The 144,179-nt window shown below is 42.9% G+C and overlaps 1 protein-coding gene across 3 annotated transcripts; it reads right to left on the bottom strand.

The window, feature by feature from the left end:
• Positions 1 to 28,234: 28,234 nt before the first annotated feature.
• MINDY4 (MINDY lysine 48 deubiquitinase 4) lies at positions 28,235 to 142,507 on the bottom strand. 3 transcript variants are annotated; one of them, XM_006120581.4, is made up of 18 exons: positions 142,284 to 142,507; positions 139,658 to 139,777; positions 137,882 to 138,102; positions 131,785 to 132,040; positions 129,976 to 130,436; positions 94,317 to 94,375; positions 93,035 to 93,144; positions 90,171 to 90,287; positions 87,992 to 88,080; positions 83,404 to 83,505; positions 82,728 to 82,791; positions 80,964 to 81,029; positions 80,629 to 80,696; positions 63,045 to 63,108; positions 59,397 to 59,558; positions 43,160 to 43,340; positions 39,507 to 39,579; positions 28,235 to 29,628 (listed from the first exon to the last, which is right to left on the bottom strand). In XM_006120581.4, the coding sequence occupies exons 1-18, from the start codon at positions 142,359 to 142,361 to the stop codon at positions 29,580 to 29,582; spliced, it is 2,340 nt and encodes a 779-aa protein (XP_006120643.2). In that variant the 5' UTR covers positions 142,362 to 142,507; the 3' UTR covers positions 28,235 to 29,579. The 3 variants fall into 3 exon arrangements, with proteins under 3 accessions (XP_006120643.2, XP_006120644.2, XP_025039149.2); XM_006120582.4 differs by having other exon boundaries at positions 137,975 to 138,102; XM_025183364.2 differs by lacking the exon at positions 59,397 to 59,558.
• Between the last annotated feature and the right edge of the window lie 1,672 nt (positions 142,508 to 144,179).

The raw sequence follows: 144,179 nt of genomic DNA, 5'->3' as shown, positions 1-144,179 counted from the left end.
CCCGGAGGGAGGGAACACAACAGGTTATCCTCATGTGATCCCTCGCCTGTCACTCATATGCCTCATTTAGCATTACATGTGTCTTCTGCAGTGTCCCCACCACTGTAATCTCTTCAATTATAGCCAATCCAACAGCTGGAGCTCACATCCTGTTTGTCTTCTACTCTCTTCATTTGTCTTAAAATCATTCCACTTTGCACTTGCCAGCCTTTAAAGAACTCTCACCTCTACTGGCCTCCTGCCTTCTGACTAGTTTGGAAAAGAGGATACTAAGGGGTAGAAGGAGACGTGGCAGCTCTCTTGAAATTCTCTAAAGGCCGTCATAAAAAAGACAAAGAAAAATTGTCCTGTCTTGCCACAGAGGGCAGGACAAGAGGCAATGGGTTCAAACTGCAGCAAAGAGGGTTTAAATTAAATTTCAGGAAAAAGCCCTACCTATAAGAACAGTACGACAATGGAACAGACTGTCTAGAGAAGTGATGGAATCTCCTTCACTGGAGGTTTTCAAAATACAGCTGGACAGTCATCTGTCTTGGGTGGTTTAGATACAACAACTGCTGCATCGTGACAAGGGGGTGATAGATTGTCTCACACTTTGTGTCATGTCTCACCCTATGATCTTCTGTCTCTTTCACAAAGTGCAGCTGCTTCCAGATCACAGAGTAATGCTGCTGTTACATTGGTATTACAAATTTTAACTTTGGTACCAACCAATGCTTTTATCCATCCATAAGTTCAACAACTTCAGTGCAGCCCTTGAGGCTAAAGCATTTGAACATCCACACTACTCAACAATGAATTTTCCAGTCAAAATCTTTACAGGTGATTGAATCAATGTAGATATCAACGTGTTTTGTTGCCTCCTTGAATTACCCGATTGTCGGTCAGTCTGATGAGGGTGGCCATGCCCAGTGGTTAGAGGGGGAGGTAACAAACTATGTCAGAGACCAAACACTATGGGGAAAGCTAAAGATCAGAGCTGAGGGCCAGAGACAATTTACCTGGGACCACAAGTGAATGCTTCCAGCAGCTGCTGCTCTGTTGCTGCTCTGTGTTCAAGAACCAGTCTGCTGTCTCTAACAACCAATCAGAAACTGTCGCCAATGAGGCAAATCCACCACAAGCTCTCTCTCTGTGTGACCTTGGTTAACCACTTAATCGCTCTGTATCCTTTGCAATTCATGTTTCCTTTCTCCCCTCCTTTTATCTGTCATTTCTATCTAGATTGTAAGTCCTTCAAGGCAGGGGTTACTCCTTGTAATATACTTGTGCAACCCGTAGCACAAAGGAGCCCTCATCTTCGCTAGAGCTAGGTATCCCCATAATGACAATGTCGGAGGCCTTTTCTGCTGCTCTTTTTTGCTTGCTAGTTTGTTTCACTGTCTAGGCATGGAGATTATTGCTTGAGGAAAAACCCTTGTTTACTGCTTCTCTGTTTTTTTCCCTACTGAATCATGTCAGCAGCATGCATTCCCAGAACAGGTTAATAGCCCACTTTCTTTCCTCCAGTGGTTCAGCTAGAGAAAATGAATACAATATGTTAGCCCAATGCTTGAGAAGGAAAATGCCTTTCGTGGACCCAACTCTCCTGACACAGTATTAGGAGTGAAGTTATGTGCGGTGTTTTGATTGGCCATAGTGCATTGCAGGAGCATGTGAGAAATGTACGGCTGTGTCAGGAGAAGTAGTGAAAAGGCTTTCCCACAGCTTAGGGAGGGAAATATCAGGCTTCATAGACAAAGGAAAGATTTTCATCATTTAATTTTTATGTTCTGACTTTGTAAAGAAAATGTAACTGCTCATCATGAGCTATGAGGGAAGACGGAAAGAACTGGGCATGTTTAGTTTAGAAAGGAAAAGATGGAGGGGGGACAAGTACCTAAAAGGGTGTTACAAGAAGGAAGGAGAAAAAATATTCTCTTTGGCCTCTAAGGAAAAGACAAGAAGCAATGGGCTTAAACTGCAGCAAGGGAGGTTTAGTTTGGACATTAGGAAAAACTTGCTGCCTGACAGGGTTGTTAAATACTGGAATAAGGAGCCTAGGGAGGTTGTGGAATTTCCATCTCTGCAGATATTTAAGAGCAGGTTAGATAGACATCTATCAGGGATGGTCTAGACAGTACTGGGTCCCGCTGTGAGGGCAGGGGACTGGACACGATGACCTCTCGAGGTCCCTTCCAGTTCTAGTGTTCTATGATTCTATTATCAGAGTTCATTTTTTTTGTGCCACACACAATCTCCAGAAATAAGATATTCTGAACAGGATGAAATGCATCTTCAAGGTTCAAGAAGGACAAACAGGAGGTGACAGAAAGATATTTTGTTTGGTATGAATTCACGAGGCCTTGGTATACATGTTACTAAGAAGAACCTAAAAATACTCCTCGATCCTGCTGCTTTTGAAGTTAAAGGGACTTTTGCTCCCAATATAATTGGAAACAGATTGCAGCCCAGGATGTATTAATTAAAATACACTTGTATTCAAAATAGGATCATTAACAACCTTCTCACATGTGTTCTATGGAGAGCAGAATGCTGGAGAAAGGGGCTGATTTTCAGGAGGGACCTCAGGAATGCAAAAAGAGGCCAATGTGGTTTTCCTCAAACTGCAGAACTCAGCATGTAACACAGACCACTAAGCATCCTTAATAAAGAGCTTTCCTACAGCTCTGCAAAACTGCCTGCCGCACCAGTAATTACTAATGAAACAACTTTAACCCCTTTAACTTAAAGTGCCTTATATAGGTAAACCCACATATCTGCAGGGCATACCCAGAGAACTGAGTCCCCAAATCTGGTCTGGTTTTGGCTGACACCCGACTCAGATGTCTAAGAGCTGTGGTCTTAAGAGATGGGTTCAGGCATTTGTTCATGCGAAAGTCATGCTTCGGCAGGAGTTAAAACTCACTTGGATACAGAGCACTGTCACTTGAATACAGAAATGTGTGCAAGAGTTATGTTATGTTACATCTCTAGCTAAATCTTACAATCAGCCTTTTCTTTTTCCTACCTATTTCTGCCCTACATTTTATTATACTTCATAAAGGACTATCATGAGTATTTTGAAACCCTCTTAATAATACATTTATATGCTGACAGATGCCAGCAATTACGCACAGATAACACCTGCTGCAACATGAATATAGTGAAAACTTAATAAACCCCACTGACAAAACCATCACTGGAATCCCTCTCCAACTCATTCAAAATTCTATATAAATAATATGTTTATACACAGTATCATAAATTGTACTCTTTCTTTATCAACCGATTTCTGTCTAAAAATGGAACATAACCTGTTTCTGAAGTCCAGAATTTCTTGGTCTCTGCTAAACGGGGACACAACATTTGATTATCCTTAAAACAGACCAGAAGCTACAGGGAACTTTGTATTCACAAGACATGCATTCAAATTGGGGGGGGGGGAAGGGCGGTATTTGCAAATATCACAAGCAGAGGTGGACACCCAGGTAAACTACTTTTGATAAAATTTAAACATAACCTTTAACTTTTTTAGAAAAAATAGTTAACTCATTTTGATTTGTGTTCTTTTTCATATTTACTGCCTTGGTACATCATCCTGATATTTCCAGTTCAGCCAGCACCATGAATATGGCCCTTTCTCTTTTGGCTTCATACACCATGCCCATCCCTCTGGTGAATGTGGGCCAGAAATGTCAAGTTGAAATTTTTTTTCATGAGTGTTCCAGCCTGAGATGAAGATGAAATTCTTCCAGATGAAGAAGTTCAGATAAACACATGGCTTTTTGCATAATCATGTGTACTGAGCCTCTGAGAACATGAGATTCACCTATCATGAATAATCAGACATTTCCTCTACAAGAGATCAGATTGATCCAGAATCTTGGTTAATTTTAGGTCATACTGACATATCTTCCTTTTCTATGAAAGGAAACAAACAAAAAAGCCCCTTTATTTACTGCTTTTCATCAGCAGATTTCAGACTGCTTTACAGAGGAGGTCAATATCCTCCCCTCAAGGCAGGACCAAGCTCCGTCTACACCATCCCTGATGGATGTCTATCTAACCTGTTCTTAAATATCTCCAGAGAGGGAGATTCCACCACCTCCCTCGGCAATTTATTCCAATATTTGACCACCCTGACAGTTAGGAATTTTTTCCTAATGTTCAATCTAAACCTCCCCTGCTGCACTTTAAGCCCATTACTTCTTGGCCTGTCCTCAGAAACCAAGAGGAACAAATTTTCTCCTTCCTCCTTGTGACACCCTTTTAGATATTTGAAAACCGCTATCATGTCCCCCCTTAATCTTCTTTTTTCCAAACTAAACAAGCCCAGTTCATGAAGCCTGGCTTCATAGGTCATGTTCTCTAGACCTTTAATCATTCTTGTCACTCTTCTCTCTACCCTTTCCAATTTCTCCACATCTTTCTTGAAATGTGGCGCCCAGAACTGGACACAGTACTCCAGCTGAGGCCTAACTAGTGCAGAGTAGAGCGGCAGAATGACTTCACGAGTTTTGCTTACAACACACCTGTTGATACAACCTAGAATCATATTTGCTTTTTTTGCAACAGCATCACACTGTTGACTCATATTCAACTTGTGGTCCACTATGACACCTAGATCCCTTTCCGCCATGCTCCTTCCTAGACAGTCGCTTCCCTTCTTGTATGTATGGAACTGATTGTTCCTTCCTAAGTGGAGCACTTTGCATTTCTCTTTTTTAAACTTCATCCTGTTTACCTCTGACCATTTCTGACCTGATGTACCAGGATTTATCCATGGGAGTGAATGCAAGGTGGGTCTGAATATTACCAGATGCAAACAAAATCTAATACGCATGAAATGTTGTATGGAATTATGTGCATTTTAGTATCTCAGGGTATGTCTACACTACAGCACTAATTTGAACTAACTTAATTCGAATTAGTTAATTCGAACTAAGCTAATTCGAACTAGTGCATCTAGACCTAAAACCTAGTTCGAATTAGCAAAATGCTAATTCGAACTAGCATGTCCACATTGAGTGGATCCTGAACCGAGGTTAAGGATGGCCGGAAGCAGTGCCGGCAGGGCAACAGACTAGGACTTAGAGCATGGAGCTGCTGTCTCAGGCTAGCCGAGGGCTGTGCTTAAAGGGTCCCGCCCTCGCCCCGGACAGACAGTTCTCAGGGGTTCCCCGCTTGCAAAGTAGTCCTGGCATGGAGTGCCCAGAGTGCCCACACTCAGCACGCCACAGCACTCAGCCATCAGCCTAGCTGCACTTGCCGCAGGCTGCTATCCGGGGGGGGTGTCAATCAGGGGGCTGCAGGAGAGCTTCCACCCCGAGGAGCCCGCAGAGCCACCCCAGTCCTCCCCATCGGGGGCTCCGACCCCATTCCTCCCTCACCTCCTCCTCCTTAGACCCCCTTCCTGATGTACAAAATAAAGGACATGTGTGTTCAAAAATAGAAACTCTCTTTATTGAACAAAACTCGGGGAGACTGGGAAAAGGAGGTGGGACTGGGGAAGAGAGAGGGTGGGAGAGGGGAGGGCAACTAAAATGATCAGAGGTTTGGAACAGGTCCCATATGAAGAGAAGCTAAAGAGACTGGGACTTCTCAGCTTAGAAAAGAGGAGACTGAGGGGGGATATGATAGAGGTCTATAAAAGCATGAGTGGTGTGGAGAGAGTGCATAAAGAAAAGTTCTTCATTAGTTCCCATAATAGAAGGACTAGAGGACACCAAATGAAATGAATGGGTAGTAGGCTTCAAACTAATAACAGAAAGTTCTTCTTCACAAAGCAAATAATCAACCTGCGGAACTCCTTGCTGCAGGAGGCTGTGAACGCTAGAACTAGAACAGAGTTTAAAGAGAAGTTAGATAAAGTCATGGAGGTTGGGTCCATGAAGTGCTATTAGCCAGGGGGTAGAAATGGTGTCCCTGGCCTCTGTTTGTGGAAGGCTGGAGATGGATGGCATGAGACAAATGGCTTTGTCATTGTCTTCGGTCCATCCCCTCCAGGGTCCCTAGTGTTGGCCGCTGTCGGCAGACAGACTACTGGGCTAGATGGACCTTTGGTCTGACCCAGTATGGCCATTGTAAGCTCATGGCTCAGGGTCAGGGGTCTCAGTGGACCACCCCGATTTTCATGAAAACCTGCTCCTGGGTGGCCAGGCTGGCAGCTATCCTGCCCTAGACGGCCACTTTCCTGTGCCTAGTGCGGACGTTGTGGATGAGGTCCACAATGTCTGCACTAGACCAGGTGGGCACCCACCTCTTGCTCAAAAATAGAAGCCAGCCTGGTCCCGGGAAGAGGCAGAGGGCTGGGTGGCAGCGGGTCACTGGTTCGTGCCGTGCCAGGTGCAGGGTCTGCTGGCTGGGTGCTGGCAGGCTTGCACCTGGCACAGGCAGCGTAGCCAGCCCGTGCCCCTTTAAGGGGTCCGGGGCCGGGAGGGGGGCAGACGAGTTTCCCTGGTGGTGCCCAGAGTGGCCACCAGGGAAAGCGGGGGAGGGCTAGCCTCCCACTGGTTCGAATTAAATGGCCACACAGCCCTTAATTCGAACTGCTTAATTCGAACTAGGCGTTAGTCCTCGTAGAATGAGGTTTACCTAGTTCGAACTAAGTGCTCCGCTAGTTCGAATTAAGTTCGAACTAGCGGTTTGTATGTGTAGCGCCTATCAAAGTTAATTCGAACTAACGTTTGTTAGTTCGAATTAACTTTGTAGTGTAGACATACCCTCAGTTCTATCTTGGGGTGTGTCTAGACTACAGGGTTTTGTTGACAAAAGTGGACTTTTGTCGACAAAACTATACCTGTGTCCACACTGCCTTTGAGTTATGTTGACATAACGTCGACAAAACTCAGTTTTGTTGACGTATGTAAACCTCATTCTACAAGGAATAATGCCTTTTGTTGACAGAGTTCTGTCGATAGAAGGCTTTATTGCATCTACACTGTCCTTTGCGTCCACACTGCTATGTCGACAAAGCGGCTTGCTTTGTCAACAGAACTGGATGTAGTCTAGACGCTCTTTGTCGACAGAAGCTTTGTTGACAGTATCTGTCGACAAAACTTCTGTCGACAAAGCCCTGTAGTCTAGACATACCCTTGTTGTTCTCGGGCAATGCTATGACTCACTGATAAAGGAATTTAAATTAGGAACAAAGAAGAAGAAAAAAAGGAAGTAATTTGTACATTATCGCTATAAATGTTGAATCAACAGTGATAAGAATTTAAGTCAGGTACATCGTTAATACCCATTGGATGTGGTGTTTCAATTTTATGATAATTAGACAAAAATGTGTAGGATAGATGATGTGGCATCACTTCGATGTGCACAGTCTTACCTGCTGGTTAGAGCGGGATTTGGGAAGCCAGGCCAGATCAGATGGCCGGTGGTCAGGTTCTGAGACAGACCTGAAGGTAAACTAAGAATCAGGTGGCAGGCTGGGAGTGATGTTGTATGAGTAGAACATGACCAGTAAGAATGGCCATACTGGGTTAGACCAAAGGTCCATCCAGCCCAGTATCTTGTCTGCCGACAGTGGCCAATGCCAGATGCCCCAGAGGGAGGGGACACAACAGGTAATCCTCAAGTGATTCCTCCCCTGTCACCCACCTCCAGAGAAACAGAGACTAGGGACACCATTCCTACCCATCCTGGCTAATAAGTGTTGATGGACCTAACCTCCATGAATTTATCTAGTTCTTTTTTAATCTTCACAACAACCTCTGGCATGAAGAAAAACGTCCTTGTGTTTCTTTTAAACCTGCTACCTATTAGAAAAAAGAAAGGACAGAGCTTCTCCAGGATTTAATCCCAACATCTCTCATACTCAAAGTGAGAATCATGCCCCTAGACCAACAAGCCAATTGTATCAATAATATCACCACAGTTTAACAATTGTGACAAAACTTGTACAATGTATGTCATGTAAGGCATTAATGAAAAAGTTACAATATACCAAATATGATTATCCTGTTATATGCATGTACTGGCTTTGTATCTAACATTATGAATATTAAGGATGTACCAGTATTTCAAATGTGTTTGCTTCCCGAGTAAGACCCACAAGGTGGTTTACATCCACGGCAGCCTGCACATTGTAAATGGACCATTCAATTTGCTGGCCCATTAAAGAATATTAGTGGGTCATAAAAAAATCTTGTCCCTACCTGATGAGCCATCGTGTGGCCTCTAGACAAAATGGTTGCTCCTGTGAGTCATCAAAGCATGCAAGAGCATGTGACTTGCTCATGTGACCCTGGATTCCATCCTGTGTCTGTAATTTTCCACAAACTAAGGGCAAGTCTACACTGCAGGCTAAAGTCGAGTCAAGATATGCAACTTCAACTAATTGTGTAGCTCAAGTCAAAGTAGCGTAGCTCGGCTTTTGGTGCTGTTGGAAGCAGGAAGTTGAAGGAAGAACATTCTTCCTTCGACTTCTCTTACTCCTCATTAAATGAGGGTTACAGAAGTTGGAGTAAGCAGCCCGTTATTTTGAAATAATGGGCTTGATGTGTGGACATGCATTCTGTTATTTTAAATAAAGTGAGTTATTTCAAAATAAGTGTGCAGTATAGACATAGCCTAAGACTGCTAGAATTCCCTCCATTTGGGAGAAACTATAAAGGGACTTGGAAGCTTCTTAATTTTGTCTCTTTCTTGCTCTGATTTCTGGACTTTGAACTTACACTAAAAGGAGCATTCAAAGCAACAGACTCAGGACCTTCCAATTTTTTGAAATCTATCAGAGACTTTAAAAGCCAACACTCTGGTATTTCATTGCTACAAAGCCAGTCCAAGAACTTTTCAATGACTGTATGTATATAACTTCCTTAACCATTTTAACATTCTCCTCTCTCTTATAAATTTACCTTTAGATATTAGATAAGGGCAACAGTGTGATTATTAGGTCCAATATGAGTTACATATTAACCTGGCTATGTATCTAGTCTCTTTGAAGTAGAAAGACTCTTTGTTAGATTAAATTGATTTTCCATAACCACTCTTCATAAAATCCAGTGTGTGGGTGACGTAATCGATACCAGAACGCCTAATGAGATTGCAGTTTGGATTTCTTGTTAACTAGTGTGGTAAGACAGAAGTTTACTTTTGGTTCTGTCTTGGTATAACAGATGATAAAATAACCACCAGTTCTGGAGTGACTCTGTCCTGTTTTTTAGCAGTTTGTCCACAGTCTGGTATTTTCGGCTGTGCACGAGGGCAGGATGCCAGATCAGAGACCAAGACAGACCAGAGGGCAAACCAGGAGTGAAGTTATCAGGCAATCAGGAGCAGATGTTACAAGGGAAGCTGTCCTAAGCAGCAGGAATATAGTTATATGAATAATTTCCTGTTCCTTGTGCTTGGTTTAAGTAAAAGCATGGAACTAAACAAGTCCTCCAGTGTTTCACCACTTGGATCCCATGATTTGAGGCCTCTGTCAGAGGTCAACTTCTAGCCTGTTGGGACATGTCTACACTGCAGCGCTATTTCAGGATACCAGAAGTATCCTGAAATAACTATATCATGTCTTCACAGCAAGCCCATTATTTCAAAATATAACAGGCTTGCTATTCTGATGTCCCTGTAAACCTCATTCCACAAGGAGTAAGGGATGTTTCGGAATAGCAGGTTATTTCTAAATTTGGCACTGAGTAGACAGTGCCAAATTACAGAACAAGCTATTTCAAAATTGACTCAAAATAAGCTATGCAATTTCCATAGCTCAAATTACGTAGCTTATTTCAAGCTACAGGTGCAGTGTAGACACACCCTTAGTAGGCTATTAGTTGGCCTGTCAGAAGTGCCTACCCCTATATGCCCAGTAGGTAAGGTTTCAAGACTGTGATGTCAACATATGTACTGGGGTTTGCTGTTCTCTAGACTTTCATTGGGGTTGCCTTAGCCCCATATATATGATTCGACTACTTTTTACATTTAAAGATGCTAAGGAAATGTAAGTTCACATTTTCACACTTGGGTGTTTAATGTGAGGGGCCTAAATCCATATTCAGGAACCTCTTTATAGGCACCCAGTGCCTTTAAAAATCAGGTCATAGGTGCCTGACCCATTGAATTCTGGAATATTTTGGTGCGGGGGTCTCCCTCAATCAATCCTCTTGCAGCTGTTCTACTTTAATTCAGCACACAAATAGTTAAATATTTACTGGGCCAGGGAAAGAGTGAGAATGACTCAATAGAATCCACTGGTTATAGCTCATACCTGAAGGAGCAAGAATCTCTGTGTTCATCAGGTAAAAGGAAGACTCAAACTTGTGGCATTCCAGAGCAGGGATTAGTGCTCTAACCAGGGGGATAGGGTAAAGACACCTGCAGCCACACACACCTACTTGTTTTGTGTGAAGTTAGTTAGGCAGCTTCGGAGCATGCCTACCAGACTGGCTCCCACATGTGGGTTAGGCAGTGGAGCATCTGTCTTCCTCTGCTTAAAGACTCACTTGAGGCATAAACAGGACATGAGCATCCTGACACCTAGAATGAGACAACCAGGCACTTGCTCAGTAGGAGAAACATAGGTATCTAGAGAAACATTAGTGGAGGAATGTAGGCAGTGAGGGAATGCTGGCACCTACCAGGTTAGGCGGCAACCATGCAGGGGGTCAAACACAGTGATGTTCAAAAATGGGACTTATGTTCCTAAATACTTTTGTGACTCCCGCCCTAATTCATTAAGTGCTAGCAGTAGCAGATTCTTATCCTTCCTATGCCCAACACTGGGCAGAGAGAGCACCCCCTTCTGTAATGGATTAAAACCAAAGATTTCAACATTCTTCACTGATTGGTGAATAGGTGTAACCCCTGTTGATATCAGTGGATTTATACCCATTTTGCTGAGTGCTAAATCTTGCCCTTCATGCCTTTGCAAACATTAATGTTTCTAGTGATGAAGGCAACATACAGAGCGGGGGAGTCGTATCATTGTGAAACCAGAACCAATCTCCGTAATTACCTTGACAGCTGTAAAATGTTGAACAGCCTTCAGAATTGTTATTAATTCTCCTGGAACGCTGTCAGGTTCTAATGTGCTTTCTTCTGCCTCCAAAGCTCTCAGGCAAACGTGAACGTGACCAGGAATTCTTTGTGCCTGGTTTATATTCTGTGCTTCTCAGAGTTCATCCTAACACAGTCTTAAGTAGAGAATATGGTCAGGGAAGTAGGTTACTTAAATAGAGCATATGCAAAATTGTGACTCTTCTTGCTCCTTGGTTTCAAAATGCCAAAGAATTATCCAGTCCACCTTGTTCCTTTAAAAGAAAAGCAACCGGGGTAGTGTATGAATTGTTCCCCGGGGGATTCTAACAGTGAGCAGCTATCTAGTAATGACTCACATCTTTTTGTGTAGAAAAAGGTCTCTCTTGGTCTGGCCTGTCCTAATTTTCCAACTACTCAGCTTTGATAATGGTCATTTTGTCACTCCCCTATTTTCTTTTCAATCAGTGGGTTGGTTGTTTTGGTTCCAGATTTCTCCATTTCATCTATTCTTTTACTATGACTATTTGGTAAATAGGTCTCTTGTTTTGTACTCTGTAGTTAGGACACAACCAATCACTTTCACAAAAGCAACCAGACTGTTTCCTGACAATCGCTTGAATCTTCCCAGGATTTCCCTGTCTCCAAGAAAACCAACAGAGACTCCATTACCAGTTTATTCACAAATCCAAAAGTTTTAAAAGTTTTCAACCAAATGCACTTCAAACTCAGTTATTCTTCACTAGGTGGGACTGATTATGAAAGACATGAACTGAATCAATTTTCTTATATTTTGGAAAAGGAATCTATATGCTCATGGTGACGTATAACACAATGTAGTCTTAAATATATATATTTAAGGGTCTAGATGTAACAGCTGTGATGGTAGATATAAACCCCACTTCTTTGGATTTGATACAATTAGATATCACTCCATAGGTTTGATTGTGAGATTGGGGTCTCAGAGTGTAAACTTTTTGGAGCACAGAACATGGGACAAATTTGGAGGTAAACCTAAAGGCATGTAAGATACTGTAATTTACACCTTTTTCCAACTCTATCAGCATTAGACCCCTTGGCATTTGCTTTGACCTCCTTAAGCTAAATTATGCTTTCTTATATTCATTCCTCAAGGTGTAAGATGTATCCTTTCATCCCTCTGTATTTGGATCTGATTGTCCATGTTTACTCACCATTTTGCTGGGTACCTAATAATCTCTAAATGCTAATTCTGTCTGGTGCCTAAATACCATGTAATGGGAAGCTTTTCAAATACAGGGTTCTATCCATGGTTCTAAATATTCAACAGTAAATTCTCTGGGTGGCATTCTGACCCTATTAAATCAATGATAAAACTCTCCTTTAAAATATTAACTATTCTTAAATATTCTTTTGCATCTATTTAAAGGGCTAGTTTCCTTCATTCTATATCGCAAAACAATTTCTTCTGGATTCATGAGGGAGTAGCACAACCAGTAATCATAGAATCATAGAACACTAGAACTGGAAGGGACCTCGAGAGGTCTTCGAGTCCAGTCCCCTGCCCTTATAGCAGGACCCAGTACTGTCTAGACCATCCCTGATAGATGTCTATCTAACCTGCTCTTAAATATCTTAAATGTCTCCCTAGGCAACTTATTCCAGTGTTTAACCACCCTGACAAGCAGGAAGTTTTTCCTAATGTCCAACCTAAACCTCTCTTGCTGCAGTTTAAGCCCATTGCTTCTTGTCCTATCCTCAGAAGCTAAGGAGAACAATTTTTCTCCCTCCTCCTTGTGACACATGTTTAGATACCTGAAAACTGCTATCATGTCCCCTCTCAGTCTTCTCCTTTCCAAACTATAAACAAGCCCAAATCTTTCAGTCTTCCTTCATAGGTCATATTCTCTAGACCTTTAATCATTCTTGTTGCTCTTCTGTAATAATGAAAACAACTGTATCGGAGCTGATTTATACAAATACCGGTACTGGCTTTGATCATTTTTAAAAGGCATGTCATTTGCAGTAAGGAACCATGGACTTCAAGCATGGTGTTCTGACTGTAAACATGAATATATTTCCTAAACTAAAAAAATCTACACAAACTCTCACAAGTCTGGTTTCCACGATTTAACATTTTGTGTCAGTAGATTTGACAGAAATATAACTTGCTTGATTTTGATTATTCTGCATCTTTTTTATTACACAAAAGCAGAAATAAAATAATTCAATGGCAATAATGGGATTGTGTCCACATTCTGTTGTCCTTGGATTTCATTTTGCTTTCAAGCTACCATCTGTACCGCTGCCTTTGCTTTAAAACTTGTTTGCCTTTCGGACAAAATGAAGAATAAATAGATGACCTTGATTCTTTGACTTTTAATGTTAAAAAACAAACCAACCAACTGTGAGTAGGGTTCTCAAAAGGGCTCAATGTTAGCTGCTCCTGTTCACTCAAGTGTGAATGTCACTGTTGGATTTAGTAGGAACAGACTTAGGTGAGCACTGGAGGTGAGAAAATTGCACCCTTTTTGAAAACTGGGAGGATATCTGATACATTACTATGAAACTCTCTTTCTCTCTGTGCAATTGCACTGCAGTTGTGATCAGCAGAGGTGCCCACACCAGAGCACCCTTAATATAAATGAGTCCAGGCTCCTGAGAGACCATTTTCCATGATGGAAATTTGTGACTACCTCCTTTAATGGGCCACACCTAGGCTGTGTCTTCATTGGCGCGATCTTGCACCAAAGCAGCCGCTTTTGCACAAAAACATGCTGCCTGTCTACACTGGCGGGGAGTTCTTGCACAAGAAAACTGACGTTTTTATGTGTGAAATCAGTGCTTCTTGTGCAAGAACTATGATGCTCCCGCTCAGGAAAAAGCCCTCTTGCGCAACTGTTCTTGCGCAAGAGGCCAGTGTAGACAGGCAACATGAATTTCCTGTGCAAGAAAGCCCGATGGCTAAAATGGCCATCGAAGCTTTCTTGCACAAGAGAGCGTCTACACTGGCACGGATACTCTTGCGCAAAAGCACATCTCTTGCGCAAAGGCACATGCCAGTGTAGATGCTCTCTTGCACAAATAATTTAATGCAAGAACTCTTGGGTTAAGGAGTATTTGTGCAAGATCATGCCAATGTAGACATAGCCCCTACAGATTTGTTACAGCAGGGACATAGGACCGGAAAGCGCCTCATCAGTCAAGTTCAGAGCCCTGGTTCCTTGTGCAGCCAATCCATTCTATAATCCTGTTTATTAAATTATTAAGCTCCATGTTCAAACTCGTTACCCTTCCAGGCATCTTAAAAAGACCACCGACTCTCTTGGGTTCTTAAGGTGAGGATGGGCTAAAGTTTAGGAGGTTTATTATGTGTATTTATTGTATTACTGTAATTTCTGAGTGGTAATTATTTATGGCATTAAGGTGGGATGTTTTAATTTCAGATCCTCTTCTACGTTTCCTTTCAACGTGGGTTCAAGCAGCAAAACCTGTTCAGTGCATATCAATAGTGAGTGAATAATGCATTGCGTCAGAGTTTACACACACTCCGAACACCGGGGCAGCACACACAGTCCCTGTTGGATAAAGAGGCGATTTAATGATTTGGGGGGAGGGCTGTGGAATTTTTGGAGCATTCAAATTCCACATGCCTTGTTGACAAAGGGGAACGGGAATGAGGCTCTGTTTAGTTTTTATGGTAGTCGTTCTCTGGGCACATTCCAGCGCTGCCATTGAAAGCAGAATAATGTCACCAGGGGCCGTTTCCTACACACTGAACTGGGAGTGCTCAAAAATCTCAGCAGGAAGGCAACCGACTGAGGCCTGGGATCATACTGTGCTTCTTCGGCCTCATTGACACTTGTCCCAATGCTGGAACAAACAGTTACCAACCCTCTGCGAACACAGAGCAGCAACCGGAAAAAAGCCTGCCCAGCTAGGTTTGAATGTTACCATTATTGCCCTGCATAGATTTATTATCTGCGCCCAGGTATCATCGCCTGGCCTGACACTAACGCTGCAGCGCTGTCCCCACGGCCACTCCCAGGGCTCCTGGAGAAGCCGTCGTGTTCCCAGCTATTTGGCCAATGCTGAGGAAAGCATCAGCCAACTGCCACAGGACCTCGTGATGTCTGAGTAAACAAAGAAAACAGGCAGCACTATTCACACGAGGAGAGGTTGGCAGGATCCATCCTTTGGACTAGAGACAGAAGAAGAAAACTGTACAGGGCCAAATCCTGCCAGCTTTAACTGGCTTGCATTTGGGGCCGCGTGGAAACAGGCCATCCCGAGCATGATCTATACAAAGGCAACAAAAGCAGCACTGTACTTCAAGCACTCTGCAGCCTTGTGTGGATGAGAGGGGGAGACTGTGGTTTGCTCTCCTCCCTGTACTATAGGGCAGTACTATCCTTTTAAAATTAGTCATGTGTCATCCTTTAAATGCTTCCCCATGTGAGGGGTCGCTCATGCGATTCAGGCAGAGTCAGGGTTGTCTTGCTTGGAGTCTGTACGAGCTATCTCAGCATGAATCTACCAAAGACAATTGGGGGATAGACTGTGTATGCCTGGTCTCACTCTGGGTTCCAGAAATGCAGGGGCTGCAGCGTTGTCACAAAGAAGATACTCTCAGATGCCTGACTGTGGCAGAAAGCAAAATATTCCCTGCCCCTTTAGGGCACTGTGCAGCCCTGGTCTGTGAAGGGGATGGAGAGAGGTAGAGACAACGGCTACATCTAGACTGGCATGATTTTCCGGAAATGCTTTTAACGGAAAAGTTTTCCATTAAAAGCATTTTCGGAAAAGGGCGTCGGCACAGATGCTTTTCTGTAAAAGCACTTTTTGCGGAAAAGCGTCCGTGCCAATCTAGACGCGCTTTTCTGCAAAAAAGCCCCAATCGCCATTTTTGCGATCGGGGCTTTTTTGCGCAAAACAAATCGGAGCTGTCTACACTGGCCCTTTTGCACAAAAGTTTTGCACAAAAGGACTTTTGCCTGAACGGGAGCAGCATAGTATTTCCGCAAAAAGCACTGATTTCTTACAGTAGGAAGTCAGTGCTTTTGCGGAAATTCAAGCGGCCAGTGTAGACAGTTGGCAAGTTTTTCTGGAAAAGCGGCTGATTTTACGGAAAAACTGGCCAGTCTAGACACAGCCAAGGGGTATGACTACACTACAAGGGGATTTCAAAATTAGTTATTTCGGAATAATAACAATTCCCGAAATAACTATTTTGAAATAGCACACCCACACTATGAGGTAGCCTCAAAATTAGTCCAAGGCAGGCTCTCCTAATGTGGACGTGCTACCTCGACTTAGAGTCCCCGGCAGCACTGGGAAGTCATTACTTTGAATGGCGCTGGGGAGAAACTATTTCGAAATAACAGCAGTGGAGCGTCCACACTATTGCTATTCCAAAATAGATATTTCAAGTTAGGCGTTATTCCTTCGTGGAATGAGGATTTATTATTCTGGAATAAGAAACCTGTTATTTCAAAATTATTTCAAAATAATGGGCTTGCTGTGTGGACGCTCACCTTGTTATTTTGAAATAATGCTGTAGTGTAGATATGCCCAAGGACACCAAGGGGAGAGAGTCCAGGTGAGAGATGACCAAGGGATGGCCCAGGGACTTAGCCATAGGAAAAGACAAGATGCTCTTGTTTTATGTAAGTAGCTGAGCATGCCCAGTGTAAAGCTTTATTCCAACAAATTGTCTAAGCCAATCTTTGCCTAAGAGGTGTGACAGGCAGAACATGTCTCTTCCCCTAATTTCACTCCCCATTCATGAATCTGAACTGAGAAGTTCTCCCTGGAAAGGCATTCACCTTTCAAAGAGGGCACGATGAGCAGGCACTGCAACAAATATACTGTGCTTATGCAATTACCCAAAGTGAGATTTGTTAAAAAATATAGTATTAGCTGCTTCATTGCTTGGACAGCATAAGCATATCTTAGATGCTGTTTACTCCAATGCTTAGAGATAAATGCTGGGGTAGTATAGATTGTAGCTCATGCCAGCTGAATAGTGAAGACATGAGTGAATGAAGTACATATTAGTAAACACTAGATGGAGAAGACAGAAGACATTAGGAAGAGAATTTACTTTTGACCATTTTTTTAATGGAAAACCATGTCTTATCCTAAGTGTATCTATTTCCCCAAGTTGGAAAAATTCCTTTAAAGAAAAGAAATCATTGTGATTTGTTTATATGCAAAAAATTCTCCCTTTACATATATCTACTGTTACTTTGGGTACATCTACACTGTACGGCTATTTCGGGATACCAAAGGTCTACCCTGCCTATTATTTCAACATATTTTTTGAAATAACGGGCATGCTATTTTGTCATCCCCCTCCACCACCAGCCTTCCATCCGAGAAAAACAGAAAATACTGGTATTTTCTGGGTTTTTTTACCGGACAGAGGCGGAGAAAACCGGACTGTCCGGGTGAAAACTGGACACCTGGCAACCCTAGCAGGGTGAAGGAGTGGGGCGGAGGAGGGAAAGAGGAAGGAGGCTTTATTGGCTGCCCCTGCCACCAGCAAAATATCTCAGCTGCTATTGGTTTGGAAACTGGCCAATGGGAGCTGAGAGATGTTGCCGAGGGGTGGGGCAGAGCACAAAGCCTCCTTCCTCGCTCCCAGAACAGAGAAACCACATTTAAAGCAGCTGCTACTGCACTGTGCTTAGGAGTCCTAGCGAGGCAGCCCCGGTGGCTTGGCGGGCCACATCTGGCCAATTGGCAGCCTCTTGCCCATCTCTGCTCCAGAGACTGGTCCACTGGGGTGATCAATGTCCAGATTGCCAAGTGGTTGGTGGTGAGCCATGATGGGAGAGCATCAGATCCTATGACTTGTGGAAAGAAAACATGAACTGCATAAGACTTTCTGAGGCTTGAAAAAGGCACCGCCCAATCCCAGAATCCATCCATAGGTTTTAACTGTAAAATAAAAAATTCCACGTTCATTGATTCCACGGGGCGTAGAGCTGTGCTGAATGGGCATTTCCGCAGTGGCTTTTGAAGAATTCTCACCATACCTGTCTTGTGCTCCCTGCATAACATGGGAGCAGAGAAAGGGTGATCTGAGATAAGATTTCCAAGTGAGAAGGTTAATGATGATAGCCGGGAACTGACAGCGGGTCATAGGAAACCTGGGATCGTGACAATTGCATAATGAAGATTTTTAAAAAAATAGCCTCTAGCGTGTCTTTCCAAGACTGAACATTTGCTTGCAAAATCAGACCCTAAAGAGAATGGCTTCCTGCACGTATCTGTTGTTTTTACTTGCTCTTATAAAATAAATACCCTTCCATTCCTGGGAATTTCCAGGGCTCAATGCAGTAGAGTATAATCCCCTGGATAATCTACACCCTATGGGGAATGTTAAGGATGTGTGCCATATCCTTTGTCGGGTGTAAGTGGAGCCATGCTGACTTATGCCAGCTGAGGATCTGGCCTTGTATTTTACCTGGGCCTTTCTTGTGTGCTTGTTTAATGCAACTCAAGGCCACGAATGAAAATAAATAATAAAATTTAAAAAAACAATTCATGGCTGGCTACATTTGTGCTCGCAGCCCACGCCTGTCCGAACAGGAGTTAGGCAGGACAAAGCACAATGGACTTCCTCGCCTTTATTGCTTTCATTCACTTCATGTCATGCCAAGGAAGGTTGATTATAGGAAATTCTAATAATTAATCGCTGATGTTTTTGACTGCTGTTCCCAAGGGATTTACACAAACCTGCAATGGTTGTTCTGTAGGATGCTCTTTTTGGAACAGTTGTAGATAACATATACCCTCCTCGTGACTGCTTTTGGATGGCCTGGGCTTGATATTGTTTTTGTTTTAAAGCAAAGAACAGTATTTTTTCCCCTTTAAACAACAGTCATCTGTTTCCTCCCGTCCCTTGTAAAACTTTCTTCTTTTATCAGGCACTTGCAGCAAATTTGCTTTGTGTTCGGGGAAGAAATATACTCTCTCAGGCACTGTAACCCTGCAGATAATAAGCTCTGCACAACATAATAAACCTACAACTAAAGGGTTAAAATTAGTCTTGAAGTTTAGAACACAAGTGGTTTCGAACATGGTGATTTCTTGTGTTCCTATTGGTTTGTTTTATTTTATAGATCAAATGCTCATGATACCGATTTTTTTTTTAAATAAACAGAAAAGAATACAAAGAACAGAACATATGAATAGAGATCTCTAGGCTGAAAATGACAGAAAGACAGACAGATTATCCTTTTATTACCCAGAAAAAAACATAATTTTGTAAGGTCTTCATTTTCTAACTGAGCTATGTATTTCCATATCATGGAAACAGCAGGACTCATTGGAATTATACTGAGAATTAATTTGGCTTTAAGTGTGGTAACCTCCACATTTAAGTTCATTAATAGAAGCAAGAGAGAAGCAAATGCAGGTGGAAGGCTGTTTCTCATTGATTCAAAAAAGGAGAGCATTTATCAAGTCCACATTTTATGATGTGCTGCATTACTAGGATGAAACATTTTGTTCTAGTTTCACTGCCTGGTATTTAAGGTGTATTTGCAATTTTAAACCTAGGATTCTTAACAAGCCTTTGCCATTGCATCTTTTTGCATCTATCGTGGTGCATTGTTTTATGGAATGGCATTTGAACCTCCTTCATCCCCTGGAGAAACTCAGATAAATCATGTCAATAGCACAGTTGAATCCACTGCTGCTCAGTTCCTCCAATTTCCTCATTTGGGTTACCAACTTCTCTTTGAAAGTAACCTTGCAGAAAACCTGCCTGCTCTCAAACAGGTCATGCCCCATACATCTGCACACATGGAGAGCTGGGATCACACGCCTGCCTAACCATAACCTAAAATGTTGCTCATTGACGGCAGTATGCCATATCTATGAGATAGAAGCCACAACAAACCAAATACATCTCCGTGAGAAATCCGTTTGCTGAATGTAACTTTTAACCTGGTAGTTTATGTAGCAGACAAAGGAAAGACTGATGTGGGAAACTTTTCTTCTGCACATTTTTTGCTATTATTCTGTTAACTAACAAATATTTGCTAAATATCACTGTGCTGAATACTTGGCATTTTTTTTCCGGGTGACTCAGAGCTCCATCTCAAATGGGTTTAAGATAATAATTAGGAAATAAACAGAACTCACATGTGAAAGATCACTGAATCTTTGCTATTTTAGAGGCTTTGGGATTGTATGCAATCTTATTGTGGCAATACAACAATCTACTCCCTCTACATCATTCTCCCTAAGGCCAGGTCTACACTAGGGGAAAAAGTTGAACCAAGGTATGCAACTCCAGTTACATGAATAGCAAAGCAGGAGTCAATGTACCTTAGTTCAAAATTCCCCATGCCCACTGCCAGGGATCGATGGGAGAAACTCTCCTGTTGACATCCCTTACTCCTCACGGCTCAGTAGAGTACCAGAGTCGATGGGAGTGCTACCAGAGGTTGATTTAGTGGATCCTTATTAGACCTGCTAAATTGACCCCCAGGAGATTGATCTCTGCAGCATCAATCTCCCAGTAAGTGGAGACAAGACCTAAGACAAGGCCCCAGGACTTCCTCTTCATCCCAACCTTGATAAAAGTCCAGTTTCTTGGTCTGAATTATCTAACCTCACTACCAACCCACTCCCAGCACATTGGCAAGTTTTCCCGCTGTCAAAAGTCTCTTGACCTCTTTCCATAAAGCCCCTTAACTAGCTCCTGAACTGACTGGGAGTTTTCTTGGGCTCACTTTTGGAAGGCGAATCAGGATACACACAGCAGAGTTGGGAATGGCATACCTACAAGGAGGTTTCTCCCACCAATCAGACTCTCTGTTGATTTCGTCACTTACATGAATCTGTTAACAACTGTACCATTCACTGAGGCTGCGTCTAGACTGGCAAGATTTTGCGCAAATACTTTTAACCGAAAAGTTTTTCCGTTAAAAGTATTTGCGCAAGAGAGTGTCTACACTGGCATGGATGCTTTTGTGCAAATGACATCTTTTGCGCAAAAGCATCCGTGCCAGTGTAGACGGTCTCTTGCGCAAGAAAGCTCCGATGCCCATTTTAGCCATCGGGCTTTCTTGAACAAGAAATTAACGTGGCTGTCTACACTGGCCCTCTTGCGCAAGAATACTTGTGCAAGAGGGCTTATCCCTGAGCGGAAGCATCGGAGTATTTGCGCAAGAACCACTGATTTTGTACAGTACAAAGTCAGTATTCTTGCGCAAATACTTGCAGCCAGTGTAGACAGTCTAGACGCAACCTGAGTTTTCACAGGTGAGAGCAAAGCTCCTGCAGCAGGAAGCCACTTGAGCAGGCTTACTCTTCCACTATGAAATATCCATTTCAGATGAGATCTTCAGAAACAACTAATCAGCATAAGGGCCTCATTTTTGGATGCTCAACTTCAGGCACCTTAAAGGCCCCTGATTTTCATAGCTGGGTGTTGAGAACTTTCTGAAATTCAGCTCCCAGTAAGGTGTCCCAAGTGGGCACCCAAAAACTGAAGCATCAAAAATCATTGGTTGCTCTTGGAAATCTTGGCCTGCAGGCAGGGAGGCTGACAGCTTCCGCAGGTACCCAAGCAAGGGGGCGGTGCTGCACCCTGGAAGGGGAGGGGCCTCAGGAAGAAGGGGCAGGAGCAGAGGCAACCAGCCCTTAGTGCCACCCAGAGCACAGTGCTGGCTCCCCCCCTGCAGCCCTCAGAGCCACACAGAACCTCAGGCTCCTTTGAATCACCAGGCCACAGGGCAACTGCTCTCTTGGCCCTACCCTGTCGGCAGACCTGCCTATATGTAACTAGGCTCTGCCACTTAAATGAATTGGATCACAATGTGGTGTGTTCATTAGCTACAAAGTAATGGAACTGCATGTGGAATGAGCTCCGTTCCTAGGTGAGACCTATGCTTAGGGTCCAGTAATGCTGAATTTACTGGTGCAAGGACATTCTGCTGCTCTTGTGCATAGTTTAGAGTCCTACCTTCAATATCCAATGCACAGTATATTAACCCACACACCCTAGTGTGGTTCACTGAACCATGGAATGGCACTTAGACCACATACAGCAAGAGCTAAGAACAAGGGAGATCTATAGCCTAAGTCAGTGTTTCCCAATTGGTGCTCCGCAGAACTCTGGGGTTCTGTGAAGCAAAAGTAGGGTTCTGCGAGAATGCGGCACTCCCCCCCCCCTTAAAGAGACAAAGTCTATTTTTCAGCTTTTTTTTTTTTTTTTTGGCTTGAAAAATTTTACCCTTACAACCCTAGGGGTTCCTTGAAATTCTTTTAAGCTGAAAAGGGTTCCATGACCAAATAAAATTGGGAAACACTGGCCTAAAATATAAGGCAGCTGGCTTAATAGCTCAAGCTGTAGCTGCTCCTATATTAAGCTCCAGAAGTCCCAGGTTCAAATCTGCCTGGTGGTGGTTCCATATACCATTAATAATCAACTTTCCTGAAGCAGTAGGGTTAAGCAAAACATATTAGTTACAACGTAGGGCTGTAATTAATGATCATTCTGTGAAATCAATGAAGCAGGCTGGCAAATGATTCTGGGAATAGGTATCACAAAAGAACTATCCATGAAGTTGCTTACAGTTCTCTTTCTAATACAGCACTTGCTTTCATATTGATTTGGCAGCTTTTTGTTAACTTACAACCTCATTCAAATAAGGTGTAGTGTACAAGAGCTATGATCCCACTCCAGGCTGGTTGAAACAACAAAAAATATTGGAAGTGAAACCTTCTTTTCTCACTTCCCAGTTATAAACTAGGCTGCTAGGGAGAAAACAATTTCCTCAATTCAGCTCTCACAGTTGGGTTTATTATCTTCCAGCCAATGAAAACAAATAAATAAAAAGTCCTAATATATAGGAAGTCAATTTAATGGAAGCCTGCTGAGACTAGCTTCCACAATTTACAAAGGAAAGTGAACACTGGCATTATTTAAGAGAGTGGGGCTAATTATTCTCTTGTTGTGTATTAACCTCTTCAGTTCTCAGCCCTTACTAACAAAAACCAAAAATAACAGACACCAGTCATCAGGGTGACTTTGAGGCCCTACATCCAATTGAAAATCAAGAGAGATTTAAGCCACTTAATTGCTTAGGCATTTTTCAAAATTATCCATTTTATTGGTTCAGAAATTAAGGCCAAGGTATTTGACTAGAGATTTAGGGTTTCTCAATTTGGGGATTCCCAACTTGAGATATTTTACAAGGAACTCTCAGTGGCCGTGCACATGCCTCCTGAAAATCAGGCCTCCTTAAAATGTCTCGGTTTAGTCAATCAAACCCTGGAGACACCCAAAAATCACTAGTCGCTTTTGAAAATCTTGATCTAAGGCTGTGTAATTTTTACCACACTACATACCTTCCTGCTTTCTACATGCCTCATCCCAATTACATTGAGCCTATTACGTCCTTTAAAAAATAATTAATTTGAATGGCTCGTTCCTGGAAGATGCTGGTTTGACAACAGGGGAGATGAAAGTTGCCATTATTTGCCTAGAATGGGGACAATGCAAATAGTGCTATAGGACAATCTTCCCCATAGAGTACCTCAACCTGTTCCTAGATATGCCTGTCACCTTAGGAGCAGGTCTGCACTAGAAACACTAATACTCATATCACAGCAATAGAAAACAATGGAGTAGCTGCACTTGTACTAAGCCATTAACATAGGGTACGTCTAGACTACAGGGTTTTGGCGACAGAAGCTTTGTCGACAGATACTGTCGACAAAGCTTCTGTCGACAAAGAGCATCTAGACTACATTCAGTTCTGTCGACAAAGCAAGCTGCTTTGTCGACATAACAGTTTGGACGCAAAGGACAGTTTAGATGTAATAATGCCTTCTGTCAACAGAACTCTGTCGACAAAAGGAGTTATTCCTCGTAAAATGAGGTTTACCAGCGTCGACAAAACTGCTGAGTTCTGTCGACATAACGTCGACAGAACTCAGCGGTAGTGTAGATGCAGGTTTAGTTTTGTCGACAAAAGTAGACTTTTGTCGACAAAACCCTGTAGTCTAGACACACCCATAGATAGGGCTCCAGTGATTTTACCAGATTTTCATGATGTGAACGAAAAAAAACGGAGTCCTATCAACACTATCACTTGTTACTAGTGCTAAGGCAGCAGCTGCACCATTCATGAAAGTTGCACTCATTTTTCTAGTTAGAAAGGCCTGGTTGGGGTGAGAAAACAATTTAGTGTCCATGCTTATCCTGGCTGAAACTGCTAACAAGTGGTATCTTTTGTAGTATGGACACCTTTACACTGAAAACAAAATAAAGGCCATCAAATTAATTTCCCAAATGTCTCCAAAGACTTATGAGAAGGTAACTTTCACAGGTCAGGTAGTCTCATGAAATGTTCATTTTCAAATCTCTGTTTAATTCCCATTAATAAATTCATTATTCAAAGAGGGCGAGGGATGAAAGATGTTAATATTGCTATTGGTTTGAGTGTTTTATTTATGCAGGACATTCTGTCCAAAGCTAAATTAAATATACATTTGAAAGATATATTTCCCATAAAGGTAACAGAATATATACAACCATTTACACAATCTCTGATCAACTTCTCATCTGAATATGCAATATATCACTTTTGTCATCCACTAAGAGGTCTGTTTTCAGCAGAGGGTACATTTGTAACATTATAGACGCAATGAACACGAAATTAAGGCATACATATACTGCAGTTCAGGAATATTACAGGTTTTTTTATGCAGTTTTGCAAGCAGTTGCTGCTTTGTTAGATTCAGGAAGTCACGTTTGCAGGACAATGAAAACCAAAAGGGAAAACAATTAAAAGGAAAATGTAGTTTAAAAAACAGGCAATTTGCTGGAACAAGATGTGATTCTGCATGGAATTGTGTTTCTATATTGTGACTGAACCCCTAGAACAAGCAACATCTGGGAGCCCTTTCTGCTTGTCTGATACAAAAAAGAGAGAGAGAAGGAGAGAGAGAGAGATTCATCCATTTGCAATGGTCAGTATTCACTTGTAATATTAATGAAATAGAACCACTCATGTGGGTGGATCATAGCCTAGGGCCTGTGCGTGGTATGATCAGCGATAATGGGAACGCCTTGTAAGGTGCAGAAGAATTAGATCTAAATGTCTCAGCACCTTGGTCCCAGGCTCAAGATAATCCTTCATCAAATTTAAGAGAAGGATTACTTAACATCTTTCATCAGTGATTACTCTCCCTGGAGAGGTATCTCTAAGCTCTGGAAATTGAACCTTCCAGTGTCTTTTATCCAGGTTGGTGGCTGTTGTGTGAGCCCTGAGGGGGATGGATGGATGTTAACAGTGCCCAGAAACTCAGAGCCTCAGGCAGGTCATGAAGCACCATGCTGTAGGAGTGAAGGTTAATCAATATATACATGCAGCAGCTTTGTGGAATTGTACTTAGCCCATTTATTTCTGGCTTTTTCATTACATTTCATTCATTTGCCTGTCTCTTCTATCTGGATGAACCAGGACTTGGATTTTATTCAGGTAAATGGATTTCAGATAAACAAGGGACTTGTCACAGCAAATGGTACGTGTGGGTGGACATAACAATTACAGATAACAGATCTCCTTGAATCAGAGGGAGTTGGGTCTATAGGATTTTGCTGCAATGAAAAACAAATTTCAGTGAAAATACTTCCCAGTCACAGAAGAGATTCAAAGCGCTGTACAGTCAGGTTTGGAGAAAGACTCAGAAGTTCATATTCTTACCTACATTCCTCAACTGTTTTCCTTTTACCCTTCCAGGCCTAACCAAAACAGTCCCTCCTTCCCTGGTTCTAAGCTCCCTTTGTCTTGGATCCCAACTTCCTCTCTCTTACAACCTGAAGATTCCCTACATCTTTCCTGATACTAAATAGCTCTCCGATGTCCAACAGACCTTCTACTTTTATAGAAGGTGTTCTTGGGGTTGACACTCTTTCTACAAGGGTCCAATCAGGTGTTATTTGAAATCTCACATGCATGTGAGGTTTTCCAGCATCAAGGGCTAACAAAGAGATTTTCTCTATGATAGCTGATCCCAGAGATTCATCACCAGCTTCTTTGCATTTCTATAATCCCTTAAAAAACAGCAATTGATCAAGCCTCGCAACACACCTATGAGGTAGATATTATTATCCCCATTTTGTAGATTAGGAAACCTAAGCACATGGGGTTAAGTGACTTGGCAAAGGCCATATACATGTAGCAGAGCCAGGAATAGAAACCAGGTCTGCCAATTCCAGATGATCTTTACTTTAATGGAAGATTTTGATCTCACAATGTTTAAATATCCTAACCCACCTCATCAGACCAGCAGAGATCCTGATATGTAACGGCAGAAGGCCTCTTGGGAATTGGAAGCAAGGGAGGAAGAGGGTACATAGTCAAAGATTTTTTAAACTAAAAAAGTTTCTATTTCGGTTTGATGTCCTGGCTCGCATTCAGACAAGCCCCTCAATCTATTGCTAATGATAATTTCCCTAGGAGTGTAGATATTTCTGTGTAGTTGTCTCTTCTGCTATAACTTGTCTGAGCACATGCAAATATGAAATTAAGTTTTAATCTGAAACTTCAATCTGAAAAATTCTACTGTTTATTACTGATTGAAAAGCAGGCAGTAAATATTAAATGTTGATGAAGTGAATAAGTGGAAAAAATGGATATTCCTAGGTTTCCATTTTGAACGTAAAAACAGATATTAAAAATCCCTCATCAGAACTTATTTTATGATAGTTGCTTCCAAAGGTATATCAATAAATTATAAAGTCACCACCATTTCCCTGTTGCCTTTTCATTAGTAAATAGTATTGTTAGTTTCTTTTAAAGTTTTTGTTCCATAGTTCCTGTGATTGATCTGTCCCAGTTCTGCACATTTCATTGATAATGTAACCCTCACACAGTTCATTCATGAACCCCTAACCCTGGGCTTAACAGCCTCTCTATACATTGCAAGAATATGTTTTCGCACATGCATTTTATTTAATTATATCACAGATATATGCATCTTAAATGTAGAACATTATGGCTCCTCTGTGTGTTTTTTTTAAACAATAGTGATGAGGCTTAGTATCATAGGGTATGTTTACACTGCATTCCTCTTTCGAGAGAGGAATGCAAATGCAGTCAAGTGAAATTGCAAATGAAGCGCGGATTTGAATTTTCTGTGCTTCATTTGCATAATAGCATCCGGGTGCTTTTTTGAAATACCCTATTTCAAAAGAAAAAACACAGTCTAGATGGGGTTATTTAAAAAAAAACCCTTTCTTTTGAAATTACCCTTACTGCTTAAAAAATGAAGTTTAAGGGTTATATCGAAAGACGGGGTTTTTTCGAAATAATCCTGTCTAGACAGCGTTTTTTCTTTCTAAATGGGGTATTTTGAAAAATCTCTTCTTTTGAAATAACCCTTAAACCCCATTTTTAAGGAGTAAGGGTTTTTTCAAAAGAAGGTTTTTTTTCGAAATAACCCCATCTAGACTGAGTTTTTTCTTTTGAAATACGGTATTTCGAAAAAGAGCCCGAACGCCATTATGCAAATGAAGCACGGGAAATTCAAATCCGCGCTTCATTTGCAATTTTGCTCGGCTGCATTTGCATCCCTCTCTCGAAAGAGGAATGCAGTCTAGACATACCCTTAGGCTACGTCTACACTGGCCCCTTTTCCGGAAGGGGCATGTAAATTTCACCAGTCGTCGTAGGGAAATCCGTGGGGGATTTAAATATCCCCCGCGGCATTTAAATAAAAATGTCCGCCGCTTTTTTCCGGCTTTTAAAAAAGCCGGAAAAGAGCGTCTACACTGGCCCCGATCCTCCGGAAAAAGCGCCCTTTTCCGGAGGCTCTTATTCCTACTTTGAATAAGAGCCTCCGGAAAAGGGCGCTTTTTCCAGAGGATCGGGGCCAGTGTAGACGCTCTTTTCCGGCTTTTTTAAAAGCCGGAAAAAAGCAGCGGACTTTTTTATTTAAATGCCGCGGGGGATATTTAAATCCCCCGCAGATTTCCCTACGACGACTGGTGAAATTTACATGCCCCTTCCGGAAAAGGGGCCAGTGTAGATGTAGCCTTAGACTTTATCTACCCAGAAAAGTTGTACAGCTTTAGCTAGATCAGAATATTTCACATGGTGCAATGTTCCTGGTGTGGATTCTGTTAGAACAGTATAGAAACGCTTATACCAGCATAGCATATTCCACCCATGTCTACACTAGAACCACTTACCTGTATAGGAATGCCAGTATACTATACAAACAAAGTAGCCTGGTCTATACTGAAAAATTATATCAGCAAAGCTATGTTTGCCCACCTGATGGACATCTCTATGGCAACATCATTCCAGTATAGATGCAGTTATGATGAGGAAAGAGAGATTCCACCAAGACAGATAATTATGCTCAGGCTAGGGTATTCACCTGGAGAGGGCAGGGTGGTGGGTTCTAGTCCCTCACACCCAGCGGGAGGCGAGATATAGAGCACCCTGAAAGCAAGGTGGTGGGGTGGATTCTGGCATGGCTGGGATTCCCTGAGGAGAGCAGGGTGGTGGGTTCTATTCCCTCATACCCACCCACCCAGGGAAAGGCGAGATGCAGTTATGATGAAGAAAGAGGGACTCCACCAACATAACTAATTCTGTTCCTACACCAACAGAAGTTCTGTCAACATAGCCTGTGTCTACATTACCATGGCTATGGTGGCACAGGAACATCAACAAAGCTCTACAAACATAGCCGCTGTAGTGTAACAATATCTCTGGTGTGGACGAAGCCATGCTAGCAATGCTGCGCTTTGTCCTGATATAGTAAAAGCATTCCCATTGGTGAAACAAGCTAGAGCTGTAAAAGCAAAGTGTTGTCTGTATGGCTATATCCACTCTCAGAGCTTCTCCTGGACCAGCTATGTTGGTTAGGGATTCCACCTCTCCAAAAACTGGCATAGCTAAGGTGGCAGATGTCTATAGCATAGACACAGCTTTCTGTACAGGAATCAGAATAAATTCAATGGGTATAGTGACCCTTCTATTCATATAACTTGCTTCCACCTTTTTAATGATATCAGTGAATATTGTATCTCTAGATAGTAACACTAATATACAGTGTGTGTAGACCAGGCCATATAGCACATGACTCAAATGTTAATAACCAATTTGCTGAAAGTGTGAACTACAAAAATGAGTGAGAAGAAGATAACTTTTTTCTCTAGCAAGGCTGCACTTTTGCAACTTGGTAAAGAACAAAGTCAGGGGGAGGAAAGAAAAGCCAATACCAAAGACATCTGGGAGCAGCTTCATTTGTCTGATCTTTGGAGAAACTGATGAGATGCAAAATGGATCGAACAATGTAACTCAAGAAGTGGACAGCATTACTGCTTGGTCCGAAAGCTTGGTTTGGCAGTGGAGGTTCTTTCTGTTTTTATGGATTGTGCATAAAAGAAAATGACAAAGAATTTAGGCAAATGGCATTTACATAATGGATGAAATATCTGAAGTGCCAGGTGAAATTCTTCCTGCCTGCAGGCAGCATGTCACTTGGCTTCACCGTGAACTGCAAAAGTGGCCAGGCGTTTTCACCCTGCTTTTCTTACTGGTCAGAGTAGGAAGGTGCTGCGTTTGCGGTTTTCCTTTATTTCAGTTCAGTCACAAGATGGGTTCTGTGCCATTCCAGTCAATAGCAGCCCCTTTCCACCTACGGACAGAAGAGATAATTTTATTCTAATAGGTTAATGTTCTACCTGGAGTGGTGTCTTCCCAAAGAGTGAATAACTGGTGTGGGCCCATTAATGACAGCCACTCGCTTCATGTATTGCACAGGAATCTACTTCTCTGAAACAACTGCTTCAAGTGGACTCCACCGGCAAAGAGGGCCTCAAATTGAATTGGCTGGAGACTGAGCCGTCTCTTACTTGATTTCTGACCTTAATATTCAAGTGTGTGACTTCAGAGGCACCTGAGGGAGTTAGGTTCCCAATTCTGAGTTAATTTCAATGGGATTTAGCGCTGTCCCCACCCTTGGACTCCCTTTCAAATCCTAGTTTACAGTCTAAATCCCAGGCTTCTTAATTTGTTTTCTGGGGATAATATTACTAATCTTATTTAAACTTTGTTACGGCCAAGTATCAGATAAAACAAAGGGGACCACACTTGAAACCCCCTTATCTTCCTCCTCTACTGTCATTAGAGGCACACACTTAGACCAAATAGTTGTTCCTGTTATATACTGCTTTTTGCCCTGACCTGTCCCCGCCCCTGGGGAACAAAAAACGATCTGACATATCATCTTTCCTGCAGTCTCTTACGGAGCTCTATAACGATTAACTCTAAGCAACTATTACTGCTCTAAACTCACAAATGCCACTAGGCAATTAGCACATTCCTAAATAGACAGGCCTCTGCAGAGGTGATTTCTGCTTGTAACCCTAAGTCTAAGAAAATATACAGGTTGCACCTCTAGAAACCGGAACTCTCTGATCAGGCAACATTGGATGTTCCAGGATCAGAGAGTCCCGGCACGCTGCTGGAGAATGGGGGTGAGGCAGGAGCTGGGCACTATGTGTGGGGTGGGGGAGGCAATGCGCGGCCAAGCTGGGCTGCAGGTGAGGAGTGGGAGCTCGGGCAGCTCAGCTGGGCTGGGGGGGAGGGAGGAGCCAGCGTGCGGCTCTGCTGGGCTGCAGGATCTAGGAGCCAGCATGCAGTTCAGCTGGGCTGTGGGGGGAGGAGGCTCAGCTGGAATGTGGGGAAGCCAGGAATCCCAGTGGTGGGGAGGCAGGACAGAGAGAGGCCAGCAGAAAGGGGGCCAGAAATGGCTTCCCACTCTGGCGACAGAGGCATGTCGATTAGACTACCCGGCATAGGAAAATGAAGTGGCGATTTAAATAATCGCTGCTTCATTTAAATTTAAATGGCTGCCGCGCTGACCGATCAGCTGTTTGTTGGCTCAGCGCGGTAGTTTGGACGCTCTACAGTCGACATCATTTGTCGACCTCCCAGGTATGCCTCATCCCAGGACAAACAGCTGATCGGCTCAGCACGGCAGCCATTTAAATTTAAATGAAGCGGTGATTATTTAAATCACCGCTTCATTTTCCTATGCCGGGTAGTCTAATCTACATGCCTCTGTTGCAAGAGGCATGTAGTCTAGACATACCCTAATGTATTCTTGCCACCAGCTACTTTGATTTGGCTTGAAGGTCTTATGGAGCATATTGGAATCACTGCAAAAAGTTCAGAAAGTGATTAATGGATTCTAAGGTCAGAAGCGACCATTATGTTAATCCAGTTTGACGTTCTGTTTATCACAGGCCATGCAACTTCCCCAAAATAATACTGGAGCAGATCCATTAGGGTGCGTCTACAGTGCACCCCTAGTTTGAAATAAGCTATGCAATTTGAGCTACTGAGTAGCTTATTTCAAGTGAATTTTGAAATAGCTTATTTCATACTTTGGCGCTGTCTACACAGTGCCGAATTTCAAAATAAACTGCTATTCCAAAATGTCGCTTAATCCTCATGGAAGGAGGTTTACAGGGACATCGGAATAGTGCACCTGTTATTTTGAAAGATTTTTAGAAAGAGCGGGCTTGTTCAAAAGACAAGGAATAGCTATTTTGGGATACCAGAAGTATCCCAAAATAGCACCACTGTGGAAACATAGCCTTAGAGAAATAGCCAAGCCTGATTTAAAAATTGTCAATGATGAAGAATTGACTATGACCCTCATTTTCTAATGTATTGCTGTACTAACATAGGAGCTATGTGCTTGATGTAACCCTTTTACTGCTGGTATAATTCCTTCTGAATAAACTTGCTATGCAGGTTTGAGTTAATTCTCTGATTTGAACTTTTTCACTGACAGCGAACAGTAACCTGCTTTGTGGGGACACTTTATGGATGCTGGAGAGACTAGTGTGTGTAAGGGAGTGTGTGGGGGGGGGAGGGGCAGGAAATGGGACTAGAGAGAGGGGCAGAAACAGCACCCAACTATCCAACACTGGTTATGTTACATTGACAATTTTTTTTTCCAATTAAGTCTTCAGCAAAAACACAAGTAGAAAAACATATTCTGTAGCAAAAGTCAGGGCAACTCGCATAACAACAGTGGTTTTCATTACTGATGTGCAGACCACTTCCCTCAAGCTATTTGTAGATGGAAAAAAATTCCTTTGTTGGTCACATCCCAAAAAAGCTTGGGTCAAATGGGACATCAGCATTTTTCTGGCCAGGAGTGCACACGTGGTGTTGAACTGTCAGGTGTGACACAAGTTCTTCGCTTACTGACAGAAGAGTTCTGGCGTAGAGCAAGGATGGGCAATAATTTTCTCAGGGTGGCCAGTTCATGAATTTTGGTACGTGGTCACCCATAAGAACAGGTAGGGCCTTGGGCAGAAGGGACTGGGGCTTACAGAGAGAAAGAGAGTGTATGTGTGAGAGAGAGACACTCTGTGAGACAAACTTTGTGACACAGATTGAGTGTGCAGCACAGAGACCATGTGAACTGACTGCTGCTGGGTAAGTTTCTGAGAGAAGCCATGCGCTGTCTCGCACTATCCTGAGAGAGCGAGAAAGAGAGTCAGAGCAGGAGCGCTAATATCTTAGGGTATGTCTACACTACAGCATTAATTCGAACTAACTTAATTCGAATTAGTTAATTCGAACTAAGCTATTTCGAACTAGTGCATCTAGACCTAAAAACTAGTTCGAATTAGCATTTTGCTAATTCGAACTAGCATGTCCACATTGAGTGGATCCTGAACCGAGGTTAAGGATGGCCGGAAGCAGTGCCGGCAGGGCATCAGATTAGGACTTAGAGTGTGGAGCTGCTGTCTCAGGCTAGCCGAGGGCTGTGCTTAAAGGGTCCCGACCCCCACCCCGGACAGACAGTTCTCAGGGGTTCCCCGCTTGCAAGCAGTCCTGGCTTGGAGTGTCCTGAGTGCCCACACTTGGTACATCACAGCACTCGGACATCAGCCCGGCTGCACTTGCCGCAGGCTGCCATCTGGGCAGGGTCAATCGGGGGGCTGCAGGAGAGCTTCCACCCCAAGGAGCCCACAGAGCCACCTCAGTCCTTCCCATTCGGGGCTGGTACCCCATTCCTCCATCACCTCCCTCAACTCCTCCTCCCTAGCCCCCCTTCCTGATGCACAAAATAAAGGACACGTGTGTTCAAAAACAGAAACTCTCTTTATTGAACAAAACTGGGGGAGACTGGGAAAAGGAGGTGGGAGGGGGAAGAGTGAGGGTGGGAGAGGGGAGGGCAACTAAAATGATCAGGGGTTTGGAACAGGTCCCATATGAAGAGAGGTTAAAGAGATTGTGACTTTTCAGCTTAGAAAAGAGGAGATGGAGGGGGGATATGATAGAGGTCTATAAAAGCATGAGTGGTGTGAAGAGGGTGCATAAAGAAAAGTTCTTCATTAGTTCCCAGAATAGAAGGACTAGAGGATACCAAATGAAATGAATGGGTAGCAGGCTTCAACTAATAAAAGAAAGTTCTTCTTCACAAAGCAAATAGTCAACCTGCAGAACTCCTTGCTGCAGGAGGCTGTGAAGGCTACAACTAGAACAGAGTTTAAAGAGAAGTTAGATAAAGTCATGGAGTTTGGGTCCATGGAGTGCTATTAGCCAGGGGGTAGAAATGGTGTCCCTGGCCTCTGTTTGTGGAAGGCTGGAGATGGATGGCACGAGACAAATGGCTTGGTCATTGTTTCGGTCCATCCCCTCCAGGGTCCCTAGTGTTGGCCGCTGTTGGCAGTCAGGCTACTGGGCTAGATGGACCTTTGGTCTGACCCAGTACGGACATTCTAAGCTCAGGGCTCAGGGTCGGGGGTCTCATTGGACCACCCTGATTTTCAAACCTGCTCCTGGGTGGCCAGGCTGGCAGCTCTCCTGCCCTAGACGGCCACTTTCCTGTGCCTAGTGCGGAGGTCATGGATGAGGTCCACGATCTCTGCACTAGACCAGGTGGGCGCCCGCCTCTTGCGGACCCGGGCAGGCTCCCGGGAGCCGCCAACCTAGTCCCGGGAAGAGGCGGAGGGCTGGGTGGGAGTGGGTGGCTGCCTCGAGCTGTGCCAGGTGCAGGGTCTGCTGGCTGGGTGCTGGCAGGCTTGCACCTGGCACGGGCACCGTAGCCAGTCCGTGCCCCTTTAAGGGCTCCGGGGCCGGGAGGGGGGCAATAGAGTTTACCTGGTGGCGCCCAGAGTGGCCACCAGGGCAAGCTGGGGAGGGCTAGCCTCCCACTAGTTTGAATTAAGTGGCTATACAGCCCTTAATTCGAACTGCTTAATTCGAACTAGGCGTTAGTCCTCGTAGAATGAGGTTTACCTAGTTCGAATTAAGCGCTCCACTAGTTCGAATTAAGTTCGAACTAGCGGTTTGTATGTGTAGTGCCTATCAAAGTTAATTCGAACTAACGTCTGTAGTGTAGACATACCCTTAGGAACAGGACACTGCCTCTGAAGACAGGCACTCCTCTGAGTTACTTATCGTCCTTGGACTGAAGCAGCTCGGCTGTGTGTCTCCCCCTCTCCTACCCTTGCTCTGCAGAGATGGGGACACCTCGACTTCAGCGCTCCCCTCCTCCCTCCTCTCTGCACAGCTAGCAAGAGAATTCCTGGGAGCAGCGTGGCTGCAGGAGGGAGCAAAGTGGGGGAAGGGGCAGCGGAACATGCTCTGCTAATCAGCTGGCAGGCCAGAGAGAAATGGTTGGCTGGCCAAATCTGGCCCTTGGGATGGATTTTGCCCACCTCCAACATAGAGATAGCAGTTCAAAGTCCCCTCCCCCACTACCCTGCTGCAATATACCTCAACTCTACCCAAGCATTTTTGCTTCTGATTCAATTATAACAAACAATGAATAGAAAATCTAACTCCTGCTATTCACATGAGGCCTCCTCCAAAGCCCATTGAAGTTAATAGGAGGATTTCCATTTTCTCCAATGGGAGCGATTTAACCCCTTGTGGAGTGTCTGTCTTGATAGAATAAAGTTCATAAAGCTGCTGCTGTAGTAATTATTTGGCTGTTTCATAATGTGTGAGTAACATGGGGCGAAAATGTATCTGCAGTGTGTCCTGAATAAGGTTCTAAGTACAGCCTTTTTGTCCCAATGGTGTGTGTCATTTCAAAAGACAACAGCTGTGCTCTGCTGAGCCCGGAAACTGCAGACTAAGGTAGACGCTAAGGGCTTATAAAATATATTGCTGAATTTAGATGATAAAGTAAGATCAAAGTTTTCTCCCCTCAGGCAGAGCCGACAGATGTTATTTTCACTGCTGCAGACAGCAAACAACTGAGGATGGGGGCTATGATATAAGCATGTTCTACTGAAGTCTGCACGGCATGGCCAAAACAACCCAAGGATGCGCATTCCAGGCATTTTCTGGTCAGAATTTAACAGCTTCCCCAGATGTCTGGAGCTGGGAGGCGCAACGGAAGGACATGGGGTGACTCTCACTCATTGGTGGAGAGTCTGCACTTAGAAGTGAAGCAGGAGGCATTGTTGAGACCATGTTGCCTTTTGCTCTAAATGCAAACGTGCACTTCTCCGACCTTGTCTTCTCAGAGGAACAGGGACATTAAAATACGTTTTTAAAAATCATCCCGCTCAAAATGCCCCTGAAAAAAAACCTAAAACATAAAAACCCTACACTGCACACACATATATCCCCCTAAGGAGAGGAGGAAAGAACGAAGCACATGTGACAGATGTTAGTCGAAATTGTTCTGGAAGGAGCTCAGTTGCTATGATGCCGGTCTTGATTTAAGAACTTTGAATAGAACAGAATTGAACAGTGGGGAAGAAAGGGAAAAAACCCGAGTTCACGTGAAAATCCCAATATAGCAGTGTTTTGCAAATGGCGAACCACAGCCAATGGGAGCCACGAGGCTCCGTGGCTAAGGAGCCGGTAAGTAAACAAACTGGAGTGGCCCGGTAGCAGCTTTCTCGGAGTGGCCATGTGGACCACTTTGAGAAACACTGAAATATAGAAATGGAGCCCTCAGCAAACGTACTTGGTTTTGAGAATCAAGAGGGGCAAACAAAAAGACTTCCCAAAATCTTGCAGTGATTCTTGCTCTCACAGAGAGAGGCTGCTGATAAGTAATCTTATGGCAACAGGGATCAAGTAGGGACTAGGAATTGTTTTTCTTTAATACATACTAGTTTTTCTTTTTGGCAAATTTCCTCTGCTTGTACCTCTAAAGTATTTTTCTTCTCTTTCTCTCTCTCTCTCACTTTGCATGTACACTTCAGGCTACATCTAGTCTGCAGAGTTTTGGCACCAAAACGGCCATTTTTGCGCAAAAACTCGCAAAGCATCCACACCTCAGGCACGTTTTTTCACAAGTAAATCAACAGAATGGGGGTGGGCGGGTTGTGGAAGAGTTATTCCTCTTTCTACAAGGAATAACTCCTTTTTGTGCAAAAGCTCTTGAGCAAAAAGGCTTGTGTGGACAGGGAACTGCCTCTTTTTGCACAAAAAACCCCTATTGAAAAAAACACAGGTGCCCTGGTGGCCATTCTGTGAATAGCTATCAGCACTTTCTTTCGAGAGAGCATCCATGCAGTCTGGACACTTTCTTGTGCAAAAGCACATCGCTTTTTCGATGCATTTTTGCAGTGTGGATGCTCTCTTGCACAAGAAGTTTTTGCGGAAGATCTCTTCCACAAAAAGCTTCTTGTGCAAGAAGCCAGTAGTGTAGATATAGCTCAGAGTCTGCTTTATAATTACCTTTGTTTCCTGAACATAATTGGCATATAGATTTTCTGTTACACATATGAACACATACTGCAGGTTGAACCTCTCTTGTCCATCACTCTCGGTTCCAGTAACATCCATGGTTCAGCATGATTTTAGTTAGATGGATGTCCATTTATCATGAGTGTGGTCAAGTTTCCTGTGGTTCCATAAAATTTGCTTACAGGCATTAGTGCTGGCTTTCAGAGTTCTGTGCTGTTATTTAGTTCTAATTTACCCCTAAATATTCTCTAAGAGTCGAGTAAACAGTGGAAGGGCTGGTAATGCTGCTAGACAATGTTGACCTCCCATGGTCTGGCAAATTCTCTGGTTTTGCACCAGTCAGGTCCCATGAGTGCCGGATTAGAGAGGTTCAACATGTACTGTAAAATAAACGTGCAATGCTTTAAATAAAACATGAGCATGGGGGCAGAATAGGATATTTAAATAGTTATTCATAAATGTAGTGTTCATATCTTTCTAAAATATTCAGTCTTTAAATCCAAAATGTTCCACGCTTAGTGTCCACCTGATTATGCTTTTGTTTATTGATTTATTGTTTTTATTGCAGTTTGAGTAAAATCTTTTTTATCTTTGGTGATGGTGAAAAAACCCCTCAAATATTTCCATAGTAAATAAATTGTGATCACTCTTTCTTTGATGGTGATAACTATAAAAATCCACTGCTATTTGAAACTTCAGTCCTGGCTTTTCAATGAGATGTCTGTGAGGAGTATGTGATTTTCTAAGATTGCAAAAGAGCAAGTTTCTACACAATGTTCTGATTGAAAAAAAATGAGACTGAACTTGCACAGCAGAAATTGTTTTTTTTTTTTTTTTGTTAGGTAAGCCAAATTCTGCCCTCAAATATGCACCCAACTCCCACTGCAATTGAAATTTAGAGGCCAGATATTGATATGTAAATATAAATGTGGTGGCATTGGTTGTGCAACTTAACAACTTAATCCAATTCACACATTGAAGTGGATGGGAAGATTCCCAATTATGTCAACGGAGTGGGTTGGGGCTTATGTGTGCAACTAGCTACACAAAGAAATGTTTCATCTCCACTAGCAGAATTTGGAAAGTCCATTAACTCTGAAGCAAGATGCACACACAGCCCATTGGTGAAGCCTGTAGAATTTGTTAAATCTGCAAATGAACAGCTGGGGGAGGAAGATGATGACCATTTCCTATTGTTATCTTCTTCTGCCCGGTTTTCTTTTGAAAAGCAAACTGGGACATTATCTGTCACACATCATTGCAATGCGATGTCGATATTACACTGTTAACATCACAAAAACTTGGAAAAGGCACAACATAACACTACCACGGATGCGTTAGCAGAGCTACATTGCATGAGGTGCTTCTATTCTCCTGTCCTGGCTAAACATGCAGCCTAACAAGTGAGGTTAGAATGTGAAACCTGTACCCAAAGGATACACAGGTTGGGCAATACAGGCAAAGTTAAATTTGTTGTTATAATTACAACTGACCAGTACAGAACCAGTGAATTTGCCAAAAGATGGGAGGTCAGTATTGTCTAGCAGCATTACCCACACTTGATTGCTGGGCTCTGAGAAGACATTTAAGGGTAATTTAGAGCTAAATAACAGCATAGCACACTGAGCGCCAGGACTGGTGGCTGTAAACAAATTTTAGGGGACCGCAGAAAATTTGGCCATACCCATGATAAACGGACATCCAGCTAAATAAATCATACTGGACCATGGATGTTGCCAGAACAAAGAGTGCCGGACTTGAGAGTTTCAACCTGTAATGATTGCTCTGTTAAGATCGCAGCATTATCTGTTTTGTTACTGGTTGTTTTTCCCTCATTCATGTTTAAATCCAATTCATACTACAGTTGCTCGTGCTTCTCTGTGATTTGAATTTGGATGTTTGAAAGAGCTTTTCTTATCCTTTTTACTTTGTTCACAAGAAGTTGGGAATGGGCGACAGGGGATGGATCACTGGATGATTAAACGTTCCTTTTCCAGTCTCTGGTACTGGCCCCTCCCAGAAGACAGGATATGGCACTAGATTGTCTTTTGGTCTGACCCAATATGGCCATTCTTATGTTCACACATTTTGTGCTCTTTTAATAAGTTCCTTGTAGGGGCCAAATTCTCTTCCTATGGAAGTCAAGGGGAATTACTGTAATATGGTCAGTTCTTAGTGATTTACTGATGGTTGCTTTAAGCACTAAATTGAACATCCCACTCCATTAATGTGGTCATGATAATAACATATAAGAACAGACTCTTATTTTATATTTCCAGCCCTGGCCCATTGTAGTCCTTTTTGTTTGTTAACCAACAACTCTGTGGGTATGTCTACACTACTCCACTAGTCCGAACTAGCGGGGGTAATGTAGTCATCCGCAGTTGCAAATGAAGCCCGGGATTTGAATTTCCCGGGCTTCATTTGCATGAAGCCGGCCGGCGCCATTTTTAAATGCCGGCTAGTTCGAACCCCGTGCCACGCACGTGGAACGAGGAGTACAGCTAGTTCGGATTAGGAAGCCTAATCCGAACTAGCTACTCCGTGCCGTGTGTGCCGCGGCACGGGGTTCGACCTAGCCGGCATTTAAAAATGGCGCCGGCCGGCTTCATGCAAATGAAGCCCAGGAAATTCAAATCCCGGGCTTCATTTGCAACTGCGGATGATTACATTACCCCCCGCTAGTTCGAACTAGCGGGGTAGTGTAGACATACCCCGTATGACTCAGCAGAACATATTTAATTTCATGACAAGCTGAAACCTCCTTCTGAGAAAAAAAATTAGAGAACTGAAACTATCTGCAATGTGAAATTTTAGATGAGGTCTACTTACTTTGTCCTAATACAGTGCTCAAGTGGTGGAATAAGGTCATTTTCTTTATCTTCAATGTAAGGCTGAACTGTATCTGTGGAGACATTATAGATATTTATCATCACCATCATCATGCCCGGGAGTTAATTTTATGGATCAGAGCCTCGTTGTGCTAGGCACTGTGCAAGCACACAACAAGAAGATTGTCCCTGCCCCAAAGACTTTACAATTTAAGGGTGTTTCTACACTTGCACTTGATCTACAAGACTTTTGTCATTCACAGGTGCTTAAAACACAACAATCCATGAAGGACAAAGTTTTGTTGCAGCAAGTGAAAGCACTCTCCTGCCTATAAAGTGAAACCTCCTTGTAGGGGCTGGAAGTACTTTGTTGGCAAAAGTGCTGACAAACAGAGCGCACACAAGATGACATTAAGCAACCAGGTTCTGTCGATGCTTTTTGCTAAAAGTTGCATAGTGTAGATGTACCCTAAGTGATAAATCCTCTTCCCAAATCCTGCAAACACCAAATATTAGCATGGAATGGCAGATCAAATATCACAAAGAGCAGATTTCATTCAGGAAGAGTTTGACATTGTAATATGAGCAAAGGTATAGTTTAAAAAGAAGTGTGATAGCCTGAAAACCTCCTAAGTGGTTTTTATTATATTATTTCAAAATGTTATGCTGCCATTCCAAGAACCACTTGTGTTTTACCAGTCATTATCCCACAAAGCCTGAAATGGCACACACAAAACCTCTGTTCTTAAATATGGGACAAAACCTTTTAGGAATTACAGCAATCAATATAAATTCAACACCTAATAGCCTCAACCAGCACCTTTTACAGGTTAGTCAATCAAACTATCTATTTTAACCTGTGGTGGCTGCACTGGCGTTGTGGGTAGTGAATGTACTTTTGGAGAAATTGCCACCTTCAAATAATTCTGGCTACAGTTATGTTTCCCCAGCAATTAGCAAATGAGCGTAGGATTCTGAGATCCCATTTTAAAGAGTACTGAGTTTAAAGGATATTCAAATGGGGGAAAGATACACAGATGTTCATCAGCTGTAACCATTACAAAAATCAGCAACATTTCTCCAGGAGTCAAAGAAATCATTTCCTCCAAACAAATTTATCCATTTGCCTCCCATGTTTTACTAGGACTTTCTGTGGAAGTGGTAAAATGGAAAAAGGCCCTTTTTGCCCTGTGAAAGCAGAGTCAAGTTCTGCCACCATAGATCTGCTCTATTTTTTGGAAAGAGCTACTGGGATACCTCTCTATCTTGTGCCACATGGGTCTTTATGAGTGAGCACCGTAGATAAAATCTGCTCCTATGCAAAGGACTAGCATGAGACTATTCATAAATTGAGTCCTCCACAAATTCTGTGTGATCTAGTCCCTTCCGCAGGAACAAATTTCACTCTGAATGAAGAAAATTTTGCTCTTGCTTCTTAATTATCTGTTTTTTCAAAAACCTTTATCAGTCTTTAGTTACAAACTACAGCCCTGGTAAAGGGTTCAAGGAACATAACTTTTGTGCATCTGGTCAAAGAAAGCACAGCACATGAGGGTGCAGAAAACTCAGTTCTAATTTTTAGGAGCTGTTAGAGAAATCCAGTGTTTCTTTAGACTGAACAAAGTTTGGCAGGATGCTTATCTCCATTCATAGACAGCAGACTCAAAGGGCTGTTGGAGAGATTTTTCTAGTCGGAATGGTGAAACGATTTGGAGCTAATGCTGTACTGCAAAATTCCAAAGATAAGAAAAGATTTAGTACTGCAAACCATTTGGGGTTGTGATGCCTTAAATTTAAAACATATTTCTGAATCCAAGCCTAATTCCGAAAGAGAAATAAACTGAAGTGATAAGACTTGGGTGAATGGTAAAGGGAATCAATGACAAATAATAATTAGTACTTTCTCATACACAGAAAGTCCTCTCAAAGTCCTTTATAAATGTGAGCAAGTATTATTATTCCTTTTCGACTGATACAGAAACTAAGGACAACTTAGGTGAAGAGATTTACTCAAGTTGATACAAATGTGAGTGGCATTGGTGTAAATCAGAAGTGGGGAATCTAAGGCCTGGGGGACAAGTTGTGGCCCCTGGCATGCCTAGGTCTGGCCCCAGAGGCTCAAGGGCTCCCCCACAGTGTAGGGGAGCCCATGTTTGCGCTCCGCCCCTCACTGCCCCATTGTGGGGCTGAAACACACAAAATACTAGCCTGCCTCCTACCGCCTAGGCCCTGGTGGATAAGGGGTATGTGGGGAGTGTCTTTCTCCTTCTCAGTTGGGGGCCACATCACTGAGGGTTTTGTTGTTGTTTTGGAGGGTTTTTGCTTGTCACTTGTGTGCAATCCCCGATTGATTGTTCTGTGGGACAGCAGCTCCTGGCCCAGAAAAGGTTCCCCACCCCTGGTAGAACCTAGATTTGCTATGCTCTGCTACTATGCAGACAAAGGGCCTTCGGGCCACAAATAATAAGTAGGCGTTTTCCTTGACCACAGACAACTAATAAGATTGGATTGAACTAAAAAGGTAAGTTGTTGCTCTTCAACAACACAAAACCAATTCAAACATTGTTTTTCAAACTTAGAAAAACACTGGAAAAATCATGGAAAAGGTCAAGAGCTTAATAAGTAATTGCAGTAGCTATTTTAAGGTCAGCAGGGGCTAATCACAATAAATGCTCCCTCCTAGTCATTCTTGGTATGAAATATGTTAGTAAGTTTTCTCACTTCTAGATTGGACCACATAATAAATCATTTGCAGTTCTGCATCCCTGGAGGTTATTTATGGAGATAATGAGCAATTATTATAATCATCCCAATACAATGGGCTCTCCATGAAATTGAGTAAGAAGAAACAAACAATGGTGCTGCTACAATTTCACATACCAAAGACCAAATCTTGAAAGGTACTCCTCAGCACCCTTAGCTCCCCACTGCAACTCTCAAGTGTTGCGCACATTAGGGGCATGACTAAACTACATCCTTCTTTCGAAAGAGGGATGTAGTTTAGACATAGCCTAGCTTTGTTTAATGAGTGGCCAGATTGTCCATTTATAACTAGCCATGACTAAAGGCTGTGTAAAAGTGTGCTGTCTCACAAGTAGCCCAAGGAAAGAATTGGACTTGGTTAGCAGCATATTATTATATTTCCTGAACCAACCCAGTGCTCCCCAAAGAAGCATTAAGCTTGGAGCGAAGGCTATAACCATTTCCCACCATCTCTGCCCTTTTCCTGCTGATCCTACATGGGGAAGGGGAAATATGAGCCTGTAGCATCTACTTTGTCCCCTGCACCTGCAAAAATGTGGGGCCTATACAAATTCATATCTGGTTTATGGCCATGTTACTCTGGATAGACCGGATCACAATCTAGACCTTGGAAATCAGCTTTGTGTAAGTATGTAACAGGTCTTGGAAAATAGTGCATGCTCACTTTTAAACATTTAAGGACCTTTAACTTAACCTCAACATTTTCACAAACAATCCACTATTTATTGTAACTAATTATGGAAACGTAGGAAATGGGCACCAAACCAAACTTTAATAGGCCAATATCATCAGCAGCTGATTTGATTGGGTTTATATGATCAGAATTTTTCTTTGGGTTGGGGTTTTGTTACTATCACTGGGAAGGAAATGTAAAGGCTCTCCTGTACATACCAACTGTTAACCGTATTTCCTCTTCCTGGTTGGCCAGGCCATCATAGTAATAGAGATCAAATCTCCGTTCTGTTTTCCAGTCACCTAGTAAGTCCTTTCGCAAACAAAAAAGCACACTGAAATGGCTTTCACTACACACAACCCAAATTGGGTACCTTGGGGTCTTCAAGTAGCAGCCAACCTGGACGAAGAAAGAGAGCATAAAAAATTAAAAAAACAACTTGTAGTGTACAATACTAGTAATAGTACTTTTCACTTATGTACAACCTTCAACAAACATTAATTAAGGCTCATAACACTCTACTAAAGCAGTATCGATTATCTCCCCTATTTTTACATTTAAGTAAACTAATGCACGGTTAGGGTGAGAATCTTGCCCAAGGATATGTTTTCATTGCAACAAAGGTGTGTTCTTAGCTTGGGTTAATTAACAGGGGTTAAATTAGCACTGAAGACACTACAATTTCATTTTTTAACTCAGGATAACAGCTTGGGGAGCCTGGGGGTTAAGCTCAAGCAACTAACCTAAGTTAAAAGCCAAGGTAGTATATATTCACTGTTATTTTAACTCAAGTTAGCTAACTACAGTTAAGAACATCCCATTTTCAAAGAGCTGCAAAGTCAATGGCATAACTTCCATTAGCTTCAACAGGCCCAGGATTTCATCCCTGGAATTCAGAAGCAAGGAGAATCCAGTTACGTGCAGTAGCTACTAATCTGCACTGAAATGTGCAGAGTAATATGATTATTATTATTTAGCTATTCCATATTGGAAGACAAAATCCTTACTCCAAAGAGTTTAATTTAATACAATCCCTTCATTGACACACATTTTTCATTGGCATCTCAAATTCAGGGTATTGGGTTTTCTTTCCTTTTCAATGAATAGAGTAAAACAATACAAATCTCTTTACTTTGAGTCTTTTCCATTATTACTAAAACAGTGAATCTCAGATGGGGAAAATCCTTGCATTATTATTGGCTGCCACTAATTAATCTCTGTCCTTATTTTAACTTTCAGGGTCTGTCTACATTGCAGAGGTTTTTTTGGAAAAATGGCCATTTTCCCAAAAAACTTCACTTATGTCCACACTGAAATCATGTTCTTTTAAAAAAAATTGAAATAACAGAGGGGTTTTTCTGACACTGGTAAACTTCTTTCCATGAGGAAGAAGCCTTTTTCTGAAAGAGCTCTTCCAGAAAAAGGTGTGTGTGGATGAGGAAAAGGGAGTTCTTTCAAAAGAAGAGGAAAGAGGAAAAAGCACTGGTGCCCTGGTGGCCACTCTGTCCATAGTAATCACAACTTAAATGCAAGATAGAGTCCATTTAAGAGATAGCATCCAGAATGCTTCTTTGATGCGCTTTTGCTGTGTGGACGCTCTCTTTTGGAAGAAGTTTTATCAGAAGATCTCTTCCGGAAAAGCTTCTTCCTAAAGAAGCCTTCAGGCTAGACATAGCCTCAGTTGTAAGGGTCTTGTCATGTTCTGAAGTCAGATTTGTAACTGCTATTGCTGTCCTATGGAAGTTCCACCCACAGAATAAAGGCACAATATAGACATAAGCATTCTTTATGGAAAAAAGTATGAAGTGCACTTAGGACCCTACTTTCAGACCCATTACTAATTTGAATGACCATTACTTTTAAATCTCCAGTGGCTTGAAATATAAGCCTTCCATTTAGCCATACTTCTTTATGCCACTTATACTCTCTACAAAACTGTTGTCATTGGTATAAAGGGTCGGACCATGATTCTACAAAGAAATGAAAGATCAATTTTCATCCCTACAACACAGAACTGTGTGTTCTAAGGCTCAGTAAGTTTAAAAAGACAATGTGATATATATATATAAATAATGTGACTATCCACGGTTACATTAGGCTGATTAAAAATATAGTAAAAAGGTTCAAAATCTTCATCCACTAACTAAAAAATAAATCTTCTCTTTGGGCTAGTTATTCCATAATAATTGTTCATTATGTGGCTTGCAACTTTCTCTAAAGCTTCAAGTATTGGCCACTGTCAGAGGAAAGATTTTGGACTTGGTGGACTGCTGTTCTAGATCTGATCTTTGGTCTGGTGTTCCTAGGACTCATAAGGATGTCAGGAGAGGGTTCTAGCAGGTACATTTGCTAGTGTGGATATTAAAATATATATTGTATATATAATACTGCTTCTCATTCTCTGGCAGATTGCCTATAGATACCAAAGTGAGATAATCAGAGGATAAAAGAGAGCATACATTATATAGCCTGTTGTGTTATAAAAATCTAAAAGTTCTCAGCCTTGTGAGAAATGGATGTTTATGTATTTTACGTCTGAAATATTATCTATCTATCTATCTATCTATCTATCTATCTATCTATCTATCTATCTATCTATCTATCAGAGCATGTCTGTCTGTCTATCTGTCTTCGTGTCTGTCTGTGAATCCGTTTGTCCTAGAACTCCTCCTAAACAGTAAAAGCTAGGACCATCAACTTTGGTAGGCAACTTCCTCTTAGAACTTAATGCAAGGGCAGGGCTTGGTTCTGCCAAGGCGACCGGAAGCCCCAGGAAAAGGATAGTTTTCCATAACATGCAAATGGGGGGCACAGAAAAGAGGAATGTGATATGAGAATGGCCACTAGGGGCAGTGAGATCCCAGGGGAGAACTAACCTGCAGAGTGTCCAGCCGCATCACCAAGCCAGTGGCCAGCAGGGATGGGCCTTTGCCCTCTGGCTTGTCAGCACACCGATAAGTAACACTCCTACCCCAAATCCTTCCCTCCCCCCAACCCTTGGTTACAGTGCCGGAGGCTGGTGAAAGGCCCCTGGCTGCCAAGGGGTGGTGCTGAGGGAGAAAAGGGGCCTCTGATGTCCTGGGAACGGTAGGGGGAGAGGAAAGGCCTGTGCTGTATGGAATTCCCTGCTCACTCCTCACTCTCCGCAACCCTCACTCTCGCACCCTCCCACTCCTAGCCTCCTGCATTCTTGCCACCCCACATCTCTAAGGCCCTGCCCTGACTCCTGCGCCCCTCCCCCTCACAGTGCCAGCCCCAGCCCTGAAGGACCCGGGAAACACTGGGTAAGTCTGTTGTACAAATATAAATTAATCATTTCCTGAAGCAAAGCGCCTTGTGATGTTAGGTAACAATTCTCTAGATTAGTAAGTAACTGTTTTCTGATTCATTACTGTGTGAATGTCTATAAAACACATCCTTTTAGTCAATAGTTTGGAGGGGGCAGGGCTTGTAAATTCCTGGCTCAGACGTACAGAAAACATTTTTCAAAAGTTAAAAAGTTTAAAAAAAAAGTCAGAACATCATAGCAGGAGTAACAATAAGAGAAGCGTGCAGATGCAACAAAAGATTTCAAACTAGAGGAAAATTGATGAAAAGATTTCACTTGACAAAGACGCTTATTTTAGTATTTATGTAAATCAAAGACAAAAGTGAACAGTCAGTGACTTCCTTGTCGCAATGCCCTCTTCCCATAAATGTCTGTTAAAATTATGGCCAAAAGGCTTCAAACAATATGTGCTGATGTGAGATGAAGGAAATATAAAAAAGGTTTCCATCCAAGGTTCCACTCTAGTTCTTATTCACTCAAACAGTACCAATGAAGTCAACGGAGCGGCTCATGGGAGTAAGGTGTGGAGTAGTAAGGCTTGGCTCAGAGATGCATATTGCACAAAGAACTAAAAAAAGCACAGAATGCGTTAATATAATAAGGGTTCTACCAGTGTTTACAACACTGCATGTCAAATTCTCAGCTGCTGTAAACAATGGGGCTACGTCTACACTGGCACCCTTTTCCGGAAATACTTAAAACGGAACAGTTTTCCATTATAAGTATTTCCGGAAAAAGCGCATCTACATTGGCAGGATGCTTTTCCGGAAAAGCACTTTTTCCGGAAAAGCGTCCGTGCCAATGTAGACGTGCTTTTCCACAAAAAAGCCCCAATTGTCATTTTCGCGATTGGGGCTTTTTTGCGGAAAAGAAATCTGTGCTGTCTATACTGGCCCTTTTCCAGAACACTTTTCCGGAAAAGGACTTTTGCCCGAATGGGAGCAGCATAGTTTTTCTGGAAAAGCACTGATGATTTTACAGTAGATCGTCAGTGCTTTTCCGGAAATTCAAGGGGCCAGTGTAGACAGCTGGCAAGTTATTCCGGAAAAGCGGCTGATTTTCCGGAATAAGTGGCCAGTGTAGACACAGCCTGGGGTTATGACAATTACGCTAGAGAAAGCACTGGCCCTCACTACATCATAAAACAGTGCTGTGAGTAGGAATGATAATCAAGCACTTTAATGAAGCAAAATAACAACAGCTCTCCCCAAGATTTGAGACCAGAGAGCCAGAGTACGGTGAGAAGAGGAATACTACATGAATGGTGGAATTTGCATGTGCAGTCCCTGCTGGCTACCTTGCTTCCATTGAAGTCAAAGGTCAAACTTCAAACTTAAGCCAACACTTGGGGCTTTTGAAACTCCGCCCTTCCCCGGATACTATTACTAATGTCTGACATAACTACCATGGAAGTCAGACACCCTAAATCTGCTGCCAGAGTAGATGACTGTTCTACCCATGCCCCTCACTGGGCAAAGAAGCCAATTGTTTGCCTCAGCCTCACCCTCTAGCAAGAACTTGCATATTTTCCTGATGTCTCACATTCAGGAGACTCATTCATCTTTGCTGAAATCACATGAGATGCATGAAGAATTCAGTTTATAAATAAAAATCCGAAGATTCCATTCTCTCCTACTGAGAACAACTAAGCAAGTCTTATTTACTTAGAGTTTGCACAGAGCTTTGGCTTTTGACCTATTGTTATTTAACAATTATTATTTTTGTTATGGGCCAGCCATATGTGTTGTGCTTTATAGGTTTACAGGAGACAAGTCTAAGAAGAGTGCTTATATTCGTATCCCAAACAAATTAAGTACTACAAGTTGCACTTCCCAAAACTGGCACTCTCTAATTTGGCAACATCCGTTATCCAGTAGCACCATGTATGTTCCTGGATCTGGGAGCCCGGGGAGCCTAGCGGCAGGAGGGCTGGCAGCAGAGGGCTGGTGTCGGAGCCTGCAACAGCTCAGGGCAGTGTGGGGCTGGGGACAGAGCTCCCTTCAGTCTGTGGCAGCCGGAACCCATGGCCCACCAGCCCAGGGCTGGGAATTGCCAGTAATGGGGTTGGCAGCCCGCTTGGACGGGAGTCAGAGGCTGGGGTCTGGCAGTAGTGAACTTGGCAGTCCACCATGAGCCAGTGGAAGGGGGCTCGGAGTCAGGTGGGGCCGGCTAGGACAGTAGTGGAGCCAGGAGCACTGAGGGGTGAAAGGCTGGAGAGCTGGTGGCAGGAGACTTTCCCTGATTTGGCAAATTCTCTCATTCAGGACCATCAGGTCCCAAGGGTGCTGGAGCGGGGGGTGGGGTGGAGGACAAACTGTATAATGCATCAGTTTTAAAATATTTCATTACTTTTGAGAGAATGCATATTAATCTACTGTAGGCACAAAAGGGTATGTGTCAGTGTGTGGGGGGGAGCGTGGATAGAGGGAGTTAGGTATCTTCTTCAGGCCCTCCCAGAGGTCCAGAGAGGCCTTGGCCACTCCAGCTTTTGAGGCCCCAGCCATAATAAAAAATAAACACATGAAAACAAAATAAGGCACCAAAAAAAGAGAGAGACATCGTTTGATTTTTTTTTAACTTAACGAATGGCTTTCTAGCCTGTTTCTATGTAAGGAAAGCTGAGAGGGTAGGTCACATTTTGGTCTGCTAAGGAGGGCCATAAATACAAGTTGCAAAACTTATTAAATGCCAAAAAATTAACAAGTGTCTAAATTTGAGGCCCCTTTGAGCTTGAGGCCCAGGCCAAACAGCCCTCCTGCCCCCACTCTGCTCTGTTTGGCCCTGCTTATGCTGTATATTTACAGTCCTACAGAGACTTCCCCACCATGTTGCTCCTCCCGTACAAATCCCTTAAGTAGTCTCATAAATTTCACTGAGGCAAATTTTCATCTTTGGAAAATGTCGACCTTTCAAAAGGGAGCACCTGCAAAGAAGGACTCATTTCCAACTCTGTGGGTGGTCTTTTTACACATCGGACTTAATTTCATACTCACACAATGGCAAAGTTAACTCTCCTCCTCTAACACTTTCTGTGGCAGAATCATTTCCAGTGCGTGTGCCAGTGTGAAAGTTCCTGAACTTGCACATATTTCACAATACATATTTTACCTTCTTATGGGACACGACAACTGTATTCTTGAAGTTTTTCTTCAAAAGCAATACATATAAAAAGGAGCTGTTTTTCTCTGTTCTTGGTTATTTAGACAGCCACACAGCTTGACCAGAAATAAATTAATTTTGTCATCATTCCTTGCAATGTTTATGATTCAGATGGGTAGAGGATGCAATAGTCAAAAAAGCAGGGATGTGTTTTCAGTTCCATTTTGTTTAGCACAGATTTTTTTGCTTGCTGTGTTTTACGCTATTTACATTTAAATTGTATTTATTTATTATAACAATCCTGCCATTTCCTGCCCATTGTCCCACAGAATAGAGCCGGGCAAAAACAAAACAATTCACTGGTAATTTGGGAAGGGAGAGGGTGAGAATTTCATTTTGGACAAACAAATCAAAAGTTTTCAAAATTTCCAGTGAACTGAAAAGTCTGGGTAGGAAAAAAAGTTTTATTTTGACATCAAAATATTTTTATTTTTTTCTGTTTTTTTTTTTCGATCAGTCAAAACTACTCACTGAACTCAAAATGAATTTACAAATAGTTTTGGGTCAACCAAAATTGCATTTTTCAGCAAATATTAAAATGCCATCCAGCACTCCTGCTGATGTCAATAGGTTCCTATGTGGGTGCAAAGGCCTGGATACATAGGTCGCTTTCTGGGATCAAGGGAGTCGTTTGCTCATTCATTAATACTCCCTTTTAAAAACTCCCCAATCCTATTGAATTCAATGGGTTGATTTGCACAGAATTATGGACACACATGGTTGGAAAGCACCTTGAGAGGTCCACAAGTCCAGTCCCTTGTGCAAAAGCAGGACCCAGTAACCCCGGATCATCCCTATGTCCAACCTGTTCTTAAAAACCTGCAGTGATGGATATTCCTCAAAGCCCTTTGGAAGTCTATTGTAGATTTAGCTGCCCTTGTAGCTGGAAAGCTTTTCCTATTATCCAACCTAAGTCTCTAGCTGAAGATTAAGCCCATTACGGGTACATCTAGACTACATTCTTTTTTCGAAAGGAGATATGCAAATTCAGCACTAATTTGCATATCTTCTTCCAATCGCTTTTTCAAAAGCATTTTTTTAAAGTGAAAGCAATTTAGACAGGGTGTTTTGAAAGAACCCCCCTTTTTTGAAAGAACCCTTCTTCCTTAAAAAATGAGGTGTACAGGGTTCTTTCGAAAAAGGGAAGGTTCTTTTGAACCCTCCCATCTAAATTGCTTTCACTTTAAAAAAAAAACACTTTCAAAAAAGCAATCGCAAGAAGATATGTATTAGCATCAAATTTGCATATCTCCTTTCAAAAAAAGAACATAGTCAACTCTAGATGTACCCATACTTCTTGTCCTCCCTAAATAAAATGAATGTAAGGGTGTGATGGGGCTTAACCCCCATTGTAGCCAGGTCACTAAAATGTATCTTTATGCATTATAATGTGCCTCAGTGTACCTCACCAGCCAACCTCACTAACGTGCAGAAAGGAACAGTCTAGTGATGTTGGTAAAGATGCGTTAAGCAGGCTGTGTTTGTTATTCATGTTAAAGAAGGCATAGTCTAAAAGGTTCTATTTGTTACTATCGTTACTATTTTACCATTAGGGTGGTTTTCTATTTTAATTTAAGAGTGTAAGAATGTTTTCTGTACTAAATTTGTTTTTGCAGAAGCAACTATAAGGAATGTGTGTTAGAAAATCAGTGTAAAGGCCTTCACTGGACCAAATGTTCTAGGGAGGAGCCAAGAACAGACATACGGACTCGAGGATTTTGCTGTATACCCCTAGCGAAATGCGAATAAAGGGCAAATGAACAGCTTTCAAAAATATGGCAAGCACCTATCAATTAAAACAAAATAGCTGTAATATAAAAAAAACTTACAAAAGCTCTCATCAAACATCAATTAATTAGAGCATAATAATCTAAAATTTGCTAATCTCGATGAAGGAAAACTGCTATAAATTGGGGTGTTTTGCCAAAGTTTTTGGGTCCCATCCTGCTAAGACTGAAGCATCAGCTGGGACCAATAGCGTCCCACTCCTCCTTGTCCATGATCAGTTTGGCTGGCCACCAGAAAGATCTGGATCATGGACTGGGTAAATATAACATTGATTGGTGGGACATAGAATATGTATGTGTGTGTGTTTGTCTATTTAAGCATATGTTAGCTGCTTTACTATTGCATTCATAATAAATGTAGTGTATTGCCTTTTCTCCTAAAAAGATCCCGTGTGCTCCTTATAAGCATAACACCGTTATCTGCAAGGCAAGGGAAAGAATTCCAATTAATCATGCTCTGCGCCTCAAGGGTGATTGCTTATTGCCTCCTGGTCAAAGGAGCAGATCTAGGCCGTATAAGTAAACTGAGAGAGCTCAGATGGGGACAGACTGCAGAGGAGGCAGGTCTCTGGCAAATAGAAGTCCTGGAGGAGGGTTTAGTCAACAGGAAACAATGGAGAAAGACCTGTGCAGGAACAGGTCAGGCTCTGACAGTGGGAGCCCAGTGATAGGGCCAGCAAGGAAGCTATCATGAAGCCTGAGACGGACAGATTGCAGATTTGTTTGGACTTTTGTTTGGACTTCTTTGTGCTATTCCAGATGGAGCTTATGTGACTTGCTGGGAGGGCCGAGCCACAGAATACCTAGGGGGAAGATGGGAGAAGAGGCAGGCGCTGAGAAAGGCAATTGTAGATGCAAGGGAAAGCCCAATAGGAGAGCACAGAGACAACTACTCCCATGCAATGCTGTGATCAGAGACAAGGGGCCATCCACAAGGTGCAGATGTGCTACTACAAATGGATATAAATGCTCGCTGCTTAAATATTTACAGGACACTCCACACTTTTCCAGCAATAGTGGGTTTTTTTCTATTGCAATGACCTTTACTGGCAGGAATTCATATTAAATGATGTTTCCACAACATAAGTCTGAGAACTCAATACCATAAAAGAAGATATACGTTGGGATATCTAGAATATCACAGCCTCAGCACACCTGGTCCTCCTGCAATAAAATATTAGCTCCTCCCCCTGGGTTATACTCTAGTCTGTGTAATTGCAATTATTTTTTTTTCCAGTTTAGGAATGTTATGGAGGTAGAGCAGTTGTGGCCTTTAAAATGGAGCAGATTTCAAGCAGATTAAGGGAAACTAAATTCAATTACAGTATTTGGTATTATTGATAAATAGCAGAACACGCCATCCCATCCAGAAATAAAAAAGTTTTCAACAAAACTTTCAGTTAAAATAGAAATAGACAGTTATGAGTATAACAGAAGCAGTATATAATTTATTAATATTATTATAGGTTGAAACTCTCTAGACTAGAAGTCTTGGAACCTGATCAGAGAATTTGCTTAACCACGGGAGGTCAATATTGTCTAGCAATATTTCCAACACTTCCAGGCTATGTCTAGACTGGCATGATTTTCCGGAAATACTTTTAACGGAAAAGTTTTCCGTTAAAAGCATTTTGGGAACAGAGTGTCTAGATTGGCACGGACGCTTTCCCTCAAAAGAACTTTTTGAAGAAAAGCATCCGTGGCCAATCTAGACATGCTTTTCCGCAAAAAAGCCCCGATCGCCATTTTTGCGATCGGGGCTTTTTTGCGGAAAACAAATCTCAACTGTCTACACTGGCCCTTTTGCGCAAAAGTTTTGTGCAAAAGGGACTTTTGCGCGAACAGGAGCAGCATAGTATTTCTGCAAGAAGCACTGATTTCTTACAGTAGGAAGTCAGTGATTTTGTAGAAATTCAAGTGGCCAGTGTAGATAGCTGGCAAGTTTTTCCAGAAAAGTGGCTGATTTTCCGGAAAACTGGCCAGTCTAGACACAGCCCCATTGTTTACTGGGTTCTTAGAGAGATTTAGGGGTAAATTAGGGCTAAATGAGAGCACAGAACACTGAGGCTACATTTATACAGCGCATTGTTATGCAAGAAGATATGCAAATGAGGCACGGGGTGAATATCGCCATGCCTCATTTGCATACCTAGTAAGCCACTATTTTTGTGGAAGGTGGTTTTGCACAAGAAGGAGCTGTCTACACTGCTCCTTCTTGCGCAAAAAACCCCTCTTGCGTAGGAGCTGTTCTGCAGCTTATTTTCAGGAAGAATAGCTCCTGTGCAAGAGGGCTTTTTTGCGCAAGAAGGAGTAGTGTAGACAGCTCCTTCTTGTGCAAAACGCCCTGCTGCACAATGGCGGCTCATTCGGTATGCAAATGAGGCACGGCAATATTTACCCCCGTGCCACATTTGCATATCTTCTTGCGCAACAATAAGCAGTATAGACATAGCCTAAAAGCCAGGACTGGTGACTGTAAACGCATTTTATGGGACTGTGGGAAACTTGGCCACTCCTGTGATAAGTGGACATCTAGCTAACTAAAATCATTCCAGCCTATGGATGCTGCCAGACCAGAGAGTGCCAGATTAGAGAGGTTCAACCTGTATTTGTATAGCAGTAGCACTTAAGAGTCCTAGTTATGGTCCAGGACCTCCCTGTGCTGAGCACTGCTCAAGCACAGAACATATAGCATTGAATACTTTTGATATAGAAAAAAAAACATTTTATGTGATGAAATAGGAAATGTAATAGAGAGGAATGGACATAATAATGGGCCCAATGCAAACCTCACTGAAATCCCTGACAAAACTGACAGGGCTTTGAACAAAGCCCTATGTGCAGCCACAGCATGCAATTATTACAAATGTCTATCAGTAGTGCCTTATGCAGATCAGACTAAAGAGATCTATAGCAAATGAAGTGTTGGCTGCAGGGCATGAGCCATGTGCTAGTCATGCTCTAACAGGCATGCAGACATCACGGCACTCAGTGAAGTGTATTGTCCAAGACAGATAGGTAATAATAATGGATTACAGCGGGGTGGGGGCCTTTCTTTTGGGGTCAGGAGCTGCTGAGCCCCTGGCTAGTAGATTTTGTGTGCTCCAGCCTTACGATGAGAAAGCAGAGGGGAGAGGGGGGGAAGGCTGGAGTGCCAGTGAACGTTCCCTAATGCTGGGGGCACAGCCCCGAGCCTTGGGGACCAGATCCAGGCAAGCTGGGGGCCACAGGTTCCCCATCCCAGATTACAGGCTTCACCAGTTATAATTTGCCAGTGGAAGGTCCAAAGGATGGTGATTGTAAGCTCTGGTTCTTTTCATTATATGGGGTCACAGTATTTAATTCAATGAGTCCCCATCCTAACTAAGACCTTTAGGTGCTACTGCAACATAAATAATATATGTCAAAATACCAGCGGTGGCTTTGAGAAGTAGAGTTGTTAGACCATTCCATGCATAAAAATGATCATTTCACTTTCAAGAGGTCAAGATTTACTTGCAGTGGTCTCAGAGACAGTTCAATGCTAGAGAAGTTTTGGGCTGGATTTGACCAATCTCTTTCTGCTATGTATGCTTGCAAAATCTGTTAAAAACTCATTAAATATCTTGGATTTATTTCAACCAATGCTGCAATCTTGCAGTTTTGTCTTTAACAAGTTGGAAATAAATATCACCCCAGCAGTAACAACAAACCCTGTGAAAACAAATTCACAGATGAGATGGAAGAAAAAAAATTTCTATTAGAAATCACATTTCAGTTCCAAGCTGGAAAGGGATTTGAATAAACAACGAGTCAAAAACAATTTTTTAAAATGATGAATATCCTAAGATACCTGTGTGGAACACACATTTTTCTCCATAATGGACCTCACCAGTAATTTATAGAGCTATTAGAGTGCCTTTGCAAAACCCATCTATGAAGTACAGTCTCTACTACATGCACATTAACAATTAAAAAAGCTGAACTGATTGCTAAAAAAGCTTGCCCACCAGATCCCATTTTGTGCATACATATTTTCATCATTTGTTTCTTAGCTAAGATGTTTTTATTCCCCAACATGAGTTGTTTCTAATCCAATACATGTAAGCACAAGGGGTGTGTCTAGACTGGCAAGTTTTTCTGCAAAAGCAGTTGCTTTTGCAGAAAAACTTGCCAGCTGTCTACACTGACCGCTTGAATTTCTGCAAGAACACTGACTTCCTACTGTCTGAAAACAGTGCTTCTTGCGGAAATACTATGCTGCTCCCATTCGGGCAAAAGTCCTTTTGCGCAAAAGCTTTTGCACAAAAGGGCCAGCGTAGACAGCTCAGATTTGTTTTGCGCAAAAAAGCCCCAATCGCGAAAATGGTGATCAGAGCTTTTTTGCGGAAAAGTGCATCTAGATTGGCACGGATGCTTTTCCGCAAAAAGTGCTTTTGCAGAAAAGCGTCCGTGACAATCTAGATGCTCTTTTCCACAAATGCTTTTAACGGAAAACTTTTTTGTTAAAAGCATTTGCGGAAAATCATGCCAGTCTAGACGCAGTCAAGAGGTGACTGTGAAGCAGACAAATTTCCTAGCTGCAAAAGATTATGGGAAGAGTGTTGCACAGGGCAGATAAACAGGTGAAGTGCCAGAAGACAGAGGATGTGCAGTGAATTTGTGAGTTAATGTAAAGTAGGTCTTGCTGCTGTACACAGTGTACTGGCTGCATCAAAAGGACTGCAGCTAATAGTTCCCATATGTGGCATTTTAATGAATAAGTTGTGTAAACATAACTGTCATTGTCAAGAAATGTAGGTAGGAAAATGTAATAACATGCCCATTTCCACCACAGTGTGATCCATAGACAGAATAAAGATTAGATCTTGATTCCCATACCTCCTGTTAGGGCACATGACACAACTCATTAGGAAAGAGTGTGAAAATGAGGTGCTAAATTGATCAAGTACTTAACGGGAAAGACAATGAAATTTAAAGACAGGATAACGTCTGGACTACTGCAGGGAGGATAACATTAAGTTTTTAAAGTTGTAACTGTATTCAACTATAGAGTAGCCATCCCAGAAAAGAGGCTCAAACTCCAATGTTTTAAACTTTTCAAAATGGATTTTATAAAAAACTAGAAAATGGGCACAATCTTATGCTGATGCTTGGGTGGTTGACTGGGTGTGACCCCAAAGTACCTTTCCATCCCTAAGTTCTATGATGCTGTGATTCATTATAGGTCACATATATGAGCCTCTAACTCTCAAAAAATAATTACAGTTCTATTCCATTTCTGGTTCCAGTTACCTTGCTCTTTGCCACACTGTAATGTCATGCAGAACCTATTTCTTGAAATGCAGGGAAGAAGAAAACAGTCAATTCTAAACACTTTCATCCCAATTCTGTTCTCACTTACACCAAAATAAATATAGTGTAACCTCACCGACTTTCCTGGAGCTATTTTAGATTCACATCGGTGTAACTGAGAGTAGAATTTGGACCTTAATTCTGAAACCACGACAATGAGTTCCAGGCCTGGGGACATAAGTCCTCTGGAATCTAATTTTTGTTACATTCCTTTTGGCATATATTGTGGTACACTCTAAGAACTCAAATGTATAGCCATGACAGATGTTGTAAATAAAACCTAAAAAAGTTTGCATTAGATGCTTGGACTTGAGAAAATGTATTGCTGATCATGATTCCAATTCTCAAAGCAACTGGATATTAATAGAAGGCCTCACATACCTTAAGTTTAGTATCTTCAGAATAAGGTGAAGATGTTTGGTTTTCCAGATGTTTTGAAATTTCTTAACATAGAATTTTTGAGGAGGTGGAGTAGGTGAGTTATTCTCTATACTAATCTCACTTAATGTTGTGTTAACATAACACATTTTCCACTCTGGAACATAGAAAACATCTGTAAAAGGTGCTAATCTTTTTGAGGCTCAAGTCAAGGAAGAGATATATTCCTTATAATGATACTAAAGAAGGATAAGAAACATGAACCAGATGCAGCAAATGTTTGCTTTGTTTTGATCAGTATTCATCAAATTCGGACATTCCATATTGGAATGTTTTCTTGACTGTATTGGTTTAGTCGTATGAAGAGTGTAGTGCTCTTTTTCCATTACAAATATGAAACACTAGAATTTATTAGTGCTAAGAAAATCCCACTATTTTAAGCCATGTGGGAAACATTTGAAGTAAAGATTTGTTTTCAGATACATGTATTTGCCTTACATCAGTAAAAACAAATTATTAGATAATTACTTGATAGGTGTCTTTTCATCTCCTATATATTTGAGAGAGTTTGTCTGTATGTGTGTGTGCACCGTCTGTCTGTTTGTTCAAGAACTCCAAAATTTGACCACCAAATTTGTTATACAGCTTCTTCTTATCATAACTTAAAGCAAGGTCAGGGTCTGGTTACGCCAGGACAACAGGAAGCTGCAGAAAGAGGTCAGCTTTCCATAACATGCAAAGGGAGGAGCTGCTGTTTGGAGGGACACGATATGAGAGTATCCACTGGGGACAGCCGTACCACCACCAAGGGTATGGCCAGCAGGGCTGGGGCTCCACCATCTTGCTTGCCAGCACACTGGTAAGTAGCCCCCCCCCTGCCACAAACTCTTCCCCCACCCCACCTCATGGCCCTTGGCCACAGTGATGAGGGGCCCAGCAGCTGGGAGAATTGGGGGGGAGAAAAAAGGCCCTTGGTGGACAAGAGAGCTGAGGGGAGATAAAAGGGTGGGACCCCACACCCTGAGCCCCCAAACATCACTCACACCCCTCCTACCCTCCACCTCCTGCACTTCCCTCCCCCACATTCCCAAGGCTCTGCCCTGACTCCTGCACCCTCCACACTGCCAGCTCCCTGCCCTGAAGGACCTGGGCAATGCCAGGTAACTCTGCTAGTTTATTGTATATTTGAGAGCATTTGTCTGTCTGTGAATGTGCGTGTTTGTTCAAGAATGCCTCCTAAGTGGTAAGAGCTAGGACCACCATATTCACTATACAGATTCCTCTTATTATAACTTAAACCAAGGTCAGGGTTTCATTGTGCCAGGAAAATGGGATGTGCCTGAAATGGGATTGCTTCTCAGTCACAGGATTCATACAGGGACATTGCTGGCTGTTCAACTTCATCAGGGGAGAAAGTGCACAGTTTGCTGCATTCTTCACTGTGGTGGGAAGTGCAGGGGGCAGACAAACCTGCACCTGACCCAACCAGGGGACATGCAGCTTCTCACCTGGCTCCAAGCTGCTGCAGTGAGAGAAGGCTGGGGTCGTACTCCTTCCTCCAGCCTGCATACTGAACCCATCATCCCCAGCCCCACCCCAGATCGCCTGATCAGATCAGATCTAGTCTGATCTCCTGTATAACACAGGCCATAGAACTTCCAAACATAATCCAGCGTCAAGCCCAATTACTTCTGGCTGTGCTAGAAACCCTGATGGATAACCAGCTGCAGTTGTACTCAAGTAGTTTCAATGGCACGGGGAACAGGATCACTGTGTTTTGTTTTTTTTAATTTCAATCTAATTTTGCATTTTCATTTGAAGTGAAACTAAAATATGAATGTCAATATAAAATGCTGAAAAGAAACACGTCCTTTTATGTTACCCTTTATACCTGGCATTGTCATTGTCTTTTACTAAACTAGCAAAACAAAGACTTAGAATCAATTTGATGCCGCACTATAAATGCATCAGAGAGGTAAACACCAGGAAAGGAAAGAGCTATTTATGATAAACAGTACTGTCGGCAGAAGAACAAATGAGCACAGTCTGGTCATGAAGATATTTAGGCTGAAGGTTAGAAGGTTTCTAACCATTGAGAAGGGTTTTGCAACAGTCTCCCAAAAGCAGAAGTGGGAACAAACAATCTAAGTTCAAAATGGAGCTTATTAAGTTTATATATATATGATTATATGATGAGGTTACTGGCAGTAGCAGGGACTAGATTCAGTGAACCAGGAGGTCCCTTCCAGTCCTAGGTTCCTGTTGTTATCAGTAGTAAGAGCAAAGTTGTATGGTGGCATCACCTGGAGGATTCTCCCAGGCCGGCTCCCATTGTGCAATCACACAGTTAGTGCAATATTATGTCTGACTGCAAGCGTTCAGTCCATATGTCAAATTCCACATTTGTCAATTGCTTCTTTTTTTTAACTAAACTCATGCTACATGCTATTAAAAGCACATGCTACATACCTGGCAAACATCATAGTGCTCAAAGAGAGACAGCAAGCCGATGTCACTGCGGTTAGTGATACCTTTCAAAACTGTGATATTTCCATTTCCGGAGTCCAGCTCTATTACATCATTGAACACATTGGACACAGCTTTACCAGTCAGCAGCAAGTTGACAAGTTCCTGTTTATAATATATATATGTATATATATAAAAAGTCATGATCTGTGCATCTCACCGGATCACTGAGGATCATCATAATATATAGTATGTGGATATTTTTCCATGTGTTTAAGGCTGCACCACAGCTTTTATTTAAGTGGGGGTGTTTCCCATATCTGGAATAAAGGGGTCAGCTAAGCAGATGACTTTTCAAAGGGTATGCTTCAGGGTTCCTATCCCAAAACATCAACTGGATTAAAAAAGCCAGCCAGGTTAGGGCAGGGAAGACTCCTCACATCCAATACAACCTTAATGCCAATATTACACACAACCTTTCTAGGTTGGAGCCTCCTTTTTCCAAGTCAATCATTTTCACTATCTCCTGACATTACTATAACAATAAGAATTACAAAAAAGTATCAACAATAATGCAAAGCCTATGTAATCAATATGTGCTTGTACGCGAGACAGTAATAGAGAATACTTGAATTTGAAAGATGAGGGTATAAAAGAAGTGGGGGAGTGTGATTTTCTTCACTTTACATTGTAATCATATTTTCATTTGGCTTGTGAACCTCCCCGCTGTCTCGCCCGATTGCCTTTCATTACTAATTCCCCTGAAGTTCCCCCATTCCCATTACCCAAACCCACTGATTGAGAAACATTGCCACATCAAAAGGCATTATCAAGGTACAGTTAAGAAAGAGTGGGGGATACAAGCATTTTATAGTACTTTCCTGATATTTCTGTGTGTGTGTGCACACGCGCTTATTTTTTTCTATCAGATCAGGTTTGCCAAAAGGTTTACTAATGTTTGTGAACCTGCATTCACTCAGAGATGGATTTACCTTCTAGATGCCTATTCATAGGGCCTGTGTCACCATGGCTTGGAAAGCCAGTCTGAACTCCAGGCCTTCCACTGCACTGGGATTTACCATTGAAGATCATAGCAGAGAACACTGCAAAGAGATGGCTCCACCATGGAAGGACAGAATTAAAATCCTACAAGGATCTCAGAAGACTGTGACTGTGTCAGTGACTTGAGTCGTTTGGGGTTTGACCTGCTCTGTGCTTTGATAATTTGAATTCCAAAGCACATCTCAAAGCATGGAATGTCATGTGTCTCTAAGCCAAAGAAAATCGTTCTCCTGTGAACTGAAACCGCCGAAATTCATAAAGCCAATGGGTGGCTATCCATGGAAAGAATTTTATCTAGTCTCATTGAAATTCAAATTCAGGCAGGATAGATTCCTACCATTTTTTTTTCATAAAGAAAGGCCAAAAACCAAGTGTCCTATGGGTGCATTCATTTTTCTAAGGAAAAAGATTAGATGAAATCTTGCTTATGGAAAATATCCTTGCATGCTTTAACAATGTAGTAAATGAATCCAGCGCAACTCAGAAACACCCTCATTAGCCTTTTACAATAGTCAGTGGTGGGCTTAGTTAGATGCCATCTGCACCCCGTACGCAATACGTACAACATCTGCCAGCCTCTGCTGATTCTGTCCCCTCTAATATTACTATGGGTGTCCATGGAATTAGTGTGGCATGTGTATATAAAGCTTATGGAACAGAATGGGACACCACGTACATCTCACTTTTCATAAGGCGTCCATAAAACCCATTGACACTAATGGCACATGGCAATACACAGAAGTGGATTACACCACACACAAAAAAGAAATTGTATATTATTGCTGAGCATTAATATACAACACATGTGAAGTTCCAGAGAGAAAAACAGAATGCAAAGAGAATTTTCAGGAAAAAAGATTCAAGTTGCCAGAGCTTGAAGGCAGAAAGAATTAAGAAACTGCCAGTTTAGATTTGATTTATGATACCAATAATACATGTATATATTTACAGCCATCTTTCATCCCAAAAGAGCCAAAGAGTTTTATAGACTTGCCCTGCTGTACAAACTACATAAAGGGAGCTTTTAATCCACCAGGGAAGCACCAAAGATGTTTAACACCATACAGCCATTCTGCAAAACAAGACTGAACCATAGAATACTAGGACTGGAAGGGACCTCGAGAGGTCATCGAATCCAGTCCCCTGCCCCCATGGCAGGACCAAATACTGTCTAGACCATCCCTGATAGACATTTATCTAACCTACTCTTAAATATCTCCAGAGATGGGGATTCCACAACCTCCCTGGGCAATTTATTCCAGTGTTTAAGTACCCTGACAGTTAGGAACTTTTTCCTAATGTCCAACTTAAACCTCCCTTGCTGCAGTTTAAGCCCATTGCTTCTTGTTCTATCCTAAGAGGCCAAGATGAACAAGTTTTCTCCCTCCTCCTTATGACACCCTTTTAGATACCTGAAAACGACTATCATGTTCCCCCTCAGTCTTCTCTTTACTAAACTAAACAAACTCAATTCTTTCAGCCTTCCTTCATAGGTCATGTTCTCTAGACCTTTAATCATTCTTGTTGCTCTTCTCTGGACCCTCTCCAATTTCTCCACATCTTTCTTGAAATGCGGTGCCCAGAACTGGACACAATACTCTAACTGAGGCCTAACTAGCACAGAGTAGAGTGGAAAGGACTGAGAAAAGAAGTGAAGAATTCCCTTTTTCCTGTAGGAATAATTTTGGTACTGTACAGAGAATGCCTTCAATATAGGTTTGATTGTGGCAATAAGATTACAACTACTTGTTTTATGAGCTTTAGCTTGGACATGAGGAAAAACATCGTAACTGTCAGGGTGGTTAAGTACTCGAATAAATTGTCTGGGAAAGTTGTGGAATCTCCATCAATGGAGATTTTTAAGAGCAGGTTAGATAAACAACTTCCAGGGATGGTCTAGATGGTGCTGAGTCCTGCCTTGAGTGCAGAGGACTGGAGCTGATGACCACTTGAGGTTCCTACAAGTTCTGTGATTCTATACCAATTGAATTATTACAAGTTTTCCGGACCTCAATTTTATTTCTCATTGGAAGAGAGGAACTCTGTCAGTCCTGCAGCATTAGTTCAATACTAACTAGGAAGGAAGAACATTAACTTCTCAGAAATAGACACTGCTTCCTGAATTATTAATGCTTACATGTAACTCAGTGCATATATTGTTAGATTCTCTCCTCCCCCAAGAACCCAGAAAGTGAGCATCCATTTTGTTAAATGGGAGTGGGAGAAAGATACACCAGGAACCCAACTCAGATATTGATTAAAAGCCTACTGACTTCAGCAGGCTTTCAATAAGTCACAACTGAGCTTGCAAAAATAAAGAAATGGAAAAAAAAGTAAAATTAGAAAAGTAGAAAATAATAAAACATTGTTTCAGGCAGGTAAGGACAATATTCAAAAAGCAAGAGATTCTCAGAACAATGAAGAGAAAGCAAATGTGTCACAAAAGAAAAAAAGGAGGAAGATTCTTGAGAGAGGGAAAACGTGAGGAACTTGACAGTCAAGAGTGTTGATTCTTCATGGAATATAGTTCATATCATGACAGCTTTTTGCATTTGCTGTCTTTAGCTCTCAGTGTCCTCCCCTACTTACTTGTGTACAGTATCCATGGGTGCCAATCAATCGGTTTGTGAGAACATCAAAATCACTGCGCACCCTGAAAAAAAGGTTTGGGAAGATTTAATCATAATTTCACAGGATTTAATACTTCTAAGGCTTGGAAAGTTGCAAATATGGCTCTTACTTGTATTTGTTTTGGGTACATTTCTTTATGAAAAAAATACGCCTATTTATGTGGAGTAACCTAAAACTTGCTGAACACAGCATAAGTTCTTTTACAAGATATTAGTAATTACATGCTAAACTACAGCAGGAAAGAGAAAGGGAACAGTTAAAGCTACAAAACTCACAACAACTGGTTCAGCTACTCTGATACTCTCTCTCAGATAGTGGTCAGCATCAGATGATGCAGAAGACAAATCAAGAAACATCCCAGTGGACAATTATGGAATCCTCCCTAAAGAGGATGCTCTTTTCCTAAATCCCATCAGTTTGGGTGCATCTGCACTGAAAGGCTTAACTTGAAATAAGTTATGTAAATTAAGCTACGTCAATTTCTTATTTTGAAATTGAAATAGAGCACTCTTCCTCCAACTTCCCTTACTCCTTATACAATGAAGATTACAGGAGTCAGAGTAAGAAGTCCTCCAGCTTGACGGTATTTTGACACTATTTTGACAATAACTGCCTGCTGTGTAGACGTGAACTAAGTTATTTTGGAATAGTGTGCTAGTTATTTGGAAATAGTATTGCAATGTAGATGTACCCTCTGTGGTTGGTTTATGGCTTGGGCCATAAAGGTTTCTATCCCTTATTATTTTTAAACTTTAATAAGAAAAGCAAAAAAAGATTTTGAGGATCAGCTAGCCAAAAACTCAAAAAGAAATAACAAAATGTTTTTTAAGTACATTAGAAGCAGGAAGCCTGCTAAAAAGCCTGTGGGTCCCCTAGATGATCGAGCTATAAAAGGAGCAATCAAGGATGATAAAACCATTGCGGAGAAACTAAATGATTTCTTTGCTTCAGTCTTCATGGCTGAAGACGTTGGGGAAATTCCTGAATCTGCACCGTCCTTTGTGGGTGATGAATCTGAGGAACTGTCCTGGATTGAAGTGTCATTAGAGGAGGTTTTGGAACAAATAGAAAAACTTAATGTTAACAAATCTCCAGGACCAGATGGCATTCATCCAAGGGTTCTAAAAGAACTTAAATGGGAAATTGCTGAGCTATTATCTGTGGTTTGTAACCTATCCTTTAAATCGGCTTCCGTACCTAATGACTGGAAGGTAGCCAACGTGACACCAATATTTTAAAAAGGCTCTAGAGGCGATCCTGGCAATTACAGACCGGTAAGTCTAACTTCAGTACCGGGCAAATTAGTCGAAACAATAATAAAGAATAAAATTGTGAAGCATGTAGAAGAACATAATTTGTTGGACAAAAGTCAACATGGTTTCTGTAAAGGGAAATCCTGTCTTACTAATCTGTTAGGGTATGTCTACACTAGAAAGTTAGTTCGAACTAACGGACGTTAGTTCGAACTAACTTTCCTATGCGCTACACTAGCGCAACCAGCAGCAGCATAAAAGTAGAAGTGACAGAGAATGGAATTGTCACCTTATGTTGGTGTTGCTGCCTAGAGCTCTTGGGCCTGTCAGCATCCGCCACTCCCTAGCCACTTAGCTGTGAAGGATTAGCGCAGAAGTAAGAGTGGCACAGATATACAAGCACAGGGCTTCTGAACGAGAAGTGTGGGAAGTACTAGCACTCCCCTGGTTTGAATTGGTTTTCATTCTATATAAGTTTTTAATGTGTAGCTGGATTTGGCTTTCCGTAAACTGAGCCACTGCAGCGTCTACGCTATGGGAGGCTGATGGGAATACTCGTTCCCATTGGCTTACCTTACTCTTTGCAGAATGAGGAGTAGTGGATGGTGGCAGGGGCTGGCTTCAGCATTCAATTTGGGGGTTTACACTAGACCCACTAAATTGAATGCTAGAAGATTGACCTCTGGAGTGTTGATCCTCTCTGTAGTGTAGACGTGCCCTCATGGTCTCTGTCCTCCTTCCCAACCCTCTTCTCTGGTCATCACCGCTCCTTCCACATTCCCCATTCTCTGTCTCCAGCCTCAGTGACTCCGATACATGACTGAAGGGTTGGATGAAGCTAACCAGGCACAGGGCCCTCGTGTTCTAGAACTGGAGTGTCCCTCTTTGGAGTTCATCAGGAAGTTATTTTGGAATTGTTATTCTTGAGTATCTCCAGGTGTGGACAAGAAGTAACAGGTTTCCCAAACCTTACTTGGCTCCGGAATATTATAGAGCTGCTACCCAGCAACTGAGTGTGCACGGTGGACATCACAGCTTTGTTGTGCTACCTCTGGGTATGTCTACACTACAACTAACGGACGTTAGTTCGAACTAACTTTAATAGGCGCTACACTAGCGCTCCGCTAGTTCAAATTTGAATCGAACTAGCGGAGCGCTTAGTTCGAACTAGGTAAACCTCATTTTACGAGGACTAACGCCTAGTTCGAACTAGCTAGTTCGAACTAAGGGCTGTGTAGCCCTTTAGTTCGAACTAGTGGGAGGCTAGCCCTCCCCAGGTTTCCCTGGTGGCCACTCTGGCCAACACCAGGGAAACTCTATGCCCCCCTCCCGGCCCCGGACCCCTTAAAGGGGCACGGGCTGGCTACGGTGCCCGTGCCAGGTGCAAGCCTGCCAGCACCCAGCTAGCAGACCCTGCACCTGGCACGGCACAGAGCCACCCACCCGATGCCCCCCAGCCCACCCCCTCTTGCCGGGACCAGGCTGGCGGCTCCCAGGAGCTTGCCCTGGACCGCAAGAGGCGGGCACCTTCCTGGGCTAGTGCGGACATCGTGGACCTCGTCCACGATCTCCGCACTAGGCACAGGAAAGTGGCCGTCTAGGGCAGGAGAGCTGCCAGCCTGGCCACCCAGGACCAGGTGTGCATGAAAATCAAGGGGGTCCACTGAGACCCCCGACACTGAGCCCTGAGCTTACAATGGCCGTACTGGGTCAGACCAAAGGTCCATCTAGCCCAGTAGCCTGTCTGCCAACAGCGGCCAACCCTAGGGACCCTGGAGGGGATGGACCGAAGACAATGACCAAGCCATTTGTCTCGTGCCATCCCTCTCCAGCCTTCCACAAACTTTGGGCAGGGATACCACTCCTACCCTCTGGCTAATAGGACTCCATGGACCCAACCTCCATCACTTTATCTCACTTCCCTTTCAACTCTGTTCTAGTTCTAGCCTTCACAGCCTCCTGCAGCAAGGAGTTCCACAGGTTAACTATTTGCTTTGTCAAGAACAACAACTTTCTCTTACTAGTTTCAAGCCTGCTACCCATTCCTTTCCTTTGGTGTCCTCTAGTCCTTCTTTATGGGAACTCAGGAAGAACTTTTCTGAATGCACCCTCTCCACCCAACCCCTGCTTTTAGAGACCTCTATCCTGTCCCCCCTCCGTCTCCTCTTTTCTAAGCTGAACAGTCCCAGTCTCTGTAGCCTCTCTTCATCTGGGACCTGTTCCCAACCCCTGATCATGTTAGTTGCCCTCCCCTCTCCCAGCCTTTCTCTTCCCCTCTCCCACCTCCTTTTCCCAGTCTCCCCCAGTTTTGTTCAATAAAGACAGAGTCAATGTTGGAAGAAACGTTATCTTTATTTTGTACATCAAGAAGAAGGGGGGCTAGGGAAGGGCAAGTGGAAGGAGGTGAGGGAGGAATGGGGTACGAGCCCCCGATGGGGAGGACTGGGCTGGCTCTGCGGGCTTCTGGGGGTGGAAGCTCTCCTGCAGCCCCCCAATTACTCCCTCTCCCCAGATGGCAGCCTGCGGCAAGTGCAGCCGGGCTGATGGCCGAGTGGTGTGATGTGCCCAGTGTGGGCACTCAGGGCACTCCAAGCCAGAACTTCTTTGCAAGCGGGGCACCCCTTAGAACTGTGTGTCCGGGGTGGGGGTCGGGACCCTTTAAGCGCAGCCCTCGGCTAGCCTGAGACAGTATCTCCATGCTCTAAGTCCTCCTTTTATGCCCTGCCGGCACTGCTTCCGGCCATCCTTAAGCCCTGTTCAGAGTCCACTCAATGTGGACTTACTAGTTCGAACTAGCAAAACGCTAGTTCGAACTAGTTTTTAGTTCTAGATGCGTTAGTTCGAACTAGCTTAGTTCGAATTAACTAATTCGAACTAAGTTAGTTCGAACTAGCGCTGTAGTGTAGACGTACCCTTAGAGTTCTTTGAAGGGGTTAACAAACATGCGGACAAGAGGGATCCAGTAGATATAGTATACTTGGATTTTCAGAAAGCCTTTGACAAGGTCCCTCACCAAAGGCTCTTGTGTAAATTACATGGCCGTGGGATAAGAGGGAAGGTCCTTTCTTGGATTGAGAACTGGTTAAAAGACAGGAAACAAAGGGTAGGAATAAATGGTAAATTTTCAGATTGGAGAGGGGTAACTAGTGGTGTACCCCAAGGGTCAGTCCTGGGACCAATCCTTTTCAACTTATTCATAAATGATCTGGAGAAAGGGGTAAGCAGTGAGGTAGTAAAGTTTGCAGATGATACCAAACTGTTTAGGATAGTCAAGACAGAAGCAGACTGTGAGGGACTCCAAGAAGATCTCACCAAACTGAGTGACTGGGCAACAAAATGGCAAATGAAATTTAATGTGGATAAGTGTAAAGTAATGCACATCGGGAAAAATAACCCCAACTATACGTACAGTATGATGGGGGCTAATTTGGCTACGACAAATCAGGAAAGAGATCTTGGAGTTATCGTGGACAGTTCTCTGAAAACTTCCACACAGAGAGCAGCGGCGGTCAAAAAGGCAAAAAGGATGCTAGGAATTATTAGGAAAGGGATAGAAAATAAGACCCAGAATATCTTACTGCCCCTGTATAAAACTATGGTATGCCCATATCTTGAATACTGTGTACAGTTGTGGTCTCCTCACCTCAAAAAAGATATTTTGGCCTTGGAAAGGGTTCAGAAAAGGGCAACTAAAATGATTAGGGGTTTGGAACGGGTCCCATATGAGGAGAGGTTAAAGCGAGTGGGACTTTTCAGTTTAGAAAAGAGGAGACTGAGGGGGGATATGATAGAGGTCTATAAAATCATGAGTGGTGTGGAGAGGGCTGATAAAGAAAAGTTATTTATTAGTTCCCATAATAGAAGAACTAGAGGACACCAAATGAAATAAATGGGTAGCAGGTTTAAAACTAATAAAAGAAAGTTCTTCATCACACAGCGTGTAGTCAACCTGTGGAACTCCTTGCCAGAGGAGGCTGTGAAGGCTAGGACTATAATAGAGTTTAAAGAGAAGCTGGATAAATTCATGGAGGTTAGGTCCATAAAAGGCTATTAGCCAGGGGATAAAATGGTGTCCTTGGCCTCTGTTTGTCAGAGGCTGGAGAGGGATGGCAGGAGACAAAGCGCTTGATCATTATCTTCGGTCCACCCTCTCTGGGGCACCTGGTGCTGGCCACTTTCGGTAGACAGGATACTGGGCTAGATGGACCTTTGGTCTGACCCAGTACGGCCATTCTTATGTTCTTATGTTATGTTCTTATGTTCTTATCCAGTGTAATTTGAATATTCTTATTATACATATACATGTCTGATCCTTTTCTGAATCTATCCAAACAATTGGACCCTAATTACAAGTTTATGGCAATAATTTATGGCATAATTGACTATGTGCTGTCTTAGAAGTATTTCTTCTTTCAGTTTTAAATGTGCTCATTTCAATTGCATTGATTTTCCCTTTATTCTCATATTAGTAAAAAAAGTAAAGGGATTGTCTGACTGACTTTCTCTATATATTTCATTGTTTTATATACCTATTGCATGTTCCCTCTTATTTGTCGCCTTTCTAAATTGAACAATCTTATACTTTTCACTCACTCTTGATATGTATATGTAAGTCTTTCTGTGCATCTAATTTTTTTTTTTTTGCTTACCTTTAGACCTCTTAAATTTCAACTTTTAAAAATGTAAATTGTGGTATAATATGTCTGTGAAAATGAGACAAATATTATAGGTGACTTGGTATGTATAAAATAGTATTAAGCCTAACATTTCATCCAAAACTCCAATTTAACACGTATTTTCAGTTTAAAAATGTGGTTCCAAGAATAATAAAGTTGGGGCATGTCTAAATTTCATTCTTGGTTGTATACCATATATTAAAAGAGGGATATTTTTTCTGGTATTACTCATAGTGCCAAAAGCAGGATATATTGTAAAACTACTACAATTTCTAGCCCGCTTTCAGGACTGAAGATGTCCTTAGAGTCACTATATCTGAAGTTCACCCATTGTGTTTAAATGAGATGAGATCCAAAAGCCTGTTCCAGTGAGGTCTACGTGCCATATTAGCTAATATTACTTGTGCTGAATCGAAAGGATGAAGAAGAATCCATGAACTCTGTGTATGTGTTGTGGAAAAGTCTTGTATAAAGAGATCACAACCTTACAAGACATGAATGGAACGATAATCATCTCTGAACTTTGGCCACCTTTTAGTTTTAGAAATAGTTGCATCTTGAAAATGCCATAGCCTTGTTTGAAATGAGCAGCATATACAATATACGTCAGTTAGGGGCGATGGGACATACAAGCAGGACAATGGAAGGAAGTTCTAATTGCTTCTTTAGGTGCAAACAATATGGGACTTTAGAGGCGTATTTCAGATTTGCAAGAAAAAACACATCTGCATTTCAAATCATTTTTGTTAGGGAGGAAACAACCACCAAACATATAGCCACAAGACTTACAATTATAAATCATACTGTCACTAAGATTCCCCAATCCCAAGAAGTGAGCATGTGACCTGGAGCATCTAATTACAACACAATAAGAGGTATAGTATTTCATGGGCATACTACACTCTAATCTCAGAGGTGTAGCCATGCTAATCTGTATCTGCCAAAACAATGAGGAGTCCTGTGTCACCCTGCAGACTAACAGATCTATTAGGGCACAAGCTTTTGTGGGTAAAACACACATCATCAGATGAGTTGGAGTGGAAATTACAGAGGCAGGGTAGGACCGTTGTTAATGAGGCTAAGTCAGGGTGGATGTGGCTCATTCACAGCAGTTAATGGGGAGAGGTGAGTAGCAAGAAAGGGGAAACTGCTTCTAAGTACTGTATAGTCAGCAAATAAATATAGATAATGATATTGCATTGTATATTTTTGTCAGATTGCAATGCAGTACATTGAAGACATACAGTTTGTGGAAATGTCATTAATTTAGATTTGCTGGTAATAAATTTTCAAAAGAACCTTAATAACACTTATTAACAACATCTCAAAAGCTGCTTGTAGAGGCAGAACTCATTAAAATACACATGAAAGAATATCACATATAATTTCTCTCATTTTGCTTGGGCTCAGCTGCATTATATTAACCTTAAGTCCTGTTGGAATGATAAATACTACATTGCAAGAAAGTGATATATAGCATTTATTCTGTGTCATTAATCTCAAAGAGCTATACAAACTCTATGGGTAAGAGCATACGCTGATACAAATTCTCATCACTCCATTGAATTGCTCCTTTGAAATCAATGGAGCTATGGCAGTTTGTATCAGCTTACTAGCTGCCCTAAAAAAAAGAGTTGTATCCATTCATCCAGACCTATGTACCCCTCCTATTGAATCCACCAGCACAATGCAGCCATTCCCAGATATAGAAAATACAAACAAATCAAACAAGAGTTTAGGCAAATTAAAGAAAAAATATATTTATCTGAAACAGTAGTGGGAATGTGGATGCTAGTGTTAAATGCCTTCTAGTGAGCTGTATGGGTTCTATCCAATTTTTAAGAATGAACATGTACAACTACAAACAATGTAAAGAAACAAAAATACTTGATTTAGCTGGGAACGAGGGACAGGGAATGGATTCTGTTCTGTTCTGTTCATTCGTTCTGGGGCACCTGGCATTGACCACTGCGAGAAGACAGGATTCTGGGCAAGGTGGAATTTAGTCTGCCCCAGTCTGGCCATTCTTTTATTGTTGACATCAGATATGATTATTTGAAAAACTTATTCAGATGGCCATCAGATGAGTGACTCTCATGTTAAAATAACAATGCTCCATAATGCTCTTATTCTGTTGATTGCAAAGACCTGCAAGCTCGCAGAAAAATCTATGCCATGTCTTTAATGGAAAACAGCTGAGCACTGAATATTAAATAAAAAAAAACAGGCATACATTTAATATCGGGGAAATGCTGACATAGCAAAACAAGCATAAAACCAGTTCTTTATTTATCTTAGATTTTCCTTCTGTTTTTGCTTTCTACAAAAAAGTCTTGTGTGTTTTGGTTTCTTAGTCCTGTGGTGAAGCTGTAATAGTAAATTGATGACATCACGCCCATTTTCATGGCAACAGACTGCTACATTAACAAACACATAATTATGAGTCCACTGCTGAAATAGAATCATAGAATCATATAATACTAGAACTGGAAGGGACGTTGAGAGGTCCAGTTTCCTGCCCTCCTGGCAGGACCAAGCACGGTCTAGACCATCCTTGATGGATGTCTATCTAACCTGCTCTTCAATCTCTCTAGAGATGGAGATTCCACAACCTCCCTAGGCAATTTATTCCAGTGTTCAACCACCCTGAGAGGCAGGAAGTTTTTCCTCATGTCCAACCTAAACCTCTCTTGCTGCAGTTTAAGCCCATTGCTTCTTGTTCTATCCTCAGGCCAAGGAAAACAATTTCTCTCCCTCCTCCTTGTGACACCCTTTTAGATACTTGAAAACCGCTATCGTGTCCCCTCTCAGTCTTCTCCTTTCTAAACTGAACAAACCCGCAGCCGGAGTCCTTGTGTACATCACCGCACCCCCCTTCTCCTCACGCGTGGGGAGCGCGGACCCCTAACGGCCACTTGCCAATGCTTGCTCCCCCACCGGGGTCCAGCTGAGCGCTGCTCAGTTGGGCCCGGCAGGAGCACCACTCATCTGGGCCCAGCTGAGCAGCACAGCGTGCCACGGAGGGAGAGGAAGGGGAAGGGGGGCGCGGCAGCACGCAGGGAGGGGAAGGGAGGCGGAGCTGGCTGGAAGGGGGGCAGGAAGCAGAGCCCAGCCTCTCCTCCCCCATGGCGGCCTGGCTGAGCGCGCAACACTCAGCCAAGCCGCCACGGAGGGAGGGGAAGGGGGCGGGGCGGTGACGTACATGGCCGGGGGCGAGCCGTGTACATCACCGCCCCCCTTCTCCTCCCGCTGTGGCACTCAGCTGAGTGCTGCAGCACTGAGTCAGGCCGCCAGGGGAGCCAGCAGCGCAAGGGGCTGTTTGGGCTCCCCCGGGGTGGGAAGGGAAGTGAGGGCGGTGATGTACATGGCCCCGCCCCCTGGCCGTGTACGTCACCTCCCACCCCACTCCCTCACGGCAGCCTGGCTGAGCAGGCAGCACTCAGCCAAGCGCCACGGCGGGAGGGAAGGGGAAGAGGGATGGGGAGAGATGGAGGGGAGAGAGAGGCAGGAGGAGGAGGAGAAGAGAAAGAAAGAGATGGAGAGAGAGGCAGGAGGTGGAGGAGAACTAAGAGAGGGGGAGGCAGTAGGAGGAGAGAGAGAGAGACAGAGCCAGAGAGCTCAGGAGAGAAGACCTGAAAATCCCGTCTTATGACGGGCTAATTGGCTAGTTCACTATGTTAGGCATTCCTTCATCATCAGACTTCTTAGTGAAGAAGTTATTAAACACTTCTGCCATTTCCAAGTTTCCTGTTGTTATTTTTCCCTCTTCAACTGAGCAATGTGTGTTAGGAATGAGAAAAACTCCTCTTCGAATTGCAACAATCTCAAATAATGATAAAGGGGATATGAAAAAATGACAGGATGTATGGAATGGCTTTTTGTATTAATGTTCTGTGTTTTCACATTGTACAGTATGAAAACCCTTTTAGAAATGGTAACATGTGATAACTAGTCTAAGATCACTCTAAGAACCATTGCTGGTAGTAAGAAGGAACTGAGAGGGGTTGTCAGCAGCTCTGTCCTTCTATGCCAGTGATCAGTGGCATAAGGAGTAAGGAAAAATTACTTGAATAACTGATCACGAGACAAGCACGCACACGCACACACAGCAGAATGTATATGTACAAGTGCTCAAAGAAGAACTGCATAAGTCAACATAAGAAGGAGCTTGGTACATCTGTAGAAGAGGAGAGGCTACAAAGACACAGTTACTAGAGTTTGGGGGTCATAATAATAAGGAGGCATTGGTTGACTCACGTTTTCCTGGGTTTATAATATGTCATCGTTAATGACCTTCGCGGCCGTCTCTTGACTTCTAACTTCTTAGGGAAGGGGATCTTCCAAGATCAAATGAGTGTTTTCTTCATTCACACAGAAACATATAAGCGGTAAAAGGTTCAAATAAACACTGCTATGTGTATAAAATGGACAGATGGAACTGAACCTGGGACCTATGAGCATGAGCCTCTATAGCTTGAGTGACTAAGATTATAGAGCAAACTAATTCTTTCTCTACATAAAGCCTACGTCTACACTGGCATGATTTTCCGGAAATGCTTTTAATGGAAAAGTTTTCCGTTAAAAGCATTTTTGGAAAAGAACATCTAGATTAGCACAGACGCTTTTCCGCAAAAGCATTTTTTGCGGAAAAGCGTCCGTGCCAATCTAGAAGCGGTTTTGCGCAAAAAAGCCCCGATCGCCATTTTAGCCATCGGGGCATTTTTGCACAAAACAGTACAGTGCTGTCTACACTGGCTCTCTTGCACAAATGATTTGCTCAAGAGGGCTTTTGCCCGAATGGGAGCAGCACAGTATTTCCGCAAGAACACTGACGAACTTACATGAGATCGTCAGTGTTCTTGCGGAAACTCAAGCGGCCAGTATAGACAGCTGGCAAGTTTTTCTGCAAAAGCAGATGATTTTGTGGAAAAACTTGCCAGTCTAGACACAGCCAAATGGTCTAAGGGCATGTCTACACAAGAGAGTTATTTTGAAATAACTCCCCTTATTTCGAAATAACAAAGTAAGCCTCCACACTACCAAGCCCGTTATTTTGAAATAAGGGGCTTGTTATTTTGAAATAATAACTCCTGCTTCTGAAGAGGAACAGGCTTACTCCAAAATAGTTATTTGGGGAGTTGTTAATTTGAAATATCTTATTTTGAAATAGGCTGGTAGTGTAGACATAGCTTAAGTGCCACAAGATGGGACAGTGAACCACATCCAGCAGATGTGTGGATTATCTACTTCCCCCAGGTGAGGAAGTGCGTCCCAAGCTTCAAAGATCCAGTTATTTCATTTGGTTAGACACTCACCTACCTAACACTGAGCTACACAGAACTCATGGGAGTTGTAGTTCAAATGTCTTTTGCCCCCATTCCTTACTATCAGCTGTGCTGCAGCGTCAGTTCAACAAGATGGGAGACTGTACTGCATTCTTGGAGCTATTATCCAGGATTCTATCTTATAGGGGACTGTGGTGTGAGGTGCCCAAACTACAATTTCCACAAGGCAAATTGGTCACTCAGGTGGACACAGTTTAATATCAAGCTGATCTAAAAGGAAACATTTACATTCAGTGAGAGGAACCAAAATATTTTGCTTTGGGGTTGACATGACCTGAAACAAAATATTTTGTTTTGATTTTCTCAATGGAAAATTGAAAAATGTTGACAAAATTAAAAGTTTTCCATGGGAAGTTTTGATTTTGTGGAACCTTCATTTTCTGTGGAAAAAAACATTTTGACAAAAAATTCCTGGTCAGCATTATTGCCAGACTAGAACCCCCGTAAGTATAACAATCCTCCAAGTCTCACTAGAACTATGTCAGTTATATAAATAACAACCACTCACTACATCTGTGTACCAGCCACTAAGCGGCACATATTTCTGAACGATTGGAGTAGTGAGACCATATCTCCTGTTATTTTTCCAGTCCTAGCCATATGATTAATGCATCTCCACGCACGTGTAGTTGAAATATACATAAGAATATTTAGTTTGCTATTTAAAGGCTGTACAGAGCCTGAGTGCACATTTCGCTGTCTTTAGTGATTAATTCCTGTTTCTCACAAACAAAAGGTACGGTGCTATATACTTTCACTGCCTCATTCAAGGCCAGGAAGCAACACTGCTTCTGAAAGTGGTCCAATGGGATGGTGACAGATCTGGCATTTAGGAGAGCTGGAGTCTATCCCCAGGACTGCGGTGGTGGGTCAGATTTGTAAAGGCATTTAGACACCTGAAAATGCAGATCGGTGCCCAGTGGGATTTTTTTTAAAGTATCTTAGGGTATGTCTACACTATAGCACTAATTCGAACTAACTTAATTCAAATTAATTAATTCGAACTAAGCTAATTTGAACTAGTGCATCTAGACCTAAAAACTAATTCAAATTAGCGTTTTGCTAATTCGAACTAGCATGTCCACATTGAGTGAACCCTGAACCGAAGTTAAGGCTGGCCGGAACAGGTGCCAGCAGGGCATCAGGTTAGGACTTAGAGCATGGAGCAGATGTCTCAGGCTAGCCGAGGGCTGTGCTTAAAGGGACCTGACCCCCACCCCGGACAGACAGTTCTCAGGGTTCCCCGCTTGCTTGTCTACCTCGATGAGGGACAGCAAAGCAGTCCTGGCTTGGAGTGCCCTGAGTGCCCGCACTCGGCACATCACAGCATTCGGCCATCAGCCCGACTGCATTTGCCGCAGGCTGCCATCCGAGGGGGTCAATCGGGGGGCTGTCAGGATCCAGGAGACCCTGGAGGAGAGCTTCCACCCCGAGGAGCCCACAGAGCCACCCCAGTCCTCCCCATCAGGGGCTCGTACCCCATTCCTCCCTCACCTCCTTCCACTTACCCCTCCCTAACCCCCCTTCCTGATGTAAAAAATAAAGGACACGTGTGTTCAAAAATAGAAACTCTCTTTACTGAACAAAACTCGGGGAGAGTGGGAAAAGGAGGTGGGAGGGGGAAGAGAGAAGGTGGGAGAGGGGAGGGCAACTAAAATGATCAGGGGTTTGGAACAGGTCCCATATGAAGAGAGGCTAAAGAGACTGGGACTCCTCAGCTTAGAAAAGAGGAGACTGAGGGGGGATATGATAGAGGTCTATAAAAGCATGAGTGGTGTGGAGAGGGTGCATAAAGAAAAGTTCTTCATTAGTTCCCAGAATAGAAAGACTAGAGGACACCAAATGAAATGAACGGGTAGCAGGCATCAAACTAATAACAGAAAGTTCTTTTTCACAAAGCCAATAGTCAACCTATGGAACTCCTTGCTGCAGGAGGCTGTGAAGGCTACAACTATAACAGAGTTTAAAGAGAAGTTAGATAAAGTCATGGAGGGTGGGTCCATGGAGTGCTATTAGCCAGGGGGTAGAAATGGTGTCCCTGGCCTCTGTTTGTGGAAGGCTGGAGAGGGATGGCACGAGACAAATGGCTTGGTCATTGTCTTTGGTCCATCACCTCCAGGGTAGCTGGTGTTGGCTGCTGTCGGCAGACAGGCTACTGGGCTAGATGGACCTTTGGTCTGACCCAGTACGGCCGTTCTTATGTTCTCAGCTCAGGGCTCAGGGTCGGGGGTCTCACTGGACCACCTTGATTTTCATGCAAACCTGCTCCTGGGTTTTCATGTGGCCTTTGGTGGCCAGGATGGCAGCTAACCTGCCCTCGACGGCCATTTTCCTGTGCCTAGTGCGGAGGTCGAGGACGTTGGAGGCCTCCCCCAAACCTGGATGAGGTCCACGATCTCTGCACTAGACCAGGCAGGTTCCCGCCTCTTACGGCCCCGGGCAGGCTCCTGGGAGCTGCCAGCCTGGTCCCAGGAAGAGGTGGAGGGCTGGGTGGCAGTGGGTGGCTGGCTCATGCCGTGCCTGGTGTAGGGTCTGCTGGCTGGGTGCTGGCAGGCTTACACCTGGCATGGGCACCGTAACCAGACCGTGGCCCTTTAAGGGCTCCAGGGCCAAGAGGGGGGCAGAAGAGTTTCCCTGGCTTGGCTCAGAGTGGCCACCAGGGCAAGCTGGGAAGGGCTAGCCTCCCACTAGTTCAAATTAAGTAGCTACACGGCCCTTAATTCGAACTACTTAATTCGAACTAGGCGTTAGTCCTCGTAGAATGAGGTTTACCTAGTTCGAATTAAGTGCTCCACTAGTTCGAATTATGTTCGAACTAGCGGTTTGCCTGTGTAGCGCTTATGAAAGTTAATTCGAACTAACGGCTGTGAGTTCGAATTAACTTTGTAGTGTAGACATACCCTTAGACACTTAACTCCCACTGAGATCAATTACAAATGAGTAGACATGGCTTAATCCTTCTGTTAGGATTTCAAAAAATATCAGGAGCTACAATCTCACTGCTTTGTAAATAGGTACCGTTTAGAGACTGGTTCATAGAATGAAATCAGTCAATCAACCTGAGTGGTCCTGGGTGAGGGAATTTTCTGGACCAGAGAAGGTCCCCTGCTACTGCCTCCCCTCAGCCTGTTGCCCCTCCCTGCCGCCAGCTTCTTCGGCCACGCTGCCAGTGGGTGAAATGGCTGCCTGGGCCCCAGTGCCGGAACTGCTGCCCCAATCCCACATCTGGCCCTGCTGCTGTGGCAACAGTCCTGCTGGTGGGTGGCATGTAGCCCTTGCTGAGCTGCCCTGGTTCCAGCCACATTGCCATGGCAGCGCTAGCTCCACTGCCAGCCAACACGCAGTCCTGATTGGGTTGCTGGCCTGCCTTGGCCCCAGCTAGGTTGCCGTGGCCCGGCCTTACTGCCAGCCAGGCTTCCATGGCTCTGCCCCTGCTCCCAGGTCAACACACCACCCTGATTGAGCTACCGTGGCACAAAGCCTAGCTGCTGGACTAGCACGCATGGGCTGCTCCGGCCGCAGCTGGGTTGCCAGGCGGCCCTTGTCCCGCTACCACAGCCCCTGCTACCACCGCCGGGCTGCTGAGGTCCTGATCCCACTACCACCAGCCTCACTATGCATGGGGTGCTCAGCTGCTGGCCCTCCTGTCCAGGGGCTCTCTTGTTCAGGAACATCTGGGCTACGTCTACACTGGCCCCTTTTCCGAAAGGGGCATGCTAATCTTAAACTTCAGAATAGGGAAATCCGTGGGGGATTTAAATATCCCCCGCGGGATTTAAATAAAGATGTCCGCCGCTTTTTTCCGGCTTGTAGATAAGCTGGAAAAAAGCGTCTAGACTGGCCCGATCCTCCGGAATAAAGCCCTATTCCGGAGGATCTCTTATTTCTACTTCAAAGTAGGAACAAGCCGGAAAAAAGCGGCGGACATCTTTATTTAAATCCCGCGGGGGATATTTAAATCCCCCACGGATTTCCCTATTCTGAAGTTTAAGATTAGCATGTCCCTTTCGGAAAAGGGGCCAGTGTAGACGTAGCCCTGTGGTCCTTTCAGACCATGGATATTGCAGTACAAGTGAGTCCCAGTTTTGGGAGTACCTAAGCCACTGTATACTAAGTCATTGTCTCCTAAGTGACACCTGATCATATAAAATAGAATCACCACTGACATCAAATAAAACCGCTTGGACTATCAGAAATTCCACCAGAACTGAAGAGCCAGGAACAAAAAAGATGAGTAGAGCAGTAATGATGAGGGAAATATTCCATATTCCACCCAGCCTGTAATTTCTGTTGTATGTGTTATGTGGCAAAGTGGCAGAGAGACATTAGATTAAACTACTTCGCACAGTACGCCTCATCTGTTGGCTGGATTTATTGTGTGGACATTCTGTAAACTAGGGATGTGAATTGGAAACCAGTTAACCGGTCACTTGGTAAGCATCAGATGCTTATAGCACATTTTTATTAGCCTCATTTAGCAGGGACACTTTAATTAACAGAGTTTTTTTCCTCCTTCCTTTCGTCTGCTTTATGCCTCCGGGCTTCCACACCCTCTATGCCTCTTGCTCCTTATCTGCCATCTGAAGAAATGGATTGTGCCCACAAAAGCTCATTAGTAATAGAGAGGTAGCTGTGTTAGTCTGGTCTTGCTAAAACAAAAGGAAAAACTTGGTAGCACTTTAAAGACTAAGAAGATGGTTTAATAGGTGATGAGCTTTCATGGGTCAGACCCACTTCCTCAGATCATATTCTGGAAGAGAATTGGCATAACCATATATACCAAAGGAATGCAATGAAAAAAGTGAACACAGTATTAAACTGACAAACCAGATTTAGTACAGAAGGTGAGGTGAGGGGAAGGGAGGGAGGGAATAGCTATTTGAGTCAATGAATGGCTAATCAAGGATGATAAGTGGGAAGCTATCTTTGTAATGGTTAAGGTAATTAACATATTTGTTAAGGCCCATTTGTAAAGTGTCAAATGTAAGCATGAAAGAAAGTTCTGAAGTTTCCCTCTGTAATCTGGTGTTAAAGTCTCTTTGAAGTAAGATGCATGTAATAAGGTCCTTAAGACTATGTCCAGGCAGGTTGAAATGAAAAGAAACTGGTTTTTCCTTGTGAAGATGTCTGATTTGTGGGCATTAATTCTTTGGCGAAGTGTCTGAGAAGGCTGTCCAATATACATAGCAGAAGGACACTGTTGGCACATGATGGCATAAATTATATTTCTGGATGAACAGGAATATGTGTTGTTGATCATATAACTGACATGGTTAGGTCCAGTGATGGTGTCACCAGAGTAAATACAAAATTGGCAATGGGATTTGTTGCAAGGGAAAGTTCCAGGGTTGGTATTAATGTGATATGTCCTGTGATTGTTGGTAAGAATCTTCCTGAGGTTAGGTCATTCTCCCTCTCCCTTACCCCACCTTCTGTCTAAATCTGATCTGTCAGTTTAATAATGTGTTCATTTTTTTCATTGTATTCCTTTGGTATATATGGTCATGCCAATTCTCTTCGGGTATGTCTACACTAGCCCCCTAGTTTGAACTAGAGAGGCTAATGTGGGCGACTGAAATTGCAAATGAAGTGCAGGATTTAAATATCCCGCGCTTCATTAGCATGTTCCCGGGCAGTCGCCATTTTGGAAATTGACTGGTCTGGAAGAACTGCCCGCGTCTACACACGACAGAGACGGACGATTCCGAAATAAACCCCTTATTTCGAATTACCAGTTAAACCATGGAATGAGGTTTCACTGGTAATTCAAAGTAAGGAGTTTATTTTGGAATCGCCCTTCTCTGTGACGTGTAGACGCGGGCAGTTCTTTTGGGCAAGTCAATTTCCAAAATGGCGACCACCCAGGAACATGCTAATGAAGCATGGGATATTTAAATCCCACACTTCATTTGCAATTTCGGTCGCCTTCATTAGCCTCCCTATGTCGAACTAGGGGGCTAGTGTAGACATACCCTTCCAGAATATGATCTGAGGAAGTGGGTCTGGTCCACGAAAGCTCATCACCAATTAAACCATCTTGTTAGTCTTTAAAGTGCTACATAGTTTTTCCTTTTGTTTTAACAAAAGCTCATGACACTATCTATATTTGTGTTAGTCTTTAAGCTGCTACAGGACCACTCGCTTTTTAACTTTTTTTTAAGTTACAGACTAACATGGCTACCCCTCTGACATTCCATATCTGTGTTATCACTATCTCCTGGCTTAGGCAGCTCTGATGTTTATGAAACAGGCATATAAAAATACTCACAGATCGATGGTTCTTGTAAAGATAACTGACAGGGTAAGAAGAATGCATCCAAATGGACCATTTTCAAACTGGAAAAAAATTGCACTATATTTACATTTGTTTATTGAATATGCTTTTTAGCCCTAGCATAAGGAGATGCACCTCCAACTGGGGTCAGTACGACTCATTCCTATTTATATTATTATCTGAATTTGGTCCTTCATCTTTTTTTCAAACATGGGGCATAGCAGTGTCAAATCCAAAATGTTGTTTATAAAGTTTTCTACTGAGATGTAAAATACTGAAATAAGTATCAGCAGAACCACGACAAGTATAATTTCATCTCTATTTCATACCTGATGAATATTCCGTTGAAGAAAAATGGTCAGATCTTCATACTTTGTGACACTATGTAGTATTAACTAGAATGAAATGTAAAACAATTCAATTAAAATAGAGAACAAAAATCTGGTATAAATAAAGTCTGAATTAAAGCAACCAAAATATGTATGTCTGGACAGTCTGGGTATGTCTACACTGCACACTTATTTCAGAATAAGCTATTCCAGAAGAAATACTCCAAAATAGCTTATTTCAAAATAGCATGTCTACACTACAGGGAAACCTCAAAAGTAGTCCAAGGCAAACTTCCTGAATGTGGACATGCTACTTCGATTTAGAGCCCCAGGAAGCACTGGAGAGTGATTACTTTGAATTGCCCTTAAGGAGGAGCTATTTTGAAATAGCAGCAGTGGAGCGTCCACACTACCACTGTTCCGAAATAGCTATTTCAGAAGACGCGTTATTTCTCATGGAATGAGGTTTACAGAATCTGGAATAAGTCGCCTGTTATTTCAAATTATTTTGAAATAACTCTGCTGTGTAGACATACTCTTTCTGAGCTGGTGTAAATTGGATTAGATCCATTGAAGTCCACAATGTTCATTCACAATACTCACTTTTTCAGCAATTTTACTAAAATGAGAGAAATAATGGGGAGGAATATCTGATGAGATATTATTTTATCTCTCTTGTCTTGCTCATATCCTGGAACCAACATAGCTAAAAGAACACATAAAAATAATGCATTTCAATCCTATTTTAGATACAAAATGTATATGATCTGAGAGCTTTCTTGAAAATACTAGTTCCTAATATGTGAAATGTATTGCATAGAAGTTCATTATTAATGTAAGAAAAAACCTTGGAAGGAAGGGCAATTTTTGCAGACAGTTTAGGAATACCAAATCATTGGAAATTTGTAAGTGCAGGTTAAATAAACACACGTCAGGAATTCTCTAATGCTTTGTGTTGCCATGAGTGTAGGCAACTGCATTAGATGTCCTCAAGAGGTCCCTTTCTGTCCAATGATTCTATAATTTCAACAGTATCTGATTCTTCTTTATCCCAGATTTACACCCTTTGATTTTGAGGAGAATAATGGTCTTGTAGCCCAGACATGACGCTCACGATCAAGAGAGAGGGTTATATTTCTGGCTTTGCCATGGGCTTCTTGTGTGATTGTGAGAAAGCCCTTCTTCCCACTCCATCTCAGTTTGAAGGGATAAAAGTATTTCCCTAATTCACAAAGGTATTATTTACAAGGCTTAATTCATCATTGCTTGTAAAGCAAGTTGAGATCTTCTGAAGAAAACAAATGTGTAACTAGAAAGTATAATGTTTACAATTTATTATTATGTATTAATCAGAAAAACAAATGGCAAGGAATATTGCAGGAGAGACAAGCAGGTAAAATGTAGGTTTCTTCCACTGACACTCTCAATGTTGTGAGGAATTACAGAAGGACCCATGTCCAGATCTCTTGTACTAGAGGAAAAGCTGCTTTTGCTTGGGCCTTGGAGAGGAGAGGGACTAAAAGGAAAGGAAAAAGGAGGATGCCCGATTCTGAGTAGAGGCTGCAGCAATTTGTGAGCCAATTATGTCACTCCCTCCTTGATTTTATGCTTTGACACTGGAGCAAATCATAGTAATTACAGTGGTATCCATAGAATTAAATCTTGGTGAGAGAGGGGCGATTCAGGCCCATAGCCCTTATACAAGTGACGTCACTATATAGATATATATAAAATGTCACAGTAAGAGTATATATAAAATCTTACGGTTTCAAAGATTCCATCTGCTTTGTATTTTCCTACTGGAGTGAACTGCTGCCTTCCTGAACATCTAAAGAGAATAATTAAATGAATTAGCAGTGCACTTCAGAAGAACCAACAGTACAACAAAGAGAAATCCACCGGCTGTAATGAACTGGAAGACTAAACCAAAAAAAGTGGCATTAAATGAAAGACCTTTCACATGGAAAGTTAATGTTGAAAGAAAAATAAGCTTTTAACATTACTTTATCTTTGTTTTAATAGTGATTAGTATTGTTTATGATTAATCTGTTCATGCTCCTGAATCTACAAAGGAGAAATGTATAAATTTAAGGACTTACTGAAATTTTTCAGTACAATAAAATATAAAGACAATACTAATATAACAGAAGTAGAACAGAATTGCAAAGTCATACATTAGTTAAAGAAATTAAAAATATAATTACAACAGTCAGTGAGCTTCTTTTGGAAAGTTGCTCTTCCAGATTAATATGAAGGAATTCTCAGCAAAGACTATACCATTGAATTCAATTGGGCCAGAATTTCACCCTAAGATTTCTCTATTAGGACAGGTAACTGCAATGAGTATGTACCCATTAGCAATAAGACTACACAGATACATACTGACCTTCATATATAGAAATCTTACATGATAATTTTAAAAAATGATACTCCCACTTACAGTGCAACCACAGCTTTTTCATTGCCTCCGGCACGCCATAAAATATCTGCAAAAGCCATGACGAGGCATTTGGTCCTATGAGCATCTGAAGGCTGCAGACACCTGTTGGTTTTGGGTATATGAGAAACAAGCAAAAATGGACACTGTTAGTGAGGCAGCCCTGAAAAGGTGAACAGCCTCCATTTCAGTGTGCACAGCTTGACAGCAGGTTTGGCACATACAAAGGACCAGATCCTCAAATGTATTTAGGCATCTTAATACTCATTGGAACCGATGAGAGTTATGCACTTGAATGAGAATCTGAGCCTAAATGATTGAAGTTGCCTCTTGTTGAATATTCTATCACCACTGTTGATAGAACATGCCAAAGCCACTGTACATGTTACACACTGACATCTTTAATTCCAGGGGTCTGATTTTAAAGAACTGCCTTTACTTTTTTTTCTTTTAACACAATTCACTTGTAAGGCAGGATTCACATAAATTAGCATGTGGAGGCTAGTGACGCAATGACTGAGCAAGGAAATCATGATAAAGGTTGTCAAACCTTAAATTCCTTAACTACTACTTTCCTTTATATATTAAATCATGAGCTGTAAGTGCAACACATTGCAGTTGTGTCGTACCTGTCACCAAAGCTCTTTACAAAAATTAAGTTGCTAAGTTTCACAATACCCCATGAGATAGGTAAGCAACATTATTCCAGTTATACAGATTAATTCAACTGAGGCACGGTGACGTTAAGCAATTATAGGACCAAAACAGCTTAGAGAGAGAAACTGGCAGATCTGAGATTAGATCCCAGCCCTCCTGATTCCTAGCCTCTTGCTCTACCCACTAGATTATACATCTTTCCACATGGGAAAATGAGAATTGTTCTTCACTAGTTTAATGAGTTCCTTGTTTGAGTCTTGACTTGTTTGAGTTTTAAACAATATCAGTCTTACAGCACTTACAAGCTCACAGATAAGGTCGAATAACATGTGCAGCACTTGAATTAAAAAATCTAATAATTCAAAACACTAAACATTGACCCTCAAAAATTAAATAACAGATTGTTATGCTCTACTTCTTCCTGGAATATAATGTTTAGTGAGGAAAAACTCTTCCTGCACTGACAGATGTGGAGCATCTGAACTAAAAGAAGAGGAAACTCAGCTTCAAAAATAAATGCCTCTAGCCTCCACATCTGTTCTTGTACTCTAATTGAGTTGTTCAGGTATTTGTAGGCAGTACCAAATTAAATTCTGTGAATGAGATAAATGAGCAAGAAAAAAATCTGTTCTTCACATGAAGAAATCTGAAGCCTAATGCTTAATGTGAAGCAACCAATACGATGGAAAACCAGGTATGATAGAAAAAAGATGCTAAATTACACAGCTCAACCATATAAACACTTGTCCTTTTCTGATTAAGAACCAGCTTCCACCCTGGGCAGATATATCCGAAGAAAAATATGCCTCTTCTGAATAAAACAACCCACCTTGCTATACAAGTTTTACATGCCTGAAGGCCCTTGTGTTAGTGCCCAGGAAGACAAAGAGTTTGCCTGTTAACCAGAATTCTTTTGGGAAATTTTGCATACTTCAATAGCCCTTCTCATAGACGAAATATGGAAAAAATAAAATATTTTTGAATTATGAGGATGAGGAAAAAGAGAAGAAGAGAACAATGTCCAGATAAACAGGGCTGGGAGAAGTAACATTAAAGAAAAAAAATATATTTTAGGAATTTATATGGCCACCATCACTGTAATATTTGAGGATTTATGTGGCACCTTAAAGACATAGCCTACATCTAGACTGCATTGCTTTTCCTGGAGTCCGGTGGTATCATGGAAAAGCAATGCCATGTCCAAGGAACACATCCACTTTTCAAAAACAAATTTGAAAAAGCAGATGCGCTCTTTGCCATCCCTGTAAACCTTGTTCTACGAGGCATAAGGGATGTCAAAAGCGCACTTTTTCCCAAAAATTGGTGCCATGTTGTTGCATGTGATATGGAAATGATATCGATAATCAAGGATGTGTACTAGATAAGGAGTGTGCTTGAATACTTAATGTGCACAATCAGTGATTCAAAATGGAGTCTGAGGGCCTCCATGAAGCTGAAGGGAAGGGATGAAATCCAGTAAAATCTGGGTTTTCCCGCTCAAAGTGTTTTGCACTCATTACACATGGAGTTGCACTCATGTCTAAATTGTGCACCCAGCCCAAAATCTATGCACACAACCCGCTAGATCTATGCACTCATCACACTGGATCTATGCACACAGTACTAAATTGATGCACCCAGTTCGCAACTAGTTTTCCCGCATTGAAGGTAATAAAAGCTTCCTGTGAAGAGAGTGCATGTTGGCTCTTTGGATCTGGTCCAAGGGTGCGTTGCTGCCTCATTGCTGCCAGCTGCCTGTAGCGAAGGCTCAGGATAAGGACTTGGCATTTGAACAGACTGCAGCCTTCCTTTCATGTACCACCGTCTGGACTGCCCTCTGGTTTGCGTGATTATACCGAAGGGTTAATCATCTCCATACCAAGGAGAAGCCACCAACTTATTGACTTTGGGCTCCCTCTCCATCCTGTGCCGAAGGCCTGGAATTGTGCTTCAAGGGATCTCCTCGTTGTTCATCCTCCGTGGCTTTCAATTAGCTGATGAGTTTAAGGTTACGAGCAACGTCATCGTTCCACAATCGCCTCTACTTACTGCGAGTGTGTAATGTATATTCCTACCTTGTTTTAGGGGCTTTCCTATCTTCTTTCTTTTTGAGTTAGGGTTGGATTGGGGTATTGGTTGTTGTAAATTTCATGCGTTGCTGTTTCAAAATTTACAATATATGGCTTGGCCTTAAATTGGAGTCTGAGTGTTATTTGTTTAAGGGTAAAATCACTGGTGATAGAGATACAGTAGGTCGTCAGCGGACCTAGCTTCTCATTTCAGGGACGTTTAACATCTTTATTGGAAACAAACCCTACAATATTTCAAATCATTCTAAATTAATCTGTTGCAGAGATCCCTGTGCAACAATGTAGATGTGCCAAATTTCAGAAAAGCCTCTTTCAAAAGTAAATCAGAAAAAGATACACAATTCGTGTACCGCAAATTGTGTAACTTTTTCTGATTTAACTCTGCAGTCTAGATGTAGCCATAGTCTTTAAGCCCTGGTCTACACTAGAGAATTATTTTGAATAAGGATGTTAACTAGTGATTAATTTACTAGTCGATGGAATTTCCATTGACTACTCGACTAGTCGATAAGCACTTCCATAAGAATCTGCAAAGTCTACTTCTCATGCAAACAGTCATTTGTCCTTTTACATTATTCTGGCAGGAAAATGAAACTTAAAGCAGAAGTAAATTACATTTACTCACTTTAAGGCCCATTTATACTGCCAGGCTTTTTTCTACACTACAGGGTTTTTTTTGAGGAAGAGGCAATGCAAATGAAGCACTCATTAGCATTTTCTCGTGCTTCATTTGCATAATCTCTTCCGATCCATTTTGCGGAAGAGGTTTTTGCACAAAAACAAACAATCTAGACAGGTCTGTTTCATGAAAAAACAAAACCTTTTTGCGCAAGATCCCTTATGCCTCAAAAAGAAGGTATACATGATCTTGAGAAAAGGTTTTTTTTTGCAGAAAACGGACCTGTCTACACTGCTTTTTTTGTGCAAAAACCTCTTCCACAAAATGGATCGGAAGATATTATGCAAATAAAGCACGAGAAAATGCTAATGAGTGCTTCATTTGCATTGCCTCTTCCGCAAAAAAACATAGTGTAGACTTAGCCCCAGAGAGAAAACCTAGAGCCACTGAAGGCAATAGGGTGAGATTTTACTCCACAGGTAAATAATTGGGCTTAGGGACAGATTTAAAAGTTATTTAGGAGCCTAAAGATGTATATTGTCACAGAAGCATTTTAAAAAGTGTCTAGGTATAGAAATCCCAATGAAATGAAAGGAAATTAGGTGCCTATGTGTGTTTGAAAATTCCACTAGGATAAAACCCACAGTGAATAATATTTGTCTCTTTTGCACAAACACCACGAATGCTGAGTTTATCAGAACATAAGTAATTTTCCTTGATGCTATGAATATCTTGTCATTTTTCTGTAAAGAAATTAAAAGGCGTGCACAGTTTAAAAATCCCATTAGGGGCTTTAACTGTGTAACGTCATCAAGGAAAAGAACTGTGTAACTAACTTTTTGCAAGTTCATTGAGATTCTCTTGCCATGCAAAGGATGATCTTACAATACTTGATTTCATTCTCTTTGAAATCCCTGCTTCACCATGGGACTTTGCAGGTTTGTTAACTGATGTTGGCCATAATTCAAGGTTTTTTTTTTAATGTTCTTGGTTAATCACAAGAAATTAGTATGTTAATGAAAAGCGAGCCTTTTAAATCCACTGTTAAAAGGCAACTTCTGTTAGCCTCAAAAAGCATAACTTCATGAGATGAGACTTTCTGTCTTTTGAATCCAAATACATAGTGAACAGGGTCAAACTCAGAAAGGCTTCTTTCTGGCTACTAAGATAAAGTTGTAGTTTGGTTTAGAATGGAAAATATTTCTGGTGTCAGCTGCTGACTTACCACACATCGCTATTTCTGTTTCTGTCTCCAAAGAGAAGTTGCTGTAGGACACAAGCTTGAACGGCTGCCAATACTCCACATGGGCCTCCCTACAGTGAATAATACACTGGATGAACAAAACAACTAGCACCGTTTGATGCTGGTGAGAACTTTTCACAACCCATGTGTTCTCATTCAAGTTTAAGCCAACCTTTGATCTATCTGTTTTGCTTACTGAATGTGCAGTGTTATGCGGCTTTTTCAAGCAACTGAAAAGTCAGCATTACTAATGGGGGTTCTGTCTCCTCTGTGTTCTGTCTGGAAGTGCCTAGAACATACCGTACAGACATCTATGATGTCAAAGGAAGTTTTATCTCCTCCTCCATCAAGCAAAAATATTCCTCCTAGCGCCCCTTGAACATGCACCTAGCCTGAAGATGAAAAAAATGGTTTACATTCCTACTGGGTGAAATTTACAAAGCCCTGCCCCCACGCATACAGCCCATGATTGAATTAAGTCCTCACTCAGATCTTCAAAATAGGGTTTCAGAGGTGTATATGTCTGCACAACAAGAATTTCACCCACAGCAAATAACAGAGAGAGAAGGACTTGTGTGCTAAATGGTCTTCATTCAGCCAGTATCACAAGAAGATGAAAAGCCCCTTTCTCTGTTATTGTTTTGATGTCCAGGATCATATTTAAATATATGAGCCAAACCTTTGCTTATTTATGCATTAACGTGATCTGCCATCTTGGAGCATTATCAAAACAGGTCAGCTGCATGACTCTTTAAATATGAAAGGGGCTTGAATCCCCTTTTCTGTCCATGCGCTAGAGTATGTCTACACTACGGAGTTTTGTCGGAAAAACGGTCCAAAACATGAGGAACGTCCACACTGCAATTGCATTCTTCCACAAGAAAATTGAAAGAATAGAGGCGTTTTTCCGGCATTGATAATCCTCATTCTACAAGGAAGAAGCCGTTTTTTGAAAGAGCTCTTTCACAAAAAGGCGCGTGTGGACGGGGAGGAGGGAGTTCTTTTGGAAGAAGAGGAAAGACGAAAAAGCGCAGGTGCCCAGGTGGCCATTTCGTCCATAGCAATCACAGCTTAAATGAGAGAGAGTGTCCATTCAGTCTGGATGCTCTCTTTCAATAAAGCAAATCGCTTCTTCAATGCACTTTTGCAGCGTGGATGCTCTCTTTCGGAAGAAGTTTTTTCGGAAGATCTCTTCTGAAAAAAGTTTCTTCCAAAAGAAACTTGTAGTCTAGACGTAGCCTAGCTATAGACACAAGCTCCTATGTTGAAGGGCTCCAGGTATGTTATTTGTATCTAGTTAGCAATTTCATTTTGTTGCTTGGCATAGGTATGTACAGCGCCTAGCACAATAGGGCCCCAACCTCTGTATGGGGCCTGTAGGTGCTCCCACAATATGAATAATAGATAATAAATTCATTTAATCCTGAACAAATATTCAGCAGAAAAACCATTTTTTCTTCTCTCTCTCAATAAACCATTTACATAATTAAAGATTATTAGAAAAACTGACCCATGGAAAAAGCAGGGTCCAGTCTGGGTTTTTTTCCAGTCTGTTAAGGAATGTTCTTAATATTAAAAGTTTAGATGCAACAGTTTAATATCACTCCAAACCACTAAGTTTTAACAACTGGAGTGAAACACACAAATACTGGAAAGCATCACTACACAATCAGTTAACTGACTTGAATTTAGAAAGTGAAGAGAAAAATACAGCAGCCATTTTGAAATTTCCCAATGGGATCAGAATACCAGGACTTACTCCTCTTCTCTTGGTCTCCACAAGAATTAAAGAGACCAAAGATATTTTAAATCTCATCTGGATAATGCCATCTTTTATAGCAAAGGGTTTCCTAAAATATTTCTAGAGCACTGGTCCAGGATTGACTTAAAAGAGTAGACGTCACCTACAGATTCCATAAGATTTCCTGGAGCAGCCTGCATTTTTTTCTGACATTTTCCTTCTGGCCCAACTTTCCTTACAAGATTTAACTATTTTGCAGATTTCTGTAGTAAAATTATATTCATGAACCAGTAAGGTAAAAGTAAAAAGGAATATCTGTTAAAGAAAGTTAGTTTCTTTTATTAAGGTAATACACAACTTCTGGAAACTGTAGTTTAAAGGCAAAGATCATTGGGCTTTTAAGGAAGTAATTTACTGTACCTTTTTTTGCACAATGCCGTATTTTAGCTGTGGTATACTATTAAAAGTAAAGTTCTGTATTTTCCATTCTTCACTGAAGCAACAGAGGCTCGAGCCAAACAAAAGATTTTTTATTTCCTAAAAAAAAAGGGGGGGGGGTTGAAAGCTCTCATTTTATAAACGAATTCGAAACATAGGTATATTTTCTTTCCAGAATTTAAAATCAGAAAGGAGACGTGGCAGGATAATGACAAACTCTATATATCCACCCTTTTAATTTCTGTTTTATAAATACTGCAAATAGCAGGGCACTTCCACTCAAAAGGAGTCATTTTTTCCTTTTCCTGCAATGTTCCTTCAGCACATTATGTTCCTTCAGTGCATAATGCTATGTGTTGCTCAGCATTATGAGCTTTTTTTTTGTACATAATTGGATGAAATGTGCTTCTTGAAAGGTTCATAGAAGACAGCCTCAAACTTACGTATCAGATCAATAGTTTGTACTACTGACTGATGAGTTTTCTGTTTCCCACACACCAGTAAAAGGTATTTTCCAATGGGATAAAATATAAGCTGTAAAAGAAGGACCTTTGCTGGCATATCATGTAGAACAGACAGTCTGTTTTACCTATCAAAGGTGATGATTATGAGACAGTTGCTATTCAAAGTTTTGAATAATACTAGTATTAGGGCACGCAACAAACTGTCAAATTCAGACTGTTGACCCCAGTCAGGAACAGATTAATTAAAGTTAATGGAGTTATGCTAATCAGACTCCTTCAGTGCTTCTGTTTGGATACTTAATCGGATTACTCTGGTCTAGAAATCAGGTTGGGAATCATGAGCTTTGTGGTATGTTACAGTTCTGGCTGAGTGGGAAGCACTATGAAAATAGCCCTTGACATGGGTATTTAGATACTCCTACCTGAAAGGGAGCACTAGGGAATGAAATTAATCAAATAACTGGATACATCTGAAAGGTTTGATTTGGAAGTAAGTAAACATGTAGGGTGTGTCTAGACTACATGCCTCCATCGACAGAGGCATGTAGATTAGCCAGATCGGCAGAGGGAAATGAAGCCGCGATTAAAATAATCGCGGCTTCATTTAAATTTAAATGGCTGCCCCGCTCTGCCGATCAGCTGTTTGTCGGCAGATCGGGGCAGTCTGGACGCGATGCGCCGACAAAGAAGCCTTTCTTGATCGGCACAGGTAAACCTGGTTTCACGAGGCATACCTGTGCCGATCAAGAAAGGCTTCTTTGTCGGCGCGTCGCGTCCAGACTGCCCCGATCTGCCGACAAACAGCTGATCGGCAGAGCGGGGCAGCCATTTAAATTTAAATGAAGCCACGATTATTTTAATCGCGGCTTCATTTCCCTCTGCCGATCTGGCTAATCTACATGCCTCCGTCAACGGAGGCATGTAGTCTAGACGTACCCGTAAATATATTTCAGTTAGGATGCATCTAAACAGCAGAGCTTAACTTGAAATCAGCTACGCAAATTGAGCTACGTCAGTTGCGTAGCTTATTTTGAAATTGGGCACATTTACACAGCACTTATTTCAAAATAGAGCACTCTTCCTCTGACTTGCCTTATTCCTCATACAATCAGGGTTACAGGAGTCAGAGTAAGAAGTCCTCTAGCTTGACAGCATTTTGAAATAACTGCCGGCTGTGTAGACGCAGACTAAGTTATTTCAAAATAATGCTAGTGTAGATGTACCCTTAAGCTACGTCTACATTGGCAAGATTTTGTGCAAATACTTTTAACGCAAGAGTTTTTGCGTTAAAGTATTTGCACAAAAGAGCGTCTTCACTGGCATGTGCTTTTGCGAAAGAGATGTGCTTTTGCGCAAAAGTATCCATGCCAGTGTAGATGCTCTCTTGCGCAAGAAAGCTCCAATGGCCATTTTAGCCACCGGGCTTTCTTGCGCAAGAAATTTAAGTTGCCTGTCTACACTGGCCTCTTGCACAAGAACAGTTGCGCAAGAGGGCTTTTTCCTGAGTGGGAGCAGCATAGTTCTTGTGCAAGAAGCACTGATTTCACACATTAGAACGTCAGTGTTCTTGCGCAAGAACTCCCCGCCCAGACAGGTAGCATGCCAATGTAGACACAGCCTTAGAGAAAGAAGTGAAAGGACAGATTAATTCTTATTTTGTCCAAACCAGTTGTCACAACCCAAGTTGCTAATGAATAAGTCCATTTCTTTCCATTCATAAACATGCAATGCCAATGCACCAAACACTTGATTCATCTTGAACTGAAGTCAGACAATTAGGAGTCTTTCCATTGACTTCAATGGCACTGAATTAGGCTCTGAGTGATGTCGGGAAAATATATACTTTTTACTTTTATACTTATTTGTGAGGTTTCTCAGTTCTAAGCATATTCTATGAAATAATAACAAAATAATAATATCTTACATCTATAGAGTGCACTTCATCCAAGAATTCTGAAACACTCTACCGAAAATAACAGATGAATGAAACCTCACAATATAATGGTGAGGAGGGTAAATATAATTATTAGCATTTTACAAAAGTATAAAATGAAGGATGGAAAAGTGAGTTTCCCAAGATCACACAAGTCAGTGGAATGTCAGTGAGAGACCTTAGTAGCCCTCCCTCCTCTTTCTAGCCCCCCTTCCTCAAATACTGCTTTTGAAACAACTGATTAAAAACAACACATCAAAGATGCACACAACTGTCTGGAACCATTAACAAAGGAATGTAAAATGCAATTGCATAGTGATTGTTAGGATTTCATGGATTCCCAATCACACATGCACTAAATGTAAAACCCATTGCAACTTTGGCTTACTCAATAGAAATAACATGTTTTCATGTATCATTCTTTGTTTATCATCATATATTTGACTTACTTTTGCTAGGGAAATATCAATTGCCTTTGATATTACTTCAGGTGTATCCCGTGTTGAAAGCTCTGGGATCCTATTAAGTTCTCCAATCATTGCTTCATCATCAAAATCAACTGAAAGAGAAGAAATCTTTTAATATGTAGAATATTATCTGGTGAACCAAATTCTGTCCTCCAGTATCCCCATGCCACCTACTGCTACTGATTTATCATCATGACTGATACAACTTTAATTGCTCTGATCTTTACAAGTTACAAGTAGGATTCTACTCTGAAAAGTGATGATACAAATTAGATCATGAGAGCCACTGTTTGTTATGTCCCAACTAGGGGGCCGTGCCTCCTGCTCGCTACCTCACCAACCCCCCTCCCTCCGGCCACTATGCCCTGGCTTGGGGACTCTGCAGCAGGATCTTGGGCAGTGTTGACCAGTGTGGCCGATAGCCTGGGGCAGGCAGTGGTAGCAGTTCCCCACTGGGTCGTGGGGCAGCAAGGCCGGGGACCTGGAAGTAGAAACAGGGCCAGAGGTGACTGGATGAGAAGCAGCAGGGATGGGGGATCAGCAGAGCTCACTGAGCGCCCTGTAGCTTTTCCCCACCAAGGACCCAGGACCTGGGGCTGGAGGTGGCCAGGCTACAGGAGCCAGAGCCTGGCAGCAGGTGGTGGAGCAGGGAGCTGGAGCCCTGGGGCTCCTAGACCACAGCGAAGAGCTGCTGCTGCCCTCTGACCCTCCTGCAGGAGAGCTGGGAGCCAGTGGGGAGTCCAGGGCATCCCCCGAGGAGAGGTTGGGAGAATGACTGGACTGGACTAGGCTGAGGCTCCTGCCTGCCAGAGCCCCTGGGGCCCTGCCCCTACGTCGCACCCATGCCCAGCCTCAGCCTTGTTCCTAGCTCCAGGGGGAAGGGGAGAAATCATCCCATTTCCAGCAGTGAAAGGTTCCCATTCTGCCCCAAGCCATCAAGACTGCTCCCCCTTCTCACTCTGCCGAGGCTGATGACATGATCACATCATTCTGTCATCTGGGACAGTTCTTTAGAGAGACAGAGAATATATGTGTGTGTGTGTGTGTGTGTGTGTGTGTGTGTGTGTGTGTGTGTGTGTGTGTTTAAATGTCCTAACTGCTTAGTTCCACTTTCTTGGCCTACCATCTAAAAGTTGACCTGGGACGGGAGTAAGTAAGCACACAGTCTCATCTGGGAAATGAAAACACAAACTGTAAGGAACTTGACTTGATCAAAAACGAACCATGTGAGATGAAGACCAAAACAAAGCATGATGTGACATACCTAGTTCTAGGACACCTTTCTTCTGATCGCTTTTATTGGATATTGATGATGGAGTCTTTCTAGATTAAAACATTATCGAAGGTTCACATTTAATGAAACAGAAGATCAAGCTAAGCAATGTAGAAGCAATCAAACCTTATTAAGGCAAAATCAATGTTTTCAAAGAAGTAGCTGGCAACCTATATGGCAGAGGGGGCAAACTACAATCCATGAGCCACCTCTAGCCCTTTGGACCCTTCAGTCCAATCCCTGAGTTCCCGCCGGGTAGCGGGACTGGGACAGTCTTGCCCAGAGGCAGTGTGAGAAGCAAAGGAGGTTATCCCCCAGCCCTTTCCCACAGCCTCAGCTACCCCAGCACCAGGACAGCCTGATTACCACACCACCAGCCCCGATGCTCCTGGTGGCATGGCTGCAGCACTGCTAACCCCAGTGTTCCAGCCAGCACAGTCAAGAGACAAGGAGCAGGAGATGTTGCAGAGAGGGCAGGGGATACGGCCTCTTCCAGTCTTCCCCACATGGCCCTCCACACAATTTCCGTACCCGATGTGATCCTCGGGCCAAAAAGTTTGCTGTATGGTGTATACATGATCACTAAAGCTGGAATAGCAGTCTGCACATTACAACAAAATGCAGTCAATTTGTGTCATGTGGCTCAGATTCTGCAAGTGCATATGCATGGGCAGGATTGTACTCCCTCACGGAGTCGCATCTGACATTTGGGGGAGCTCTGCATGAATTCTGTGTTCAGGTACCCACAGCTGAGCTTGCAGTAGTGGAATCCATGGCATGCAATTCACTTTTGCATGAGGCTACGGACCACGTAAATCCAATTTAAACCTTTAACACACAATTGAAGTGGTTTCTAAGTTGTGCTGTCTCCCATACTGGCCTTATTAGTAAATTGCATCATCAACAAGTTAAATGTTTATAGAAATAAGTTAGTAATGATAAAGACTAATTTTGTCAGATTTGAAGTTAGACATGTAAATACACAACCAGATTTTTAGAGGTAGCACGGGCTTTGAGCTACCATGAATTCATACAAAAATTAACATAGCCAAAGGAAAAGTTTCCTACAGTCACTGGTAAAGGGCATTTTTTTTTTTTCAAAATAATAACACTGAATCATTTTTCATCCATCTTTTGTTTGGAAAACTGTGCTGCAAATGACAATCCTTTCAAGAACTGTACGGAATTATTTGCTCAGAAACCCTCTTTGTAGGCACGTTATTATTATAGCAACAGTTGCTGCCTTATCACATACTTTCCATTAACTTAATTTCCTTTTTTCACTGTGTGAAAGTAGATGAATGGAAGCAGAGCACACAGACACGCCACACTGAGGACTTTTCCAGTCTGAAAACTTTTTGGCATCTTTTCCCCTTACGAGTTTTTCTAGAACATAAAAGTAGGAACTACCATGCTGTTTTTCTCCATAAAAGCATTACTGGCTTGATTCAACTAAATGTGGCGGCATGCACTGAACCACAACAAACAGACACTCGACAGTTGGAAATGCATCACTCGTAGTATTAGTAAGTCAAGGTAAAAGAAATATATTTGGATTAATGTGTCTGAGATCAGTCCTGAGATCTAAGTAGGTAAGCTGAGAAGAAACATGCACAGCAACATAATGAAAGGTTCTGAGCTACAATGGAAAACAGCAATACCTTTTACTACATGGAATTTTAAAATACAGTTGATAGTAGTAATAGTATTTTATTACACTTCTTACTGTAGCACTTAGAAGTCATCATCATGGAACAGAACCCCACTGTGCCGGGTGTTTGGTAGAAACAGAACACCACCACAAATCCTACCTCAATGAGATTACAATCAGAGAATACTACAAGAGATCCCAGATGGATACAGAAGGGCAGGGGAGTACAAAGAACCAATGAAACAGTATGGCTACGTCTAGAGTGGCATGATTTTCCGCAAATGCTTTTAACGGAAAAGTTTTTCTGTTAAAAGCATTTGCGGAAAAGAGCGTCTAGATTGGCATGGACGCTTTTCCACAAAAACACTTTTTGCGGAAAAGCGTCCATGTCAATCTAGACGCGGTTTTGCGCAAGAAAGCCTCGATCGCTATTTTCGCCATCGGGGCTTTTTTGCGCAAAACAGTTTTCAGCTGTCTACACTGGCCCTTTTGCGCAAAAGCATTTCCGGAAAAGGGCTTTTGCCTGAACGGGAGCAGCACAGTATTTGCGCAAGAAGCACTGATTTCAGACAGTAGAAAGTCAGTGCTTTTGTGCAAAATCAAGCCGCCAGTGTAGACAGCTGGCAAGTTTTTCCGCAAAAGCGACTGAATTTGCAGAAAAACTTGCCAGTCTAGACACAGCCTATTGGTAATCAGGACACACAACAGTCCCAGCCACCAGCAGACTAACTGTTGTCAAATAAATCACAGAAAGTTTTAACAGATTTGACTAATATTGGTTTTCATCATTCTTTTCAGTACAGTGTTAATTTTGCTGTAACTTACTAATATTTTCATACTTACTGGTCTGACGGAGGACCCCAATAAAATGGATTGTGTTTCAACTGAATACTGAATATTGCGCTACACTTAGAGCAATAACATGGTTTTATTTTCTTATTTCTGAGATTGCAGACTATTCCATCTGGCTTCCTAGAATAAGAATGTGAGGGTTTTTTTCGGAGTAACCCCTTTGGGGCCAGTCTTAGATGTGCAATAACTCAGAAAGCTTAGATTGCAATACACATAGGATCTATCTAGAAAGGAAAGTGACAACAGACAGAATTTATTAAAATTTTCGGAGAACAAATCATTGTTCCCATCTACAGCAGCATTGCTTATGCTGAAAAGAGTGTGAAAGTCACCAAAAAAGCAACTCACCCTCTTCTACATTACATTGGACTCCACCAGGCCCAAGATTTGATCATGAATTCTACCACAAAGACATATTACAGAGATTACACACTAGGCTTGGTTGCAGAATATGACTACCAAATGCAGTCTGGAATGAAGGATAGCATATACCAGCCATGTTCTTTTCCCCCTTTAGATGGAGCTCATCATTCATCCTTGCATTAGTATGTACATCTCTGCCTCTCTCTACATAGTTTTTATGGGCCCCATAACCATAGTATCTAAACACCTCACAAACTATAGTGAATTTAGCTTCTTTAACTAAGATATGAAAGTTTCCAAGTACTCTAAGATATGAAAGTATTATTATCCGTATTTTTATAGATGGGAAACTATAGCACAGAAAAGTTAAGAGACTTGCCCAAGGCCGCACAAGATGTGAGTTGCGGCACTAGGAAATGAGCCCACATCTCCACTCAGTGTCTAAGAACAGGACCATCTTTCCATCTAGGCTCTTATAACATATCCAGTTACCTCAGTGTCTGACTGCCTTTTGAAGCAGAAAGGAATGGAAACAGGTTAAATTAATATTCTGGCTCTTTCATCTCTATAACTTCCCTTCTCACAAAAAAAATCCTCAACCTGAAATCAATTGCAAATGAAAAAAAAAACCACACACATTCTTTTGGTATACTGCCTACTACAGCTTTCTGCAAAACCCTAGGGATCCAGACTCTAGTTCCACCACTGAAAGAACCAAGTCTAAACAGATGATTTCAGAGATCTTCCAAGACATATATCATAGAGGAAAACACCAAATGCAAAGATCCACATTGTATATTATCCTTTGCAGAAGGGTATTTTTGTAGATGGAGTTTATCCATGCGCTCCCTTGTGAAGTTGCTTAAAACGTCGTTTGAACTTTTACTGCTATTTTCACTTCAACAGATGGCTACTATTCAAGGAAAATTTATTGGGCATACAAATTCATGCAATTAAAGCAATTTGCAAGGAGGAAGTCATTTATCATGTCAGAAAAATAGGGCAGGAAAAAATATGTTTTATTATAAATATACCATACTGTACTTTCTCCAAATATTTGAACATTCCTATCTCATCTCCATGCATAGAAAATGTTGTTTACATAGAATAAAGTTCTTCCCTTTGCACAAAACTGCATGTGTTTTCTATGGTTTCCTATTTACATTAACCTACACCGCAGGTCAAACAAACAAAAATGCTTATAGAATAAGCAGTGGCCATCAGCTACTTGAGAGTAACCGACTGGGCTTGAAAATCATGGTTTCTTTGTCAATGTACTATACCCCAAAGTTCTTACTTGGAACTTACATCTTGCCTCTGAAATAATTTAGTGATTCTGACTAATAAGTATATGTTCTTAAATAATCTTAGTGTTGTCTTGCTTTCTATCATTCTGTTGCTGTACACTTAGTAGAAGTATATGGCCCTTATTCCATTTCTGTGATACTGGAGACTGTACCCCTTATGGCTAGCCTGCCTTGACTATATTCACTTCCTTGCCTTCTTTATATTTAGTGGCTTTCATTATATTCAGCTATAACACAAGAAACCTACAGTATCCTGTGTCCTATAAGACATAAGATGGAAGCATAAGTTAACATAAGTGTGACTAAATAGGTCATAGCCAAAGGTATAGATCAATGGTTACCTTTAGATGTTAGGGAATATCTACACAGCAAAGTTATTTTGAAATAACAGCCCTTATTTCGAAATAGCTTTCCTAGTGTCTACACAGCCAAACTGCTATTTCAAAAAAAATTCAAAATAGCGGAGCACTTATTTCGAATTTGGTAAACCTCATTCTACGAAGAATAACACCAGATTTGAAATAGCTATTTCTAAATAAGTACTGCGTAGACACTTATTTCGAAATAGGGGGCCTCCAGCCTTCCCAGGGTGCCCTGGCAGACATTGCAGCCTCAAGCAAGAACACTTCTCTCCCTCCCCCCTCCCCGGAGCCTTTAAAGGGGTAGATTCTGGCCACAGTGCCTGTGCCAGCTTCAAGCCTTCCAGCCCAGAGCCAGCAGTCCGTGCACCTGACCCAGTGGCCCCAAAACATGAGCCAGCAAGCCACTGGCAGCCAGCCCTCCACTGCTCCCCAGGAGCAGTCTGCCAGCTCCCAGGAGCCTGGCAGGGCCTGGAGAAGGTGGGCACATTCCTAGTCCAGGGTGGAGATCATGGACCTTATTCAGGTTTGGAAGGGATGCCCCCAACGTCTATGATCTCCGCCCTAGACAGAGGAATGCGGATGTCTATGGCAGAATAGCTGCCAGCCTGGCCACCAAAGGCTACATGCGAACCCAGGAGCAGATCTGCATGACAATCAGATTGGTGCGGCGAGACCCCCAACCCTGAGCACTGAGCTTCCCCTCCCCCTTATTCCCCTTGTTTCCCCCTTCCAGCTCCCTCTTCCCAGGTTTCCCCCTCCCCTTTCCCACACTCTTTTCTGCTCTCTCCCACCTCCTTTCCCCAGTCTCACCAGAGTTTCATTCCCATCCTCTCCAGTTTTGTGTTCATGAAAATATGAGTATTTTATTTGACATCAGGAAGGGGGGTTAGGATGGGGTAAGTGGAAGGACGTGAGGGAGGAATGAGGCATAAGCCCCCAATGGGGCAGACCAGGGAGGCTCTTAGTGCTCCTCAGGGTGGAAGCTCTCCCACAGGGCCTCTTGGATACTGACAGCCCCCCCATTGGACCTCCCAGATGGCAGCCTGCAGAAAGTGCAGCCAGGCTCACAGCAACGTGTCCAAGAGAAGCACCAGAGTGCCCAGGGGCAGCTCTGGCTCCATGTTGCAGAGTGCTGCGGTGTCCCGAGTGAGGGGAACCAGAGCATACAGAGACAAAATGCTTTGCTGTCCCTCATCAAGGTAGGCAAGCAAGCAGGGAAACCTGAGAACCGGCTGTCCGGGGGGGTCCCTTTAAGCACAGGCCTCAGATAGCCTCAGGCAGCAGCCACACAAAGTAACTCCTGACCTGATGCCTTGCTGGACCTGGTTCTGGCTGTCCTTTAATGCAATTCAGTGTCCACTCAGAGTGGACGCGCTATTTCGAAATAGCAAAACGCTATTTCAAAATGCATTTTGTGTGATATTTCGAAATAACGCTGTAGTGTAGTTATTCCTTAGGGCAGTGGTCCCCAATGCTGTGGCCGCGGGCGCCATGGCACCTGCCTGGCTGTTTATGTGCGCCCGCCGAACAATCTGGGCTGGCCCATCCCCGGGCGTGTGGCACATGAGCGGTGCCGGCTCCTGGCGCATGAGCGGCCCCTGGCGCATGGGGGCCCCTACTCCGGGGTCGCAGTACATGCTGGTGCTGGCCCCGGACGCGTGGCGCATGTGCCGACCCTGCCCTCCCCGGGCGCGTGGAGCATGCGTGGCCCCACCCCCGGGCGTCCAGAAGCCACCAAAAGGTTGGGGACCACTGCTTTAGGGAGTAAGGAAAGCTTCCTCAATAGTAGGAGGCAGAATGTTCCAGCAAATGCTGCTTCAAGGAACGTGGAAGTAATAACTGCAAACCATTTAAACAGGAGGTGAAGGGTATAATCCACAAAATAAGCTCAATCTAGCTAGAGACATACATTCTATAAATGTATTGGAAGCAAGAGGAAGACCAAGGATAGGGTAGGCCCACTGCTCAATGAAGAGGGAGAAACAATAACAGGAAACTTTGAAATGGCAGAGGTGCTTAATGACTTCTTTGTTTTGTTTTGTTTTTTGTCAAGAAGATGGTGATAGGATGCCTCACATAGTGAATGCAAGTGGAAATGGGGTAGGTTTAGAAGTTAAAATTAAAAAGAACAAGTTAAAACATTACTTAGGAAAGTTAGATGTCTTCAAGCCTTCAGGGCCTGATGAAATGCATCCTAGAATACTCAAGGAGCTAATAGAGGAGGTACCTGAGCCTTTAGCTAACATCTTTGAAAAATCATGGAAGTTGGGTGAGATTCCAAAAGACTGGAAAAGGGCAAATATAGTGCCCATTTATAAAAAGGGAAATAAGAACAATCCAGGAAATTACAGACCGGTCAGTTAAACTTCTGTGCCAGGAAAGATGATGGCACAGGTAATTAAGAAATTCATCTGCAAACATCTGGAAGAAAATAAGGTGATAGGTAACAGCCAGCACAGATTTGCAAAGAACAAATCGTGTCAAACCAATCTAGTAGCTTTCTTTGATAGGATATAAAATCTTGTGGATAAGAGAGAAGCATGGACGTGGTATGCCTAGACTTTAGTAAAGCATTTGATATGGTCTTGCATGAACTTCTTATCAATAAACAAGGCTAATACAACTTAGATGGGGCTACTATAAGGTGCATGCATAACTGGCTGAATAACTGTTCTCAGAGAGTTAATGGTTCACAGTCATGCTGGAAGGGCATAACAAATGGGATTCCACAGGGTTCTGTTTTGGGACTGGTTCTGTTCAATATCTTCATCAGTGATTTAGATGATGGAACAGAGAGTACGCTTATTAATTCTGCAGATGATACCAAGCTGGGGGGGGGGCTGCAGCTGCTTTGGAGGATAGGGTCATAATTCAAAATGATCTATACAAATTAGAGAAATGGTCAGAGGTAAAGAGGATAAAGTTTAATAAAGACAAATGTAAAGTACTCCACTTAGGAAGGAACACTCCGTTTCATACGTACAGAATGGGAAGTGACTGTCTAGGAAGGCGTAGTGCAGAAGGGATCTCGGAGTCATAGTGACCACAAGCTAAATATGAGTCAACAGTGTGACGCTGTTGCAAAATAAGCAAACATGATTCTGGGATACATTAAAAGGAGTGGTGTGCACAAGACACAAGAAGTCATTCTTCCACTCTACTCTGCACTGATTAGGCCTCATTTTGAGTATTGTGTCCAGTTCTGGGCACTGCATTTCAAGAAAGATGGGGAGAAATTGGAGAAGGTCCAGAGAAGAGCAACAAAATGATTAAAGTGTTAGAAAACATGAGCTATGAGGGAAGGCTGAAGGAATTAGCCTTGTTTTGTTTGGAAAGGAGAAGACTGAGAGCGGACATGATAATGGTATTCTAAAATGGTGTCACAGGGAGAGGGGGCAGGAATTGTTCTCCTTGGTGTCAGATGAGAGCACAAGAAAAAAATGGGCTTAAACTGCAGCAAAGGAGGTTCAGGTTGGACATTAGGAAAATCTTCCTGTCTGTCAGGATGGTTAAACACTGGGATAAATTGCCTAGGGAGATTGTGGAATCTTCATCACAGGAGACCCCTAATAGTCCCCTTCCGATAGTCTGGCATATTTGATAATCCAGCACCCCCTGGGTCCTAAAGGGGCCGGATTATCGGAAGTTTACTGTACTAATCTAGAGAAAAAGGACTCCTCCACCTTAGAAGGATGAGGGAATACAAATAAAGACAAGGGGTAAAACTGTTACTGAATATGTACTAGATATAGTGACATCAGTTCAAAATATAGAAGTGGTATCCCAGCATGAGGGGGTAGGAGAGAAACACATAGCCCTTGGAAGAGGCCAGAATGAAGGCCGTTGGTGATGAGGAAGAAGATGATAGTGATGAGGAACATAATGAGGCTAACATTTCAGATCATCCCACAACAGGGGGGGGGGCAGATGTACATTCTATAGTGTCTCTATCTACCTTACTTAGTTAGAATGTTCATTTGGGACTTTGCTAAATATATCATTAAAATATTTGGAAATACAGAAGAAACCCTACTGTGTGAGTATTGTGACTCTGCACATGATGTTCCCACCTATACAGTAATTTTAATAACACTGAGCTTGCTCTTGGAACAAGAACCTGTCAGCCCTCAAGCTGATAACGGGGAACTCTTAAGGAATCAATAACATTTCATAATCAATAGGTTGGGCAACAAGTCACTACAGAGGACTGAGGAAAATGAATATTTTGTGCAGATATTTAATAAAAAGATACAGGGGATGACTCACATATAAATAGGTGGGTTAGTGTGACATTGATTCTGAGCAAAATCATGGAAAGATTTATACAGAATGCAATCTGTAACAAGTTAAAGGATGGCAGCATAATTGATGCCAGTCAATGGGGTGTTATGGAAAACAGGTTTTGTTAGACAAATTCAAGATAGGGTTTTTTTTTTTAATGAAATTGCAGGTTTTGTTGACAACAGCAACTCTATTAAGATAATATATTTGTGAAAGTCATCTAAGTACAGCATGAAATTCAGATTAAAAATTAGCCTTATACAAAGTCAACATAGAACACATGAAGTGAATTAAAATAAGCTAGCTGATAGAGCTCAAAAAGTTATTGTAATTGGGAATCATCATCTAATGGGGTCTTTCCAGTGGTCCACAGGGATCTGTTCTAGGTCCAATGTAGCTCATTATCTTCATCAATGATCTAGAAAAAAACTAAATAATTGTTGGCAACATTTGCCAATGTCAAAAAATTGGAGAAGTGGTGAATAATGAAGACAGATCTGTTCTATAGAGCAATGTGTATTTCACGGTATGCTGGGCTCGCTTAAATAACATGTGTTTTAATGCAGATAACAAATTACATTTAGTAACAATAGTACAAACAATAGCTACAATTATCATTGAATATGGGCAAGGAGTTAACACGATGAGGGTGCAATTCAGTTATATAGTCTACTTTTAATCAAGAATTCCAAATAGAAACTTCTGCATGGGAACTTCCTTGCATCCCCACACCACATACAACAGGAATGGGTGTATAATATTAAGGGTTACACTTCCACCAAGAGAGAGCCTCCCAGCCCGGACAGAGAGACTCATACTAGTATGGACTGAGCTAGGGCATGGTATAGGCTGAACCTCTCTAGTCTGGCAGCCTAGGGACCTGACCACTGCTGAACCAGAGAATTTGCTGAAACATAGAAGGTTAATATTATCTTTACCTACATTTCCACTGCTTACTGGGCTCTTAGAAGACACTTAGGGGTAAACTATAGCTAAATAAGTGAATTATAGCTAAATAACCACACAGAAGACTGAGAGCCAGGACTGATGACTGTAAACAAAATTTATAGGACCACAGCCACACCCAGGATAAGTGGACATCTGGCTAACTAAAATCATGCTGGATCACAGATGTTGCTGGACCATAGCATGCCAGTCTAGAGAGGTTCCACCTGTAATTAGCAGTGTACATGTCATGGCTTAGGCTGCTTCTCGGGTTCTGAAGCCTACTGGGTCAGGTATGATTGTGATCTCAAGCTGCAGCCTGAGCTGCAATGTCCACATGACTACATTCAGCATGCGGATTGAGACCTGTTAGTGTGCTGATTAAGGCTTGCTCCCAGTTGCAGTGCAGACATACCTTAAGACACTCAAATGTTGTTGGTAGCAATCAATATAAGAGCTAAGGGAGGTAAGTCAATTTATGTTAATCGAAGGCACATTCAAGACACTGTCCATTGTACATGTGGCAAGGGAAATCCTAAATAATACAGGACCCATATAAAAATCAGGGTCCAAGCATTTAAGAGTCACATGAGCCCCCTCAATGTAAGTGGTTTCAGAGCTCTCTCTTTTGCTTGTCTAAACGAAAGTAGCCACTTCTTCAGTTTTTGACCTTCAACTGGTAGGGAATTCAATTATTTTTCAGGGCGTGGAAAGTGTCAGATGTAACATTTCCTGTAAGAAATATTCTAGCCTATCAGCTTCTAACCAAATAAATTATCTGCCTGAAAAATAATGCAAACCTGAAATGGGAACACTTAGGGTACGTCTACACTGCAATACTATTTCAAAATAACTAGCACTATTCCGAAATAACTTAGTCACTTAAGGGTGTGTCTAGACTACAGGGTTTTGTCAACAGAAGTTTTGTCAACAGATACTGTCAACAAAGCTTCTGTCGACAAAGCGTCTAGACTACAGCCAGTTCTGTCGACAAATCAAGCTGCTTTGTCGACATAATAGTGTGGACGCAAAGGACAGTGTAGATGCAATAATGCCTTCTATCGACAGAACTCTGTCGATAAAAGGCATTATTCCTCGTAGAATGAGGTTTACATATGTCGACAAAACTCAAAGGCAGTGTGGACGCAGGTATAGTTTTGTCGACAAAAGTCCACTTTTGTCAACAAAACCGTGTAGTCTAGACACACCCTTAGGGTATGTCTAGACTGCATCCCTCTGTTGGCAGAGGGTTGAAGATTAGGCAGGTCGACATTGCAAATGAGGCAGGGATTTAAATATCCCGTGCCTAATTTGTATAAAAATGGCCGCCACGTTTTGCCAACTCAACACTTTGTCGGCAAAAAATGGCAGTCTAGAGGGAGATCTGTTGAGAAAGAATGCCTTTTTCGACAGATCCCTTATGCCTCCTGCAAGGAGGTTTACAGGATCTGTCAAAAAAGACTTTCTTTCTTGACAGAGCCCCCTCTAGACTGCCACTTTTTGACGACAAAGTGCTGAGTCAGCAAAACGGGGTGGCCATTTTTATGCAAATATCGACCTGCCTAATCTGCATCCCTCTGCCAACAGAGGGATGCAGTCTAGACATACCCTTATACAGCAGGCAGTTATTTCAAAATAGTATTAAAATACTGTCCAGCTGGAGGACTTCTTACTCTGACTCCTGTAACCCTAATTGTACAAGGAATAAGGGAAATTGGAAGAAGAGTGCTGTATTTTGAAATAAGTGCTGTGTAGATGCTCCCTATTTCTAAATAAGCTATTTCAAAATAAGATACACAATTGACGTAGCTCAATTTGCTTAGCTTATTTCAAGTTAAGCCCTGCAGTGTAGACACACCCAAAGACAGCTTACACTGAATGCTGGAGAAGCTCTCTTATCTCTGTTTGATGTAACAAATATGACAGTGGTTTGCTGAGAACAGGTCTTGTAGTGATAACCTCGTATTAAATAAAGCAATCAGAAAGGATGTAAAATGGTGGGAGAACACACTCCTTAAGCAACTGCCATTCACCCAGTTGCTCCTGTGGGACCGTGATTTCTTGTGCTAAGTCTCCTTTCTAATGTGTTACAGCAAATGATCCGAAGCAGACACACTGAGAAGGAAATGTGTAATGCCCTAAATGCATATATTAAGATGTACCACATTCCTGCTTTATACACAGTATGCTCTAGAGATTCTATATGTTTCCAGTGCTCTAATTAAGGATTTTGTCTTGTTGGCTGATCAGATTTTAGTCCATGGGGATGTCCCCTTCCAGTCCAATGTGCTTTCCAAAAATAAAATATGATGCAGAAACAATTCACCGTTTCCAGTAATTGCACACTGCCTCTTCCTACAAAGTTTTGGGAAAATATTGAAAGGACAGAAGGCAACATGCACAGACGGTGTGTTGACATATCTGCTGCTATGAATCCACCGCCACAAAGCAAAAGGCCACAAAAGATTACTAACCTTTCCTTTAGCACCTTACCCATCCAGACTCCCTGTTATGAAAGGTGTTATGCAACTTGAGAGAACTGATTGGACCCGATCCTGTTTGACGGCCACTCATTTTGTTGCCAGTTAAAAGAGTCAAGTAGAGACGTATTTCCAGGCTCACGGCTGACTGTACCGTAGAGGGGATATGTTTAGTCTCTGTGGGGAGGTGCTGGCTGCCCTATTCTTACAACGCTTCCTGTCTGTAGAATCACACAGCAGCATTGACGTCAGCGGTGGATCAAGTCACACGCCTACTCCAATGGCAAAGGGGACAGCATGGGGCCACGCAGACGAGCTGGGTTGGGAATTCGGAGAGGATGGAAAGGAAGCATGTACAGATAATTACATTAACTGCAATGCTTTAATGTCGAACACTGAACCCAGACTAAACTGATCTCTTCTGCAAACACTACTGCAGGTTGGACCTCCCTGGTCTGACACCTTTGGGATCAAAGTTTGCCAGACTAGGGGGGGGTCAATGCTCCCCAACTGGCCGCTGGCCCCACTCCCGGGCTTATCTCCAAGCTGTTGGGTTCCCCAGGCCAGTGATCTTCTCCCTGCTGCAGGTCCTGCTGCCGCTGATCTGACAGGGGCTCCTGGAAGCCAGGGCTCCCTACCCTGCTGTTGGCTCCTGATGCCTCCAGGGTTCCTGACCAGGGCTTCCCAGCCACTGCTGGCCCTGCTGCCACCAGGGGTTCCCGGCTGGTGCTAGGGCTCCTTGGACTCTGTCAGCCCACTGCCACCAGGAATTACCGGCTAGGACTGGGGCTCCCTGGTGACCACTGGGTTGCACTGGGCTGGGATTCCCCGGGGCTGGACTCCCAGCTGGTTCCCACTCCTAGCCTTGGGGGCTCGTTGGTCCAGGAACATCCATGGTCCTGCTGGTGTGGACCTAGGACCTGATCTAATACCCAGTGAAACAAACTGGGTTTCTGTGGGATCTGGATTAGACCGCACTACACAGTCATTCATACCAGACCATGCTCTCTCAGAACATGATTTGAGCCCCATCAGTCATTGCTCAATAGCATGTAGGATAATAGCATTAATATTTGCCTAATTCACAAGTTTAGTTATTTTAGATAAAACAGCCCTAGCTGATAAATTAAATCAGAAGAGAGTGTTACAGCCTACCAGGTCAAAATGTTTATTATATTTAGAGATCGATCTTCTGGCATTTGGTTTATGGGTCTAGTTAAGACCCTCTAAATCAAATGCTGAGGGCAGCTCTGGTTGGCAGTCGCAGGGAGTCTGGGAAGCTGACACTAGCATTTGCTCCCTCTGTGAACTTGGCGCCAAACTTGCCATGTGCTTTGAGATGTGGATGTGCTCTTGTACAAGAAGTTTTTGCACAAAAACTCTTGCGCAAAAGGCTTCTTGCGCAAGAAGCATGTAGTGTAGATTTACCCTATGCGATCCCTCTCCTGACACCCATTTACAGACAAACAGAGACTAGGGTAACCATTCCTACCCTTCCTGGGTAATAGCCATTAATGGACCTAACCTCCATGAATCTATCTAGCTCTTTTTTGAACCCTGTTAAAGACCCGGTCTTGACCACATCCTCTGGCAAGGAGTTCCACAGGGTTGCCGTCAAAAAGGACTGGAACCAATCATAGTTCTTGGTTAAATGATGCATTATGCAGTATAATCTTCCTGGAAATATTTTTTATTGTTTTTAACCAGGAAATTAAATTCAATTTTTAAAATGTATCCTTAAACCTGAAACACTGATCAATGAATCAAGGAAATCAAAAGTTAAAGATGAAAACTTATCCTCTTAAATTACAATATATATTAAAGAAGGAACAGTCATTTTAACTCTGAGGTCCTGATTCACCAAGCTTTTATACCACTTGTGCTCTCATGCATCTCTGCTGATTTCCACGGAATTACCAGCACCAAATGAGGCTAAGAGAAGGATGACACAAGCTCTGAATCTACTAGGATTTGTCAATATCATCATTTTTGGTAATACCATGACTTTTCCCATCCTGGAATATTTTCCCATCTTTTGCTGTACTAATTACATATAATTTCAAGAAGCAAACTCATGTGGCAACTCAAGTTTTAATGCTCCCATGCACACAAAGCTCCTTGTGAAGCACAAATTAGAAAACTGATGGACAGAACATTTGGCTTGAAAAGTTATTTCAAACAGATGAATCCAGTTGCTGGCCTTTGTGATATTTAACTTGTTTTATAAATATTACTGGTAAGTGCCGGTGTAACTCACACACCTCCTGCGTGTGGTGCACTGTCCCACGTCGTGGCACTTAGGCCACTTACAGAGAGAAGAATGAGTTTCCTCCACAGCCTTAGCTGAGAGGCAGCTGGCTTTAGAGCTCAAGCTGTAGAGGCTCATGCACAAAGGTCCCAGGTTTGGTTCCTCCTGTCACTGTTACACTGACATAACAATAACATCATGGATGCAAAACTAAAATGGGGAAACTCCACAAGGGTTGAGTAATGTTAGGGATAAAGCAAAGTGCAACACAGGGATGGGTAACCCCTGGCCCATTGGGGTTCTATGTATGGCCCATGAGACATTTAATTAACTTTTGCCCATGTGCAGGGTTGCCAGAATCCACTGCTTTCCATCTGTGTAATTTTTTCCTACCAATATTACTAAAGTGACATACATGTAAAGCCAGGGCACGTGAAGTGAGGTGCGTACTGATTGCACACAACATTGACTGTGAGAGCCGTGTGATCCCTCTGTGTCTGCCCAAAGTGCTGCTACGGTTCAGTTAGTACACCACAATCGGCTAAAGTACCCTATGCTGCAAAACCAACTCAATTACAACAATCTTGAGGCCCACTGAGATTAAGGCAGGCCACTCATGTGGCCCACTCATTAGATTAGGTTGCCCATCGCTGATCCAACACCTTCCACCTGCTTGCCCTTACCCTGCCTCAAAACTAATTCATGATATGTTCATAAAATCACATCAGCATTGATTTCTCCCTCCCGGGGGTTAAATCTTGCAGTCCAGTGTTTCTCAACCAGTGGTCCAGGTAAGTCTGGGAGGTACATCAACACAACTGAAATTTAGAGAAAACTGAATTTTTGTTTTAAGTTCTACAGCGCTTTATTATGTTTGTACTTTTTACCCACCAAAATTTCATCACCTGCCCAGCAACTATTAAGTTGTTTAAACAAATGTGTTGCAACGGTAGAAAAACTGTTTGTTTGTCTGAAAACTATAGGTACTGGGGGTACTTTTTTTTTTTTTAAAGGAGTACTTTCTAAAAAAAAAAAGGTTGAGAAACACTGTTGTAGTCCACCCTCAGTCAAAATCCTCATGGAAGTCAATGGGAGTTTTCCTTGGTGAAGGACAAGAAGGCTTGGCTTTACGCTGGAAGTGAATTTCTATGGATGTTTATTTTATGCTCTCTGGGGGATCTTCTTTGCCTCAGATACTGCACTTTATTATTCTGATAAATGTTTAAGAAGACTAAAACCAAGTTACAATTCTGATAAGCCTTTTTCCTTTGCAGTCAGCTATTGCATTTTCCTAGGCTGCTGAAAAGTCATTTTGCCGTGATCTGTTAAGTATTGTCATAAAGCCAAATACATCGGTTACTGCAAGTGGAATAATTCACTTCTGGATTTACAATTTTCTCCCCTACAGTTGATGCTTAAAAAAAAGAGCTGTGAAAAAAATTTAAAAAGACATGTATCTGAAAAACCAAAACAGATTCTCATTCTAACCAGTGTCACTTAGATTAGGTAGAGTATTAGAAAGGCTTTGGATAAATGGCTTGATTCTGATTTCATCCACACCATTGTAAACCTGGGGAGTATGTCTAGACTATGTGCCTCTGCCGACAAGATGCGGATCAGTCGACAGGGGAAGCTTTTGTCGACCGCTCCTATAAACCTCGTTTCACGAGGCATAAGAGAGAGGTCGACAAAGGCTTCCCCTGTTGACCGATCCGCTTCTTGACTTGTGCGCTGTGCCAATGATCAGTTGAGCCGGCACAATGCGGCAGCCATGTTTATTTTAATGAAGCCGGGGATATTTAAATCCCGGCTTCTATGACTGTGTCGGGTAGCCTAGTTTACATCCCTCTGTCGGCAGAGGCGTGTAGTCTAGACACACCCTGGGAGAAGAGGGAATCAGGCCCAGAGTATGCCATATGAACACATTTTAGCAAAAGAATTCCTTATTTCATTGAAGCTCTGAAGTGAAGTGCTTTATGTATTAGCTTTTATTTTCCTTTGAGACAAAGAGAAAATGTAAGCATAGAGGCTTGGCTATTTCCAGCAACTGAAAATAAATGGAAGGAAATTACCAACATCAAGATTCATAATGAATTAGTGTAAGGAAATGTACAGTCCATCTTCATGGGAATGCTCTCAGAAGGAGCCCCGTCCATAATGCATTTAAATGAGGGATACAACTGTTCCAGCTGCAGCACAGCAGACTTCCTCCAGGTTCATTGCTCACTTCGAGCAAAGGGTGTGAGAGGAAGAGAGAGAGAGGGAGGGTACGGCTACACTGTGGGGGTTTTCGCGAAGAAGGTATGCAAATTGTGCTCGCATTTGCATATCTTCTTCCATTTTTTTCCATAAGAGGATTTACCAATATTTGGCCCATCTACACAGTTTTATGAGGAATAAGGGGGCTTTCAAAAGAGGGGGTTTTTTCCGACATTTGGCCCTTTGTAGACAGGCCAAATATAGGAAAATCCTCTTCCAGAAAAAAAAATGGAAAAAGATATGCAAATGCGAGTGCAATTTGCATACCTTCTTAGAAAAATCCCCTACAGTGTAGCTGTATCTAGAGAAAGAGAGGGGGAGGGAGGGAGAGAGACCGAGAGTATCTCTGTGTGACATTGACCACTCTCTTCCCATTTGGCCCCATCAGGTCTGTTATTTCCTCTTTCCTTCTCTCATGATTTGAAGATCAGAATATTATTCCATCTTTGGGTTAGGTCCTTCAGAAATTAATATTCAGCCTCTGCTGTGCTTATATGTTAATGCATGCCAGCACAGCTGGCTTGTGGGTGGAAAAGATGCAACAGTTTACTGGGGGGGGGAAATCCTGAAGTTTAAGGCAGTTCTAAAACTAATTAAGCATAGAGAATTGACAAGTGTGGGCTTGAGTCCTCTTATATGCAATTAAGATGCTTTACTCCAGTTTTAAAACTCAGTCATTTAAAGCAAGAACACTGATCATTTAAAGGGCTCAGTCATTTTTGTAGGTAATTTTTGTTTTTTTCAGATAACTGGAAAAATACTAAGAAATAACATTTGAATTTTAAAACTGGTCACCTTGATTTCTGGGATTTCTTGGGTGGGGTAAGACGTATATTAGTATGTTTTAATAATCTTCTGTCTAGAGTTGGTCAGAAAGATTTGGACAATTTTTTAAAGTTAATTTTTTGATACTGAAACTGTTAACAAAACTGGGGTATATTCAACAAATCTCCCGATTTCTCTGGAGAAAAATATTTCATTGCAATATTTTCAAAAAATGATAAATTCCAATTTTGCAATCCAATCAATTTCAAAATGGTAAGATAACTAAAATAAAAAAGTATAAAACAAGGAACAAACATCACATTTGAAACACAATATTTCAAAATTATAAAAATTAATGTTTTGATTGACATAAAATGAAAAAAAGGGTTCTTCCAGTTTGTGAATAGTTTTGAGATTTTTGGTATTTTCCCTTGATTAAAGATGGTAAAATATGTCAAATTCTTGAAAATATTTGTGGAATAAGGAAATAACCCATTTCCTACCCAGTTCTACTCCTACTCCATAACATTTTTTCAGGCTATTGGGAGAAGGGGTTATTATTTTTACAGAAATGTATAAAAATGGGAAATCATTTTTTAGCCCAGAATTTTTCATCCTCTCTAAGAAACAACTGTCAATAACATAATATAAACATCCACCTGTATTAATCTCAGTTAAGGCTGCAGAAACTGAGTGTTCATTCAGAAGACAAAGCAAAGTGATTCAGAGATACAACCAGCAGTCATGTGGAAGTGCAGTATTGCAAAGCACGCGGGAAGCGCCTGGACATAGGGATGCAGAAGTGCAGTACCACAAAAGATTCATTTAACTCAGTGTTCTACATTAACACCGACTCCTAAAGACTGGTTCAGAGGAAGACACCGAGGAAAGATTATGTTTGCATCACCTTTCAAAATTAAAACTAATAAGTTTTGGAATGCAATGTAGTGGTAAAACACGCCAACATGATTTTTCATTGCATACTAAGAAGCATAACATCAACAGAGGTATTTTGGTCTCCATGTAGCACAGGTGAGACATGCCACTACCATTATGGGAGCCTTGAGCACTAGAAAGAAATAGGAGGAAATCAAAGAAGAACAACATAAACAAACAAATAAATAATCAGAGTTTGGAGGGATAGATTTGTGAACAAATATTAAAATAATTTTATATACACATAAATCAAATGATCACTAACAGAATATGGTAACTTCTGTGGGTACTTAGAAGGTATAAACAAAAAGCAGAGTGGAGTGATCAGGTTGGTAAAAGCAGCTATAACTACATATAATGGGTCAGAATTAAACAAAAGAAAATGTATGATGAATATAAGGAGAAGAATCCTAAGACTGAGAGCTACCAGACTTTGGAATAGAGTCCCAAAGGAAGTGGTGGAAGTTCTGTCACTTGAGTCATTTAAAAACTAGATTGGACAAAGCCGTGGAAAATGTGCCATAGCAAATACACACGCCTATATATACTGAATAATATACTGTAGAACCAAGTAACCTCAAAAAGTCTTTTCCATCTCTAATTTCAAAGATTCTATGAAATATGACTAATGTTCCAATGAAGGCATTAGTATCTATGGCAATTCACTACCCTTGCCCTGTTTGTGTTTGGATGCATAGTACATCTTGGAAAGAATTCATAACCGAATAATGAGTCTTTGCCGTGATATTTTTGGAACAATTAAAAAGTTCCCATCTGGAGAATTTTGGTTGACTGCATCGCCATGTCGGAAAAGAATTCTGGCAGCAGATTCACTTGGCACTTACTCCCCAGTAGTGAGGACTGGACACATCACAGATATGCTAAGGTTTTGATTGGAAGGAGATGGCTGAAGCCAACCCACACGGTCATAAAACAGTGTCTACTGTTCAAATTACCCAGCTACATTGACAGAGTCTTGAAAGGAAATCACTAGCTCACATTCCATTTATAGTCAAGACCGAAGGCAGCAAAGAGGACACTACAGAAGGAGTAATTAGAGGAACAGGGCGGGTAGGGATGACTGTTCACAATGAAGGAATGAGTAAAGACCCAATTAAGTGCCTTACTCCTGATCCTGTGTTACAAAACCCCTTCCTTTGGACGATGGGATATTCTGTGATATTATAGGAACACATGAGCATAAGGGATCTACTGATTCACTGACTTTAGTCCTCTTTTATCACAGGCAACCCATACCCCGCCCTATAGCTATGAAGGAAGGAAAGTATTCTAGTGTTAAACAGTTCTGCCTCTTTTTGTGGTGCTGTCTTCCCTTCTCCTTCTAGCTTAGTAGCTATGGTATAGGCATGATGATCTTGAACTGAGTCTGATATCTTTGTTTGGCCTCCTGGTTTTCCATGTCATTCCAGTCATAGGTTTTGTCATGCTTCCTTTACTGATGAGATTTTAGCCACTACTCGGTTTTCCTAGGGAATTATTTTCTGTCAGGTCCATAGGTCTTGGCAGGCAAAACACAGATGTCAAAAATAGAAATATCTATTTCAGAATAGTGCGTGTGGAGAGATGGTGGCTGGAGTTATTTTCAAAATTTTAAACTAAGGGGCCTTCAGGAAATCCCACAGGTGCTCTGCTGGCTGCTCTGTCCACACTTATCACCACTCTATAACTTCCCTTCCCCTGCAGCCCTTAAATCTACAGACGTGAAAGGGCTCGTGGCACGAAGCTGGCCCTGCTCACATCGTCCCACACAGCAGGACCCTGCACGGCCTTCCCTGCTGCCATGGCTGAGCCCACCACTCTGGACGAGCCCCCCACAGCTGCTGGCACTGCCTTAGGCAGCTCCCAGGACCCTGACAGGGTCCAAAGAGACACACACCTGGAACAGAGATCCTGGACCTCACTGAGGTCTGGGGTGAGGAAACAAGACTCCCAGCGCTAGCCCTGAGGCTCTCCTCCCCCATCCTCCACCTTCCAACTCCCTCCTCTCCCCTCCAAGCTTCTTTCCCCAGTCCCTCCCCAGTTACATTGACCCCAAATAAGAACAAAGAGTTTATTTTTGCAAGCAAACAGTGAAATTTATTGTCTCTGTGGGGGAGGGAGGGAAGAGGGGGAGAGGAAAGAAAGACAAAGAGGGGCAATGCACAGGCCCCTTATGTGGAGGCCCAGGGGAGGGTGTCACTAGGGTCCTTGTGTGAAACTCTCTCAGGGCCTCCTGGATGCACACAGCCCCCTGATGGGCTTGCTGGATAGCAGCCGTGCACGGCTGCTCAAAGGCCTTGCTGATCTGGTCAGCCTCTGCCCCCACCCTGGGAGGAACATCTTCCCCCTGCTTTCACAAATATTGTGAAGGGCACAACACACCGCCACCACTTGGGGGATGTTCTGCTCCCCCACATCTAGGCGGCTGAGGAGGCAGCAGAACCTCCCCTTCAGACGCCTGAAGGCGGCCTCCACCACATTACAGGCCCAGCTGAACCTGGCATTGAAGCACCCCTTGCTGTTGTCCAGGTGTCCTACGTAGGGCTTCATTAGCCAAGGGAGCAGAGGGTAGGCTGCATCCCTCACAGTACAGACTGGCATGTCCACGTGCCCGACCCTGATAGTGCAGTTAGGGAAAAAAGTGCAGGCGTGCACCTTCTGGTAGAGGCTGGAGTTGTGGAAGACGCAGGCGTCATGCACCTTCCCCGACGACCCAATGTAGATGTCCATGAACTGCTCGCGGTGGTCTGTGACTTCCTGCAGCACCATTGAAAAGTACCCTTTTTGGTTGACGTGGTTGTCTGCCCGGTGGTCAGGAGCCTGGATGGGGATATAGATGCCATTAATGGACCCCACCCCGTTGGGGAGGCCCATGGTGGCAAAGCCGGCGATGATGGGGTCCAGGTCGCCCAGGTGTTGATGGCCCACACCACCTGTGGAAGAAAACAAACAGAGAATCACAGGGGTGCCAGGGCCCTTGAAAGGCCCACAAGCCCCCTTCCCTTCCCTCCACACACCAGGAGCAACCCCCTATTTACCTCATCCCCCATCAGGACTTTGTGAAGATAAGACTAAAAACCCCTCAGGAGAGGGCTTCCACCACTCCCACCTGTCTTCCCTAGGGAATCCCATTCCAGCAGTTCTCCCTGCTCCTGGGACAATAGCCCAAGAGCGCCATACCTGCATGAGCACAGCCCTGACGGTCGATCTCCCGACACCGAACTGGTCCCTGAAGGATTGGTAGCTGTCTGGCGCGGTGAGCTTCCAGATGGCAGTGGCGACCTGCTTCTGGAGGGGGATGGTGGGATGCATGTGGGAGTTCCATCATGTGAGGGCAAGGGGGAGCCACTCACACAGCTCCAGAAAGGTGTCCCTCCAGATACAGAAATTCTGGAGCTATTGCTGGTTGCCCCACTGCTCCATAATGATCTGGTGCCACCAGGCCACACTGGTGTCCAGACGCCAGAAGCTGCAGTGCACGGTGTGCAGGGGAGTGTGGGTGGATTTTGTACTGCTTGAGCAGTGCCCACAGAGCAAGGAGGAAGTTTCCCACAATGAGCCGGGGGTTGTGTTCCTGCAGGGCCTGGAAGGCAGGCTGCAGACAGAGGTGCAGGAGGTACAACACAACCTGTAAGAGCCGTTGACTGCTCAGAGGCTGGTCTGGCTCCATGGCAAGGAGTGCTGAGGTGTCTGCAAGGGCAACCACAGCAGGCAAAGGAAAGGCTTTGCTGTCCCTCAATGAGGTAGGCAAAGGCGAAGAACCTGAGACATGGCTGTACAGGGGTGGTCCCTTTAAGTTCCTGCTTCAGACAGCCTCAGGCAGTAGTTCCGGGAAGTGATTGCTGTCCTGGTGCCCTGCCTGAAGTGTTTCCAGGTGTCCTTAAATGCGATTCAGCATCCAATGAATGTGGATGCTCTATTTAGAAATAGCTCAGCACTGTATCGATTGGCATTTGCTGTGTAGATGCGCTATTTCGAAATAAGCTGTTTTGAAAGGTTTCGTCTAGCATATCTTATTCCAAAATAAGTGTGCAGTATAGATGTGCCTGTAGTGGCTAGTGCCATGTGGTTCAGAGGAAAAGAATAAGGCATGCATCTTGTATGTCACACTCCCAGCTTCTGTAAACAGAGGCTAGGGGCACATATCCTATATGGTATAGTACATAGTTAGAAGAGGATGAGTTAAGGAATTTGATTAGCTGTCAATTATTTATACCTCAGGATTCATGAAGATTTGCTGCCACCTACCTATAATTTCTCCTCTTTTGTAAGGTTATATTAAAAATAAGGGACAGAACTTCGAAGTAAAGGCATGTATTTTGTGCATGAAATTGCCATGAGTGAATGCATACATTGTATAAAGCTCTAGAAGGCATCTAACACTATTTTTGGAACAAATGTGAAGTGGCATGGGAGATACCATATGAACTGGGCAAGTTCTAACTCTTGAGGAACACACAGAGAAAATAACACCTTTGTTGTTTTCATTTGAATTCCTTAATGCTGGGCAAAAGCACCAAGTCACCATAGGGATAGGTACTATATAAGGATATGTCTACACTAAAAAGTTAATTCGAACTAACAGACGTTAGTTCGAATTAACTTTGATAGGCGCTACACAGGCAAACTGCTAGTTCGAACTTAATTCAAACTAGCGGAGCGCTTAATTCGAACTAGGTAAACCTCATTCTACGAGGACTAACGCCTAGTTCGAATTAAGTAGTTAGAATTAAGGGCTGTGTAGCCACTTAATTTGACCTAGTGGGAGGCTAGCCCTCCCCAGCTTTCCCTGGTGGCCACTCTGGGCACCACCAGGGAAACTCGTCTGCCCCCCTCCCGGCCCCAGAGCTCTTAAAGGGGCACGGTCTGGCTACGGTGCCCGTGCCAGGTGGAAGCCTGCCAGCACCCAGCCAGCAGACCCTGCACCTGGCACGGGACGAACCAGCCATGCGCTCCCACCCAGCGCTCCGCCTCTTCCCGGGAGCCTGCCCAGGTCTGCAAGAGGCGGGCGCCCACCTGGTCTAGTGCGGAGATCGTGGACCTCATCCATGATCTCCGCACTAGGCACAGGAAAGTGGCCGTCTAGGGCAGGAGAGCTGCCAGCCTGGCCACCCAGGAGCAGGTGTGAATGAAAATCAGGGTGGTCCAGTGAGACCCCCGACCCTGAGCCCTGAGCTTAGAATGGCCGTACTGGGTCAGACCAAGGGTCAATCTAGCCCAGTAGCCTGTCTGCCGACAGCGGCCAACACTAGGAACCCTGGAGGGGATGGACCGAAGACAATGACAAAGCCATTTGTCTCGTGCCATCCATCTCCAGCCTTCCACAAATAGAGGCCAGGGACACCATTTCTACCCTCTGGCTAATAGCACTCCATGGACCCAACCTCCATGAATTTATCTAACTTCTCTTTAAACTCTGTTCTAGTTGTAGCCTTCACAGCCTCCTGCAGCAAGGAGTTCCACAGGTTGACTATTTGCTTTGTGAAGAAGAACTTTGTTATTAATTTGAAGCCTGCTACCCATTCATTTCATTTGGTGTCCTCTAGTCCTTCTATTATGGGAACTAATGAAGAACTTTTCTTTATGCACCCTCTCCACACCACTCATGCTTTTATAGACCTCTATCATATCCCCCCTCAGTCTCCTCTTTTCTAAACTGAAAAGTCCCAGTCTCTTTAGCCTCTCTTCATATGAGACCTGTTCCAAACCCCTGATCATTTTAGTTGCCCTCCCCTCTCCCACCCTCTCTCCCACCTCCTTTTCCCAGTCTCCCCGAGTTTTGTTCAATAAAGAGAGTTTCTATTTTTGAACACACGTGTCCTTTGTTTTGTACATCAGAAAGGGGGGCTAGGGAGGGATAAGTGGAAGGAGGTGAGGGAGGAATGGGGTATGAGCCCCCGATAGGGAGGACTGGGGTGGCTCTGCGGGCTCCTCGGAGTTGAAGCTCTCCTGCAGCCCCCTGATTGACCCTCCCCTCCCCCGAATGGCAGCCTGCGGCAAGTGCAGCCAGGCTGATGGCCGAGTGCTGTGATGTGCCGAGTGTGGGCACTGAGGGCACTCCAAGCCAGGACTGCTTTGCAAGCGGGGAACCCCTGAGAACTGTCTGTCCGGGGTGGGGGTCGGGTCCCTTTAAGCACAGCCCTCGGCTAGCCTGAGACAGCAGCTTCACGCTCTAAGTCCTAATCTGATGCCCTGCCGGCACTGCTTCCGGCCATCCTTAACCTCAGTTCAGGGTCCACTCAATGTGGACATGCTAGTTCGAATTAGCAAAATGCTAATTCAAACTAGTTTTTAGGTCTAGATGCACTAGTTCAAATTAGCTTAGTTCGAATTAACTAATTCGAATTAAGTTAGTTCGAACTAGTGCTGTAGTGTAGACATATCCTAAGATAGATATTTGTCCATCTCTAACTTCTGTGACTGAAGGGATGTTTTAAAAGTCATTATATGGCAGTAGATGCAATATATATGCAAAGAAATGCATGGCAAAGCAGAAGCGTATTGAAAAATAGAGAGGTCTCTATTAAGAAGTCAACCACGATTACTAGTGGCTGTGTAATAAAATGTAATTAAATGTAGACTTTTTATTTGGTGGAATCTTTGTAAGACCTAGAAAATGGAGAATACCTGTTAAGGTAAATAAAACAGATTTAATCCAGAGAACCCACATGGTGTCCTTTAAATAATCAGATAAATGCCACAAGTTATATCCATAACCTTTGTTTCTAATTGATTTTCCTACATTCAGTTAACTATTTTGTGAAAAACTACCTAATAAAAACCAATAGAAACAAAGTTTGCTTTTTAAAGTATATTTGGAGATGTGCTTTTTTTTTAACTACAGGTGATCATTTTTGGAAGGATTCCACTGACTAATAAGTTCATCATTCCTCTTTCATCATTCCTCTTTATACGTACATCCAAAATGGCTGAGCATTTAATTTTGGTTTTAAGAGAAATCCAAATGTCTACTTGGTTTATCTCCCTGCCTAAAATGTGCCTATAAAAATAATTTTAAATCCTGCAGTTCTTATTCAAGACAAACTCCTGATAAAGCTAATGCAACTTTGGCCTTGGTACAGATCATAGAATCATAGAATACTAGGACTGGAAGGGACCTCGAGAGGTCATCTAGTCCAGTCCCTTGCCCTCATGGCACAACCAAATACTGTCTAGACCATCCCTGATAGATGTTTATCTAACCTACTCTTAAATATCTCCAGAGATGGAGATTCCACAACCTCTCTGGGCAATTTATTCCAGTGTTTGACCATCCTGACAGTTAGGAACTTTTTCCTAATGAAAAATGGGTGTCCTCAAGCTCTGGCATATTCCATTCCCTCCAGAGATCCTGAGAGAATTCCCGCCCTGTCCCCGGACCTAGCTCCCTGGCAGGAGTGCTGAGGGGGAGAAGGGGGGTGGGGCAAAGCCCCATGTCTTGACCCCATTTTCCTGGCAGGAGTGTGGGGGCGGATAGGTGGGAAGGGCTGCAGGTGGAAGTGGTGGGGAGGGTCCTCTACTTTCTCTGGCCCAGGATCCCACAAACCCCTAATCTGCCTCAGAGTCCCAGCTCATTCATGGGCCTGCTAGGTGAGCATGGGCAAGTCACATCATCACTCTATGCCTCAGTTTCTCCATCTGAAAAGGTAAAATGATAGTCATCACCTCGGTAAATGTGTTTGAAACCTCCCGATTAAAAGGATAAGAGATCAGTAATACTATTAACATTATTAAACTGAAGTTAATTAATTTCTATGCCCCCTATTCTTGCCTTTGTCTAAGATTAATTAATTATATAATGGCTGGAAGAAAATAACGAACACAGCACTGTACTCATCTTTCCCCTATACTTAAGTGTGGGAGTCCAAATACTGAGGAATCCATATTTCTCCAGTAGATTTTTATAAACAAGTATTTTTGTCTGCCCTGTCAGCAGCCATTATTCATTGATATTCAGATAGTCCTTTGATGTAGCACTGGTTTTGTCTCTCTCTCTCTCTCTCTCTCTCTTTTTTTTTTTTTTTGCCAAGTGCATATATAGACAAAAGATGCCTGGGGTGGTGAATAATGATGGGAACTTTTGAAAATGGCAAGCCAGGGTAAAAAGGAAAAGAAAATAGGAATGAAAAATAAGACAGGAATGTCTTTACTTTTCTAACGGATGAAAAGAATAGACTACAAAACCCATGTGAGTGAGCTCACATCAGTCAGTCCTAAACTACATTTCAAATCATAATCGAGAAAGGTCAAATACTGTTATTGTTGACACTGATGTCAATGGGACCGTGTGAGAGGTGCAGAGATTGGTCCCACATAAATTGGGACTGTAATACTTTCTGAGCTGGATCCTGCAAAGTTATTATTATTTATTATCTGTGTTATTCTAACACGAACCAGAAGCCAGTCATGCTAAGCACTGTACAAACCTCGAACAAAAAGACAGTCCCTGTCTAACAGAGTTCACAGCTGAAGGGCTAAGCTCTCTGTCCAAATCCAGCGAAGCACTTAAAGCATATGATTAACTTGAAACAAATGAGCAGTTCTCCGGACTTCAGAAAGAAAGCTGGTGTGTTCAAAGCATTCAAGCACTTACGTGGGTTTGGCCGAGTTCTAAGCTCCTTGTAGCAGTGAGCCCTGTATCAGGCAGTCTTATATTAATATAGCAACGCAAGGATTGAACAGATTCTTTATGGAACAACTCCCTCTACTGTTCTTTCTGCTCATTTTTCTTCCAGTGCTTCCTCATGGCCATTCCAGTCTGGTGTGTGTGTGCTGCATACACAGATCCTGGAGCTTTTTCCCTTTAGCAGTACCTGTTGGGCCAGCCAGAGAGCTCCCTGGAGTGGTGCTGCTAAATCCATGCATATATATCTCTGCTGGCCCTCCACCCCTTAGTTCCTTCTTACCACCTGTGATGGTAGCTGGAGGGTGTCTAACCCTTAACTGAAACTAAATACAGGACTGTGAATCACTTTAAAGACTAACAAGATGGTTTATTAGATGATGAGCTTTCGTGGGCCAGACCCACTTCCTCAGATCAAATCCACTATTTGATCTGAGGAAGTGGGTCTGGCCCACGAAAGCTCATCATCTAATAAACCATCTTGTTAGTCTTTAAAGTGCTACATAGTCCTGTATTTTGTTTCAGCGACCCCAGACTAACATGGCTACATTTCTAACCCTTAGCCTTTTGTATATAGTGTTAGTGTTGTTTAAGTTGTTTGTAGTGTAAATAGTTAATAGTAAATAGTTGTTAGATAGCCTGAGGAGAGTTTTCACCTTTATCTCTCCACTCCCAGAGAGGGGATGCCTGGGCTGCAGGGTTTCAAGCAGTGTGTCAAGTGCTGGAAACCTATGCCCTGCAGCGATCTGCACAACTCATGTTTAAAGTGTCTTGGAGTGGGTCATCTCACAGATTTGTAGGAACTTTAAGCCAAGAACCAAGCGGGAATGTGAGTCCCGTTTGAAGTTCATCTTAATGGAGTCCGTTCTTCAGCCTGTGGCACCAGACTCTGCACCAGTGGTGCGGAGCACACCTGCCTCAGTGTGGGAAGCAAATGCGGCTCTGATGGTGGCAACAGCCAAGTGTTCGGCCCAGAGGCACTGTTCTCAGTGTCTGGTGCAGAGAAAGAAGAGACAGCACAGCGGGCGGTCCTGATAGGTGCGGCCACAAGGTGTGTCATGTGGCTAAGCAATGGGTGAGCTCGACGCATAAGGAGAGTCTAGTGCTGGACCTTAGGGTGGAGGCGGTCCGGCAACCATCAACCCTTGAGACTTCTGACATTGAGCGAGAGCTCATTGAGCTCACATCATCTCCGGGCCTGAACCAGGGGTTGGCACCAGGTGCCCCGAGCCTGTCTTAGTGTTACAACAGGCCCAACAATTGGTACTGTGACATCCAGCAGCACCGCTACTGACAACGGTACTGCTGACAGTGGCACTGGTACTGCCACCACCGGCACCGGCATGTATGTTGGCACCAGCCTCAACACTGCCACCAGTACAACAACAGCAATGGTCCAACACAGCAGGCATCCTCTTCTGTCAGGCTCTCTACCTCTACGGCACCGTTATACTCCTCTGCCTCAACAATATCAGTGCAGGTGGTGCCTCCAGTACTATACCCACACCACCAGCCGCATATCTGCTGACCACATGCTTGTACTATTGAGGCCCCCACTAGCACCAGCCCACAGGGGAAAGCCAGCGGCAATGGCCCAGCATAGACAGGCACGCCATTCGTCAGCACCACCATGATCTGCCTCAGACTATTCATCTGAATCAGAGGCCACGTCTGTATGTTCCAATGCCTCCTCCTATAGATCAAGATTGTGGCATCGATCACATTCTCAACACCAATCCCGGCATCACAGCCCGACAGTGCACAAACATGGCAGCCGCCTGCCCAGTGGCCATTTTGGACGCCATGGGCGTATCATCAGGCTCAGGGTCTGCCACCGTCGAGGTCTATGTTGGTGGCCACTCCCTATGCCACGCTCCTGTCAAGGGCTCCAGCCTCCAAATCCTCTTGTCAGGTGTTCCTACTCCACTTGAGATATAAAGTGGTCTCAGGACTGACAGACAACACAGCAGCAATGAATTATATCAACAAACAGGATCCCCACTCCCCTCTGGATCCCCAGAACGCAAAATACTGCAGGAGCCTGGGATCTGCTGGGGAATCCCCAGCGGACCCCAGACTCCAGGCAGCTGCCCCTTTGAATCATGTGGATGCGTGGTTTAAAGAGACAGCTGCCAAACAGTTGATCCACGGATCAGCTGTCCCTTTGAACCACGCATCTGCTTGATTCAAAGGGGCAGCTGTGGGGAGCCTGAGATCAACTAGGGACTCCTCAGCTGACCCCGGGCTCCTAGTAGCCTGCAGCATAGCATGGAGCCCAGGGTCAGTGGGGTACTCTGAGTCCCCTGCTGATCCCAGGCTCCATGGCTTTGAAATGCACAAGATCCCCCGCTGGGGACTCTTGTGCATTTCAAAAAAGGCACCTGCATGCAGCCCGGAGTCAGCGGGACTGCCCGCTGGCCCCTGGCTGTACACAGAATTCCGCATTCCTTTTTTGAAATGTACAAGAGCCCCAGCAGGCGCTCTTGTGCATTTCAAAGCCATGGAGCCCGGGAGGAGCGGAGGACTCAGAGTACATTTCAAAGGAGGAATGCGGAAGTTACTATAGACGAGTTGACTAGTCAAAAAACTATCCGATAAGCAAATGCTTATCAGATAGTCGACTAGTCTTTAACATCCTTAATATGCACCAATATAGAGGTGCCACTGTAGAGGGCTCCCTGGCTGGCCCAATGGGTACTGCTAAGGGAAGAATACTCGGGGATCTCTGCACACAGCATGTGCACACCTAACTGGAATGGCTATGAGCAACACATCTCGACAACATCTTTTCTTATGAGGAAAGTAACCGTTTTTTTCTATGGGAGGAAACAGCTGTTTTAGCTCAGTGACATACATACATTGTGCAGGATTAGGCATAAAATGGCCAGTTCCTTTCAGCACAGCAACCGCTTTTCATCTCTGTCCCTCTGGTGCTCATTCAGCAGAGTAAGTGCAACCAGGCCCAGCAGCAGCTGCAGGGAGGTGTTACAACTGATTTGTTGTTGAACAAAACCTGCTAATGGGCTTTAGTCAGCCCTTTGCTACAATACAAAGCCATGATAAATAATCTGCTATACTCTCTTTATTTAATCAATACTGGGACCATACTTGTAGCCTTCTCCGGGAACCTGTAAAACGCTCTCTATTCCCTAAAGCAATTATTTTTTTAGTGTCAAAACACTTTTATTTTTACTTATTATGACAAAGTTTTTTTTTTTTACCATATTCTTGCTTGCTGTTCCTTAAATCCAGTGAAAAGGAAGGTGGAAGGACCTAACGCATTACAATGGAGGTCAAGAATGTCCCATGCTCATTAGACCACAGAATGTAAACATACTAACCCAGTAAACCAAAAGAAAGAATTTAAGTTAGCAGTTTGGAATAGTGATGAGGTCAGCGTGTTTTTAAACCCATCTACTATAACAATGATCAGTATTACATTCACTCTAATATTTTCAAACGCAGATGCCTAGTGCCACTCTTCAGTACCCACAATAATGAACCTAGCCAAATCTCTTAATATTAAGACATACAGACCACCCTCAATTTTTGTTGACTAAAATACCTTTGCAACTCAGCCCATCTATTTTTGCACCTAATTATAGACTGCTATAGGCAATGAGCCAAAGAAAATGGACACAAAAAAACTAGAAACATTTAACCAAGTACTGACAACTTCATCTTAACTTCGGGCAAGATAACGCGTAAAAACAACCTGTCCTAGCATCATTAAAAGGGAACAAAGCAACACTATATCCAGCCTTTTTTACTTCTGATGCTCAGATACAGAATATCCTAACACGTTCAGAAATCAGCCTGCTTAAAACTGATGCACTATAACCCTGAGTTATGTCAAGGTCTTATCAAGACCACCGCCCCATTCAGACGATGTGCATTTATATTACACTAGGACAGTGGTCTCCAACTTTTTTACATCCAAGGTCACTTTTAAATCTCAGAACAGACAAAGATCTACCGCCCCGTCCCTGCCTTGAAGCCCCGCCCTCTCTATTCTCTTCCTGTCCATCACTTGCTATCCCCAGCCCTTACTTACACACTCTGATAAACAGTTTATTTTTAAATTATGCAATATATACAATTAAAATCACGTGTTTATAGTTATGAAATAAATGGTCTGTTTTTTATTCATGCTATTTAAATCTAAAATGACGCATTTATAATTATACATTTTGTGGGGACAGAGTTCTGCGGCGGGGGGCAGGGGAGAGGGAACAGGGTGCTGGGAGGGCAGAGGACAGAGTTCTGCAGCAGGGGATATAGTGCCAGTGGGGACAGGTTTCTGCAGCTGGGGACAGGATGTGAGTGGGGACAGAGTTTGGGGAGTGGGGACGGGAATGGGGACAGAGTTCTGTAGCTGGGGACGGGAATGGGGACAGAGTTCTGTAGCTGGGGACAGGGGAATGGGGACAGAGTTCTGTAGCTGGGGACGGGAATGGGGACAGAGTTCTGTAGCTAGGGACGGGGGAGTGGGGTCTGGGGAGCGGGGAGTGCGGACAGGCGGCGAGGTGACAGTGTCAGCAGAGAATCCCCTGCATCTTCCTCCTCCCAGGATTCTCCCACCAGAGGGAAGCCAGCATGTGCCTCCTCCAGGCCCGACTCTCCCCCAGCCCGTGGCTCAGGGAAACCCCGCGCTTGCCTGCCCCGGGGCCAACCCCCCGCTCCCATGGCAGGACCAAACCTCCACGGGCGCCTGCCCTGGGGCCAAACGCCCTCTCCCATGGCACGGCGTGGCCAACCCCCTCCCACAGCAAGGCCAACCCTCTGCCCCAGGGCCAAACCCCCCTCCCATGGCCCGGCCCGGTGTAACAACAGAAACACCAACTTCTCCAAATCTGCGAATTTGGGTGCACTGAGCATGCGCATCCGAACTGAGCAAACTCAGTAGCCTTCGCTGTTGCCGCTGCCCTCTCTCTGCCCTCACTGCTTCGTAGAATTTGCTTCCTCCTCTTTGGAGGGGTTTAAAATGATTAAGGGGGGCAAATTGCAGCGGGGGGGTGTCATGGTCTGAGCAAGGGGCAGAAATTTACTGGCTGGGGGGATCAAGCTACTGTAGGTAGCGTCAGAAGAGGGGCTAAAGGGGAAAAATCGGGGGGTGGGAGCCAGGGTTAAGTCGGGGGGGGGGGAGGGCTGACACTACCAGACCCTTTTCGTGGACAAAATTCCCGTTTAGGGATGGGGGAGACGGGGGAACAGTTACTCCGCAGGACGAGCCACCTGATGTCTTTGTAAATACTGCGTTGCAAGGGGTGCAAAGGCTTTTTTTCTTTCTCTTCCCTGGATGCTGCATGTCAGCCCCGGAGCAGGGGACTGGCTCCTGGGCTTGAGTTCTTAAAGGCACAGGCCTCCCAATTCCTAGACGTCAATGCTTAGATACCACAGTTCCTCTCTCTGTGTACAAGTGTGAAATATTGTACAGCCAGTTCCTGCCTCAAACTCTGCCTCTCACGTTTGGAGTATTTAAGCATCTTCTCTTAGTTTCTATGTCGACATGAAGTCACTGCAGCTCCTTTCTCTTATGTACTGTGCTGAGGTGCTAAACTCCCAGAGCCCACACATCCACAATCCCTCCTGTACGGCAATCCCCTGCCCCAGGGCAGAGCCTGCATCCGTCCCCCAAACTGCCCTAGTCTGCACCCCTCCTGCACCCAAACTCCATCTCAGAGCCTGAGCCCCAAACAGGTTAACCTTCTGTGGGCTCTCATAGGGGCAATAGGGATATGGGGCAGAGTCCTCAGAGCAGGAGTCTCCAACCTTTTTAAGCACGAGATCACTTTTTAAATTTAAGTGCAACCCAAGATCTAACTCAAATATAAATACCCTTGCCCCGCCTCCTTCCTACCCCTTCTCCAAGGCCCCGCCCCTGCTCACTCCATCCTCCCTCTCATGCCTATCCTCACTCACTTTCATCAGCCTGGGACAGAGGGTTGGGGGTGCAGGCTTTGGTCTTGGATGAAGGGATCTGTAGTGTGAGAAGGGCTCTGAGCTGCTCTTGGGATAGGCAGGTGGACGTAGGAGGGGGTTCTAGGTGCAGGCTTTGGGAGGGTATTTGGATGCAGGGGTGCTTAGAGCTAGGATAAGGGCTTGAGTACAGGAGGGGGTTCATGACTGGGGTAGGAGTTTGGGATGTGGGCTCCATCTGGACACTGCTGGTGGCTCCTGGGTGGTGGTGCAGTGGGGCTAAGGCAGGCTCACCTGTGCCCTGGCCCTGAACCACTCCCTAAAGCAGCCAGCAAACTCCATCCCTAGTCTTGTTGTGCCCCCTCTCTGCTCTGTGGAGAAAGGATAAAGAATGGGGAACCCTGACATCAGCACCCCTCTTTTCCCTCCCCTGCCCTGCACAGAAAGCAGGAGACTCTCAGGGGGAGGGGCAGCTCCAAGGCAAAGGGCAGGAGCTGTGCAGCAGTGCGGGTAAGGGGCAGCTGAAGTGCTGGCACTTCATAACCTCTTGGCCAAACCCATCAGGATCAGCTGTCAGAGGCTCCAAGATCTACCAGTAGATCCTGATCTACTGGTTGGTGACCACTGCACTAGGAGATGTACCCAGCATTGCAGATGTACACTAGCAGATGTACCAGATTCTGTGCTACCCAGCCAGCAGCTCCTCCCTGGGGGCTGGGACTACATTGACGTGCTGGTGGTTCCCCCCAGAAGGGTGGCCTGTGGCAATGGGGGCTGCACTGCCTGGCCCTGGCTGGCGGCTGCTTTCCAGGGGGGCCATTGGTTGGTGGGACTGCTGGGAAATGTAGTCTCCCCCCCCCCCCGCAGATCTGGTACTGAGGCCAAGGGCCAAGGGAAGGGGTTTGGCCTGAAGCCTTGGGGTAGGGGGCAACTTGCCCGGGTTGGTGACCTGCAACATGCAGAATCCCAGTCCCAGCTGGCCCTTCTCTTACTGGTGTGGCTGCTCCTTGTGGTCATTTTGCAGTTTAACTGCCCCCCACACTCACTGCTCCCCTGTGGTCAATGCAGAACATAACTGTTCCGCCTATCAGACCCCTCCCTTTCTGTATTATGGAAAACAATTTGATTTCAGGCACATCCGATTGTCCTGGCACAACCAAACCCTTACTTTGCTTTAAGTTATGATAAGAGGAAGCTGCATACTGAATTTGGCAATCCTAGTTCTTATCATTTAGGAGGACTTCTTGAACAAATGGACTCACAGACAGACAGACAATGCACATTTCTAAAATATATAGTAGATTAGCAGCCTGAAGTGCTGATCAGCTCAGGGTCCCAAAGTGCTAGTGTAATGCTGGCAGACCACAGTCATCTGTGGGTGGAATAACACCTGGGACCTCTGGAGCTTAGAACATGAACCCCCACCATGTGAGCTAAAAGTCAGCTGACTTAGCTAAGGCTGCATATCAGACTAATTATTCCCTCTGTAAGTAGTCTCGGTGCCACTAAATGGGATACCACACCACATCCGGAAGGTGTGTGGATTACACTAGGAGATATACAAAGAAATAAAACACCTCAAATCCTGAACTGAGGAGTTTACAATCCATGTGAAGATAGTGACATATGAGAATAGAAGACGAGGGAAAGCCATCAAAATGATTTGGGGATCATGGGATTAAGGAAACACTCCCTTCCACTTAGATTGAGACTTGAAGATCACTTTCTATATTGCCTCATTTTCATGAGCACTCTGAGGCCATATTCTCAGACTTCACCAGAGGTGGCCCTAGACTAGCTGCCAGCAACTGGCGCCCTAGGCGAACCATGCAATTAGCACCCCCGCTCCAAACCCCTCAATGATATTGCGCCACCATTTGGCGCCCCATTTAGCTTGGCACCCTAGGCGACCGCCTAGTTTGCCTATATGGACAGGCCGCCCCTGGACTTCACAGATGCAACAGGACTTAGTTCATAAGAACACAAGAACAGCCTTACTGAGCCAAAGCAAAGGACTTACTAGCCCAGGAGAACAAAGCAATTATCAATCCATCCATTCCTTGTTGTCTTGTACAGCATCTGGCAAACAGAGGCTTAGGGATACTCAGAGAATGAGGTTGGATTCCTCACTGGGTAGACCTTCTTTTATGAGCTTATCTAACTATTTTTTTAACCCAGTTATACTTTTGGCCTTCACAGCATCCCACAGAATCATAGAATACTAGGACTGGAAGTGACGTCAGGAGGTCGAGTCCAGTCCCCTGCCCTCATGGCAGGACCCAGTACTGTCTAGACCATCCCCAACAGCAATGCATTCCATAGGTTCACTGTTTGCTGTGTTAGGAAGTACTTCTTTTTGTTTGTGTTAAATCTGCAGTCTACTAATTTCATTGGGTAAGGTAAACCATGGTTCTTGGGTCATGTGAAGGGATGAATAACACTGCCTTAATTACTTTCTTCACAGCATCTAGAGCTCATCGTGCTAGTTCTTAAAGCATACATGGTGTCTTTCTTGAGCACCTCTTCTTGTGACTCTGAGGTAAACAGAAATCATATCTAGGGTTCCTGCACCAATCAATGTTAATTTACTACAAGACTTCCTGAACTCTTCAGTGCTGAATTCTTACAGACATTCTTCAGAGATATTCAAAAATCTTACCTGTGGTCTGGTAACTGAATCTCATTGTTTTTGGGAGACCTTTCTCTCTTCTCTCTTCCAGTTCCTGAATGTCTGCGAAGAATGTTTAGTTTGAAGGTTTTTTCATTGGTCTCTGTATCAAAGCTTGCCATTAATTTCCTTTCTTCAACCTTGGTTCTTTCTCTTTCAGATAGCAGTTTGGCAACTGGGTCAGCTGCATCTTTGGGTACATGTTTTAGCTTCTCACTGACTGAACTTGTGTGTGGGGTTGATAAAATTTTTGATGGAAATTCCATATCTAGTTTCAGAGCACTGTCACTTTGTGATGAGAGGTAACTCCTGGACTCTGCGGAAATTCCTTTAATCTCTTGAAAATCACTTGCTGGCACACCTGAAGAATTTTCCTCATGATCTTCCCCTTTGAATTGTATTGTGCTGGTTATGTCAGAGGATCGTTTAAGAAGCCTTCTTTTTACCAAATCCTAGAATAAGTTGGCAATAAAAGAACGAACCAGATTAGATTTCCAGCCTTTCTAAAAAACACACAAGAAAGCAGAAGGTCCTAACTACCGAGGTGTGCCATTTAATCTGTTATTAGGCATGGGAGAAAACCTGTTTAGATAATAATAGTAAGAACTAACTTGCACATCCACCTGAAATTTTGAACAGTATTAAGCCAGAACTTTATGGTAAGCCAGTTGGGACAGGGACTACCTGGCCTATGACTAGGGTTCCCAGGTACTACAATATAAAAATATTTTTGTTCTCTTGTCGTGCATTTTCATGCATTTTCTTTTCATCCTGGGTCAGAAATTAAAAAGCTCATTAAATGTTGTTGTGATTTTATACAGCTCAGATGAAACCAGGAAGTACAGGAAAGTATCCAATCCTATTTCCAGACCAAAGTGGTATAGGAAAGTTCAGACACACAGGCACATTTTACCTGATCTCATAAAGTATTCAAATTGACCCTCTGAGATTTCTCCATTGTTAGGGATCATGGATCCAACTTCGAACTCTTTACTCAGGCAAAATTCCCAATGACATAAAAATAGAATAGGGAAAGAAACCAAAAACATGAATCTCAGTGTTGGTTTCAAGAATACTCACTGTAAGAGCACAGTACAAAACACAGGGGAATGTTAGCAGAAATTTAATTTCTTGATCTCAGAACTGGTGTTGATTTAGGTTGGAGTTTTTAAAGAAATTCACTGGGATTTAAATGCCTAACTTCCTTCAGTACTTTTGAAAATTCAACCCTTGAAGAGATTAATGAGAATGGAAATGGAAAAGAAACAATAACTATACACAGGGTAATCAAAGATCACATCATTGCATAGAAAAAAACAACAGATGGTCTGGTAGCACTTTAAAGACAAACGAAACATGTGGATGGTATCATGAGCTTTCGTGGGCAAAACCCACTTCTTCAGAAGACGGGAGTAAATCTGAAGAAGTGGGCTATGCCCACAAAAGCTCATGATACCATCTACACGTTTCGTTAGTCTATAAAGTGCTACCAGACCATTTGTTGTTTTTTTCTGTAAAAGACTAACTTGGCTACTCCCTGAAGCTCCTGATCATTGCATAGGTTAGTTATTACACAACTCTATGATGGCTGATTGTTCTGAATCATCTAAATTATTTTAATTACTAACTACAAATGCTTCCTTAAATTACTGCATTGATAAAAACTCTAACTATAATAATAATAATTTGATATACAAAATCGACCTCATGTTATATTCAAATGTCTTTACTAGAAAAGCTAATGTAGAAATCTATAACTTTAACCCTCTTTTTAATCTCTTTAGAAATACAGAAAAGCACCTCTTGTGAACTTGCAGTGGGTCCAGCCATCATTCCTCTGACAATGAGACCAGACTTGGACCTTTGCTTCTCTCTCACTGTGGTTTTCATCTCCTCAGGCATTTCTGTTGTTTTCAAATCATCTCTGTTTTTTAACTTTTTATCTCCTTCAGTGGATGGGCCACTATTGGGTACTACCACAGTCTTGGATTTCTCACTTTTATGTTGGTGTCTTTTTGATGAAATAACTTTATCTAGTGGCTCATCAATGTCATATCTATAGGGGAAGAAGCATATTTTTAAAAATGAAATTATACACAAATATTATCAATAAAAATTGAATACTAACATGGTTGAGCTACTTGTGAATTAGGTAGGAAAGATATATTAATATGATGTCTATTTTTCTGGAATGAATTATAAATTAAATCGATCATTTTAATGTTAGGATTACTTAATGCACTACATATCATATCCTAATGGGGAAAGAAGGTATACAATTCTAAATAGCTTTTAAACCATTAGTTGTCATCATTGAGAATTTATTATTCTTATTTGGATTATTGTCACATCCAGGAACTAACACCTCATTGCGCAATGTGTTGTATTAACAGTGAAGAAAAAGGCAGTCCCTGCCACAAAGAGTTTACAATTTGAGTATAAAACAAGACAGATCCAACCAGAGGAGGAATACCAAGAAAAAGTGAAAATTGGTCAGCATGAAAGTAGACAGGAGTCTCAGCAAACAAGTATCTGATTATATTTCCATTTCTTTGAAGCTTGACAAGAGTCGCTCATATGGAATGACTAACAAATTTTGGATTAAAGTTAAGAATATCTTTACAATATTTCATTCTTATGATTTGCATTTCACATTGTGTTTCTGTGAGGCTTAGATTTTCATGTTTTGCCAGTGTCACATTGCCAAAAGTTCTGATTCCGTATTTAATCATAGGATGTATAAGAACACTGTATGGCTCCCATCCTGCAATGGCTTATGCAGGTCCTTATCTTTATGTATGAGTAGTCACATTGAAGTCAAGTAGAAATTAGATGAACAATCAAATAGACACAGGGCTGCTAATGAGAAAGGGGGGGTCAGCTCCCCCGAGGCCCGGTAATTTAAAAGGGCCTGAGGCTCTGGGCTGCCACTGGCGCTTCCGCAGCAATAGCTGTGGACAGAACCCCAGGCCTTTTAAATTGCTGCTGGATTCATGAGCTATCCCCCGGCCTCACCACTTCTGCCCAACGTGCTGCAGCCTTCTAGGGGCCCTGGAGCCATTCCCTTGGCCAGGGCCCAGCGAAGTCTGTTGTCAGCTCTGAATGGGCAGGTTCTCAGCTGGTGTAAATTGGCACAGCTCCACTGTACTCAGTAGAGCTAGACTGATTTATACCAGCTGAAAATAGACCCACAAGTTATGTTTCCATTGCACATCCACCCAATTGGCTTTGAGCCCCAGACGCATCCACGTTCAGCATCAGCAACATGGAGCGAGCAAGAACCATAAGCTCTAAATCATACCCCCAAATTTTCATTGTTATTTTTAACTAGTACATTGCTTGTGTACTTTTGTCTTTGCTGTCTGGTTTCTGAGGCTTACGAGCACACGGGGGCCGTGTCATTCACACCCACAGCTGCTAGAGAGTCTCTGAGCATCTCGGGCAACCTCACGACTCCTAGAGTTGGGGCTTTACAAAAAGCATCTGACACAGTCAGAGCAGGCAATGTGCTCAGCCATTCTCTCCTGTTTGGGTTCCCATGCCCATGCTCATGCCCCTGGTTTGTGTTGGGCTCCTGCTAGGGTTGCCAGGTGTCCAGTTTTGAACTGAACAGTCCAATACTTGAGCTTTCTGTTTGGGAAACAAACTGAGAAAATATAAATTAGAAAATATAAATGTCTGGTATTTTCTAAATAAAAGGAGGGGTCAGCTCCCCCGAGGCCTGGTAATTGGCACTACCGCAGCAATAGCTGCGGACAGAACCCCAGGCCTTTTAAATTGCTGCTGGAGACATGAGCTATCCCCCGGTCTCAGTGTGCTCAGCCATTCTCTCCTGTTTGGGTTCCCATGCCCATGCTCAAGTGTGTCCGGTATTTTTGTTGAAACCGTCTGGCAACCCTAGCTCCTGCCCCGTGCACCCCCATTCTCAGCCCTTGCTCAAGCTGCCTTGGGAACATTGAGAGCCGGACCGGTGCTTGTAACCACACTTTATGCGGCTATGGGAAACTTGGCCACATCCCTGCTGAGTGGCTGTCCAGATAACTGCAATCATGCCGGACCACTGTGTGCCAGACTAGAGAGCTTCAACCTTTACACAAAAATAGGTCACAGAGGATTTGTATCAATTTCCATACTGCAATAAATAGAAAGGGGTTCCAAATACTTCAGGCTGCTATGTTAGCCACAGGGGGGTGAGACCAGGCATGTCACTGGGGTCACCCCCTCCCCACGCTGCACCCTCAGCCCCCACCACTGGGGGAGGGAAGAACACGTGTGTGTCCCTTTAAAAACAGCCGGCCGCTCCTCCCCCCTCCGCTAGGGGAACACACACTGCGCATGTCCGGAGAGCGGTCAGCCTTTGGAGGGTGGGGATCATAGAGTCCGGGCGCGGCGCAGGACAGAGAGTAACTCTTCGAGAGCCACTTCCGGCCGCTCCGGACCGCCCTGAGTCGGGAGCGGAGAGCGCTCTGACCCGTCAATCATTCCTTCCTCCTGCGCGGGGCGGGGCGCGAAAGAGCGGGCGAACGCTTCGCTGCGCCTGCGCGACGGAAGCGGGCGGAGCGCGTTCGCTCGCTCGCGTGGCGCGTGCTGGGGCTGGGCGCTCTGGCGCGTGGCGTTCTGTGCTGCCTGCGGGGCTGAAAGCAGGGGTGGGTGTAGGAGGGGCCGCGGCACAGGGAGCCCCCAGGGCTTGGAGGGGGGGGGTTACACACTTAACCCCCCCCCCCCACACACACACTTGTTCAGCCTGCCTGCTTATGAACCTAGCAAAAAGAGCCACCATTAAATGGCTGGCAGCTGCAGGAGCCTAGAAAGCCACTGGAGCCAGGGGGCGAGCAGAATTGCAATGGGCAGAGTCTCAGGCACCCTCCATTGAGCCAGCCCATAGAAGAGCTTATGCTAAAAGTGTTCAGTGGTGGCTCAGGGGCTAGTAGATGCTAAGGGAGCTTTCCAACAAAGGGGCATTCACACAGGTTGCTCTTGTCTAGTCTGGCACCTTCACGACCTGATTGGTGCCACGCTAGAGAATTTACCGACCTCCCACGGTCTGGGAGTGCTTAGCAGCATTGCCAACATTTCCACTGCTTTACTGGGCTCTTAGAAGACATTTAGGGGTAAATCGGAGCTAAATAACTGCAGAACAGTGAGACCCAGGATTGGTGCTTGAAAACCCACTGTATGGAGCTATGGGAAACTTGGTCACATCCATCCTGAGTAGTCCCATGGGAATCAAGACTGAGGGGGGAAAATAACTGAGGAGAGTTGGCTGTTTTTCAAAAGGAACATTAAAGGCTCCAAACCAAGCTATTCCACTGTGTAGGCAAGATAGAAAATATGGCAAAAGACCACCTTGGCTTAACCACGAGATCTTGCATGATCTAAAAATAAAAAAAGGAGTCATGTAAAAAATGGAATTTAAGACAAATTACACAGGATGACTATAGGCAAACAACACAGCAATGCAGGAGCAAGATTAGAAAGGCAAGGCAACAAAAATGAGCTCAAACTAGCTACAGGAATAAAGAGAAAAGACAACTTTTTATAAATATATTAGAAGCAAGAGGAAAACCAAGGACAGGGTAGGCCCACTGTTCAGTGTGGAGGGAGAAATAGTAACAGGAAACTTGGAAATGGCAGAGATGCTTAATGACTTCTTTGTTTTGGTCTTCACCGAGAAGTCTGATGAAGGAATGCCTAAAAGTGAATGCTAGTGGAAAGGGGGTAGGTTTAGAAGATGAGATAAAGAACAAGTTAAAAATCTCTTAGAAAAGTTAGATGCCTGCAAGTCACCAGGGCCTGATGAAAAGCATCCTAGAATACTCAAGGAGCTGATAGAGCCTCCAGCTATTATCTTTGGAAAATCATTGGAGACAGGAGAGATTCCAGAAGACTGGAAAAGGGCAAATATAGTGCCCATCTATAAAAAGGGAAATAAGAACAACCCAGGAAACTATAGACCAGTTAGTTTAACTTCTGTGCCAGGGAAGATAATGGAGCAAGTAATTAAGGAAATCATCTGCAAACACTTGGAAGGTGGTAAGGTGATAGGGAACAGCCAGCATGGCTTTGTAAAGAACAAATCATGTCAAACCAATCACATAGCTTTCCTTTGATAGGATAATAGTCTTGTGGATAAGAGAGAAGCGGTGGATGTGGTATACCTAGCCTTTAGTAAGGCATTTGATATGGTCTCGCATGATATTCTTATCAATACTCTAGGCAAATACAACTTAGATGGGGCTACTATAAGGTGGGTGCATAACTCAGAGAGTAATTAATGGTTTTCAATCCTGCTGGAAAGTTATAACAAGTAGGGTTCTGCAGGGGTCTATTTTGGGACCGGCTCTGTTCAATATCTTCATCAACGATTTAGATATTGGCATAGAAAGTACACTTATTAAGTTTGCAGATGATGCCAAGCTGGGAGGGGTTGTGACTGCTTTGGAGGATACAGTCATAATTCAAAATGACCTGGACAAATTGGAGAAATGGTTTGAGGCAAACAGGATGAAGTTTAATAAAGACAAATGAAAAGTGCTCCACTTAGGAAAGAACAATCAGTTTCACACATACAGACTGGGAAGCGACTGTCTAGGAAGGAGTACAGCCGAAAGGGATCCAGGGGTTCTGGTGGACCACAAGCTAAATATGAATCAACAGTGTGATGCTGTTGCAAAAAAAGCAAACATGATTCTGGGATGCATTAACAGGTGTGTTGTGAGCAAGACATGAAAAGTCATTCTTCCACTCTACTCTGTGCTGGTTAGGCCTAAATTGGAGTATTGTGTCCAGTTCTGGGCACTGCATTTCAGGAAAGATGTGGAGAAATTGGAGAGGGTCCAGGGAAGAGCTACAAGAATGATTAAAGGTCTAGAGAACATGACCTATGAAGGAAGGCTGAAAGAATTGGGTTTGTTTAGTTTAGAAAAGAGAAGATTAAGGGGAGACACGATAGCAGTTTTCAGGTATCTAAAAGGGTGTCATAAGCAAGAGGGAGAAAACTTGTTCATCTTGGCCTCTGAGGATAGAACAAAAAGCAATGGGCTTAAACTGCAGCAAGCCAGGTTTAGGTTGGACCTCTCGAGGTCCCTTCCAGTCCTAGTATTCTGTTATTCTATAACTACAATCATTCCAGACCAGTGTGTGCCAGACTAGAGAGTTTCAACCTTTACACAAAAATAGGTCACAGAAGATTTGTATAAATTTCCACTCTGCAAAACATGAGTAGAAAGGGGTTCCAAATACTTCAGACTGCTCTGTTGTTAGGGGGTGAAAAATACTCTTTTGTTTTTGATTTCATGTATTATTTTTCTATTACATACATATGAAAATTTGTTCTCTAGATAATTATCTCTTCTTAAAGGCATGCATTCATATCTGAACTTCTTTGAACTTTCTCACGCATCTGGTCTAATAGCTCAGCAATATTCCCTCTGTTTTTTTCCATTAATATGTGGAATAAATGTTATGTGCACAAGGCATGTGTGGATGTATATCACTAATAGAAACTCATGTTGCTGGCTGTGGGTGCTGTGGGGACACTGCTAATCAGCTGGGTGGGTGGGTGGCGGGAATTTGAATCTCTCTTGGATAACCATCCAAGCTCTCAATTTACAGAGAACACTATAGCTCAGGCTAGTTTGTACAGAAGAATGAAGATGTAGGCTAGAAATGAGATTGTCAAACACAAAGTATGAGAGTGGAGGGTTCTTGAGGAGCACACAATTAAAAGGATGGTCACAATAAATAATATTGATCATATAGTAGCCTTTCAATAGCATGGCAAGCTAAACTATGAAAAGATAAAATAATGTAAGAACTAAAACCTCTTCATACAAGTAATTTTGAATGTAAGGATTAGAGTGCATATATATTTAGGTAAAGTTAAATGAGACTGTACCTGTAAGCCTCAATTTTACTTGTATGAGATGCTGCTGTTCTGCCATGCATGTCTTCATCTGAGTAGTCATTATTTAGTGATGTTTCTACACACCTAGACTGTGAGCTCTTAGCTTGTGGAGTTGAATATGCAGAACTTGTGATGCATCTGGTAGTCCCAAAATGTTCAAGAAAGTAGTTGGTGATAACTTCAAGAATTGTTTTCAGTGGATTCTCCTTTGCCTGGAAAACAGAGGAGGAAGTGCCTTAGTTTACAACTACTGAAAGTCTTCAACCTACTTCAATTAAAACAGAACAAAAAAATTGTAGTTCTACAGTGTACTGATTTAAATCTGCTCATGGTCTTTTAGGATGCACTGAAGGGTTTTGTAGATATAAAATCATGTTATTTCATAAAAAGTATGACTCGGGAATATTGAGTAGCCAGACATCACCTTAAAGATTCTTAAAGACTCAGAAGCTTTAAACAGAATAGGTGGACAGTGAAACAAAATATTCTTTTTTCAGTCCTTTTTTCTTGGCTTCATATTTCGAAATATTTCTTACTATAATATCCATATATACTTGAAAATGACCATGATGTATTTTGTAACTATAAAATATGTGCAATAAAAACTCAACTTTTGATTCTGTTGTTTTTCTCAAAAAAAGTCTGAATTTTGCAGCTAGTATTAGCTATACAGTTAGATATAAGTAAATGCAATCATGCATATTAAACTACATTTCTCAAGTGGTGATTTAAAAAAAATACTGGATGTCAGCCACTTCTGTGTAAATGTAACAAGGAAACAGTACTGAAAGAAACTTTTATTCTTTGAAACCAGTGAAAAACTATATTGTGTCACCATACAAAGATGTGCATTAAAAGCAAAACCAGACCTCAAGCAACTATGCTAATACGAAAATAATTGCTGCTCATTTTACATAGTATATATATTATTACCAATATAAACCAATGTGCTTGTGTACATTTACTGCTTCCAGCAATACCTGTAGTTTAGTAAGTCTGGAAGCAAAATACACAAAAGCAAAATATTTTGGGAGAAGTGAAGTAGCTGAACATGATAGATATATAACATTTAGGATAATCTTGGGCACATAAAATTACTTGAACTGAAATAGTTAGGGCAGCCATGCTAATGCACCTACTCTTACAAAAAAAAGAGTTGTTTTGAAAGCATAATCTGATAACAGTGACTCTAACACCAGACAATGTTGCATTATTGTCCACTTCTGACTCAAGATTATGCTCGCTTTCCATTCTATCTGTGCTTAGTTTCTGGTCTACAAATAACTCCTTTTGGAAAATGGATATAATAAATAATAAAGTGCCTGAAAATTAATCACCAGATGTCATAATATGTGACTTTTGCAGAAGGTAGAAAGTGAATTAGCTTTGATGAAAATTAACTGCACTCCATTCTTCAAATAACATTTATATACACAGAAGTTGTAATAAGACATGGTTCCATCCAGCCCTTAACCTTATGCAAGCAACTTGCACAACATCTTGTTACTTCAGACCCTCCTTAAAGTAAAAAATGTAGATCAGATCTATTCTTTATAGCCATTAATAGGAAATGATACATGTAGTAAAACCAACTATTCGCTCTTTGTATTTTAAAGTAACAACTTAATGGTGATTCTTGTCTGATCTCTTTTTTGGGGAGGTTTGTTTGTTTGTTTTTTAAAGATTGCTTTTAACATGTAATAACATACAATTCTTCGTGTGATGCTGACTTCTGGTCACTGATTACAAAACTGAAAATTCCCTTACCTTGTTTTGTTTGTACAAAGATTGTAGATGCAAAACATTTCTCAGTTCATTTCTATTGTTGATGCTAAATTCAGAACGTGGAAATTCTCTGTCCATGATGGCACTTGTCTTTTTTAAACCCTCGAGGAAAGAAATTTCAATTTTAGACATAGTGCAGGAATCCTAATAACACTTTTAAGTTTACATTTTTATTTAATGGTCATACCTAATTGGAAGCTTGTTATAAATACTAGAGCACATATTGCTAGAGTGCTCAAGCTTCCTATTATTGTCTTTGATAATTTAATTACTGTTGTATTATCTAAACTTCTTTTATAATTAGCTAAGGGAAGCCTGCAAATACAATGGTTACATTATCCAAAGTGATGCTTAAAGCATGACTACGGTGCTACTATGTTAACTTTACCTCAGGGAAAAAATCTATATTTAAAAAACTAATAAAGCTTAAAATATGAAATATGTACACCAGTGGCTTGACTTTTTCCATAGATACTGAATTCAGAATTTTGTTGCTATCTGATGGAACAACTGATAGCCCCAGTGGAAGCTGGGTCTGTTGTGAATATGAATGCCTGTTGTGAATGTGAATATGAATACTGTAATTAGGTACTAGTTGAAAATCAAGAGGATGTTAGGAGTTCATACTCTGTGTCTGAAACTGAAGCTCATGTTTTTATAGTCTGAACACTTCCACTGATCAGGTCTCAGCTGTAGCAAACAAGCTGTATTGTATGTTCAAAGGTCAATCAGGTATGCACGTAATGACTAGAAGTCCTCTTTTTCCTCCTGTGTTGCACAAGCTGTTGTGTATTTTGAATGGATTTGGTCATTACAGTAAATCATGTTAACTTGAATCTGCTTTGTATGGTATTATCTTTTGTTAAACACAAAATGTTTCACTTGATCTGAAGGAACCTTAACTGTGTATTTCAAAACATGGGTTTTCAAAACTACTTTAAAGCAGGCTAAAAACCAATCCAGAATGTCAAACTGTACACTTCTAAAGTACTTTTACGGGTTTTTTCCTGTTAAGAGAATCAAAGCACCACTTTTACTCATATGAAGTCACTTTCTAAACTAGTTACTTAGTGAGCTTATAAATCAGGTTAAGTTGAAAGGTTACTCAAAGATTAACAGCAGTCCCCGGGAAAGATTCAAATATTAGATCTGCACCCAAATTTACGAAGACTCCGCACAAAGTTACACTAAAATGTTAGGTTTGGAGAATCCCAATTTTAGTATAAACAATAGGTTGAAGGTAAAATCCAGCAAAACAAAGTACGTTGTCCTCACCAACGGTGTGATTCCTACTTGATTGTTACACTCAGACTGCTTCAAGGGACTAAGACATGTGGTGAAACTGCTAATGAATGATTCTGTGCTGCTGACATGCTTCTGAGCTATGAAGTAGCTTATGGAAAATCACATGAACACAAAAAAAAGCACTATGGCAGAAATGAAATAAAAGCAGATTCTCAACTGCAATGCATCCCTAAATGGCAGAATAAATTCAGGGAAATAAATCTGGCACAGGTGTTGGGTTTTGGATGTTAAGGACCTTGAAGCAAGTCCTGTGTTTGTCTATGCTGCCACTCTCCCCTTGCTCAGTTTAAACTGATCATTTTAATAGTGGTTTACTATGTGTTCTGTACACATCAAATCTAAAAAGCAATGTAATATTTTTATCTAAACATCTTAGTATATTGTCATCCTAGCAGATATCTTCTGCATAGCATAAGGCAAATAGATAACTTGTTTTAAACTAATTCCCTTGGACGGGAATAGTGTTTGGGTTCCTAAATCCTAAATATCTCAATCCATACAGTAGAATTATAGCTCTAATATGCATGAGTGTTCATGGACAATATTATGACATGAATACTCTAGAAAGATATGAAGGTGGGGCTTTCTATAATCCCTACCAACTAGGCCTTAACTGTGATTCTGAAATGGGCCTTTTTTATTACTATTCCTAGGTTTGGTCTTAACACCAAGAACATTATTTAGAGGGCAGCTTTATGCCTTACATGAAGTAGATTTTTAAAATGGAGCTTCCAGAAAAAAATTTTTTTTTCAATAAACCTGTATCAACATTTCAGATTTTCCTTTCTGAACCTGTCCAGGGAGATCTGAATGAATGTTTGAAAACTACATATATTTAGAATAGGATTTTTTTTAAAGCCATGAGATTAGTCTGCTAGGCATGATTGTGCTCTTTCTCTGTTTTCTCCTGTTCTTCACATCCATTCTTATTGCTTGATACCTAGTAGGTTTGGAAAGTGTACACCATACACTTAATATTTTGACAATATCAAAATGGACACTTTCCAGTAACCCACAGAAATATTCTATAACAAAACAGATTTTTTTATGCACACTCATGTTTCTTAAGTTAGATAAAAACCAACTTACATATTCGGAAGTGTTACTGTTACAGAAATGCCTTATGGGAAATGTAGTCTACTGTTTGTATTCTAATAGCGTGTTACAGTTTAGATATAAGTACCCAAAAACTAGGAAAAGTCTCTCTTCTCCCCAAACATCCCTTAAACTCTTTCAGCTATTCATATAATGCTTTGCTAGGGTTATTCACATGCATTGACTGGAGCAAAATGAGATAAATTACCTTTCTGCTGAGAAATTCTCTAACCAAAGATGCAGCCACCTCTTCTACAAAAGAGTTATCCATTTTATTCCAAGACATACAGGGGTATTCCTTACTTGATCAACATTAGCTATTAAAATTTGCTGACTTCCTAGCTCTTCCGTAGCCGCCATCCAGCCTTTAACCACTGCATTCCTGAGGCAGTCAGCTCAAATTGCAGCCTGCAGTACCCTGGTCTGTTGCGTTGTCATGGATGTGTTGCCATGGAGACGATGTGTCATCAGAGCAGGCCAGAGAACTCCTCCCCTCTGCAAAAGCAGATTTTTTCGTGCAGCTGAAAAGAACTCTTTATGTTAACGCTCAGCATGCACCAGTGTGCATAATATTTCTATTTCTATTAAAGTTCAATATATTGTAAACATCAGGTTCCAAGTAAGCTGTTTTTCACTGTATATCATAATACTCAAATCTCTGTTTACCCAACATTTTCTAAATAATTTACTAATGTATTCAATGAGAATTTGCCTATTCACTTACCTTTTCCAGGTCCACATTTAAAAGTCAACATTGGCATTAGAGCGTGGAGGTAAGGTTTTTACTTATGAATAGAAGAAACGTTTAAAGTTCTTGGAGGCATCCTAAAGGAAAAGTTTAATACCAAGGCCAGAAGGGAGGATTGTGATCATGTTGTCTGACCTTTTGTATAAAACAGAACATGGGACTTCACCAAGAGTATATATTTTAGAAAAAAATTCAATCTTGATTTAAAAATTGTCAGTGATGAGTAATCCCGCTGATTGCATTTTTGGAGAGGGTTCAGGAGGGTGTATTGTGTCCAGTTCTGGACACTACATGTCAGGAAAGATGTGGACAAATTAGAGATGGTCCACAGCACAGAAGAGGAACAAAAATGATTAAAGGTCTAGAAAGCATGACCCATGAGGAAAGACTGAAAGGGGAACCCCTGCCTCCTGAACGGCTAGTGAGTCTGGGCTGGAGACCCCTAGTCAGCAGGGGCCACAACTCTAGGGTGACACCCCAGCACAACACCAGCAGCTCCCAACAGGAGGAGGAGGAAGACACCATCACAGCGACCCAGACCCAGATGCCCAAACCCAGGAGGCCTCCCAGGCAACTTCGGACACCGGGGAAGGAACATCAGGATGTGATTGCTGTGAGGGTCCTCCACAACGCAGGGCAGGCGGGAGCAAAAGGGATGGTGCAGTGCTGTGACATGTCATGTTGATCAAAGCTGGGGGGGAAAGGGGACACACCCAGGGAGGGCCATCCTACCCCTGCACCCTCAGGGCTGCTAGGCCCCACCTGCTCCTGCAGGCAGTGATGCCAGGTGCAGGCATGGGTCGGGGATGCCGGGATTGCCTCACAGCTGCAGGGCTCTCAGTACTCTGCGGGAACCCCAACCGGGGCCTGACACTTGTCTGTGCTGCTCGGCCATGGGCTGTGTTTGGGGGGCAGGATGGTGGCCTGCACACCTTCTGGGCTCCAGGGTGGTTGTGGCTGTGGGCCGGGCCACACCATGCCTTACTGAGACACACATGAGCAGCCTCTGAACCTAGGACAAGCACTGCCTGCTGACAAGAGGAGGCATGCCCTCTCAGGGAAAGGGTGAGCATGCATGACTGACAGCTTTTCCCTCTTCTCCTCCACAGCCGGACCAGCTGACCAGGAGGGGGGCGCCATACCTGCCCCACCACCCAGATGGCCGCAGGGAACCTGTTGGCACTGGCACACCTACTTAGACCTGGTGCGCCAGCATGTTGGAATTCTGCAAAGGATGCAGGACTCAATGGAGAGGAGGCTGGAGGCAGAGGCCGAGTGGCGCCGGCACTTGCTGGATGAATTCGCCCAGCAGTGCAGGGACAGCTGCGCTGCAATCCAGGAGGCCATGGCCTTCCC

The sequence above is a fragment of the Pelodiscus sinensis genome, chromosome 2, assembly GCF_049634645.1.
Source record: "Pelodiscus sinensis isolate JC-2024 chromosome 2, ASM4963464v1, whole genome shotgun sequence".
Lineage (NCBI taxonomy): Eukaryota > Metazoa > Chordata > Testudines > Trionychidae > Pelodiscus > Pelodiscus sinensis.
Note: the sequence above shows the minus strand (reverse complement) of the source record. Positions and strands in the feature narration are given on the sequence as shown.

What these genes read in the sequence shown, in the direction of transcription:
- MINDY4 (XM_006120581.4), bottom strand. Translation starts at nt 142,361, where the DNA reads ATGTCTTGGAATAAAATGGATAACTCTTTTGTAGAAGAGGTGGCTGCA. An exon ending in GAGAATTTCTCAGCAGAAAG is followed by an intron (nt 139,778 to 142,283) that starts GTAATTTATCTC and finishes TCTTTCCTCGAG; the next exon opens with GGTTTAAAAAAGACAAGTGC. An exon ending in TTCAACGGAATATTCATCAG is followed by an intron (nt 80,697 to 80,963) that starts GTATGAAATAGA and finishes ATTTTTTTCCAG; the next exon opens with TTTGAAAATGGTCCATTTGG.